General features: G+C 42.6%; 1 protein-coding gene across 1 annotated transcript; it reads right to left on the reverse strand.

Annotated features, from left to right (window-relative positions):
- Nucleotides 1-686: 686 nt before the first annotated feature.
- KL (klotho) lies at nucleotides 687-88,534 on the reverse strand. The gene is made up of 5 exons (XM_073613340.1): nucleotides 87,737-88,534; nucleotides 27,289-27,805; nucleotides 11,044-11,312; nucleotides 5,931-7,047; nucleotides 687-2,943 (listed from the first exon to the last, which is right to left on the reverse strand). Exons 1-5 carry the CDS (start codon nucleotides 88,451-88,453, stop codon nucleotides 2,606-2,608), a joined length of 2,958 nt encoding a protein of 985 aa, XP_073469441.1. The 5' UTR covers nucleotides 88,454-88,534; the 3' UTR covers nucleotides 687-2,605.
- Nucleotides 88,535-144,179: the final 55,645 nt, after the last annotated feature.

Raw genomic sequence — 144,179 nt, forward strand, 5'->3', positions numbered from 1 at the left:
AGTAGTAAAATGCTCAAATATCTTGTCACCTTCCTCAGATAATTGTCCATGTTGGTCAGCCCCATTGTGGATATATATATATATATATACCTACTGTTTCTTAATGATTAGTATCCAGGAGAAATGGATACTGATTATTATGACCCACCCCCATATGACTTGGTTGTGTTGAAATGTTGTATTGTTCTAATCTGAATATTTTTGGTATTATAGGTTGTGCTATCTATGGGAGGATTGGATGTCCGGATTTGTTGCATGTTTTTTTATCTTGTGTTGATTATTCCTGGGAATTACTAAGTAAGTGCTAGACTGTCTGACAGTTTCTTTCTAATGCTGGCCATGTGCTTATTGGCAGGTTAACTGTTTAACCATCTTTGCTCTTCTTATGTAGGGTAATTAAATAAAAAATTTCGATAGCTGCCTTATATCTTGCGCCATGCAGCACATCGCCATCTTTAATCGAGTCCTAGGGAGTGCATGTAAGTGGACTCGATAGGTACAGTATGTTAATATAACTGATGATGCCTGTTATCTACATGTTATTGATTGTTTTGCTTCTTTTTCTTAGATAGGCCAATGCTCTTTGCTGCCAAGAAAATTAGGTCCCTAAGAAACAGTGTTTGTGAAATGGGTCGTCCTTTAGCACTATATAGTAATTCGATATTGCTGTAGCTCCGAGAGTATGGCCTGTATTATCCAACTTAGCACTCATTTTATGCATGCACTGGATATACTGGAAATGGTGCGAGTACAAAGAAGGGTAACAAAGCTAATAAAGGGACTGGAGGATATTAGTTATGAGGAAAGGTTGCGAGCACTGAACTTATTCTCTCTGGAGAAGAGACGCTTGAGAGGGGATATGATTTCAGTTTATAAATACCGTCCTGGTGACCCCACAATAGGGATACAACGTTTTCACGGAAGGGAGTTTAACAAGACTCGTGGCCACTCATTAAAATTAGAAGAAAAGAGGTTTAACCTTAAACTACGTAGAGGGTTCTTTACTGTAAGAGCGGCAAGGATGTGGAATTATCTTCCACAGGCGGTGGTTTCAGCGGGGGGGCATCGATAGTTTCAAGAAATTAGATAAGCACCTGAACGACCTGAACGACCACAACATACAGGGATATACAATGTAATACTGACATATAATCACACACATAGGTTGGACTTGATGGACTTGTGTCTTTTTTCGACCTCACCTACTATGTAACTATGTTTTTATGGATGTCTTTTAAACCATTTTTGTAATAAAAATAATTTTTACTCAATTTAGTTTTACCGTTCTTTTCTGGTACCAGTAAAGTCCACAAGGTTCTAACGCTATTCTTTGACTATACTAATTACAGATGAGGTACCCATATATAGCCTGTTAAGCTTTATATTCAGTTCTACTTTAAATGTGTACTGCATAGCATACAATCATTCTCCCAATAGTATACCTTTGATATTTTTAGTAGGGCTCTTAGTAATTTAAATCCTCAATATGTGTCATCTTTAGTTTAGCTCATAATCATTAATACCAGTAATTCTATTGTTTACTAAGGCCTGACATGTCACATAATACATAATCAGGTCTGCTGAATTACAGCCATTGCCTAAGATGACTTTTTTGATTTATTTGTTGTCAACATATCTTAATCAGATCAACTCTGACATAAAACAGCACAGAAGCGCTACACGGACATTTTGTATTTCTCTATAACTGAAATCTCAGTATAAAAAGATTTGTAACTCTTCCTTTCCCCTTCATTACTTCTCAAATTTAGAAGAGTAAATATAACAGGCACAGCAATCATCACTGAAGGCACATTATGATCATCATTTTTGGGGCAGTTTTCATTTCCCCATAGACATGCTAATGTGACACAGCCCTGCTAAAACTGCAGATGGGATGGGCGACTAATGTCTGTGGGTATCTGAAAAAGAGCATATATTTCCAACCACCAAAACCATTACCGACTGCTGTTTATATGAATACTTTGCATATAAACATGGCAAATGGTTTCAAGCATGATGGAATTCAAGAGTTTCTATAATATACAGATGCTCATTTATATTGGTAATGAAATGATTATAAACAGTATTGCAAGAGATGCAAAGTCATTCTGCCCAAAATCAGCCGGCAACCAGAAACAGTATTTAACTTACACATACTATACAATAAATAATACTAGATTCTTTATATTGAGTACCTGAGTGTGGGTTTGATATCAATTATTCTAATTGTGACTCTGAGAAAATATCTAAGAAACATCTAAAAGGCATATCAGAAAATAGATCTCTACAAAGCAAACTCTGCACCAAGGATTGGTCCCAATCTGTGCGTACAATTTTTCACAGTTATATACAGTGAAATTTAGCACTGCATTATCCACAGGTATTATCATTTCCAGCTGTAGTGGTAGGAATGCCTCTATATTACTGTTCCTCCTAACCGTTTTGGCAACCATAAAGTACACACCCACGAGGATGCATTCATAAAGAGAAGAGCCAAAGACAGTTGGCTCCATTGGTGATAAAGACGACAAGAAATCCCCATGACGTTGCCTTCCACAAAGTCCTCATTCATCTTTCACGTTTCTAATCTGAGGCATTTCCTTGTTTATTTATATCGTTTTTTCGCCTTTTTTGAATAATAAGTGATCATGAAGACTGTGATTATGAAGATGAAACATATAAAAGCCACAAAAGCTAGCAAGTATTTTCTGGTCTGAAAAAAATGACAGTCTGCACATTCAAAAATCTCTTCTATACAGGGGACAGGGGTGGCTTCGACACCTGGAAAGCCATTATTGTCTATGATTTTTCTGTATAAGATCTTGGAATCTTTAGCCTCGTACTTATTTGCTACATATTTGAACAAGCCAAACTGAGGGTCCATCTTGTCGGTGAAAGCATAAGCAAAGTAGCCATGGAGATTCACTCCATCTATTAGAGTTGCTGAAAGAGAAAAAAAAAAAGATATATCCATGTATTAGAATTGGTTCATCTGCACTGAATATAAGTAGTACAATATACATAAAATGTTGATTCCATAACAATGTAGGACGACAGCATTCATGGGTCATAACTTTCATAGATGTCCGCATATCTTTATAGAAACAGATTCATGTACTAGTAATGAGACGTTACAATAGTATAGGATATGATGGGGTGGGTAAAAGGTCACAAATCCACAAATATACAGCAACATGCATAGCTCCCAGCTGTCCTTGATTTGGAGGGACTGTCCCTAATTTGGAACAATGCCCCTCTGTCCCTCTTTCCTCCTCATTTGTCCCTCATTTTGGTCTGATCTATATAGTTGTATATAAAATGCACTTTTTATCTTTCAAAAAGTGTTTCCCAGTGCTAAACCTTTCATCCAATTTCTAAATTGCTGCATTTGTAAATTTCAAAACCCAATATAAATTAATAGTAGTGGTAAAAAAAGCCCTTGTGGGTTTAACTAATCTTTTTTTTAGGTTAATTCTCCTTTAAGAGGGCATGGTAGGGGGGCGTGTCCTATGCCTACATGCTTTTGCTAGTAGGTGTCCCTCATTCCCATCTCAAAAAGTTGGGAGGTATGCAACATGCAGCAATACCTTGTTAAAACAAAGGGTTTTAACATTCATCCTCAAACACTTTTTATATCTTCTAATAACCAGTGTTCTGGTGGCAGAATTACCACAAAGGCATAACAGGAAGATCTCTGTGGTGCCAATGTTCAAAACAGCAATATGGCCTTACTGCAAATCTACTGGTGCTTTTAAAAGAACAAATGGCACACTTATAAAGCATAGCAAATTGCTTTGCCAATTTGCCCTCCAGTTTACTTGCTTCAATTAATAAAAGAAGAAAAAAATTCGGGAGGGGGAGAGCCCGGTCACATGATCTGTCAAAGTCATGTGGCCAGCCTCTCCTCCAATCAATAAGTTCTCTTTGCCACGACATGCAGAGAGTACCACATGGAGCAATGTAAGTTTCACATTGCGTTGTGCATTTTATGGATAAGTAGCATAGTTGCCAAGTGTTGTGAAATTTCTGACACGGTGTTTGTGTCCTGAGTGATCCGGGACATTGAGCAGTAGATGCATATATACATATATATCCTTAAAGCTGAACTTCAGTCATTTTTTCAACTATGGATAGTAAAACATTTTTTTTCTGCCAGTAAATACCTTATACAGCCCACTTCCTGTTTCTTGTCTGGTAAAAAGCCTAGGTCAGACATGTCCAAAGTCCAGCCCACGGGCCAATTGCAGCCCTTGTTCCATTTCAATAAGGCCCCACTAGTAATTTGCATATATATATCTTTTCTGGACCCCAATGAATCCCCGAGCGCATGCTCAGGACCAAGGATGAGCTTGAGCGTGTTCACAACTCCATGTGCCTAATCACAGGCACTGAGACATTTCCCGGTCTGCAGCTGCAGAGATTGGGAAATGTCTCAGTGCTTGTGATTGGCGCTGCGCACTGTCAGCTTCCTGGCGGGCTCGGGCACGTGGAGTTGTGAACCCACCCGAGCTCATCCTTAGTCCTGAGCAGTGCTCAGGGATTCGTTGGGGCCACAAAAGATATATATATAACACGCCTAAGCTCATCCTTAGATGACCACACACAGCCACAAAGGCAAGAGAATTCTTGTTGGGCAGTGTATTAGTGCTCGGACGAACACTTAGACCAAATTTTAATGGTTTGAAAAATGTCAGGCAAAACGGTCGGCCCTCATGCATGTTCACTTCATCAAATCTGGCCCTCTTTGAAAAAAGTTTGGACACCCCTGGCCTAGGCTTATGACATCATGCACAGCTCTCTCTCTCTCTCACTCTCCTGAGAGTTTGCCAGGAAGGGCGGGGGGATGAGTCATAAGAGAGCCAATGAGAGGGCTGCAGAGCTGAAGGTGTGCCTCTTTGTGTCTGTGTAAATCCAGGAAGTGAACAAGTAGCAGCTTCAGCTGCCCACAGTTAAAATGGATGCAGCCAGACTTAGTGGAGGGAGATTTCTACAGCATATTTGGCAAGTACAGTATCACAGTATATATAAAATAATATGCAAAGTGGTTGGAGGGAAGCTTCAGAATGGAAAATATGTTTTTATTACAAATTATGTGAGCAGATTGCAGTACCTCTTTACGTGCCATAAATAATCCAGAGAGGCACTACAGCAAACAGTCCTCACTGAATAGAAGTCCCAAGGCACAAGGGGAGCAGAGAAGTAAACACCAGGAGCTGCACTGGTTTCTTCATCTGCAGTTAAATTATGAGTCTGGCAATATATTAATAAAAAAAAAATGATATGGAACTCGACAGGTGCAAATTCTCTGTACATTGACGTGGATTGATAGTCCGTTCCAAAAAAAAAATGGGCTGCCTAACACAATGTATCTCAATGCTAATAAATGCATGCATAAATGTGACTGCGTTGTTTCATGAATTTGTATGTATCAGACATATGAAGGTTGTCTTGAATATTCCCTATTCCACACAGACTTATTCTGTACACTGCACTGTACATTCCTCTTTCCTGTGCACTGTGCTTTACATTTCACATTCACAGTCGCCTCACTCTCTATGATATGTTGTACGTTCTCATTTTGGTGCTATTTACCCCCAATCTAAAATCCCCAAGCCCCCCCTCCCCCTCATTTTCCTGCTGCTGAATCTCAATTATGCATATTTTACTCACACTGATACCAATAATGGGGTTTATTTTATCTCACTGACAACAACAATGATACTAATATTAAGCTGGGTACACACATCTGTATGTCAGTCTGTCTGACTGACTCTGTCCAAAATCAGCGTCCAACCGAGTCCCGATCAGAGCTCTCCGCCAATGAGGGAGAGCCATTGGCAAGTAATGCAAACTTTACTTGGAAACCATTTACATTTACTTTTACTTTGCACACAGCAAAACAATACAGAACATTCTGATTTTGGTTTTACCTTTTAAGGCCTCATTAATATAGTGCTGCATGTAGTAGACCCGTAACTTATCTTCTAGGTGACCATCGTCAATCCCATTTGCTAGGATATATATTGGAACATCTCCATATTTGGATTTTACCCAGTTTAAGGTTTTCCTCAATCCCCATGGAACCACAGCATTTTTGTGTGCTGACTGCAGGAAGGTTATATCCATAATAAATTGCACTTCCAGACCATGGTCATATCTCGCTAGGTCCTCCACCTCCCAATGCACAAGCTCCGTTGTATAATGAGTCAAAGCAAAGAAGTCATACGTCCCTCGGATCATATGTTTCTCTTCTTTTGTAAAAGTGGGCAGGTGAAAATCGAAGACATTATGATTGTTCTTCCGGCTGTACCATTCACGCATGACTTTGGGGTAATCCCCACTGAGAAATATTGGCTCTGCTAGTCGACCAATGTCAAATTCTAAAATCCTCTCGCTGGTGTTGTTGTCATTCTTAGAAAATGGAGATGCTGGTTCTACCCAGTCTGCGTGAAGAGCGATTGAAATTATCCCTTTCTGCGATTTTCTGAATTCTCGGTCATATAAATGCCACACCAATGCATGGGCCTTCAGCAGGTTGTGCCCAGCCCTTGAGGTGAGATTTCTCACGGGGGGCTCATGCATGGTTATCCACATGTTTACAAATTTTCCAAGTTCTTTAAAACAGAGTCTGGCATACTCTAGGAATGCCTGGACAGTGGTTAAATTCTCCCACGCTCCCATTTTATATAGCGTAAAAGGAATTCCTTGGTGTTCAGCCATAGACTGCCATAAAGCAACTACTGGTGTAATATTGACCCGGACAAGTTCACTGAGGAAACAACGGTAGTAGTGTAGAACGGTGTGGTTAACTTGAGAAACATTCTCTTTAGAAACTACTGAGGTCCATTCCAGGGCAAAATAGAAGTGGGAGATGTGTGTTGAGCGTAGCATGGTTATCTGAAGCCTAATAGATGCATAATCAGCACAATGGATTCTTCTTTTAGGAAGTTTGAGGCCTTCCACTTTTGTGAGACCATTTCCCTTTGTCCTATACATGTCCCATATGTAGACACTTGGGTCATTAAACTGGGATGGCATTGTGTCAATCTAGCAATAGAGAGAAATAAAAAGCATTGTTAAAATTTAGTGAATCCTCGTTATAAAATCCTGCCTACAGTTGCTTTAGATTAGAGGTTTACATACACTGAAACATGTAATATATCTTTCACTGTCTGATGCCTCATTGCTAGTGTTGGAAGGTGAGTGTCTGCATTGTGTTCAAATGACTGAAAAGGTTGGAAAGCATTGTCAGAATTCATCTTTTTTTTTCCTGCTACACTAGGCTGTACTCATGGGTAGTAAGAGTGAGATTGAACAGCGAATGAACGTAATAGATCTGCATATGATGTCACAAACAAAACATTCATTAAACAAATTGACAAATTAAAAAAGGTTAGCTTCTATTTAACTATTTATTAATCTTTCAGCTTACCCTAATGAGCACTAAGTAACTCCTTCCTCTCCTTCTCCCCGAAGCTATTATTTTAATGATGATTTTTTTGTTTATTTTTTATATTCCCATTATTATTATTATTAATAACATTAACTTTTTTTTTATATTACCTTCTGACTAGTTTATTGTTTATTGTATACTTGTACTTTAGGTTTTATTTTGGTTGTACGGGTCACTTTTTGGGGCCTAGCTGTATGGGACCATTGATTATACTTGTTATTATTCTGTTATTATATGGCTTTGTGGCTGCATTCAATAAAAGTCTCTATTTAAAATATAAATAAATATTTTTTATATATAAGCCTTTTGTGTTTTTATTGCTTTGTTTGTTACTTTTTTTAGTGTTTCATCAAAAAAGCACAAAAAAAAATTTATTTTATTTGTAAATAAATTTGCAATGCTTTATACCAGGATCATATTTTAGTCTCATTTTACATAGAACAAATTATAAAATAAAATGTTCACTTCGTATCTACCATAAGACAATTTTTTTAACACTGATGAAAGTTGAAAAATTTTAAGTTTGTTTGTTTTTTTATTTTGTTACAATTTTTGTCTATGAATGAAACAGGCCCATAGCAGAAATTAAAAAACTGCCCTGGTCCATAGGTTAATGGCTGACAAAGCTTTTCTAGAACACAATGGGGGTTATTTACTAAAGGCAAATCCACTTTGCAGTACAAGTGCACTGCAAGTGCACTTGAAAGTGCACTGAAAATTACCTTGGAGGTAAAGTTGCTGTAGATCCGAGGGGGACGTGCAAGGAAAATAAAAAACAGCATTTTAGCTTGCACATGATTGGATGATAAAGCTTCCACTCATTTCAGATCTACCCCTTAGATTTAGAGCGACTGCACTTCCAAGTGCACTTGGATTTGCCTTTCGTAAATAACCCCCAATGAATTCATTTAAGAGACAGCACATCAGTAGTTGGATGGTTTTCTGTCAATGAAGCTTTGGACTGAACTGTGCGGTAAGATACACAAAAGAAGCCTAAAGCCCCACTTGCTGTCTCAAAAAATAATAGGAAATATTTTATATAACCATAATAAAAAAACACAGTTTATTTTTTTCGGCCCCAACTATATTAACCGCTTCCCGACCAGCCGCTGCAGTTTTACTGCGGCAGAATGGCAAGGGTGGGCGAAGCGCACGCGTGCCGCTGCTCGCCCCGGGAGCCGATGTGAGTGCCCGGCGGGCGCAATGACCACTGGGCTCCCATGAACGCTCGTGACAGAGCGAGAACCAGGATGTGTGTGTGTAAACACACACATCCCGGGTTCTTTGAGGGGAGAAGAGACAGATCGTCTGTTCATACAAAGTATGAACAGTGATTTGTCATCTCCCCTAGTCAGTCCCATCCCCCCTTCAGTTAGAACACATATGAAGGAACACAATTAACCCCTTGATCGCCCCCTAGTGTTAACCCCTTCCCTGCCAGTGACATTTTTACAGTAATCAGTGCATTTTTATAGCACTGATCGCTGTATAAATGTCAATGGCCCCAAAAATGTGTCAAAAGTGTCCGATGTGTCCGCCATAATGTCACAGTTCAGATAAAAATCGCAGATTGCCACCATTACTAGTAAAAAAAAAAAAAAATAATAAAAGTGCTATAAATCTATCCCCTATATTGTAGACGCTATGACTTTTGCACAAACCAATTAATATATGCTTATTGCGATTTTTTTTACCAAAAATATATAGAAGAATACATTTTGGCCTAAACTGAGAAAAAATTAGCTTTTTTAAAAAAAAAAAAAAAAAAAATAGGGATACTTATTATAGCAAAAAGTACAAAATATTGTGTTTTTTTTCAAAATTGTCACTCTTTTTTTGTTTATAGAGCAAAAACTAAAAACCGCAGAGATGATCAAATACCACCAAAAGAAGGCTCTATTTGTGGGAAAAAAAGGACGTCAATTTTGTTTGGGTGCAGCGTCGCACGACCGCGCAATTGTCAGTTAAAGCAAAGCAGTGCCGAATCGCAAAAAAATGGCCTGGTCATTCAGCAGCCAAATCTTCCGGGGCTGAAGTGGTTAAATAAAGAAATAAGCCATCCATGCCTATTTTGCGGATTTGCTGCATCACTCTTCTGCCATGTTATTTTACCGTGAAATGTATCTTGCTAATAAAAAAAAAAATTAAAAAGAAAAAAAAAGAAATTAGGCCTAAAACCCCTATACATTCCACAGGATTTCCCTTTGTTCGTGTGAGTACTCTGTGCATGTACCTTAAAATCTTCTCAAACCATTGAATTGACTTAGAAGCAGAATCTGTATCTCTGTGCATACCTGGGGGGTTATTTACGACAGGCAAATCCACTTTGCACTACAAGTGCAAACTACAAGTGCAAAGTGCCCTTGAAATTGCACTGAAAGTGCACTTGGAAGTGCAGTTGCTGTAGATCTGAGGGGAAGATCTGAAATGAGGGGAAGCTCTGCTGATTTTATCATCCAATCATGTGCAAACTAAAATGCTGTTTTTCATTTTCCTTGCATGTCCCCCTCAGATCTACAGCAACTGCACTTCCAAGTGCACTTTCAGTGCAATTTCAAGGGCACTTTGCACTTGTAGTTTGCACTTGTGCTGCAAAGTGGATTTGCCTTTAGTAAATAGCCCCCACAATGTTACAATTTCTAATCAGTACCATTTTTGAAGATGTAAACCCGCTACACCACCATTTTTTAACATCTTTTGTCTTGATAATCTAATTAAAATATGAATACCTTACTATTACTATTTTATTTCGTAACTAATATGAAAACACTTATATATTAACTGGTATAGCAATATTGTTTTTTTATTGTTAAAGGTCCTTTTATTTGCAGGGCAGCTGCTGGTTGGGACATAAATAATCATTGATTAGTTTACATGTACTGATAACATTTCCATGGTTTATTCGTCTCCCATAACACAAAATACAACCTACAGTATGTAGCTAAACATTCCAGAGGAAAGAGTGGCATTTTTGAACTGCGTGAGCACTTTGATCAAATAGAAAATAGTTCCAATTATTATTATAGAGAGAACCAGTCTAAAAGGTCAGGCATTTGACAAGGTAGCAAGACGCCAGGTGACCTCCAACCCCAGATTTTCTGAAGAGTCATCAACAAACGAATGAAAATAGAACTAAAGTCAAATTTGTCATTTTGGATAAAGTAAGGGAGGGCTATGACCCCTGTCAGGCTCTTTGTCATCCATGTCCCATCAGTGAGATTACCCTGCACTTCCTATTCAATAGCCAAAACTAGAATGAGAGGAAATCCCTCCAAAGTGAGGGAATCTCTGGTTGTCACCAGGGTCACCAGAGCTAGTGTCCCCAATTCTCCTCAATTACTGTTCTGGCGACAGACAAAAATGTGGGATTTTCTTTCACTTTTGATGATAATTTTAAAAAGGACAATTAGAGAGGGTGAATCTCCCTAGCGGGACAGCAATAAAAACCAGACAGGTGTTCTAATCCATTTCCACTCCATCTAAATCTAAAAAAAAGTGTTGATTTAGTTATAATTTAGACTAAGCAAAATAAAAGACAAATACAAATTGATAACAAATAATTTGGTTTAATGTAAAAAGAAATGACTTACATTTATTCTGCATGCAGTAATTCCCCATGCAAAATTGCAGGGAAAGGTTCCTTGGATTGGCTGATATTCTGGTTGTGGAGGAAATCCATTTTTCCTAATCAGCTGCTTATAAAACCAGGCAGAGGATTTCGGTAGCAGCTTTTTGTTATGACTTCTAAAGTCCACATAAAACAATCCACGTCGAGTCGTGTACCCTCTGTGCCAATCAAATCCATCCATCAGAGCCCAGGCTGTGTAACCAATGACATTCACTCCATCTGTCCTGATGGCTGAAAAATAATAGAGAAAGGAAGAAAATACCATCTTAATTTCAACAATAGAGCTTTCTCTTAATAATGATAAATAATGACATTTTATTTTTTAAGACGCACATTTAGTGTAAAAAAAAATGTAATAATGCACCTATAACATAAATTGAATTACAGGTTTTTTTATGTGAAAAAAAAATTCTGATTTTTTAAAATATTTTTAGAGGAAATAGCTTTGGTCAGGATTCCCCGCTCTCCATTCTAGACAATGCTTCCCCTGAAGAGGTCCACCAAGAGGAGACTGCCTCTATTTACATCGGTACGCAAGTACTGAGCGCTTCTGGTCAACAGAGTGCATTAGAAGGTTGGAGGCGTGAGACTGGAAACCCCATTCCAAGCTCACAATTGGATACCACTTTTGTCTCTACAAGTGGAGAGCTTTATTAAACACCTGCATATAATCCAACCCCATTTCAGATCTTAGCAATTTGTAACCAGAGCAGGGTGCCAACTTGATGGAATTGCACCAATAGCTTCAACTCTTTGAACTATGGGGTTCATTTACTAAAGGCAAATAGACGGTGCTCTTTGCAAAGTGCAGTTGCAGTCTGCAAGTGCAATTGCCCCAGAGCTTAGTAAATGAGGTAAAGCTTTACTTTGCAAAGAATATATATCCAATCACATACAAGGAAAATAAAAAAAAAATGCATTTTTGCTTGCACATGATTGGACGATGTAAGTCAGCAAAGCTCCAGATCATTTACTAAGCTCTGGAGCAACTGCTCTTGCAGAGTGCAAATGCACATTGAAAAATGCACAGTCTTTTTTGCGTTAAATAAATCAACCCCATTGTGTTATATTCATTATAGCACACAGTGGGGTTGATTTACTAAAACTGGAGAGTGCAAACTCTGGTGCAGCTGTGCATAGAAACCAATCAGCTTTCAGGTTTTTTTGTCAAAGTTTCACTAAACAAGCTGAATTTAGAAGCTGATTGGCTACCATGCACAGCTGCACCAGAGTTTGCACACTACAATTTTAGTAAATCAACCCCTGTGCACTTTGCATGTACAGTTGCAACCTGCGAGGGCATTTACTTCAGAGCTTATTAACCCTTTCATGACTAAGCCTATTTTTGAAATTTGGTGTTTACAAGTTAGTATTTTTTGCTAGAAAATTACTTAGAGTTCCCCAAACATTATATATCTTTTTTTAGCAGAGAATCTAGAGAATAAAATGGCAATTGTTGCAATATTTTTTATCACACGGTATTTGTGCAGCAGTGTTTTAAACGCAAATTTTTGGAAAAGAGACACTTTCATGAATTTAAAAAAATCCAAACAGTAAAGTTACCCCATTTTTTTTGTATAATGTGAAAGATGATGTTACGCCGAGTAAATAGATACCAAACATGTCACCCTTTATAATTGCATGCACTCGTGGAATGGCAACAAACTACGGTACCTATGAATTTCCATAGGCGACGCTTTAAAAATTTTTTACGGTTACCAGGTTTGAGCTACAGAGGAGGTCTAGGGCTAGAATTATTGCTCTCGCTCTGACGATTGCGGCGATACCTCACATGTGTGGTTTGAACACCGTTTACATATGCGGGCGTGACTTCCGTATGCGTTTTCTTCGCTGCGCGAGCTCGCGGGGACAGGGGCACTTTAAAAAAATTTTTTTTTTTTTTTTATTTATTTTATTTATTTTTTTACTTTATAAATTGTGTTTAAAAATTTTTATTTTTTTTTTTTACTTTTATTGCTGTCACAAGGAATGTAAACATCCCTTGTGACAGTAATAGGTGGTGACAGGTACTCTTTATGAAGGGATCGGGGTCTAAAAGACCGGCGATTCTGAATACTGTGTACTTTTTTAAATTCGGCGCCATTGGCAGCCGAGTAAACGGGAAGTGACGTCATGACGTCGCTTCCGCGTTTACAACAAGAAGGCTGGAACAAAGCCGCTCACAGCTTCGTTCCAGCCCGCCCCCAGACGCCGAAGGTACCCGATTGGACACTGGGCCTCCCGATCGCACGGGAGGCCCGGTAACAGCGGCGGGAGGCGGCGGGAGGGGGGGATGTCCCCTCCCGCTCCTCCGGTATAACAACCGAGCGGCTTTTAGCCACATCGGTTGTTATACACGGGTAGCCGATCGCCCGCTGTAAACAACGGTACCGGGATGATGCCTGCAGCTGCGGGCATCATCCCGGTATAACCCCCGGAAAGCTGAGTACGCATATCTGCGTACGGTCGGCGGGAAGGGGTTAAATGAGGTGAGACCTCACTTTGCAAAGAATAACTAATCGCATGCAAGGAAACAGCATTTTTGGATGTTGGAAGTCAGAAGAGCTTCCCCCCATTTACTAAGCTCTGGATCAAATGGCCTTGCAAAGTGCACAGTCTATTGGCCTTTGGTAAATCAACCCCAATATATTCAGACAAATATTTCTCTTTAACTCGGTTCTATAAAAGTTACCTGCCAGTAGGGTTGCCACCTTTTCTTCAAGCCAAACCCGAACACTTTGGCGGCCTGTGACACCTTTGGGTGCCCCAAGGAGAATAGTAATGCGGCGCGCATAGCAAAATGTGGGTGTGGCCTAATTGAACTTGCTGACATCATCACCCTGCCCCCCCCCCCCCAGTAATGCGGAACCTGCCCCTGGACAGCCGCCCACAGCTCCTGGATGGCAACAGATTTGTGTGCGACTAGCTTGGTTACTTGGGGAGTCACCGCCCTGTCTGAATAATGTGTCCGGGTTTTAGTTGACCTGAAACCCGGACACATGATTCAAAACCCGGAATGTCCGGTGGAAACCCTACCTGCCAGACATGGAAGCTTGTCAAAGTGTATTTAAACATACATTTTTTTGTTTTGTTTTGGATAGCAATGGAAAGGGTTAAACCCCCTATCAGGTTATTTTTTTGTCATCTGTGTCCCACTGGAGATGTTTCCTTTCACCTCCTGTCTTGGAGACATAACAAGACATCTCCCTTATGTGAGGGAGATTCTCATCTTAGAAAGCTGTTACCAGGACATTTGCCCTATTGGATGGTTCACCCTCATTCTGGTGACAAGATATTTTGGATTTCCCAGCACTTTCGGTCTTTGTGTTTATGATTACTAGGGCAAATAAAAGGATGAATCTCCCAAGCAGGGACACAGATGAAAAAAAAACAAGTATTCTAACATCCCTGATGTCTAAGTTCTGCATTTACATACACTTTCAAGCCTCACTCCAGGCTTCTTATGACTTTGAATAGTTTGTTGGGACCAAGCTGTTTCAAACAAATAAGTTGCTTCACTAAGAGATGTGCCTGCTCAGAGCATTATATAAACTGTATCTAGTATCAGCTACATACATATGGTGTTCTGGCAGCAGGAGGGAGACTTCCTGTCTCGTTTCCAGCACAAAATCGAGTCAGGCTGAGTGCTGCTCAGCCATTGACAGACAGCTTTGTATTTCACCAAGGAATACAGGGTTTTCTCTGATTGGCTGAGGTAAAGAGACAGGCAGGTGGAGTAGCAATCTCCACCTTAGCCAATCAGAGGAAGCCTTGTATTCATTGGTGAAATACAAGGCTTCTGGTGAATGGCTGACTCGCCTTGTTTGGGAATGGGATGACACAGCACTGTATACTGTATGTAGCTAATGCTACATACAGTTTATACAATGCTCTCAGTGGGTGCAGCTGTTAGTGGAAGCTTACAGCAAGGGACATGACTGCCTTTATAAACAATGGGTAAACATGTTCCTATTATTTTATTATGTTCTTGTAGTGTTTATGGGTTTGTGTTTAGATTTTTATGAATAGACGCAGAAAAAGCACATCCAGCCATACCAATAAAGAGTTGCCAACATCCCTTATGCAATTAATAAGAAAAGGAAATACCCCCCATAGTAACAGGGACTTTAACGGCAACGAAATACAAAAATACAATATATTTTATTAAACAAAATGTACATATATACAAAATATGAATCTTCAAACCAATAAAATTTGATAACGATGATGAATTCCCATGGAGGTGCAGACAGCCCGACGCATTTCAGGACACAAGGTCCTTTCCTCAGGGGCAATAGTCGGGAAGGAATTACACCAAAAGGATCATCATGGAAGTTCACTGCTGGACAGAAGGCGGCAAATGTATCGCAGGCGTACACCACTAATGTCACAAGGACATCGTTGAACCGGGTGGGTCACCAAACATCCACACAAGTCCCACAATAAAGCAACAAAGGATAACGCACAGATGGATCTAACCCTCAGTAATCCTAGCGGCTCTCCACAATGTGGGATCTTAATAGAATCCACAGTGGGGATAATGCAGAAAAAAAAACGCCACAGCCAGGGGAAGCCAGGGGCATACATACAGATGTAACTCTAAGGCTTATAGTTTTACAATAAGAAATGGATCTTAGGTGTATTTAAGTATCAAAAGTATGGTGAACCGGGAGTCCCTCCGTTAAGATCCTCCGGCGTCAGCTGCATGCAACCGTCATTCGTAACATTCATTGTATTTCGTTTGCGTTAAAGTCCCAGTTACTATGGGGGGTATTTCCTTTTCTTATTAAGGTTTTTCTGAATGGTCATTGTTGGTCTAAGGCCAAATATGTTTATAACAATTTTTAACACTTTATACATTTTTTTTTACTTTTATCTAAAAATATAATTATATTTATTTATTTTGTGTGATTATTTATATATTGTTTTTTTGTTTCATCTTTTGTGATGAGTTTTTGTATTATTGTATTTATATATCTTTTCATATTCATGCAAATTTTTTATAGATGTATTACCGGTATTTGGAGTGCAGTGAGTGTTTTTTCACCACAAGATGGCGTGTGGTTCCTCTCTGCTCTATGAGTCGTGATGACAATATCCATTAAGTGCATTGATTTGTTTATGTACCTGATTAGGAATTTTAAATTTTTTTGTTATTTTCCCTAATGAGATTTTTCTAATGAAGTTTGTAAAGGGTATTGAACTTTTAGAGTATCTTTATTGTTGGTAATGACTGCTAAGTCATCCAGCATTATTGGTTCCTCCGACTTCCGGAATGCAAGTATACTTCTGCAGCTCAAGTACATAAGGTGCGTTTGTCATCGCATAGCCATGCCCCTGATGACATCTCATGATGACATAACGCGTAGGGTGGAGCTTTGGCATGCGATGGCATCACCTACTGAAGCGGAGCTGAGCGCAGCCATTTTCCTGCTTGGAAACTTCTACATTCTTACTATCACACTGTTTTTAACTTGAGTCCATGTGAGTGCCAATCTTTTACCTTCAATAAACATCTTGTATGTAAACTTACTACACCATGAGAAGGCTTTACTTCTTCTCTTGAGATATATCTCTTTGGGAGACTACGTGTGACTGTTTCTGCTTGGAAGAGATTTAGCCAAGTCTGCCAATTAATGGATTGGACTGTTTGTGAGCCATACTTGGGGCCTTTGCGTGTTTTGACCTCCTGTAATAGGGGTAAATTTTATCTGGTAAGAGGCTGTGTGTGCTACTGCAGGAGGTGGCAGTTCTCTCTCTGGGTCACACTTTGATCTTATCGATCACTGAATGTGGATAAGGAATGAACTTTATACTCACCTTGGTGTAATTTTACTTAGTAGAGCTACACTTTTTCGTTATTTTTTCAAATTTGAATGACAGTTGTACAATGCCTTGAAAAAGTATTTATACCCTTTGAAATTTTCAACATTTTGTCAGGTTACAACCAAAAACGTAAATTTATTTTATTTGGATTTTATGTGATAGCCCAACACAAAGTGGCACATCATTGTGAAGTGAAAGGAAAATGATTAATCATTTTCAAAATTGTTTGCAAATAAATATGTGAAAAGTGTGGTGTGCATTTGTATTCAGCCCCCTTTACTCTGATACCCCTAACTAAAATCTAGTGGAACCAATCGCCTTCAGAAGTCACCTAATTAGTAGAGTCCACCTTTGTGTAATTTAATCTCGGTATAAATATAGCTGTTCTGTGAAGCCCTCAGAGGTTTGTTAGAGAACCTTAGGCAGGCCATACATGGGTCGAATTTCGAAATAATTTTCTTTCGAAAATCTTATCTAAGAATTTTCAGTTCGAATTTCGCACCATTAGTGGGCTGCAGCAACAGCCGATTTTCCATCTAATTTGAGTAATCGGGCATGTTGGAATTTTTTTGAAAAATGAACGATTTTCTAATCAATGATGTGAGAATCGTGCGAGAAATGTAATCGAAAAACAAATGCGCATGTGCAAGAAAAGAAAATTCCCGTAAAGAAAAGAAGATTCCCGGCCACAAAAATTCTTTTCTGTAGCAATATGAGGTGAAATTGAAGGTTTGGTTGGCTGAATTTCATAAATTCAATACCTTTGCCATCTCCCCATCCTTTGTAACCAGATGTCCTTCCTCATTCTTTATGGGGCAAATATGGTCTGTCCTCCCTTTTTTACTGTTTACATACTTAAAGGGATACTATGGGTTCGTTTTTTTATTTTTTTTAAAAACAAACATGTCATACTTACCTCCACTGTGAAGTTCATTTTGCACAGAGTGGCCCCGAAGGTCCTCTTCTGGGGTCCCACTGCGGCTCTCGCAGCTCCTCCCCGCAAGAGCTAACCCCCTCTGGGAAGCTCTCTCCCGAGGGGGTTACCTTGAGGTCGTGCTCCCGTGTGAAACACTTGCCGGCCATAGCCGCCCCACCCTCTGGCGCGCCGCGTCATTGATTTCATTGACAGCAGTGGGAGCCAATGGCTGCGTTGCTATCAATCATCCAATGAAGAGCCGACTAGAGCTCGGTGAAAGCAACGTGGGATCGCGCCCAAGGAGATTCGGGTCTCAGGTAAGTAAAACGGGGGCTCGGGGGGGCTGGTGACTGCAAAGTGTTTTTTCACCTTAATGCATAGGATGCATTAAGGTGAAAAAACATGAAGCTTTACAACCCCTTTAAAGAATTTCTTGGGATTTTTTTTGCTCTCCTCCACTTTGTGCCATTCATGTTCTATCTTAGCCGTCCTTATTGCACCCTTACATTTCTTGTTGCATTCTTTATAAAGTGTGAATGCTGATGATGATCCCTCAACCTTGTATTTTTTGAAGGCCTTCTCCTTTGCTTTTATATTTAGTTATTTTTATTATTTATTTCAGGTACTTATATAGCGCCGTCAATTTACGCAGCGCTTTACATATACATTGTACATTCACATCAGTCCCTACCCTTATGGAGCTATGCATTGTTAAATTGGAGTTAAGCCATCGAGGACTTTTGTTCGCTCTTTTAAATTTATTACCCAATGGGAAGCATTGGCTAATGCCCTTATTTAATATGCTCTTAAAGCAAATCCATCTCTCCTCCGTGTTCTTTGTTCCTAAGATTTTATTCCAATTTATGCCTTCTAGCAAGGTTCGTAGTTTAGGGAAGTTGGCTCTTTTGAAATTCAGTGTCTTTGTATTCCCCTTATGGTTCCTATTTGTGTGATTTATACTGAAGCCAATTGACCTGTGATCGCTGTTACCTAAATTGCCTCGTATTTCTACATCCGTGATCAGGTCTGTATTGTTGGTAATCAGTAGATCCAGTAACGCTTTATTTCTAGTTGGTGCGTCTACCATCTGACCCATAAAATTGTCCTGCAAGACATTTAGGACCTGGCGAGCCTTAGATGAATGCATGGTTCCCTCCGCCCTGTCTATGTCTGGATAATTAAAATCCCCCCATTATGATAACACTTCGCATCCTTGCTGCTAATTAAAATTGTGATAGGAGATCTGTCTCCCCTTCTTCCCTCAGGTTAGGGGGCCTATAGCATACTCCCAGTATTATTTTCCCCTTAGCTTCATCCCTGTGGAACTCTACCCATAAGGATTCCACCTCCTCCCTAGCTCTCCTAGTGATGTCATCTCTCACATTCACTTGTACATTATTCTTGATATATAGGCATACCCCTCCCCCTTTTTTACCCTCTCTATCCTTGCGATAATGGGTATACCCTTGAATGGTTGCCAGCCAATCATGAGAGCTGTTGAACCAGGTCTCTGAAATTCCCACAAAATCCAAATCCTCCTCGTACAACAGTATCTCTAGTTCACCCATCTTGTCCGCCAGGCTCCTGGCATTGGTGAACATGCCACGTAGTTTATACCGGTCGCATATTATCCTCTTATTGGAGATTGCAACTAGGACTTGCTACTATACTTACCTTGGGTTTATGTGCTTTAGTCAACCTACCACTAATGCCCCCAATACTACCCTCTGGAATAGGTTCCGCGCTGACTATCTCTACCTCTGGACCCTCCCCCGTCACCTAGTTTAAAAACCCCTCTAATATTTTGGCCATCTTCATTCCCAGCTGATCTACACCCTCTTCATTTAGGTGCAGTCCATCCCTTCTATAGTACTGGTTATCAGGCGCATCACGTCTTTGTTAAAGATTGCCCTCTCTATCCTTCTAAGAATTGAGTCCCCTAGCACCAGAATCTGTCTTGCCTTTGCCTTCGCTTCCCCCCCACTCTCACTGGAGGAGTTCTTCCCCCGGCAGCTAGGAGAGTCCCTCAGCTCCAGCAGTGCTGGTCCCTGACTGGTTTCACCAATGTCACTCAATGGAGTGTGCTTATTGGGATGCTCCAGCCCTGGATCGGCCTCTCTGGCCCTTCCCCCTCTACCCTTCCTGACTGTCACCCATCTACTCTTTCCTAGTACCTGTACCTCTTTGTCTCCACCCGCCTCTGTGCTGCCCCCTGCCGGCACCTGCCATGTAAGTTCCTGGCTCTCCTTTAGTATGGAGGGACTTCTCAGTGCTGACAGTTGCTTCCCCAGATTCAGAACCTGGGCCTCCAGTGAAACAATGTGCTTACATTTTGCACAGCAGTATTTACCCTCAATCGGATGATCAAGGAACGCATACATGCCGCAAGATGCACAACGAGTCACCTCTCCACATCTACCGGGCATCGTACCTATTAATTTAATGAGGATTGGGGATTATATCCTGTCCAAAATACCTAACAACTAGCTTCCTGACACTAATACTCAACAAGACAATACACAGGTACTCAACAAGACAATACGCAGGTACTCGCAGACCTACGTGCACTCGCAGAGTAACGTGCACTCACAATACACAAGTACACAGTACACAATACACAAGTACTAATGATCCAGACACACTACTCAGACAACATTCAGGTACTCACACTACACAGGCATTATTACACCTGTTATAACCTCCTGTTTTAAACTCTGGTTTTTAACTCACCACTTAGTCCAGTTCCACTTGAACAGAGTTCCAGCAAGCTCAAAGATGAGCAGGCTCAAAATGAGTTCTACAGAAATTGATATAGGCCTCAAGCACCTGTGACCTGTGTCTATGGGACAATGCAAACAATTGTGTAGAGATCTATAATGCAGCAATGTGTCTAGAGCCATTAAAAATTAAAACAATTTGAAAATGTTATGGTTGAGTGTGGTAATTTGCGTCCATACTCATGTATAAACAAGTATAAATGAGAATGTCAACTCAGAAAAGTCCTTCTCTACCCTATGGGTAACCCTATGAGAATGTATTGTATATAATTTGCAAGACTGCCAACTAATGGAAGATGAACAATGTATATGCATATGTACGTTTACGCACCTGTATATGCGTTTGTCAGAGAACTTTACAGAACATAATTTGTGGATTTTACTCAAGATCTTTCTGCCAGTGCAAGCAAGATCCTTCATATAAACATCAGTAAAATATTATGTCTATGTGCAAGAGGCCCAATGCCTATTTTTCGTTATTCTGTTGTTTTCTCTTTGATCCAACTTTCTTGTTTCTGTGGCAACCATGCCCATGTGCAATTCTCCCCATTTACTCATGGTTTTTTTTTTGGTCTGTTGTCCTGAGGACAACAGGAAGAAGGTGGAGAAGGAGGACAGCAGGAAGAGGGGCAGATGACAGAGGAGGAGGAGCTGATGAAGAGAGAGGTGGAAGAGAAAAGAATGGAGAAGGAGAGAGAGAAGAAAAGGAAGAGGACAGACAGAAGAAGCTGTAGCAGTGCACAGAGAAAAGGAGTGAGGAGGATATAAAGGAGGAGGAGGACAGAAAGGTGAAGAGGAAGAGAACAGAAATAAGCAGCTGGAGCAGTGCACAGAGAAGAGGGAGGAGATCAGAAAGGAGGAGGACCCAAAGAAGAAGATGAATGATGGAGAAAAGAAGATCAGGAAGGAAAACAGAAAGAAAATAAGGGAGGAAGTAAAGAAGATGGAAGAGGACAGAGAGAAGAAGCTGGAGTAGCTTGCAGAGAGGAGGGCGAAAGAGGAAAGAAAGAAGAGGGAAGGGGAGAACAGAAAAAAGAGGGCGGTGCAGTGCAGAAAGAAGAAGGAGAAGAAAAACAGAAAGAGGGAGGAGCAATGCAGAAAGGAGATAGAGGAAGAAGACAGAAAGAAGAGAGAGGAGGAGGACAGAAAGAGGGAGGAGGACAGTTATGCTCTGCACACACAATCGGACATTGATCGGACATTCCGACATCAAAATCCATCAGATTTTTTCTGACAGATTTTGGGTCAAACTTGTCTTGCATACACACGGTTGGACAAAGTTGTCGGAAAATCTGATCTTTCTGAACACGGTGACGTAAAACACGTACGTCGGGACTATAAACGGGGCAGTAGCCAATAGCTTTCATCTCTTAATTTATTCTGAGCATGCGTGGCACTTTGTGCGTCAGATTTGTGTACACACGATCGGAATTTAAACAATCAGATTTTGTTGTCGGAAAATTTCATATCCTGCTCTCAAACTTTGTGTGTAGGAAATTCCGACGGAAAAAGTCCCATGGATCCCACACACGATCGGAATTTCCAACAACACAATCTGATCGAACTTTTTTCATTGGAAAATCCGACCGTGTGTACAGGGCATAAGAGGATGGGGGAGGAGGAGAGCAGCAAGAAGGTGGAGGAGGAAGACACCAGGAAAAGGAAGGAGGAGCAGATGACAGAGGAGGAGGAGGAGCTGATGAAGAGAAAAGTGGAGGAGAAAAGGATGGAAGAGGAGGAGGACAGCAGGAAGAAGGAGGAGAAAGAAGACAGCAGGTAGATGGAGGAGGAGCAGATGACAGAGGAGAAGGAGTTGAAGAGAGGGGTGGAGGAGAAAAGGCTGGAGGAGTAGGAGGGCAGTAGGAAGAAGGAGGAGAAAGAAGACAGCAGGTAGATGGAGGAGGAGGACAGAGAGAATAAGAAGGAAGAGGACAGAGAGAAGAGGCTGGAGCAGTGCACAGAAAAGAGAGATGAGGAGGATAGAAAGGAGGAAGACCCAAAGAAGAAGATAAAAGAGGAAGGAAAGAAGATGAGGAAGGAGAACAGAAAGAAAAAGAGGGAGGAGGGGGTAAAGAAGAAGATGGACGAGGACAGAAAGAAGAAGCTGGAGCAGCGTGCAGAGAGGAGGGAGGAAGAGGACAGAAAGAAGATGGATGAGCAGAGCAGAAAAAAGAGGGAAGAGCAGAACAGAAAGAACAGAGTGGAGCAGTGCAAAAAGAAGAAGGATGAGAAAAACAGAAAGTAGAGGGAGGAGCAGTGCAGAAAGTAGAGGGAGGAGGAAGACAGAAAGAAGAGGGAGGAGCAGTGCAAAAAGGAGAGGAAGGAGGAAGACAGAAAGAAGGGGGAGGAGGAGGAGGACAGAAAGAGGGAGGAGGACAGTAAGAGGGAGGAGTGGAGAAAAAGCAGAGGAAGACATGGGGGAGTCATGGGGGAGGGGGGCATTGGAGGATATATTGTCGCTGCTCCCCCCATTTCTTACACCCCCCCATCAGATGCTTCTACCCTCTGCTACATTGAAGGTGTAGTGTTGCCTGATTTAGAGGGAACCTGGCAGGGGGGAACAGCAGTGTCTTACTGAGGGATAAGAAGCAAGGGGGCAGCACCATCTGATCTAGAGGTAGAAAGTGGAAGGAAAGGGGGAAGGAGCAGCAGCATCTTATGAGGTGGGTAGGAAATGGGGGAGGGAGGGCAGCAGAGGATACATTTTTGCTGCTCTCCCCATTCCTTACACCCCAGCAGATTATCCCCCCCCCTTCCCATTCCACACCTCCTGATCAGATGCTACTGCCTCCCAGCTCCTTCGTCTGCATCTGCCAGAGGGAAACAGCAGTGTCTTATTGGGGGTATGGAGCAGGGGGGCAGCACCATCTGATCTGGAGGTGAGCAGTGGGGGAAAGGGCAGGGTCACCTTAACAGCATAATGGGCCCTTGGGCAAACTCATGTACTGGGGCCTCTACCAGGAAGATAGTGACCTGTGCCACATGTAAGCTCCTGTTCATTCATAAACTGAAGCATAGTAAACACATGTTCCCGCTGCTGTCAATCAAATCCAGTGACACAGGAGCCAGGGGGCGGGGCAGAGTCCTGTTGTCTGTGTCAATGGATGCAGCAGCAGGATTTGGGAGCGTGCCCGCACAAGTGCCCCCTCAGAAAGCGGCTCTCCAAGGGGACACTTGAGAATTTGAGGAGCCAAGAACGCCAAAAGGGATCCCAGAAAAGGAGGATCAGGGCCGCTCTGTGCAAAACCCTTGCACAGAGAAGGTAAGTATAATATGTTTGTTATTTAAAAAAAAAAAACCTTTTCAATTACTTTAAGTTAAAAAACCTTTTACCATTACAACCACTTTAGGAACAAAGCAAATTTGTTCCAAGATCATACACAATACAGTTCCATACCTATGAGCGCACAACACAGTTTGTGCAAGCTGGACGTTTATGCCAAGCTAAAAACTTTTTTCTAGCACTGGACAGAGTTACAGCTCCTGTTTGGGGCGAGGGGAAATCTGCAATAGGGACACAGACAGAATGAGAACGTTTACAGGAGTTCGTCAAAGGAGTTCTAGTGTGAAGTCTGACTGGCCGCACTTTTATTGATGTAGAAATTTCACAATGACAATCCACAATGCATAAATGAGGGATATAGCATACAGCTAATGCGTTTCACACCTTTGCTTCTCCTAGAAATGGGAAGAGGTTTGACAGAGACTGCACTGTTGCCCCCCACTGTTTAAAGTCTTCTTTTGACTTTAAATATTTAATTTGGAACAAGCTAGTCAAAAGCAAAATATGTGCTGCAGGTGAGTCTCCCCTATTCCCACCGCCAATGCACATTGATGTCTATTTTTTCTGTCAAATAGCCTTATTTAACTTTTCACTGAAAGGACAAACAGACATTGAGAAATAAATAGAATTAAAAAAGATAAAATGACAGTGTACAAATCCTATTAAATACACATATAAAAAAGGACTAAAACAAAAACAAACTACATTATCCGCTTAAGGACCAGCCACTGTCATTATACTGCGGCAGGTTGGCTCTCCTGGGCGAATTGCCGTAGGTGTATGCCGGCTGCTTTAAGAGCAATAAGGGGCGCGCGCGACGCTGGAGCCGATGCGCGTGGCCGGCGGCCACAATATCCAAACACACAGATCCCTGTCTTGACAGAGGAGGAGAGAGAGTGATCCTAGTTCCTAGTGATCAGGAACAGCGATCTCTCTCCTCCTCCAGTCAGTACACCCGCCCCAGTTAGAAACATCTCCCCAGGGAACACTTAACCCCTTGATCACCCCCCAGTGTTAACCCCTTCCCTGTCAGTGACATTTCCACAGTAATCAGTGGCTATTTTTAGCTCTGATCGCTGTATAAATGTCACTGGTCCCAAAAAAAGTGTCAAAAGTGTCCAATCTGTCCGCCACAATGTTGCAGTCCCGCTAAAAATTGCAGACAGCCGCCATTACTAGTAAAAAATAAAAAAATAATAATAATGCCATAAATCTATCCCCTATATTGTAGACGCTATAACTTTTACGCAAACCAACCAATACGCAAACCAACCAATATACGGTTTTTGCGATTTTTTTTTACCAAAAATATGTAGAAGAATACATAGTGGCCTAAACTGATGAAGACATTTTTATTTTTTTTGGTTATTTATAATAGCAAAAAGTAAAAAAATTGTTTTTTTTTTAAATTGTCGCTCTTTTTTTGTTTAAAACGCAAAAAATAAAAAATGCAGAGGTGATCAAATACCACCAAAAGAAAGCTCTATTTGTGGGAAAAAAGGACATCAATTTTGTTTGGGTACAACGTCGCACGACCATGCAATTGTCAGTTAAATTGACGCAGTGCCGTATTGCAAATAATGGCCTGGTCATTAGGGGGTATGTCCTTAAGTGGTTAAACAAACTATCCTAAATGCACCTAAACACACCACATACCATGCTATAATGCATATATCATGCGATGTGGTATGCTGTATATTTAAAAAAAAAAACAAAAAAAAAACGTCATGTAGGTTTTTTTCATCCATTGTGGTACAACAGCAGGCCATTCATAATGAATGGGCTGCCTTAATGCAACACACAATAATGCATGCTATAATCTGCAGTAACAACCTGCGTTAACATACTGGAATGGAACACTTAAACATGAATGGGCCTTTTCTGCCAAAATAAATCTGCTTATTATTGTGGTGGGGAGACCATCCTAAATTAAAGTTCAGGCTACCATATAACCGACAGCTGACTCTGGGCCATAGGAAGCCTTTGTGTTTGTGACGATGCACTCCTCTAGTAGGGAGCTGGAGTCAGTGTTAATTTTGTCGACTAAAACCAACTAAAACATTTTAGTCGACTAACTTAATACCATTTTAGTCGACTAAAATACGACTAAAACAAATGAGATGACTAAAATACGACTAAAACTAAAATGCCATTTTAGTCAAAAGACTAAAATGGGACTAAAACTAAAATGCCATTTAAGTCAAAAGACTAATGCCACGTAAACACGATCGCCCATTTCGACAACAAAATCCATGTTTTTTTTTCCAACGGATGTTGGCTCAAACTTGTCTTGCATACACACGGTCACACAAATCTTGTTGCAAATTCCGATCGCCAAGAACGAGGTGATGGACAACACGTACGACGAGCCGAGAAAAATTAAGTTCAATAGCCAGTGTGGCTCTTTTGCTTGATTCCAAGCATGTGTGGAACTTTGTGCGTCTCAATTGTGTACACATGATCGGAATTTCCGCCAACGGATTTTGTTGTCGGAAAATTTGAGATCCAGAAATTCCAACGGAAAATGTCTGATGGAGCCTACACACGGTCGGAATTTCCGACAAAAAGCTCCCATCGAACATTTGTTGTCAGAAAAACCGACCGTGTGCACTGGGCATAAAACTAAATTGAAATTTGATGTCAAAATTAACACTGGACTGTAGTGCATGTTCATACCTCAATACCATAAATAATAACATATTAGATTTTTCACTCCAACAGTATATAATGAGTTTGGAAATTGTAGAGAAATGCTTAAATAATGCAATACAATTTAACTCTACCCATTTTTAGATGACTAAAATGAGTTTTAGTCGAATAAATGAATTTTAGTCGACTAAAGTGTCCTGGAGATTTAGTCCACTAAATACGACTAAAACTAAAACAATTGTAGAAGACTAAAATGGGACCAAAACTAAAATGCCATTTAAGTCCTAAGACTAAAACTAAAATGAAATCGAAATTTGCTGCCAAAATTAACACTGGCTGGAGTTTACCTTTAGCAATAAAGTATTAAACTAACATATACAGCACTCAGCCAACAGCAGACAGCATAAACTGTGATTGCATATCTTTCTTTTTATGATCTGTCAGTGCAGTGCATCTCAGAGCCCTCCTCCAGGAATATCTTCAATAAGTATACTCTGTGGCTGAATCCCATAGTACAATTTCCACTGTCTCAGCAACCCATCAACCACCCACAGCATTGCTACATGGAAAGTACGGGAAATAGTAACAGCATACTCTATGTTGGTTAATTGTCAATGTTCATGTTCTTTTTTATTTCTTACTTTAAAAATTGACTAATAGGCATCCAATAAGGCTTAAATAAGTTAAAACTCCAGAAAACCTCTAATAAAATTATCTGTTTAGAAAATATATTTTTATGACTTTATTTAACTTTACCCTTTAACGTTTCCATAACAAACTTCTTGAGATAATACATAAACTTTGCATCCTCTTGCTTTGTGATTTCAGAAAGGAGCCAACCATTCTCCACAATAAATATCGGCGGTTGGTTGTATTCCATATTTATCCAATATAAGAGCCTCCGAAGGTTAAGAGATTCTGCCTGTCGGAACTTAATGTCCACATCCAACAGCTGGAAACTTAAGGCTGGACCAAAGGAAAGGGCGAAGAAATCAGCCGTCCCTTTATTGAACTTCTTCTCCTTCTCTGTGAACTCAGGCAGTAAAGAGGAAAGGTTGCTCTTCATTGACAGAGGATAATCCCCATCGAGAAATATTGGTTTCGCAAACCATCCCAGTACAAAATCTAGGGATTTCCGACATTCGCGGACATTATCCTCTGTTATGTTGTCTTTGTCTGGGTCTATCCAATGAGAAGAAAGTGCGATTGACACCAGACCTTTTTGCGTGGAACGGAATTCTTTGTTGTAGAGATGCCACACACGGGCATGAGCCTGTTATAAAAAGAGATATATTTTGTAATTAGATTCCGCAATTGCTATCTTAGGCGTCAAGTTCCTTATTTATCACAGTCTATTAGTGGTAAAGGAAAAAGGCACCATAAACATGATAGTGGTCATGCACAGCACAGGGTTTAAAGGAAACGCATCTTTAAAGTTGACATGAAAACAATATTGATATAATGGATTTTTTTTTTCTCCCATACTTCATCAACGCACTGGTAAATTTAAAGTGTAACGCCACTTTTGTTGAGAAAAAAACATTCCCCTCTGGGTGTTCTATGTATATTGCAAGGATTTTAACAAATGTTTACAATTATCAAGCAGCTGCCTCAACTGCAGAAAAGTGGCAGGGTCTGCGTCCCTTTAGACATGAATTCTTTTTGGGAGTATCCCACTAAAAATTACATTTTTGTTGCATGGAATGCCAAATATCTGACTTGAATCTTGGTGCAGAATTTTGGGAAAATCAGTAAGCCAATCACACAAGCAGGAAATTACATTTTCAGGGGGTTTCCCGTACACCATCTGTTTAGAGCAGTGGTTCTCAACCTCAGTCCTCAAGTACCCACAACGGGCCATGTTTTGGGAACTTCCCTATATTGATTCAAAGCAGGTGTGCAAAGTAAAGGAAAAATTGAAAACATGGCCCGCTAGGGGTACTTCAGGACTGAGGTTGAGAACCACTGGTGTAGAAAACACCTCCAGGTAGCCATGTTGCTTTTCATTTAACAGAAAATTCCAGCACTGCAGATTGAAAAGGTAAGGTCATTTTTAATAACATTCAATTACAATATGATATGAGTCGCAATTATATACGCTATATTATTTTTATTTCTTTTTCTATTTTTTTCCCCTGAATACCCACATTTATATACACATGTATTTATTTCATAAGAATGCTTTTGCATGCATGAAGGAGTGATTGTGGCAGCATTCTTATCTTACTGTGGATAACAGTAAACAATTATACTCTTGGCTGGAAATGGAAACCTTCCTTTAGTAAACGCAGCTTTATCCTGCCAGGAATGCTTAAATCCCAGTTCCAGTTAATTATTATTATTATTTTTTAAATATACAGACAAGCATTGGTTAAAAAAAAAAAAATGTAGCTTTTGTTCAAATCTTTTCTGGAGCTGGCCCTTTGAAGACTCACTGCTTCGTGGTCCTCTTACAAGTGAATGAAACTATCTGTGGGCCTAGTGAATCACAAACATGCCCCCTCGGACCACATCATTCTATTGCCCCAGGCAATCATAATGTTGGTGTGGCTCTCTGTATTACTAACTACCTCCCACAGCTGGGGTAAGGGGGCAGGAACAGAATTTACTAATTTTAAACAATCCAGTATAAGCATGAACTTTATTGCAAACAGAGAAATGTCAATGTCAATGGATCAGTAGATCCAGAGGTATTAGTAGCTAACTTTATATGCAAATCATAACTCCTCCTATATAAGTGATTGTTTTCCTGCCCATCTCCAAGCTCTGTTGTTAATCTTAAATACTATGTGAAACATACAAAAATGGATTGGCGGCCATACTTGGCCCAGATTGACCTATACCTGTTTATCCATACCCCATCCATATAATGATTGGCCTTCCTTTTTTATGCAATCCCTGTGAGCACCATCTGCACAGTGTTGGGCATTGTACATCTGACAATTTTTTCACTCATTGCACTGGTGTATGGGCATTCTTCCTTGTCATTTGATATTCCAGCTGTGGACATAATGCAGTGGGGCACATTCTTATGGGACAACCACTATTATTTTTGACATAGCTATACATCACCATTGTACCTTGCTTTCCCCTGAAGAAGGAATTTATCTATATTCCGAAACATGTTGGGAATCTTCATGTGAACTCCTACTTTGGTCTGGTCTCCACATATATGAGACAAACCTCGGGTTCCAAACATGAGCTTAGGGTACTGGAGCTCTATTAACTCTATTATTTTCATCACGATTTTATTACACTTAAATAAAATGTATTGATTTTATACATTGTATCTTACTACCTCTGTCACTTACTGCCTTTAAAGTCCCATTGGGTTTTTTTTTTCTTGTTTCACATTTAGCAGTTAGGGATATGGCAGTTAGTCTTCGGACTTTTACACACTGAGCTAAACTTTTTATATCTTAAATACTATGGGTGACTTCACTAAGCAATAGGGAGCTCTAATGGCAGCAGGGTTTATCTCAAATTTCACAGTTAAAATCAAGATTTGCACATTACTTCTGCTGCCTATATAGCTGAATAAACTGATCATTCTGACATGCCATTTTTACTGAAAGTGACACTAAAATCTGTTTAAAAAAATCTATTCAAGAAGGTATTGTCGACTCGAAAGGTACCTTTACCTTAAACTCTCAGCTTCCTCCTTTTTGTTGCTGTTGTGATCTGACTTCCTGTTGGAGAGCGGCTACATCCATTCTCCATGGCCCCATTGGATTTAGGATGGTAGCCACCCTTTCTTGTTGGCTCTTGAGATAGGCTATGGGATTTGTAGTGTGCATAGAGCAGTACACATCACTGCACCTAAAGTGCACTGCCAATTCCAAACAAGCAGAAATGGAGGGAAGAAGGAGTGAAAGCAGAAAAGCACAGTAGGAAATTATTTATTGAATAAAGGATTACAGGGCTATTAAAGTGGTTGTAAAGGCAGAAGGTTTTTTATCTTAATGCACTCTATGTATTAAGATAAAAAAACTTCTATGTGCAGCAGCCCCCCTAATACTTACCTGAGCCCCATCTCGATCCAGCAATGTTGCACGAGCCACTACCAAAAAATATCGCTATCAAAATCTCACCTCCGGAGAAAAAACCTCACTTAAACATTTCCTTGCCAATCCAGATCTTGTCATTAAACAAGCAGACAAGGGGGGTGGGATTGTTATCCAGGACAGAATTACATATGTGACTGAGGCAATGAGGTTGCTCTCTGACACTAAGACCTACAAAAAATTGCCCATTGATCCCCTGCCTTCCTTTCGTGTTGAAGTTGAGACCCTAATTCAAAACGCTGTTATACATCGAGTTATAGATAAAAAAGAGGCAGCTTTCATGTGAAAGGACTTCTATAGCACGCCCTATTTTTATCACTTACCTAAAGTGCATAAAGACTCATTACACCCGCCCGGCAGACCTATTGTGGCTTCAATGAATGTGTCACTAGTTGCTTTTCACTATATATTGATTCCTTTTTGCAACCCTTAGCTCAGAATCTCCAATCATATATACGATATTCAATACATCATATGAAACTCTTGTCCCCCTATACCTGGGCTGAGGGCTATTCTGAGGGCTTTTCTTAGTTATCCCTTGACGTGAACTCTTTGTATACGTCGATCCCACACAATATAGGGCTATTAGCAGTACAACAGTTTTTATCATTGGATCCCTTGCTGAACACCAGACAGGCCTTTTTTATTTTGGATGCCACTTCCTTTTGTTTAACACACAATTATTTTCATTTTGAAAGACAATTCTACCTGCAGACCCATGGTACAGCTATGGGAGCCAATTTTGCACCGTCTTATGCCAAACTGACCATGGGTCTGTGGGAGAATCAATTCATATGGAAAAATAACCCTTTTGCCAAACATGTGGTATTTTTTGGCAGTTATATCGACAACATTGTCATCATCTGGGATGGATCCTCATCTCAAGTTGATGACTTTGTCACTCATTGTAACGCCAATGAGTTGGGTCTTTCTTTTTCAGCTGTCTGGAATAAGGATAGCCTAGCTTTCCTTGATCTTGAGCTTAACCATGAAGAAGATAACATCTTTGCTCGCAATTACACTAAACCCACTGCGGGTTATTCTTACCTTCATTTCGATAGTTGTGATCATCCCCAGTGGGTGAATAACATATCCAAAGGACAGTTCTGCAGACTTAGGCAGAACTGTACCAGAGATTGTGATTACATCTCTCAGAGTTCACATCTCAAAGAAAAGTTAATTGAAAAGGGTTACCCATCCAAACTGATAGAACAGGCATATAATAATTTCCTTCCCAAGGTTGTTAAACCTCTCGAGGAACCAGTTGTACGCTTTATTACAGGGTTCCATGGGCAATACAAAAAAATGCAACATATCCTTACTAAGCATTGGAACATTCTAAAACAGGATCCTCACCTGAGTACTACTTTATGTGGAAGGCCTAAGGTCACCTACAGGAGGGCTCCCACTTTGAAAAATAAAATAGCGTACAGCAAGTTAAAATGTATCAAGAAAATGATCCTTTATGTCTAAACCTTCTCAAAGGGATGTATAGATGCAATAAGGCTTTATACAAGACCTGCAATTTTGTCAGTCATGGACAAAAGAGCTTTACCCATAAAGATAAGATTTATCATCTCGACAATTTCCACAACTGTTCTAGCGATTATGTAGTCTACTGCCTCACATGCCCCTGTAAGATGTTATATGTTGGTCGCACCATTCATCACTAAGACAGCGGTTTGGCAAACACCGCTGGTTTGTGGAGGTGGGTTGTGATGAACAAAGTGTGCCACGTCACTTTTTAGAGCACCATGGCCACAGAGGGCCTCCGGGTGTGGGTTATTGAATCAATACGCAGGAGTCTGTCTGAAGCAGAATGTTGTTCAAGATTATGTGAACGCGAAACGTTCTGGATATTTATTTTGGACACTCTTGCACCTAATGGGCTCAACGAGGAGCTTGAGGTAAATACTATCTTATAACCTCCTGTTGCCTGTCTTTCTATGAGCCGACAGCTGAACCTACCATTAGTACAGATGATCTTCTTTTCCTCCACTGTATTGTTTTAGGTCTCTTCTGATATATAGCTCCACGACAGCCAGCTAATATGTTATCTGGCTGCTATTAACCAATTAACTTTTATGTAGTTTTTATGTGATTGTCTGTGTGTGAATGTATGTGCATTGTATGTATGTATATGAGTGCTTTTGCATGCATGTGCGTATATATGTATGTACATATATGTCATATATTACTATCACCATAATCCCCTTTTGAAATCATTGACTAATCTATTTTTATTAATTTAAGTATTTTTTTATATGTATGCGTGTATGAATATGCATATACATGCACGTGTATGTATATGCTGCTTCATATATATAATTCAGTTATCAGATTTTAAATGTTCTGATATGTTTTAACATTTTATATAATGCTTGTGAGTTTGGGATATCTTTTATGTAACTTTTATCCAATTTCTGTATATACCATGTATATTTTTATATTGCCAGTGTTATTAACACACAATTGCCTTTTTTTGTTTAGTGTCGATTTGCGGTCATCTTGTGCGATTTCTATTAATTTGTTTTTGGTCTGCGCGTGTGTGTGTTTTTGGATGCAGGTTCCCACTCAATTGTAGTTGTGCGCCTATGTTTGAGCACACAGCCGTGCAGACAATCCATTAACATATTTATTTGCCATGTATTATGTTTATGTTTTCTGGCACCTTTGTATTGATTTATTGATTTAATTTCTCAGTCTCCATTAGTTATGCAGCATAATCATTTATTTATTGATTGATTTAATTTCTCTGTCCTCATTAGTGTTACACAGCATAATCATTAATATGCAGTCAGCTGTTTTCCATTTGCATATGGAGCATTTAAATGTCGTCTCTTCCTCTCCCCTCTTTACACTTGAGAAAGGAGCGCGCATGCGCCTTACACACTTTGCGCATGCTCTGAAACGCGTTGTGTTCCCCCTGCTAGTGCTGACGTCACACTCTGTTTCCACAAGCTGTTCGTTACTCTCCTCTAAAGGACACAGCTGGCCTTCTCCCCGGCTCCTTGTGGCTCTCGCAGCCTGGACTTGTAGTCTTCTGGAAACATGACTCTGACACCGGCCACATCCCCTTGATAATGCCTATTCGAGTATCCTTGTACTTATTGACATGTAAGTGTCTACTATTTCTATTATATTACCGATTAAAGCACTTTACTCAGAGACGCTTTTTTATTTTTGCTCTTTCCATGTTGATTTCGAGTTGACTTCACTCCAGAGAAGAGCAGCCCTTTGTGACAGTGAATATATCCTCCTGATTCATCCCTTCAGTTTTAACATTCAGCACTATTCACCTTTGAATGAATGCTTCCTATTTCATTTAATAATTGTGGACTTTTCTTCTTTTATTTTTGCTTTCCCATCATCATTTTTTATTTTAATTATTTCTGTTAATATATTGCTTCCTAATGATATTGGTCATGAGATATTACATCAGTGTTCCGAGCTCCAGCATTTGTGTTTTTTTGCACGAGAGTCTTGGCTGCCCGAGACTCTCCCTCCTCATTGGCTGAGACAGCAGTGGCCATCATTGGCTCCTGCTCCTGCCAATCAAAGTCTGAATGCCAATTAGAAGAGAAGGGGGCGGGGCGGGGGCTGGGCCATGGCCCTGTGTCTGAATGGACACATGGAGCTATTACTCGGCTCAGGTGCCCCCACACAGTGGAGTCAGGAGGGGGGCTGACCGGGGCTATTGCCCCAAGTGGGCCCCCAAAAAGCCTTGGGTCTCATATTGCCTGTTCAAAATTAATAGCCCTGAGTCCCAAGGGCTGGGGTTGGCCGGGAACTCGGAGCTACATACCTCAGCAGTGTAGACATCTATTCAGCACATCCAGTGATTGGTGTGCAAGCCAGGGGCGTACGGCCGCAATGAGAGTGAGAGTGAATGGAGCTGTCAAATCGAAGCACTAATGTTGGGGATGGGCGGGGCTGATATGTAGGGCTTCGCCCATTTTTAAAAAGCCTGTGCATAGACAAACAGCTGGTGTGTATACATTGCTGGCCGGGGAGCAAGCTGGCAGGGGGCGGGGGCACGACCAATTGTAACTACTGTATGTGCACCCACAGCGTGTATAATACCACGTACACACGACCGGACTTTCTGGCAGACTAGGTCCGACGGTCTTCCCGACGGACTTTCGGCGGACTTCCGACGGACTTCTCAAAGGAACAGACTTGCCCACACACGACCGGACTTTCCGGCAGACTAGGTCCGATGGTTTTCCCTGATGGACTTTCAGCTGAGTTACGGCGGACTTCTGAACGAATGGACTTGCCCACACACAGACTAAAGTCCGTTCATTTTGAACGTGATGAGGTATGATGGGACGAGAAAAGGAAGTTAATCTCGCCGATTTTATCGAGGAGATAGACACCTTGCGAGCCTTGTCACGGGAGCCAGCATGGAGCATACCAGGCCCTTAGGTCTGGTATGGATTGTAAGGGGAACCCCCTACGCTGAAAAAACGGTGTGGGGGGTCCCCCCGGAATGCATACCAGACCCTTATCCGAGCACGCAGCCCGGCTGGTCAGGAAAGGTGGTGGAGACAAGCGAGCGCCCCCCCCCCCCGGAAGCGTACCAGGCCGCATGCCCTCAACATGGGGGGGTGGGTGCTTTGGGGAAGGGGGGCGCCCTGCGGCCCCCCACCCTAAAGCACCTTGTCCCCATGTTGATAAGGACAAGGGCCCCTTCCCGACAACCCTTGCCGTTGGTTGTCGGGGTCTGCGGGTGGGGGGCTTTTCGGAGTCCGGGAGCACCTTTTAATAAAGGGGCCCCAAGATACCCCCACCCTATGTGAATGAGTATGGGGTACCCCTACCCATTCACCTGGGGAAAAAAAGTGTCAATAAAAAACACACTAGACAGGTTTTTAAAGTAATTTATTAGGCAGCTCCGGGGGTCTTCTTCCAACTTCGGGGGTCTTCTTCCAACTTCTCCGCTCTCTCCGGCCTTTTCTCCCGATCTCCGGCCTCTTCTGCCGGTGTCCAGGTTGTTCTCCCACTCTCTAGTTCTTCTGCCGGGCTCCTCCGCTATCTTCTGCTCTTTTGCTGCTCTCTTGCTAGCGTTGGCCCGTTCTTCTCCATTGTCTTGTTCCCTCTTCTCTTCTACCGATGTAGACACGACACTCTCTCCCATTGTAATGCTGTGTGCAAGGTGCGCAACGACTTATATAGGCATGGGGCGTGGTCACCCGGCGATGTCACCCGGTGACCCCGCCCCTTATGACATCACAGTCCCGGGGCAGGCATATTTTATCAGAATGCTTAAGTTTTACATAATCATTCCCTGCCTTATTGACACCAACCTCTGCCCTACTGACATCGTCCACTGCTGTACTGTCATCATCCACTGACCTACTGACACCATTCACTGATCTACTGACACCATCCACTGCCCTGCCGATACCATCTTCTCCCCTACTGACCCCTTCTGCTGCTCTAATGACACCGTCCACTGCTACACTGATACCGTGCACTGCCCTACTGACAACAACCTCTCCCCTACTGACACTGTCCACACACTGTACACTGATCTACTAAGTGACACTGTAAACTTATAAGATAGGCAAAGTTCATATTTTTACAGTGACATTTGGTTTAGTAGCCTGAATATATTTTATCAGAATGCTTAAGTTTTACATAACCATGCCCCTTTAAGGCCTTCCACTTTTTAACTCAATTTGGTAGGTTACGCACGCCACACTGCTGCTCTCCTTGGGGCACCCAAAGGTGTCCCAGGTCTTTTACAATCCTATAGTGTATACTACAAAAAATAAAAATTGGTGTGTTTCGCTAAAGTGTTCGAGATTGGCTTGAAGAAAGGGTGACAACCCTAGCCGCCACACCAAAAAAAAAGCAGCAGCGCTTAATGTGGAGATTTCAAGCCTCACCCCCACAGCGGATTGGGAGGGGCACTGCTGGGAAGGAAAAAGAGCACACAGAAGCAGGACTTAATAAAGACCAGCTTCTTGGCTCACTTCTTCTTTCCTGGCGGCGGCCATCCTAATCTGAACAAGATAGTTACCACCGCTCTAGGTGACTGGGTTCAAGCTTCCCGTCCTCCGCTGTGTGGATGATTGTGAGAGCCCCAGGTGCCGGCAATTGCTATTCCAATGGTATGTGTGTGATGGAAAAATCTGGACAGCCGCACTCCGGATTGGAAAAGTGAAAAATAAAATCCTCTTTATTGAAAAAGTAATAACATGATTAAAATCCGTACATGGCTTTGTTGGGATAATGCAGCATAACCGCTAACGCGTTTCACGCTCCCATAGAGCGCTTACTCATAGCTGGTTTGTACAAAAGTGATCACAACTTATATACACATAATTTGTCTACCACATGACTACATATTGATTATCTGATTCCAAACAGCTGGTTATTAGTCTGTGTGGGATTTTTTTTTTGGCATAGATGTGATTGGATGTGCATCCTATAGTGGAATCACTAATGAAGACATGAATATATAAATGAAATGTGTTCATGTTGACAAATGTCAACATATATGAATGATAAAAAATTATTTTCAAGGTTTTCGAAAAAACATATTTGTTGTTTTCCAAAATCACAAGAATGAGATGAGTGCTGGAATTTGACGTTCAAACGTATAGATTATCATATCATTGAAGACAATTCATCGAGAGATGTGATTGCTTCAAAGAAAGACGTTCAGCAACGTTAATGTTGTGGTTTGATTGAACTCCCATGTGTTTTGAGTTTACACATATCCCCAGTAATCGATCCATTTCATTGGGCCACACATTCCCCCACTCATATGAGCAAATGACTAGTGATATGCATATATGCTTTCATTAAAAAAGAAACAATTTATTACATCTTTCGCATTTACTGTCACTTGAATCTCGTCTCTAATTAGACATTATTGTTTGATGGCAGCTGTAGGTAGACCACAACACCAACTTTGCACAAATGTTTGTACAAATGTTTTTTACCATATGTGTATATGGTTTATTACTTTCTTTGCAAAGTTCTCGTGTGTTTTGAGTTGATTTAAGAGCTGTGGTCTTCAAAGGGGTAGATCAGTTGTTTATTTCACATAATAATTGGTTGAGTGAGATTGTAACTTATCCATTGATATAAACACATATATTGGATGAACCTGTCATATGGTCACTGCCAATACTATACTATGTATAAAAGAATAGTGTTTTTTTCAAAATTGTTGCTTTTTTTTGTTATAGCGCAAAAACTACCAAAAGAAAGCTCTATTTGTGGGGAAAAAAAGACATACATTTTGCTTGGGTACAGCATCGCACGACCACGCAATTGTTAGTTAAAGCGATGCAGGGTCGTATTGCAAAAAATGGCCTGGTCAGAAAGGGGGCAAATCCTTCCGTGGCTGAAGTGGTTAATCCAGCGCTGGGTAAAGCTCCCTGGAGCTAATCTTCACGCCCCCTTCTGATGTTGGAAGGGGGCACTGTAGGATCAAATTTACCTTTGGGCTGAAGCCCCTGTTTCTTTTCCCACCTAGCAACAACCCTGCCCCCCATAGCAAGCTGCTTGCTGTGGTGACACTCAACAGGAGGGAGGGGCCAGGAGCACCGAAGAGAGACCCAAGTAGAGGAGTTTCCAGGCTGCTCTGTGCAAAACCACTGCAACAGAGCAGGTAAGTATAACATTAGGGTTGTCCCAATACCACTTTTTTAGGACCGAGTACAAGTACCGATACTTTTTTTCAAGTACTCGCCGATACCGATTACCGATACTTTTTTTTTTTAATGTCCTGTGACAGTGTTTTTTTTTTTTGTTTTTTTTTTTGGGGGGGGGGGGGGGTGAACGGTGTCTGTGTGTGTTTTTTTTTTATTTACAATTTTTATTTTTTACAATAATATTTTTTTTATTCTTTATTGCAATATATGTTTTTTTTTTTTTTTTTTAATCAGCCCTGTTGGGGGGCTTTGGTGAGATATCAGGGGTCTTAACAGACCTCTGATATCTCCCCCTTGAGACAGAGAAAGAGACAGAGGATAGAGATTCCCCAGTCCCTTTCTCAGCAGCCTCAGCTGCACTGAAAATGAATGGAGAGAAGACAGCGGCTCCTCTCCATTCATAAACTGACACATCGTAATCACAGGAGATTACAATGTTTCAGTTATGTGTATAGATAGAGTCAGCTGACTCTGTCCATTCACAAAGGAAGGAGGAGGAGGACAGCAGAACGGAGGGGACAGCGGAGAGGCACAGCAGAACGGAGGGGACAGAGAAGGAGAGGGGGACATCAGAACAGCTGAACGGAGGGGACAGAGAAGGAGAGGGGGACAGCGGAACAGCTGAACGGAGGGGACAGCGGAGAGGCACAGCAGAACGGAGGGGACAGAGAAGGAGAGGGGGACAGCGGAACTGCTGAACGGAGGGGACAGCGGAGAGGCACAGCAGAACGGAGGGGACAGAGAAGGAGAGGGGGACAGTGGAACGGAGGGGACAGAGAAGGAGAGGGGGACAGCGGAACTGCTGAACGGAGGGGATAGCGGAGAGGCACAGCAGAACGGAGGGGACAGAGAAGGAGAGGGGAACGGTGGAACGGAGGGGGACAGAGGAATGGAGGGGGCATGGAGGAGGATGCAGTGACAGTCAGCGGTGATCGCGTGTGGGGGAGTTACAAGCACCGATCACCGCTGTATGTCACTAAAGCAGCTGAAAGCCGCGGGGGGAGAAGGTTGTAACTCCCCCACGTGCCGATCACCGCTGATTTCCAAGTATCGAGGGAAGCATCGGGAGCATTTGCCCGAGTAGAAGTACTTGGACAAATGCTCGGTATCGGTGCCGATACCGATACTAGTATCGGTATCGGGACAACCCTATATAACATATTTGTTATTTTTAACTAAAAAACTAAGACTTTACAATCCTTTTAAGTAGGTGATGTGCATGGATTATTTTTGGAGAATAAGGATATCCTTTAGCCCTCGTTCACATTCAATGCGGTTTTGAAATCGCGCAACATCACTTGAAATTGTACAATCAGTGCAACTTCAGGTGCCGCTTGGCTTACATCTGTGCGACTTCATGCAGTCGCACCTGAAATTACTAAAAGTAGTGCAGGAAGTACTTTTTCAAATCGGCGCAGCGCTGCAAAGTTGCAGTCGCACCAATTTGAACCGTTCCATTGCTGAAAATAGGGTCCATTTGGACCTGTCAAATCGCATGACAAGTCACACCGGTGTGAATGGGGGCTTAATGTTATTTGAAGATAAACTCAGCTTTTGCATCCTATCATCATATGCCCAATTTCAATTGCCTGTGTTTGTAGCATTATAAGCTTAATGTAAATTGGTTTTGGTTTCAGATGTGGCATCAATTTTAATCCTGAGATGGGAAAGGGTGGGGGTTCTGAGGTAGTATCAAATGGTATGGTATTAACATGATAATTAAAACAAGTTTCCAAAGACTGTACTCCAAGAACACTAAAACAAATGTTTACAAAAATACTCAATTTGTGTTGCGCAACTGGATGCCTAAATCTTGATGTACAGTATATCTTACAAAAGGAAATTTCAGTAGAGCTCAGTATAACATTAACCTGCTAAATGGAAGTGAGTCCAGAACACATTTTGATTTAGTTTTCTACAAGGTTGCTGTCCAAAGTGCATCATGTACAACATGTCTTTGACACAAAGCCAAATGTGTTTTTATCTGTTACAAACCGCATGGCATTATGTCTTCAAACTTTTGTAATTGTCCAGACGGTGTCAGAAACATTGAAGAAAAAGTTGAGGCATTTTTACAGTGATGAAAACAAAACGAAAAGTACAGCACATTTTCGTCGACTGAGGAAAACTGACCAAAACACAAATCAGTTTTCGTTAACAAACCAAAACAGGACAAAAATGTGAGGCAGGGATGTTTTCTCTCGTGAACTAACTTCCGTTTTTTTACAGAGCTCTGCCTGCTTTCGCAACCTGCTCCCAGCAAGCAAGCTCATTCGACTGTGTGCACCATGACGACTGCCAGAGACCAGAGAGAGCAGCACTGGGCATTAGTCCTGACTCATGAGATGACCACTAGGCACCCAGAGCAGAGAGCAGAGCAGACTATGAGTTTGTAGTACATTACAATTACATAGTTGCCAACATATGTAAAATGTATAGGGACGCTTTTTTGGCTGTAGGCAGGGTCTTATTATAATTAGGGGCGGGGCATGCGTTTGTGGGCGTGACATAGCACAAAAGAAAAATGCAACGCGCCACGTGGTTTACGTGGAATAGTGGGTATGGCTTATATGGGCGTGGTTCAAATGGGGGTGTGGTTAGAGTCTGAAATGAATGAGAGATGGAGAAAAGAAAGGGGAAAAGAGGGAGGGAGAGAGAAAGAAGGAAAAAAGGAAAGAAGGAGGGAAAGAGAGAGAGGGAAGGAAAGAGGGATGGAGGGACAGCAGGCCCAGATCCTACACCAAAATGGGAATGTGTGTTCCAGAGTTTAGCAAATCAGCAGATAAAGATACTCCAAACACCTTTGTGTTAGCGCTTCAATCATCCCAGCACCATGGTTGTTGTGGTGTCAGGATAATTGAAGCGCATTATTACTATTATTACATTGTAATATAAAATGAAATCATTCAACTCACCAAAATCCAGAATCAGTGGGAACCCTGAGCGTGTCACCTGCCATGTCGCCTGCCACCAGATGCCATCAGGTGCCCCCAGCAGAGTCCGTCCTTGCATCAGGTGCCCCCAGCAGAGTCTGTCCTTACATCAGGTGTCCCCAGTGGAGTGCCTCTTACATCAGGTGTCCCCAGCGGGGTGCCTCTTAAATTAGTGCCCCCACGGAGTGCCTCTTACATCAGTGCCCCCAGCGGAGTGCCTCTTAAATCAGTGCCCCCAGCGGAGTGCCTCTTAAATCAGTGCCCCCAGCGGAGTGCCTCTTAAATCAGTGCCCCCAGTGGAGTGTTGGCTGCAGATGGAGTGTTGGCTGCAGTCTAGCTACATCTCCTCTCGTTCCTTGTTTTCAGTGGAGAGGGGAGGGGCCGATCCGTGCAGCTAACCCTGGCTCGAGAATTGTGAAGAGAGAAGCCGATTCATTGGCTGCACGGATAGGAGATGTAGATGAACACAAGGAAAAAGCTCTCGCAGCAGCGCCGGCGGCCATTTTGTTGGAGCCAGGAGCCAGAACTGCTGCAGAGCCAAACATTCCCATTTTTCCACGGACAAAGGGCAAAATCCTGAATCGGGACAGCCTCCGATCGGGACGAGGGTCCCAAAATCGGGATTGTTCCGAGAAAATCGGGACTGTTGGCAACTATGCTTTGTATGCAGAGTTTGAGAAGTGGCATCGCTTGTCAAATTTGCCCTTTTGAGGTCAATGCGACCTGAGAGGCAAGCCAGCTGCTTGGTATTTCAATACAAAATCCCCTTGGGATTAAAAAAAAAACATTTAGAAAGTGGCAGGATCATTTTCCGAATGTCTGCTCTATCTTTCTGTGACACAGCTGGCAAAAAAAAAAAACTGGCATGATTTTAACTAATTCTCTTCTCTGTCCAAAAAAAAAGAGCTTTTGATAAGCCTTAAGCTCCTTTCACATGGGGTGGACTCTGTTTTGATCAGCAGGGGATCTGTGAGCTGATTCCCTGCTGGACAGAGCAGAGAGGGGGATGACAGGTCCGTGTCCACTCAGCTTATGCAGAATGGACACAGACACTGTCTGCTTTGCTCTATGGGCAGCCTGGTGTAGAAGACTCTGCTGTCCATTGATGCCTGACTGTTCTCTGAGCTCATTTTAGCGAACTGGATCGGACTGGAGGTAGGCAGCTGTAAACGGATATGAGTGAAGGGGTGACTAGACCGTCCAATTAGGTTTGTCTGAAAAATTGACAGGCAGACCTGTTCGGAACGGTTGTGTGAAAGGGGCATCTACAATCATAATTTCAAAACCCACACCCCTTTATTCCATTAATATCTGCCAACTGCCAACAAAAAGTTTAAATCACACTGCCAATGGGAGTGTCTATGAATTGAGGGGCAGGAGTTGGGGTTGGGCCCTCACACTCGTGAAAGTTCCAGGTGGGTTTAAAGGAGAAGTACAGGCAAAGCTTGTTTGGCTGTACTTTTCCAGTGGATCACAGGCGTGCAGTTCATTTTGCACTTCTGTGATCTGCTTTCAGCCAACAGCGGGCTGAAGCCCGCTGTCGGCTGATGTCAGACACAGTGGCGGCCGCTCATGCAGGGCGCAGGGGCGCCAACCCCCTAACCCACGTGTCCGACTCCTAATCTACATGCAGGGCGTCAGATGTATGGATTCCAATGTTTTTTTTTATTTTTAGAGGGACTGGTGGGCGACGGGCCAGCGATGCGGCATTCAAAGGAGCGGCGGGGGGTTGGTTGGTTGGTTGGTCGGACTGATGCTGCATCCACCTAGGTAATTATGATTTTTTTTTTTAAAACAACCCATCCCATACTTCTCTTTTAAGGAGAGGAATTATATTCAGTAGTAACTCAAACAGGAAGTAGCAAGCTGGGCAGTGGCACAATGTCTGCTAAACTACATATTCTAAAACGTACCTCTTATGCCCTGTACACACGATCGCACATTTCGACCATCAGATTTTTTCCGACGGATGTTGGCTCAAACTTGTCTTGCATACACACGGTCACACAAAGTTGGTCGGAAATTCCGAACGTCGAGAACGCGGTGACGTACAACACATACGACGAGCCGAGAAAAATGAAGTTCCATAGCCAGTGCTGCTCTTCTGCTTGATTCTGAGCATGCGTGGCACTTTGTGGGTCTACACGCGATCGGAATTTACGCAAACGGATTTTGTTGTCGGAAAATTTTAGAGCCAGCTCCCAAACTTTGTGTGTCGGAAATTCCAATGGAAAAAGTCCGATGGAGCCCACACACGGTCGGAATTTCCGACAACAAGCTCCGATCACACATTTTCTGTCGGAAAGTCCGACCGTGTGTACAGGGCATTACAGTACGTTGCCTTTTTTCTTCAGTGGAGATTTCCCAACATATACATGCCCATAAGGTGATCTTGGCACATGATGAAAGGTATCTTGTTTATAAAACATTGTAACCAGACTCAACTTGTTTATTGATTGTGTTCATGGAAAATAATAAAAATTGAATTAATCGCATTAGCATACTTATGGTGGAATGTGGTAAAACTCTTGCATTATTGCACTGTGCAAGGCTGCCTTTTCAGATTAACTAGCTAAGTAAATGATCAAATCAGCCAAGCACAAGTGTTGTTATTTAAAATTACAAAAAGAGAACAAAATGAGGCTTTCACAACTGTTTAAAGCTTTAAAGTCAATTTTGGCCGTCCTAAGGAAATTCAACTATTTACATATCCACTATAAAAGTGGTCGGCAACCTGCAGTCTGGCCCGTCGGTGCCTGTGATCAATACATGGGCAACTAGCCCACGGACTTTTCGCCGCTGTCCTCTTCATTGGACAGCGGCGAGTGGCCAGTATCACAGGGCTGGATGGGGGCGGGAACCGTTGGAGTTAACTTTTTACATTAAACAGCAGATGATTGGTTGCCGGGCAATCCTAGAAACCAATCACCAGCCTGTTAATGTGAAAAGTTAACTTCAGCAGTTCTCGCTCCCATCCAGACCTGTGATGCCAATCTTTGCTCTGCTGTACACCTGTGTAAAGTAGGAGAGCTCTACCTACACAGTGTGTATTTGTGTGTGTGTGTGTGTGGGGTGGGGTTCAGGGGGGAAGAGGACACTATAGTGGAAGGGGGGGGGGGTGCAAGGGACAGAGGACACTGCTTTGGGGGGCACAGGAAACTTGCTATGGGGGAGGGGGGCAGAGGACACTACGTGAGTGATGTGAAGGGGGACAAAGGACACTGCTATAGGGGTACAGAGGACACTGCAATAAGGGGAACCCTATTAGGGACCCTTTCTCCCCTGGGGACAGGGACCCCATCTCCCCTAGGGTCAAGGACCCTTTCTCACCTCAGGACAGGTACCCCTTCTCACTTGGTGACAAGGACCCCTTCTCACCTGGGGACAGGGACCCCATCTTCCCTAGGAAGAGAGACCCCATCTCCCCTGGGGACAGTGACCTCTTCTCACTTGGGGACAGGGAACCCATCACCCCTGGGGACAGGTCTCCCATGTCTCCTAGGGACGGGGACCCCATCTCTCCTAGGGGCAGGAACTCCATTTTCCCTAGGGACAGGAACCCCATCTCCAGACCACGTTGGTTGGCAGGGCTGTATCTAAACCCAAACACTTATATTGAACATGCTGTTGTACTTCATCCAGTAATATTAAAGTGTTTCATTCAGCTTTGTTTATATGCCCTGCTTTTAAATTATTCATACCAACAAGGTGCATGCAAAGACACTTCCTATCCTAATGTGACAACACTTACTAATTTGAGCTGCAGTGTTGTCATATTTTACTTATGCCATCCTGGTTTGAACCGCAAGCAGTGGTGCCAATGCACAGTGCACTCGTACATTCTGTCATAGTCAAGTGAGATGTTCAGGTGTTGTTGGAGTGAACACTAATGCCCTGATAACACACGATAGGATTTTCCGACAACAAAATTCATGTTTTTTTTACGATGGATGTTGGCTAAAACTTGTCTTGCATACACACGCTCACACAAAGTTGGTTGGAAATTCTGAACGTCAAGAACACGGTGACGTACAACACGTACGACGAGCCGAGAAAAATGAAGTCCAATAGCCAGTGCTGCTCTTCCGCTTGATTCCAAGCATGGAACTTTGTGCGTCGGAATTGTGTACACGTGATCGAATTTCCATTGTCGGAAAATTTGAGAACCAGCTCTCAAATTTTGTGTGACAGAAATTCCAATGGGAAGCGTCCGAAGGAGCCTACACACGGTCGGAATTTCCGAAACAAGCTCCTATCAAACATTTTCCATTGGAAAATCCTATCGCGTGTATGGGGCATTAGTTTGCTAGATTTTCAAAATGAAATCCTGGGACACCTTACTGACCATGCCCAATTTTAATCAAACCCACAAAAAAATCACATCACAAATGTAGCCACCACTACAAAATTGATGCCCCCATTTTTAACATGCCCTCAAAAAAATGATCACAAACTTTTGAAACAAGAGGCAAACATTCAAGGTATAAAGACAAAATAAACAGATTTCATGCATAGTTAAGAGAAAGAAGAACGGAGGATGTAGCGAATAAAGTGGGCATCACTTATATTCTGGGAGTAGAACAAGCTCCAGCATTAGTCATTGGTTGTAAAAAAACTCTTCCAGCAAACCCACTGAGATCTAACAGAAAACTATTTTGTGAAAAAGAATGCAAACCGTAAATAATGACACCTGGCTTTTTGACTAGTCCTTTAAAAAAAGGTAAAAAACCTCAAGAATTTCCCAATGATGTATATCTATCATTAAACAGCCACCTCTGTGATGGCAGCACTACACCTGCCCCTTTGGTTACATGGAAAAGGGTTTCCAGCCCTGTAAACCAATAGGGCGAGCTGACATTAGTGGTTGCTAAGGATGAAGTGGGTGGCAGCAACCACAGCTTCCTTAACAACATTTGATAGGAAGAAAATTGTCATTTATAGTAGCCAAAACTTGATCTCACTCCAAGAGGGGATGTACCATACATCCCAGTGTCAGTTTTTTGCTGAAAACTGACACCAGGTTGTGGCCTCAGGTTCGCTCAATCAAGGGTTTGCCAGAACAGAAGGCCTATGATATGAAACTAACAGGCAACTGACAAGTAAGTTTTATAGCTCTTTAGCTCTCAGGTAGCTTTAAATAAGACACAGAACCAGCCACTTCAAAGTTGAATACCTTTCTGGTCAGGGGACAAGACCAGTGTCGCCGTTGAAAACTCTGGAAGCCTTGGAGGTAGTGGAGGTCTTAGGAATCTTGGAAATCTCATTAGGGATCCTCTGAGGAACCCTAAAAGACCCATCAAGGATCCTGTGAGGAATCCCAGAAGGCCAAGTAGGGATCCTGTGAGAAATTTGTGAAGGTACTGCAGGTACTGGATCCAACAGGTACTGCAATGAATACAATTGTAACAACAGTAATTGGCCACTGCAGAATATGTCCAGCATAATCAGAGCCACAAAAGAGACTGGGGTGCCATTCCTGGCTCAGCCCTGGCTACCCCAGCTTCTTCACTAACAGCAAATGTCTCTTGCGCATAAGTATGATAGGCTAGCAAAGAAAAAGATAAAAGTTGTACTCCGCTTCACAAGGGCAATTGCTTGAAGCCTTGCTGCCCTCCAAGACTGGGGATGTCCTTGAGCCTCTATAAAAATGAACTAAAGAGGGCACACCAGCCTAGTGCATTATCCCAAAAGCATTTATTCAAATATATAATCATAACAACTACTTACAAGCATGAGAATAAAAGGTCACTTAACAAGCCACTAGTCCGTAGCTCAAGAGTCCTGGACTCAGCAGTCTCCAGACCATAGGGGGACCTTACCGGGATCCCTGCTTTCTGACATATTTCGAAGGATTCTCTTCTTGAGGTTTTGAGGAAGAAAGAGGATACTTCATAGTGTGTCAGCCAGCAGGTGAGGTCCCCCTATGTTCTGGAGACTACTGAGTCCAGAACTCTTGAGCTACAGACAAGTGGCTTGTTAAGCGATCTTTTATTTTCATTTATGGGAGGTGCCAGCTGTGGAAAAGTCACCACAAAGGTAGTGGTTGGTTCAGGCTGTACAAAAGCCAGAACTATGTTTCAGTTGTCACATGGAGATCACTTTATCTGAAAGATGTGGCTTCTTTCAATGCCATGTGCTGAAACGCAGAGTTCCAGTATCTAGCATATTGCTGCCACTCCGCATGTCACTGCCACCAGGGACGCTGTGGGAGACATTCGTCTCCCAGGGATAGAACCTTCAGAAGAAGGACTATCCCATGAAACAGACAAATGGCAACCATAGCTTGAACACATTCACAGGATGTTTATACAAGGAGTCTACAGGATAAGCACAGCACAATGTGAGGAAAAATGAACAAAATAGGGGGATACCTGTGTTTTTTAAGAAAACAAAATTACAATTCTGTTTTTCTTACAGTGATCTACAGAACTAAGTGCTGTTTTGTGAGAGTATAGCTGGATATGACTGGTCCTCTGTTCTTTTCCTCGACATTCTCAAGCACCTCAGCCACTCTGACACAACAGGTTGAATGTACAAACATACAATATCACAGAGGATCAATGAAAGTAATACTTAGTACCCAGTAGTAGTGCTATATCAAAGAATACAGGCACCAAGCCCAGTAGAAAGGGCAAACTTAATATATTGTCACCCAGTATGGTTGGAAAGTAGGCAAGCATAAAATGGATTGACAGCGGTAGTAACCCAATTTACTATACGAAGTGATTACCAATAAGGACCAAGCATAAGATGACATTTAGTGCTCAGATCAGCATAAACAATAGCAAGGACACCTCAAGTGCAGCAGTGAGCAGTAGTAAAGTTTAATATACCAAGTGCTGGAAATATACAGAGCGTATTTATGGCAATGATGCTAGTCCTAGGCCGACTAGGTATGTGCTGTCCAAAAGAATAGGAGGCTGGTAGTGGAGGGAGCAGGGGAGCAAAGGGGGCTTGAAGAACAATTATTACACGAGGGGCAGTGCTTTGTGATGTTTTTCTGCCGGCTATCGTTGGGGCTCTATAAGAGAGTTGGTACAATAACGACAATCTCAGTTACCTGGATGCACTATAGATATGGTATAAGTATGGTATAGTTTTGGAACAGGTGCAAGGTAGGTGTAGTTTAGATGCGGTAAAGGTTTGGTAAAATGCAGTATAGTCTTGGTATAGGCGCAGCCTAGGTTTGGAATAAGTGCAGTATAGAGTGCTGTATGAACTGGGTACACTTGGTGTTCTGCTCTCAATGACTCAGTTCCTGTTAGCAGTATTAGCAATGGATGAATAGCCCTCTCACCAGGAACTGGGGTGCAGGAAAATGGAAGCAGGTGCTCTGGACCAATGTTTCTCAAATCCAGTCCTCAAATACCCCTAACAGGTCATGTTTTTAGGCTTTCCATTATTTTGCACAGGTGATTTGATCAGTTTCACTGCCTTAGTATTTACCACAGCCGTTTCATCTGAGGGAAATCCTATAAACATGACCTGGTGGGGGTACTTGAGGACTGGAGTTGAAAAACATTGCTCTGGACTGATGGGTCAAAAGTTTAACTATCTGGCTGTAGCAGGAGGCAGTTTGTTTGGGCTTTGGTACACTTTGGTGCTGAATAGCAGTACAATAATGAGTGTCTGCAGGCAACAATGAAGCATGGTGGAGGTTCCTTGCAAGTTTGGGGCTGCATTTCTGCAAATATAGTTGGAGTTTTGGTCGGGATCAATGGTGTCTTCAATGCTGAGAAATACAGGCAGATACTTATCCATTGTGCCATAGCATCATTGAGGTGTGTGTCTGGCCCCAAAATTATTCTGCAGCAGGGCAACTACCCCAAACATGCAGCCAATGTCATTAAGTACTATCTTCAGCGTAAAGAAGAAAAAGGAGCCCTGAAAATGAGGGTTTGGCCCCACAGAGTTCTGATTTTAACATTGTGGAGTCTGTCTGGGAATACATGAAGAGACAGAAGGATTTGAGGCAGCCTACATACACAGAAGATCTCTGGTTAGTTCTCCAAGATGTTTGGAACAACCTGCCTGCTGTGTTTTTTCAAAAACTGTGTGCAAGTGTACCTAGAAGAACTGATGCTGTTTTAAAGGTAAACGGTGGTCACACCAAATATTTCATTAATTTGGATTTCTCTTCTGTTCATTTACTTTTCACTTTATAAATTGATAAAAAATACCGCTTGCAACAAAAGTGAGTACACCCCTAAATGAAAATGTCCAAATTGGGCCCAGTTAGCCATTTTCCCTCCCCGGTGTCATGTGACTCGTTAGTGTTACAAGGTGTCAGGTGTGAATTGGGCGCAGGTGTGTTAAATTTGGTGTTATTGCTCTCACTCTCTCATACTGGTCACTGGAAGTTCAACATGGCACCTCATGGCAAAGAACTCTCTGAGGATCTGAAAAAAAAATAATTGTTGCTCTACATAAAGATGGCTTAGGCTATAAGAAGATTGCCAAGACCCTGAAACTGAGCTGCGGCATCGTGGCCAAGACCATACAGTGGTTTAACAAGACAGGTTCCACTCAGAACAGTCCTCGCCATGGTCGTCCAAAGAGGTTGAGTGCACGTGTTCAGTGTCATATCCAGAGGTTGTTTTTGGGAAATAGATGTATGAGTGCTGCCAGCATTGCTGCAGAAGTTGAAGGGGTGGGGGGTCAGTCTGTCAGTGCTCAGCCCATACGCCGTACACTGCATCAAATTGGTCTGCATGGCTGTCATCCCTGAAGGAAGCCTCTTCTAAAGATGATGCACACGAAAGCCCGCAAACAGTTTGCTGAAGACAAGCAGACCAAGGACATGTATTACTGGAACCATGTTCTGTGGTCTGATGAGACCAAGATAAACTTATTTGGTTCAGATGGTGTCAAGCGGCAACCAGGTGAGGAGTACAAAGACAAGTGTGTCTTGCCTACAGTCAAGAATAGTGTTGGGAGTGTCATCGTCTGGGGCTGCATGAGTGCTGCCAGTACTGGGGAGCTACAGTTCATTGAGGGAACCATGAATGCCAACATGTACTGTGACATACTGAAGCAGAGCATGATCCCCTCCATTCGGAGACTGGGCCGCAGGGCAGTATTCCAACATGATAATGACCCCAAACACACTTCCAAGATGACCATTGCTTTGCAAAAGAAGCTAAGGGTAAAGGTGATGGACTGGCCAAGCATGTCTCCAGACCTAAACCCTATTGAGCATCTGTGGGGCATCCTTCAACGAAAGGCGAAGGAGCGCAAGGTCTCTAACATCCGCCAGCTCAGTGATGTCGTCATGGAGGAGTGGAAGAGGACTCCAGTGGCAACCTGTGAAGCTCTGGTGTACTCCATGCCCAAGAGGGTTAAGGTAGTGCTGGAAAATAATGGTGGCCACACAAAATATTGGCACTTTGGGCCCAATTTGGAGATTTTAACTTAGGGGTGTACTCAATTTTGTTGCCAGCAGTTTAGACATTAATGGCTGTGTGTTGAGTTAATTTGAGGGGACAGCAAATTTACACTCTCATACCAGCTTTACACGCACTACTTTACATTGTAGCAAAGTGTAATTTCTTCAGTGTTGTCACATGATAAGATATAATAAAATATTTACAAAAATGTGAGGGGTGCACTCACTTTTGTGAGATACTGTGTATATTGTAAGATTCCTGGGTGATTAAGTTCTAGTGGTGTATGCGATTTCAGGAACACGTGTCAGTCCAGACTGTATTTAAAGGAAACAAAGTTCAAATAAAATTACAGCAATTTCCCTCGCAGGGGGTTCCACCATTACTGTATAGTTCAAACCTTCAGCCTCCTGGCTTACTTACTTTCAGCGACGCTGCTTCAGACCTCACACCTAGGCCTTTGGGTTGCTCCTCAGAGCGTATGCTCATGCTGCCAGCTGCAGCCTCCCTCTCCTAGGGAACATGGGTGTCCTCCTGACGTTGTGTCTGTAGGACTCCGCCCTACATGTTCCTTAGGAAAGGGAGGCTGCAGCTGGCAGCGTGAGCATACGCTCTGAGGAGCAATCCAAAGGCCTAGGCGTAAGGTCTAAAGCAGTGGTGCTGCAAGAAGTAAGCCAGGAGGCTAAAGGTTTGAACTATACAGTAATGGTGGAACCCGCTGCGACACATATATATATACAAATTGCTAATCAGCCAATCACATAGCAGCTTATGAAATAAATGCAGGTGGGACTTTATATGAGCTGTGACCATCCGGTACACAGGTCTCCATCCCCGATAATTGGACACAGAAGGGAAAAGGGGGGCAAAAGGAGGGAACAGCGGGAATTTGTGTGAAACAAGACACTTAGGGTAAATTAAATCAATCAATATAATAAAAATAGTAATTTATTGGCAACACAGAGGTAGGTAGTACTGTAAATAAGTTAATAATGGGTACATATGTAATTAGCAGAATTAAAAGGTATAATAATCACATAAAACAATAAAATTCATAATATAGTAGCATTGTTATACATGATTAATGATAAACCAACAGTACATTCCAAAGTGTGTGTACAGTAATAACCAATAAAATTAATTGATGATTTAAATAGATCAAACCCATAGTAAAATCATGGTCACTGGGGCATAGTATCCAATAGTAAAAAGCTTGACGCGTTTCGTGGATTGTTTCCACTCACCAGGAGCAGCCATACAGGGGACACCTGTAGTAAATAATATATTAATAATCAATGGTAGTTGACTATAAAAGGAAAGAGAAGGAGCATAGAAAATGGTCCTAACAACTCTTACCTATGGGTAGCGAGTAATATATATACAAATACTGGTAGTGATGATATGGATCAGAGGCACTGGGAAGTGAAATTTGCATCCCCCCGGGAGCTGAGGTAACAACCAAGGACCGACAAGCAGGCCATGTGGTGGAATGGGTCACAAATGTGGATAGGGGTACATTCTACCAGAACTGGAGTAGTGGGGGTGAACCCCAGGAACTGGTGAAAAACAGATTATGAATTAATTTATTAAGGCAAAAAAGCTCTCCAAACCTGCATGGCTTTATGTGAAAAAGTAATTGCCCCCTAAACCTAATAATTGGTTTTGCCACCCTTGGTGGCAACAACTGCAATCAAGCGTTTGCGATAACTGGCAAGGAGTCTTTCACAATCCTGTGGAGCAATTTTGGCCCTCTCTTCTTTGCAGAAGTGTTTTAATTCAACCACATTGGAGGGTTTTCCAGCATGAACGGCCTGTGTAAGGTCATAATACATCATATCAGTTGGATTTAGGCCCTGGCTTTGACTAGGCCACTCCAAAACCTAAATTTTGCTTTATTTGAACCATTTGGAGGTGGACTTGCTGTTGTGTTTCAGATCAGTGTCCTGCTGCATAACCCAAGTGCACTTGAGCTTGAGTTCACGAAATGATGGTCGGACATTCTCCTTTAGGATTTTCTGGTAGATCTCAGAATTAATGGCCCCATCAATTATGGTAAGACCATCACGCTACCACCACCATGTCTGACTGTTGGTATGATGTTCTTGTTATGAAATGCTGTATTAGTTTTATGCCAGATGCACACCTTCCAAAAAGTTACATTTTTGTCTCATCAATCCACAGAATATTTGCCTAAAAGTCTTGGGGATAATTAGGATGTTTTTTGGTAAATGTGAGATGAGCCTGTGTGTTCTTCAGTCAGCAGTGGCTTTGGCCTTGGAACTCTCCCATGGATGCCATTTTTGCCCAGTCTCTTTATAATTGTTGACTCATGAACACTAATCTTACCTGAGGCAAGTGAGGCCTGCAGTTCTTTAGATGTTGTTCTTGTTTCTTTTATGACCTCCTGGATGAGTCATTGTCATGCTCTTGGAGTAATTTTTGTAGACCGGCCACTCCTGGGAAGGTGCACCACTGTTCGAAGTTATCTCCATTTGTGGATAATGGCTCTCACCGTGGTTCACTGGAGTTCCAAATCCTTAGAAATGGCTTTGAAACCCTTCCTAGATCGATACATGTACATTACTTTGTTTCTAATCTGTTCTTGAATTTTTTTAGATTGTGGCATGATGTGTGGCTTTTTGTGATCTGTTAGCATGCTTCACTTTGTCAGACAGCTTCTATTTATGTGATTTCTTGGTTCAACAGGTCTGGCAGTAATCAGACCTGGGTGTGGCAAGTGAAATTTAACTCAGCTTTACAAAAAATAGTGGTTAATCACAGTTCATTTATGATTCAGCATGGGAGGGGGCAATTTCTTTTTCACATAGGGCCAGGCAGGTTTGAACATCTTTTTCCCCTTAATAAATGAAATAATAATTTAAAAACTGCATCTTGGATTTACTTGGGTTATCTTCGTGTAATATTCAAATTTGTTTGATGATCTGAAACATTTAAGTGTGAGAAATATGCAAAAAAAAAAAATCAGGAAGAGGGCAAATACTTTTTCACAGCACTGTATGTATATATAGATATAGATATCTATATCTATATCTATATATATCTATATATATAGATATATATAGATATAGATATCTATATATATATTTATAAAATTATTATTTATATATACATATATATATCTATAGACGCCGTATATACCGGTAGTTTTTTTCTGTGTTTATTATGGTTTCCTGTTATATGGAATGCCATGTTATGTCCTAGCTACTCCTAGTTGTTCTTTATGTTTTCACAGAGATACACCCTGGAAAATAGCTTTAAGGCAGAAGTTTATTGCTGTCTGTAGTGGGAAAAGCAACAGGAAATGACAGTAGTTCTAACAGCAAGCGATTGCACTAGTGGCAGGTCCCATAACAAGGTCCATCTGCAGTTTACTGCCTGAAAACAGTGTAATTAAATTATTTTATTTGTCCAAATGACCTCGAACATATGTAATAAAAGCTGTTTATACCACTATACCATAGCTAGTTCACGACTCAGACAGCCAGCAAGATCTGCCTTTCTGTGTTACTCATCCACTTTTCTTTTAAAGCTGGCAGATATTAAAAACACAAATTTATGTAGCAATGTATTTTTTTTTCCATTAAGTGTATTTTAAAGTACTGTAAATTCAACTGGTATAATAACTGAATTTGACTTAGTATATGCTTTTTTAATCCCTTCTACAGCCCAACTAAGACTGGGAGAAGGTGGAACCACACTGATCACCTTATTTTGCTTATCTGTTGCTAAACCTTTACTGTCTAATCACAGACTGGGGAGGTGACCCAGCTGTGTTGCTTTAAGTGTTAAGGGAAAATTAAAAAAATAAATAACAAACATGTCATACCTGCTCTGTGTAAGAGCAGCCCTGATCCTCCTATTCAGGGGTTCCCTGTCAGTGTTCCTGGCCCCTCCCTCCCATCGAGTACCCCCAGAGCAAGCAGCTTGCAATGGGGGCACCTGAGCAGGCTCCTGTGCATTCACACACAGAGCCACGACTGGGCCCTGCCCCCTCTCTCTCCTCATTGGGTCACTGGCTGTAACTGACAGCAGCGGGAGCCAATCGCTCCCGCTGCTGTCTCAGCCAATGAGGAGGTAGAGTCTCCGGAGAGCCAAGTCTCTCATGCACATTACTGGATCGCAATGGATCTCAGGTAAGTATTAGGGGGGCTGGGGGCGCTGCTGCATACAGAAGGTTTTTTACCCCTTTTACCCTGTTTAATACACCTTGAGCCTTTAGAACTACTTTAATTCTAGCTGACAAGATCCTGTTCCTTTAAGGCATGCTGTATAGCACAGTGCTGTAATTTTTCCCTTCCTATCTTGTAAAATACCTGGTTCATTCTGCTAGTTCCTGTATCCCCGTCTGTACTGACCACGGTAATCATGGCTGCTGATCCATGATTACTGTGGTCAGTTTACGTGCCTCTGTCATCCACTGCTCTGCTCTGACAGTCTCTCCCGCTCCCTCCCTGTCAGCATGAGAGCGGCTCTCCTCCCCACCCCTCATTGTTCTTCAGCTGCATAATGCAGCAAATCTATAAGTATCCCCCCCTAATTATCCTGCCATTAACAACGGTGTATTTATTTTTTTAAAATGAAAAGGCTAAATACCTTTTCCCGAACCGCCGCTGTACAGTCACGTGATCCCCCTGTGCTGGCTGGCCCCGATTTATGAAGAGAAGCAGGAGGGGCTGAGATCCCCCTGTGCTGGCCCACTGCTCTCCATAGATCGGGGCCAGCCAACACAGGGGGATCATGTGACCGTACAGCTGCGGTGTGAGAAACGGTATTTAGCTTTTTCATTTTAAAAAACAAATACACTGTTGTTAATGGCAGATCACCCGGAGGGGATATATGTAGTCACTCAAAATCTGTTTCCTGCTATGCAGTGCCATACGGTAGTTGTGCTTTACTGCCCTTTCACACAATGCAATTCAATGAATCGGCGGTCTCATTAAAAAACTATGTGTCCCCTCCCCTGTGTGGCTAATATGTGATACCAACAGGTATTGGGCAGCTATGCAGAAGTGTTGTAATGGCTCATTAAAACACACTGTACTTTACATTTTGTAGCATTGTTAAGATCAGCTGACATCATTTACCAGTCAAACAGGTAGGTAGACCAACTAGGTAGACCAACAAACCCATGCCCCACACACACCTTAGCAAAGCCCCTTCATCAGGAAAAGGCTAAGCTGCCTTGTATAAGGGTCTTAGATAGAGGCATAAGGTGCCACCCTCCAAAAATTAGGCACCTACCCCTAGAAGTGATTTCATCTGGGATGCAACTGAGCCCAGATCTCATAAATGATGTAATTCTATTGTGACATCCCACACAAAGGATCTGGGAAGGTGGATCAATGTAATTTTGTAAAAATTGCCATACAATACAGGCTCAGTCTAGGGGATGTCTTTTTACAATTTATTGCTGAATAACTTGAATCAGAGAGGGGTTCTAGGGATCAGGATACTCAAACAATTGCAAAAATAACAGAAGGACAGCTTCTCACTAATATTTACTAAGCAGCCTTTCCTGGAAGTAAGAGGGGATGGCCAGTATATCTAGGACTCTAAAGGAGCAGTCCTAGTCCATATAACATCTTCTGATGCTTAGTCACCGTCTAGCACTTGCACACCAAAGAGTGCACAGCAAAGTGTTTACTCACAATAGATCTGTCTGACACCCAGCTTTCACAGGTAGTTCCTTTAGTGAGGGAGACAAAAGATCCTTCTTCAGACCAGGACTTTAGGATAATGCCCTCTAGCAAATAATCCTTTAGCAGTCTTCTCCAGGCCCTCAGCCCAGCACCTGCATAGTTGCCAACAGTCCCGATTTTCCCGGGACAATCCCGATTTTGGGACCCTCGTCCTGATCGGAGGCTGTCCCAAATCGGCATTTGCCCAGGGAAATTCGGGAATGTTTGCATTTTAGTTATTTTTTATTTTTTTGGCAACAGGCTTCATTAAAATGGCGGCCGGTCCTCCCTTGTGTTCAGTAGAGAGAGGAAGGGGGCTCGATCCGTGCAGCCAATGAATCAGCTTCTCCTCTCGCATGGATCGGCCCCTCCCCTCTCCACTGAACACTCGGCGCCGGCTGCCGCTGTAATGGACATGTGCTGGGGCCTGGGGGGCGTTATGGGAGGGGGGTCTGTATTGAGGGGGGTCTGCTGAGGGGGGTCTGCTGAGGGCTTCTGCACTGATGGAGGGGGGTCTGCATTGATGGGGGGGGGTCTGCACTGAGGTGGTCTGCACTGATAGGGGGTCTGCACTGAGGAGGTCTGCATTGATGAAGGGGGGTCTGCACTGATGGGGGGGTCTGCACTGAGGGGGTCTGCATTGATGGAGGTAGGTCTGCACTGAGGGGGTCTGCATTGATGGAGGGGGGTCTGCATTGATGGAGCGGGGTCTGCACTGATGGGGGGTCTGCACTGAGGGGGTCTGCATTGATGGAGGGGGGTCTGCACTGAGGGGGTCTGCATTGATGGAGGGGGGTCTGCACTGAGGGGGTCTGCACTGATGGAGGGGGTCTGCATTTATGGAGGGGGGTCTGCACTGAGGGGGTCTGCACTGATGGAGGGGGGTCTGCACTAAGGGGGTCTATACTGACTCTGCTGGGGGCACCTGATGCAAGGATGGACTCTGATGGGGGCACCTGATGCGAGGACAGGCTCTGCTGGGAGCACCTGATGCAAGGAGGGACTCTGCCGGGGGCACCTGATACGAGGACAGACTCTGCTGGGGACACCTGATACGAGGACAGACTCTGCTGGGGACACCTGATTCAAGGACAGACTCTGCTGGGGGAACCTGATGCAAGGACGGACTCTGCTGGGGACCCCTGATGCAAGGACGGACTCTGCTGGGGACCCCTGATGCAAGGACGGACTCTGCTGGGGACCCCTGATGCAAGGACGGACTCTGCTGGGGGCACCTGATGCAAGGACGGACTCTGCTAGGGGCACCTGATGCAAGGACAGACTCTGCTGGTGGCACCTGATGCAAGGTGACACGCTCAGGGATCCCACTGATTTGGCATTATGGTGGGTTGAATGATTTAATTTTATATTACAATGTAATAATAGAAATAATGCGCTTCAATCATCCTGACACCATAACAATCATGGTGCCGGGATGATTGAAACGTTAACACCAGGTGTTTGGAGTATCTTCATCTGCTGATTGTTAAACTTTCTAGAATACACATATTTCTATTGTTGTATAGGATCTGGGGCTGCTGTCCCGTCATTCCTCTCTCCCCCTTTCCCTCTCCATCCCTCATTCATCTTAGACTCTAACCACACCCCCTTTGAGCCACGGCCATTTAAGCCACGCCCACTATTTCACGTAAACCACGCCCATTGTTCGCCTTTTATTGCTAAGCCACGCCTACAAACGAATGCTCCACCCCCTAATTATTGTACGGCTCTGCCTACAGCCAAAAAAGTGTCCCACATATTTTTTTTGCAACGTTGGCAACTATGCACCTGCTAAGGCCCAAACTGCATTTTATTGTCTCACTAGCTATTTCCCAGGGGCAGCAGCCACAGGAGAACTGGAATCCTCCCTGGAGAGGAAAGAGCACCTTGGAAAGGCCTCCAAAACCTTTATCACATCCCTAGCCATCTTCTGGATGCCTCCTTCCAGGGATTGGCTGGGGCATGATACATATTCATGCTGGTCTTTCGACTCTCCCTGCCCTCTATTCTGGAAGCTTCTTCCAGGAGCAGGTGGGGGAAATCAAACAACAAAAGTACACCTCCTGCACAAAAACATAGTGTCCCAGTAAGGGAATTGAGAATAGCTCCAGGTCACAGGGATGTAGCCACAAGCCTTGCTGCCTTTTTGGACTGGGGATGTCCTGAAGCCACTACAAAATATGAACAAAAGAGGGCGCACCAGCCTAGCACATTATCCCACAACATTTATTGAAAAGCAGTTGTTTAAAATTATACTCACAAATAAGCAAATTAAAATCTTTCATCAAGCTACTCATTTGTAGCTCTGTTGTCCATAACACAGTTCACTTCAATGTCCAGGGGGACCTCAGTAGGGTCCTTACTGGCTGGCACGTTTCGAAGGACACACCTTCTTCCTCAGAGCCAAACTATACAAGTTTCTTCAGCTAAAAATATAAACTTTGCAGACATCTTGAGAACCCCGAGCATCACCTCCAGGATCGATGAAGACTTTGGAGTGAACTGTGTCTTGGACTACAGGGCTACAAATGTGTAACTTGATGAGCAATTTTTATTTACTTGTTTGTGAGTGTAGTACATTCTAGTGTGCTAGGGTTGTTAGTGCAGGTTTGTTAGTGTAGAATGGTTAATGTAAGAACATTTATTGTAAATCAGGACTAAGCCTGATCTAGGAATCTGGGTCAGGGTTCAGTGATTCAGGGCTGGATGACTCATCCTAGCAGCCTCTCTGGTGCCTCCCCCTGTTTTCTGGGGCATTAGAGAATGTTCTAGACATTGTGGGTGGAGGCTAGGAGGAGTTGCTTGGAATATTTTTGAGGACCTCAGCCAATCCCCAGTAAGAGGCTGGCAGGGGGAAGGCCACCTCATAAATAGGCATGAGTTATGCCAGCAGAGGAAGTCAGGTGGAAGATGGAGATGGAGTGCTGAGGAGGTTGTTAGTGGCCCTTGAGGGTGCCCCCTAGTCTAGGGGGTGACCTTGCGCCGGGGCTCAGGTGCTGGAAGGATACTGCCATAACACATGGAGGAAGCCCTGGCTGGAGGCACGGGAGCAAGGAGAGAGGATAGCATTAACAGGTCAGCACTACTGGGAGATCTTCTGAGTGTCAGCCAGGTGGGCTGGCTGGTGAGTGTTAGTCTGGAGGACTGTGGAGAGAAGTTAGCCTGGAGGGCTAGTTAAAGGGGCAGCAGTAAGCTGGGTTGGCAGTGCCTAAAGAGGTGGTACTGTGATCAGTAGCCACAGGAGCGATACAAGCTGGACACTGTTTCTTTGCTACACATACAAGGGGCCTAGGGTTCCTGCCTGTAATGGGCCAATGCTTAAAATCTGACTGAGAGCCTGTCAGATCTTCACAGTGATACAGCAGAGTTCTGCAAGCGAGTGCTGGAGGAAGAAGTTGAGCAGTATATAGAGACTGTATATAGGAAGAGTTGTCCCCGAAGTATGACGTCAAAGTCAGTGGGCATCCCATAACCTCCCATCCCTATCCAAGTTATTACCCTCAAAAAACAAAAACAAAGTCACAGACTGTCCTCTGACTCTGAGTGACTGTGAAAATTTGGTGTGCCTGGCTGTGCAGGGTGGGGGATCCCAGTTCATCTGCAGCTCTTAAGGGGGTGCGCTACATGAATACATTTTAAACAACTGCTTTTCAATAAATGTTGGTGGGATAATGCACTAGGCTGGTGCACCCTCTTTCGTTTTGTGTTTTGTAGGAGAAATCAAACACCCAGCTTGCTTGGAAACCCTGACCAGACAAAACTTATAGATCACTGCTCCACTGACTGCAGTGAAGCAAAAAAAAAAAAATAAATAAATTTAGCCTAGCAGCCTAACTAAGGTCATACTTTTCCTTTAAATAAGTTGTAATGAACAAAAAGGCGTATTTCCAATTCAAACTGTATAAGATAAAACAGATAAATAATATTCAATTGCAAGCAGTTTTATGACCGGAAACAACAAACCTGTATGTATATGTAATGAAATAATGTCTAACTAGTGTCACAATAAATGCAAGCACAAAGGCCTATTATTCAGGGAATCATCAATGCATCTTGCCAAGAAAAGGGGCACACAAAGTTCTGCAGTAAACACTAGTTAAGTTTTTGCTGACAACTATTGAGTCTCCTTATTATCAGTAAATTCCCCAATCTTAACCTGAAGATATTCATCCAAAACCATAGGAACTTTGTCCACATTAAAAATGCTTGACTAGTTCTGAATTACAAAGTTCATATTAAAGGTTCTCTGTCTTACTTCACAAAACTGTAAAAACAAGAATAGAGTGATATAATCATGTGAAAATAACCCATCAGTCTAGAATTGAACAATGATCACTAAAGTGATCTTAGTCATAGTTAAACAACACATGTTCCATATACAGTATATGTGGTGAATCATTAGACGTTTTGAGAACCATTGTTACTATGGGTATAAGGTTCTTTAATTGCCAGTTATCAGAAATTTACAATGATTCACAAGAAAAGGCCTAAACTTAAAGGGATTGTAAAGTCCACTGCACAGGGTAGGTATGTATAACATGTTTGCTATTTTTATAGAAAAAAAAAAACGAGACTTTACATTCACTTTAAAGGCAAATTCCACCTATTGCAAAAAAAAAAATATATATATAGTGCACCCCCTAAGGTTTGATGAGCCCTCTGGCCATACACTGTGTGAATTTCTTTCCTGCAACCATGGGTTGACTATTCCTCCAGCCAAAGGTCCACACCAAGTTATGAACCTTCAAGAGCAGCTGCTGGCTCCCACAAACAAATTTAAGCCAGCAGCTACAAATACTGTAGCTGCTGACTTTTAGTATAAGGACACTTACCGGTCCAGGGTTCCAGCAATGTCCTCACCCGTGTTGATTCTTCAATTGGTTTTGGGTGCAGGCGCCAGCATCTGAAGTAAGGGAAACAGGAAGTGAAGCCTTGCGGCTTCACAGCCAGTTTCCTACTGCGCATGCGCGAGGTATGCTGTGCCTTGTGAATGATCCCGTAATGGACAAGTGCGGTGATTTGTGCTCCTTTGAGAACTATGAGTCCCACTTCCAGGGTGACATATGTTTTTAAACGTATGTTTTAGCATCTTATTTATTTACTAGATTTTTTTATTAAGAATGAATATATGACAAAGTGTTTCCAGAAAACAATGGTCTATTTGAAAAGACAGCACAGCAACAGCTACTTTTCTGAAGATTCTGATTGAAACCTCAGACAGGCCCCATCCAATAAGTGAGGAGTCACTGTGGTAAGTCATTCTCTTGTGTATGTAATCTGCAGCTTAAGCTATTGAGGTCACTAAACAGGCCCAAAGCCAATATCACTTCCTTTAATGCCAAAACTATCCAATTTGCTTACCTTATCATTTATTAGACTATTACCCTTTCTTCCTTTCTTCTTGATTGAGCTGTAGACTCTCATTACATGATTCTTCCTGTGCAACCACCCTCTAACATTTTATTGTGTGGAAATAAAGCTGCAGTGGCATTGGAGAGGGGGCAATGCTTGAAAAGAGAAGACATCTGTCTGACATTTCTTTCCTTTTAGAATCATAGCATTTAGAAATGAAATATCCTGGCAGTTGTTGGAATGTAGCTGAGCAAGGTGTCCAGGTGAATCCAACTCCTGTGCAGATGTACAGGGACTGCATTATCAGTGGTTGCCCAGTGGTCGAAAATGGGCATTGCAAGATCTGGTAACAGAGGTGGAGGAGATGGCAGTGGATGAGGACAGAATAGTGAAGCCTTTTTTCCTTATTGAGCAGAGTAAGGGAAGGCTATAACCCCTGTATGTTTTTATTTATTTATTTTTTGCCACCTGTGTCCTGTTGGGGAGATTTCTCTTCCTGGCAAAAGCCAAAACCAGAAGTCTGTCCAAAGTGAGGGAATCCCTGGTTGTCACCAGGGTCACCAGAATGAATGCCCCTATTGGATATCCCCTTTTTCCTGTTCTGTTAATAACCAAAATTTGGGATCTTTTACTCTCACTTTTGTTAGAAAAGATAAGCAGGACACATAAAGAGGGTGACTCTACCTAACAGGGGCACACTCAGCAATAAAAACATAACACGGTTTCTAATCCCTCACTACTCCATCTAAAACAAAATGGAGTTTCCTTTAAAGTGGAGTTCCACCCAAAAATGGAACTTCCGCTTTAAGTGATGGTGACCCCTGACATGCCACATTTGGTATGTCATTTTTTTTGGGGGGGAGTGGATACCCTCTTTTTAGAGGGGCACCACAGAGCCGGAAGGAAGTTCACCTCTCCCCTCTCCCTCCCCGCAATCTTCTGGGACACGTCACAGGTCCCAGAAGATTGCCCGGCCATTCACAGCGCGCAGCACGGCTCGCGCATGTGCAGTGCGTGCCCGGCTGTGAAGCCACAGCCGGGCGACCACAGTTACAATGCCGGCATGCAGAGAGGAGGGGGAGAGGAGCGGGGCTTCTTTCAACCACATCGCTGGACCCTGGGACAGGTGAGTGTCCGATTGTTAAAAGTCAGCAGCTACACTTTTTGTAGCTGCTGACTCTTAAATGGGTGAAACGCCTGTTTAATTCCAATTTCACTAGGATATTTCTAAAAGAAAACTGTCTCATGTTATATCACTATACAGTATAACAATTGCTATACAAGCCATTTTCCAATTTAAAGCAGAACTACACTGCATTTGAGCAACACAAACAAAAAAGGCTATTTGATTCATTTTCAATTTTAAAAAGCAAACGCTCTATACTCCAAAGCATGGGTCCAAGCTTCATTTTGTTGAGAAACCATTACCTCATTTATCCAAGGCCTGGAAACCAGAAAGTAACTGAAGAAATACAGATTATTTAAAAAAAATAAGTATAATATACTTTGCTATCTATTTACTAAGGATAGCAGCATAAGTGCCGATTCACACAGGGGCAACACGACTTCAGCGCGACTTTGCAAGGCAACTTCAATGCGACTTCAATGTGATTTACAACACGACTTCAAGTCACCCCCAGGACAGGCGACTTTGCCTGTGGCCAATCACAGAATAATCAGCTCTCTGGGAGGGAGGGGTTTGCCTGGGTAAACTCATTTATTTTCCTGTAAAGTCACTTCAATATAGATGGAGATTCGACTTGGAGGCAACTTCCATTAAAATCTATGGCCTAGAAGTCGCCTTGAAGTAGTACAGGAACCTTTTGTGAAGTCGGAGCAACTTCAGTAGTGTACATTAAGAGGGCTCTCATTGACTATAATGTAATTCCCAATGTCAATTGTCTTGGGGCGACTTGAGGGCTGACAAGCCGGATCCCAATTCGTTGTAGTGTGAACCGACCCTAAGGATTAAAAATAGTCATTGTTGATTGAGAAAGTGAATTTTCAGCTTTAAATTATAAGTTCACCTTTCATAACATGCCCCTTTCTGGACGCTAGCTGCATGAATTATAATGGCAGGGGTGTTTTTTTGAAGCGCCTCATTAGAGCCAGAGGCTCTAATAGGCTTCAAAATAGGGTGGGCCTCAGGGTGCAGAGAATGCGCTCTGAGCCCACCCAAGTGTGTTACAATAGTGAATGAATATTCGCTATTTTAACACTGATCCTCCTACTGGCCAATTAGGAAGCAGGTCTTGAGACCCATCACTCATTTGGTTGAAAGGACAGGCGACCCTATTGGACTGTCCTAGGAAGAGGGGAGGAGACGCACGGCAGAAGCGAGGAGGGGTGGTCACAGGAGCCGCTGCCTGATGCCCGCCACCTAGATGGGGAAAGCGCTGGACCGGCAGGCAGCAAGCGGGTGGGGGGGGGGGGGGGGTTGAGGTGCAGCCAGCCGCCGGGGGGTGGTTGTTTGCCGCCCCCCCCAAAAATAAAACACCAGCCGCCACTGTGTTACACCCATAACATGTAACATGTTATGAATGCACCAGCCCCGCACCTACTGAGGGAGTCGGCACTTATTGGAAGTGTGTGTGTGATGTCGGAATGTCTTTGAGCCGGTTGGGGCGGAGCTGAAGACATGGACGATTCCAGTTAAAAATTGTGCCTTAAGGACACCCAAAGACCCCATGCCGTTGGGCATTGTTAGAATTACATTGTTGAATTCGAACTTATTGGTATGTTTTAATGTGATGTTATTTTATTCTTTCGTTAATAAAATTGGCTGCTGTGGCCGTAATAAACCCATGTCACGCAGTCCATGTCTTTACGCTATAGTTGTAAGGATCCAGGTTGACAAATCCTTTAGTCAAGCGAGACCTAGAGAAGAAAATGGATGAAGGGGCTGCATGACTAAGGGAGGGACAGTGTCAGGGAATGGTGAGCTAGGTCAGTGTGGTGGGAAGGGGTGTAGTCCTTACCTGATTGGAGGCAGAGGTTGGATGGGCAGGGTTCAGATGAAAGGGTCTTTGCAGATAGGTAGTTTCTTGCTCATTCCAAGGAGTTCAGGAGAAGAGGTAACTTCCATCCCCCCACCCTTGTGTTAGGGATTACCATAGTGTACGGTTAGTGGGGATGTTTTGTGTCTTAGGTTTTGATCGAGTTTATATACTGAGTAAAAAAAAATTGTATCTGTTGCAAACTTTGTCACAGCAGTTGGCGGATCAGGGGGTCTTTGGGGGGGTCAGTGAGAAGTTACAAAATTGTAGGGCCCACCTAGGGTATGGCGCTTCCACTTGGTTAGCAGTGGTTTTCCCAGGAGCTAGGTCCCCTTGGGGGGGGGGGAATGGAAGTATGTGTGATGTTGGAACGTCTTCGAGTCGGTTGGAGCGTGGCTGAGGACATGGACGATCCCAGTTAAAAATTGTGCCTTAAGGACACCCAAAGACCCCTTGTTGTTGGGAATTGTTAGATTTACATTGTTCAATTATTGGTATGTTTTAATGTGATGATATTTTATTCTTTGGTTAATAAAATTGGCTGCTGTGGCTGTATTAAACCCATGTCACGCAGTCTGTGTCTTTATTCCATAGTTGTAAGGACCCAGGTTGAGGAATCTTTTAGTCATGTATATTTTGGGTAGCAAAAGTTTTGGTTATACCCCTGTAATTGTTTCTATCTGCATCCCATTGGGGAGATTCCCCTTCACTTCCTGTCCTGTAAAGAAAACATAAAGTGTGGGGACATATTTCTGATATGAGGGTAGTCTCCTTTAAGTCAGTTGTCACTGGAAGATTTCCCCTCTATTGCTGCTATGGTGGCAACTCAAAATTATGGTGACCTGTTCAATACTTATTTTACCAGCTGTAGTATATTAAATGCACTTTTTCTTTTTCAAAAAGTGTTTCACAGTGCTAAACCTTTCATTCAATTTTAAAATTTCTGCAAAACAACATCAGGAGGTATGGATCTGCACTGAAGTTTGTAAATAAATCTTAGCACTAGGGATGAAATATAGCTATACTGACCGGATCCATATCTTGGGCCGATATTTTGACTCCCAAGATGGTATGGTACCCGGACCTTGTCATCCGAAGAAGCGAGGTTTTGCCTGTAAGTCTCTCTTTGGAGGACTGGGCTCTGAGAAAACCAGGCTTGGTGTACTATTAAAACAGTGGCACGAAAGTTTCTGGCAGAGTCTTTTACAGGTCCAGGTAAGAGGTTTCTCTAAGTAGGAACCCAAAAAACCCTGAAGGTTGGCACAACGCTACCCGCCGTGATGGGTGAAGGCTGGAAACTGTCTGTTCTCAGCATTTCCTGCGGCGGGGACAGGTAAGAGAAGTTAATCCTATATATATATTTATATTACAAATGGATTTTCTTCAATGAGTAGTTGCATGTCTTACCTGATTTCCACCACTAGAGGGAGTAAGGAGCAAACTTACATGCTTTTCAGATACACACTCAGTGAAGCTGGTGTCCAATCTGCTCACTTCCTCCACTGCAGGTGTGCAGATGCCAGGTGGCTAATTTAAAAGCACAGAGCGTTCAGAGCTCTGTAAACAGATGGACACAGAGTGTGGGCAGTGAGCATCCTAAGTGGTCGGATCCAGGCTAACCTAAGACATCTACTCGGCATCAGGTTGTGCAGTATTAGGCATATATGTATATTGTGAGACTTTTAGCACAACAGTGATTGCATATGTACTAGTACCTCTGCTTTGTAGCTTGGGACTATGTCTCCTCGTAAGAGGGTCTCGGGGGGAGGTAACAAAGGCACAAGAAAGTCACCGCCTGTGTCTAGGGGTCCTAAAGATGCCTGCGGATTACCATCCCCCCTGCAAGACTGGAGCCAGCCTCACAGGATGAGTCAGTGCCCCTGTCAGGTTTTGCAGCCTCTCCTAATGGTACAGCCCCAGCGTATGTCACAGAAGATTCCCTTAGGGCTACATTGGAGGGTTTTGAGGGAAGAATTATGAATTTTATTTCAGCTTCCTTAAAAGATAGCAGAAAAGGGGTAGATCCCCTCCCTCTGCTGCACTTTCTCTTTCAGATGAATCTTCTGACAATGAGGAGAGATCCCTATCCAGAGATAGGGATCAAGAGCAGTCTGAGGATTCAGAGGAAGAGGAGAGAGCTTCTTCCTCTCAGGCACTCAAGAAGCAGGTCCAGTATTATACTGAACTAGTGCGTTCCACATTTAAAATGCCCTCTGCTGAGGCCGCTACATCCTCTATTTCTTCCCTGGGGGTCAGAAGGATCCCACAGACTGCCTTTTCCTTTCCAATTCATCCTTTAATGGATAAATTGTTGTATGAGGACTGGAAACATCCCGATAAACTGTTTACTCCTCCTAAAAGGTTTTCTATGCTTTATCCTCTGGAGGAAAGCTTCACCAAGTGGGAGGTCCCATCCGTGGATGCGGCTGTCTCTTGTGTGAATACAAACCTGACCTGTCCCTTGGACAATGCTCACGTGTTTAAAGATCCAACTGATAAAAAGCTGGAAACTTTATTAAAAGCCTCCTTCTCCATGGCTGGCGCTGTAGTCCAACCTACAGTCGCAACTGTGGGTTTGTGTCAATTCCTCAAGAAACAGGTTAAGCAGATGCTTGGTCCTCCTTCCCAGTGAGGAAGTGGAGAACTATGCAGACCTTCCACAGGTGCTGTGTTTTATGATTGATGCCATTCTGGATTCTGCCCAGCAAGCATCTTGTTTGTCTCTCCTGTTGGTACACATGCGCAGGTCCCTTTGGCTTAAAAGTTGGGCAGCAGAGCTTTCATGCAAAAGATATTTAGCTGGATTCCCATAAAAAGGGGAACGCCTATTTGGGGATGACCTAGATAATTTTTTTTTCCAAAAAATTACAGGTGGTAAATCTACACTCCTACCAGTTAAGAGGAGAAAACGTCCACCATTCAAACGGTCTCTTTCCCCTTCCCCTGGAACATCAGGCTCTAAGCAGTGGCGACGGCCTTCCCAATCTACTTTCAGAGGAAGGGCCCAGGGTCATACCCAAGGGCAGAAAAAGGCTTGGGGATGAAAGCCTGCCAAGCAAAGCCCCAAAACATCCCTCGAAGGGGCGCTCCCACTCGGCCGAGTGGGGGGAAGGCTCCTACAGTTTTCAGGAGTCTGGTGGGAAGAGCAATACGAATATTATCCCCGCACCAGTGTGGATCTGAACCAGGTATGGAATAGATGTTTCTCTCCAGAGATAAGGAGCCCCAGGTGCTGGCTAATGCTGATTGAAGCTGTGTGCAAACGAGAAAATCCGGACAGCCACACCAGGAGAATATAATCCAAAAGAGTTACTTTATTGTAAAATCAGGAACATAACGTGTACAGGACACCATAGACAGAATGTACAGGCAATCAGCTAACGCGTTTCGCACTTATGCCAAGTGCTTACTCATAGCTTGGCGGGAAGAGGTTCAGGACAAGTGGGTGGTCTCTTCAGTATCTCTAGGTTACAAAATAGAGTTCCTAGAGCTTCCACCAGCTCGTTTCCTAAGGTCAAGAGTTCCCAAAGATCCAGTAAAGCGAGAACTGCTGCTACTGGCCTTAGATCGCTTACTATCCCAGGTAGTGATAGTAGAAATGAACCCAAAAGATCAGGGTTCAGGGTTCTACTCGAATCTCTTCACCGTTCCAAAGCCAAATGGAGATGTCAGACCCATCCTAGATCTAAAGGATCTGAATCAGTTTCTACACATTCGATCCTTCCGAATGCAGTCAATTCGTTCGGTGGTCTCCACCCTGCAGGGGGGAGAATTTATGGCATCAATAGATATCAAGGATGCCATATCTTCATGTACCGATTTTTTCCCGCTCACCAAAGATATCTAAGGTTCGCGGTAGACCAGCGCCATTTCCAGTTTGTGGCCCTTCCTTTTGGTCTCGCTACAGCTCCTTGAATTTTTACAAGAATTCTAGACCCTCTCTTAGCAAATCTAAGAGCTCAGCGCATAACTGTGGTAGCGTATCTAGACGATTTGCTACTCATAGAGCAATCGGTGGCACACCTGAACCGCGCCGTCTTCAAGACAGTAATGCCGCATACACACGACCGGACTTTACGGCATACTTTGCCCGGCGGACTTTTCGACGGACTTTACGATGGACTTTCTGAATGAATGGACTTGCCTACACACGATCAACCAAAGCCCGACGGATTCGTACGTGATGACATACAACCGGACTAAAATAAGGAAGTTCATAGCCAGTAGCCAATAGCTGCCCTAGCGTGGGTTTTTGTCCGTCGGACTAGCATACAGACGAGCGGACTTTTCGACCGGACTCGAGTCCGTCAGATAGATTTGAAACATGTTTCAAATCTAAGTCCGTCAAGCTTTTGAGAAAACAAAGTCCGCTGGAGCCCACACATGATCGAATTGTGCGAAGAAATCCGTTACGCCGGACCAAGTATACCATAAAGTCTGATCGTGTGTACGCGGCATAAGACATTTGGAAAGACTAGGCTGGATAATCAACCTAGAAAAGTCTTCTTTGCAACCTTCAACAAGGTTGGAGTATCTAGGCATGATCATAGACACCGCTCAAGGCAGGGTGTTTCTACCACAGCCAAAGGTCAAGGCCGTAAGAGCTCTAGTCCGCTTAGTATTAAGCAAAAAGAGTCCATCCATTCGGCTATGTATGAGACTGTTAGGAAAGATGGTTGCCACTTTCGAGGCTGTTACATTTGCCCAGTTTCACTCAAGGCCCCTGCAGAGAAGCATTCTCGTAGCTTGGAACAAAAAGACTCATGCCTTGGATCTTCCGATGTGCCTATCCCTAAGGATACGCAAAAGCCTCAATAGTTGGTTACGAACCAAAAATCTTTTGAAAGGCAAAGCCTCTCTTCCACTACAATGGAAGATCATAACCACAGATGCCAGTCTGACAGGCTGGGGAGCAGTTCTGGAAGAAACATGCACGCAGGGAAGATGGTCTGCAACCGAGAGACGCTTGCCCATCAATATTCTAGAAATTCGGGCAATTTACTTGGCCCTCATGGACTGGTCTTACAGGCTACAGGGTCATCCTATTCAGATACAATCCGACAATGCCACGGCTGTGGCTTACATCAATCACCAAGGAGGCACCAGAAGTCTGGATTCCCAAAGGGAGGTGAATCGCATTCTTGCCTGGGCAGAAAGCCATGTTCCCTTCCTGTCTACGGTATTCATCCCAGGAGTGGAAAATTGGCAAGCGGATTTCTTAAGCTGCCGGCAATTATGCCCAGGAGAATGGTCCCTACACCCCGACATATTCCAAACCATATGTCAAAGGTGGGGAACACCAGATGTGGATCTATTCGCGTCCAGATTCAACAGGAAGCTGGACAAATTTGTGTCCAAAACAAGGGATGTACTTGCTCAGGGGTCAGATGCTCTGACAATCCCATGGGATCAGTACAATCTAATGTATGCCTTCCCTCCAAACCCACTTCTTCCGCGGTTCCTGGGAAGGGTCATAAGGGAAGCAAAGTCGGCCCTTTTCGTAGCCCCGGCTTGGCCCAGACGACCTTGGTAGGCAGAGATCGTAAAAATGGCAGTGGGCAGGCCTTGGGTCCTCCCATTCCAGCCAGATCTGCTCACACAGTGTCAAATTTGCCACCCTGCTTTACAAAGTCTAAATTTGACGGCTTGGCTGCTGAAACCCACATTTTAAAAGACCGTGGGCTCTCGGAGTCAGTCCTTTCCACTCTGGTCAATGCCAGAAAGCCGGCCTCTAGGCTTATTTACTACAAAATCTGGAAGGCATATGTTTCCTGGTGTGAACCCAGGGGATGGCATCCTAGAAGCTATATGATTACCAGAATCTTGACCTTTCTTCAGTCAGGCCTAGAAATGAGATTGGCTTTGAGCACTATCAAAGTCCAAATTTCGGCTTTGTCTGTATTTTTTCAGAAGCCAATTGCTTCACATTCCCTGGTCCGGGCCTTTATTCAGGGGGCACTGCGGTTGAATGCGCCAGTCAAACCTCCAGTATGCCCAAGGGATTTGAATTTGGTGTTGTCGGGTTTACAGGGACAACCCTTTGAGCCACTGCACCTGGCTCCTTTAGCGCTTTTGACTAAAAAATTAGTCTTCCTGCTAGGAGAGTATCAGAATTGGCAGCTTTTTCTTGTAAAGAGACATATTTAATTATTCACAAGGACAGGATTGTTATGCATCCTAATCGTTCCTTCTTACCTAAGGTGGTTTCAGGATTCCATTTGAATCAAGATGTAATCCTACCATCCTTTTTTCCAGATCCGCAGTCCGCAGAGGAAGAATCTTTGCACACTCTTGATGTGGTTAGAGCAGTCAGTGTCTATCTGCAGGCAACTGCTCAGATACGGAAAACTGATTGTTTGTTTATTCTGCCAGATGGCCATAAGAAAGGCCAAGCAGCGTCGAAATCCACTCTTTCTAGATGGATTAGACAGGTTATTTTTCAGGCTTATGATATAAATATCCTTTTCATGTGAAAGCGCACTCAACTAGGGCTGTTAGTGCTTCTTGGGCAGTGCATCACCAGGCCTCCATGGCTCAGATCTGTAAGGCTGCGACTTGGTCTTCAGTCCATACATTCACCAGATTCTATTAGGTGGATGTAAGAGGGCAAGAGGATACGGCCTTCGGGTGCAGTGTACTGCAGGCTGCAGTTTAGTTCCTCTGGTCCATTTGCGGTCTATATTTTCTGATCTGTGTCTCCCTCCCCTCAAATGAGCATTGCTTTGGGACATCCCACTATGTAATGAATACTCTGTGTCCCGTGATGTATGATCAAGAAAATAGGATTTTTAAATACAGCTTACCTGTAAAATCCTTTTCTTGAGAGTACATCACGGGACACAGAGCTCCCGCCCTTCTATGGGTTTTACGTGGTTACCTATTGCTTTGCTACAAAACTGAGGTCCTCCCCGTATGGGAGGGGTTATATAGGGGAGGAATTCTCCTTAATTGGGGTTAACCAGTGTCCAATCACCGATGGTGCCTATCTAACCCACTATGTAATGAATACTCTGTGTCCCGTGATATACTCTCAAGAAAAGGATTTTACAGGTAAGCTGTATTTATAAATCCTATTTTCTAAAGGTGCTATTGACATGGAATTTTCACCACATGTCAGCAACAACCCATGTAATCCATACATACAAAGAAACCAAAACAAATAAGTTCAGAAATTAAGCTATGTGCAATAAAATGGAATGACACAGGGGAAAAGTATTGAACACATGAAGAAAGGGAGGTGCAAAAAAGCATAGAAAGCCAAGACACCAGTTGAAATCTATCAGTAATTAAAAAGCAATCCTGCCCCTTGTCAGTGCAAATTAATATCAGCTGGTTCAGTTTCAACTGATAGCTTATAAAAAGGTGTCTCATTACCAAGGTGTCACACAAGAAACATGATGGGTAAAAGCAAAGAGCTCTCTCAAGACCTTTGCAATCTTATTGTTGCAAAACATACTGATGGTATTGGTTACAGAAAGATTTCTAAATTTCTGAATGTTCCAGTAAGCACTGTTGGGTCATACTCTGGAAGTAGAAAGAACTTAATTTCACCATAAACCAGGCCAGGTGCTCCTTGCAAGATTTCTGACAGAGGAGTGAAACAAACTTGAGTTGTCCAAGGGTCATTGGTGGAGAGCTTCAGAAAGACCTGGAATTAGCAGGCACAATTGTTTCAAAGAAAACAATAAGTAATGCATTCAACCACCATGACCTGTATGCATGCTCACCACGCAAGACTCCATTGCTCAAGAAAAAGCATGTTGAAGCTCGTTTAAAGTTTGTTGCACAACATTTAGACAAGCCTGTGAACTATTGGGAGAATAAAATCTGGTCAGATGAGACTAAAAGTGAACTCTTTGGATGCCATAATACACACCATGTTTGGAGGTCAAATGGCATCACCCCAAAACACCCCAATACCAACAGTGAAGTTTGGAGGTGGGAACATCATGGTGTGGGGGTGTTTTTTAGCATATGGTACTGGCAAACCTCATATCATTGAAGGAAGGATGAATGGAAAAATGTACCAAGACATTCTTGAAAAAAATCTCTTACCATCTATCAGGATGATGAAGATGAAACGAGGGTGGACATTTCAGCGAGACAGTGATCCCAAACACAAAGCCAAGGAAACTTTGAATTGATTTCAAAGAAAGAAAATAAAGCTGCTAGAATGGCACAGCCAATCACCTGACTTGAATCCAATAGAAAATCTATGGAAGGAATTGAAGATCAGAGTTCATAGAAGAGGCAAACGGAGCCTTCAAAACTTGAAGGCTGTGTGGAAGAATGGGCCAACATCACACCTGAGCAATACATGCGACTAGTTTCTCCATACAGGAGGCATCTTGAAGCTGTGATTACCAGCAAAGGATTTCGTACTACGTATTAAATAGGTTTCAGTTAGCAAGTTCAATACTTTTTTCCTGTGTCGTTCCATTTTATTACACATAACTTAATTTCTGAACTTGTTTATTTCGGTTTCTTTCTATGTATGGATTGCATGGGTTGTTACCGTGGTGAAAATGTCATGTCTAGAAAAATGGTGACATGCTCAATACTTATTTTATCCACTGTATATAGATCAGGCCAAAATGAGGGACAAATGAGGCGGAAAGAGGGACAGAGGAACATTGTTTCAAATCAGGGACAGTCCCTCAAAATCAGGGACAGTTGGAAGCTATGGATTACTGCTCCACTGACTACAGTGAAGTCAAAAACTAAATTTAGCTTAGCAGCCTAAGGCCCCTTTCTCTGCCAGGAGTCCACCTGCTCTGCTGGGAATGTGTCCACTGATCCCAGCTTAGCAGGCGGATGGCTTGTCCCTACAGAAACAGCCCACTGTCCTCTATTGGCGGCTAGATATAAACGGACTACCTGTCTGTTTACACCTGATGGCCACCTGATCCGATCTGCTAGTTGGATGGGGAATGGATCCCCAGCCGTCTGTTTTTAGTGGATAGGATCAGATGTTGGCAGGTGTCAACAGACATGCACCACTCCACAGAGGGCAATGGATGGTTTGCTTGGGTACCCCTAAAAAACTCATAGGCGGACCTGTCCACCCATGTGAAATCGGCCTAAACACAGGAGGGTGCTAGAGTAATACCTACAGGCACCTCTCAGAGAGGTACCCCCCCCGACAATGCCTCCATTGGTTTCTCTTTTCAGGATGACGAAACTATCTTTGTTCAGGCATTAGCAAGAGTCGGTATGTTCTTCCTGCACTGTGATGCTTGATTAGAGATGACAGACTCATATACTTCCTTGTGCATGAGCAGTTCACAAATGTCTGACAGATCAGCCCTCTATTCCAGCCTCTGAGCTGGAGATCTGGTACAAAGTAACAATATTACAGTCTGAACACTGGGGGAGAAGAGACTGGGAAAATACTTCCTTCTGTCTGCAGCAGACTAATGGTATTACCTCAGCTTAGGCAAAATCACCGGACTGGAACTCAAAGATTGCTTTTTAATGGCGGCCTTCTATAGATTATAGTGCTGTTGTGAAGTCAGGAAATTATTTATTCAGATTTGCAAGGAAACAGAAAGGTCCGCTTTATCTTATGTTTGGTTAAAAAAGGCTGAGATTCTGGATGTTAAAATGCTCACGTGTATTAGTATCAAATGTTCCTGGTAACTGCTCTGTAAGTAAGGTTGGAGGGGATTATTTATCATTTCCGGGGTTTGGCCGTCTTTGGGGCTATATCAAAGTCTGCAGCAGGTTATTAGCAAGGACACTTTTGTAGATGAATAAGGGAAGCTGTAAAAGATGTGGGCAAGTGCCTTGATTGGAGTGCATTTTGTCATGCGATTTGATCAAATTGCATGACTAGTTGCACCCTATTGTCCGCAATTGAAATAGTCAAATTGATGCAACTCCGACTCCATCGGAGTTACACCGATTTTGAAAGTAGTTCCTGCACTACTTTTTGCAAGTTTATTTGCAACTTGCATAGACATCTGTGCATGAAGTCACACAGATGTCTTTTAAGTCGCACCTAAAACTGCACTGACCTTTCGACTTTGAAATCATGCTGCTTCAAGTGAAGTCTGGCGATTTCAAAGTCGGATTCAGTGTAACCGAAGACTAAGAAAAATTCCTGAGAAAGCAAGAAACACAGAACCCCTGAAATGTATAACTATGGGATCAGCACCTGTAAAATTGCTAAAATATTTGGTTCTCAGTTAAAAAGGATGACAGTATTCGAAACAGAATATAAATGACTAGCTCTTCTCAACATTCCTCTTTTCAGGAGCAATCAGAATAGTATCCTTACCAATGAGCAATAACATGGTTGTGTATGGTCCTAAACACAAAGGGATTGTTTAGTATTAGCATATATTGTTGCTGAGGTGGGGTCTGTTGTTGCTGGGGTGGGTCTAGTCTTGCTGGGGGTGTCAATTATTGCTGGGGGATCTATTGTTGCTGGGGGTGATTTATTGTTGCTGGGGGATCTATTGTTGCTTAGATGGGGTCTATTTGTTGCTGGGGTGGGTATAGTGTTGCTGGGATAGGTCTACTATTGCTGGGGAATATATTGTTGTTGGGGAGGATTTATTATTGTTGGGGGATCTATTGTTTCTGGGTGGGGTCTATTGTTGCTGACTGCAGAGGATCTATTTTACTGCCTTTCTTGTTATCATTAACAAATTCTATACTGTGACAGACCTAGCCGGGAAAGAGACTTTTGGAGGGGACTGTATGCTAGCCTCTTGCCGATCGATTGGGAGCCCTTGCATTTGGGGGAACGGCGCTCTTTGTGAGCTGTATGTCTGGGGACCCTGGATTTGCCATATTGGAATAGTGGCTGATTCATAATGCTGGGACAGATACTGTTAGGAGATGCTGATGTAAATTCCAACACCTGTCTGTCTATTGTCTGCTAAAATGTGTATTGTAAATAAGTCTACTATGGGATCTAAGAGTCATTAGATCCCCATTGTTATTTGTGTTAATTAACTCTGCTATTGTGTGAAGAAGAGTCTATGTTGATTGTGATAATGTTGATTGGATTTTCTGAACTACAAGACGGCCAGTCTGGCCTAACGGTCATGTCTGAGTCATCTAGGCTGTCTAAAGGGATTAGTTAATTAGCTCATGTTAATTAGGTTAATTAGGTTACAGCTGTATTGTTAGAGTAATATGAGCAGGAGGTCTGCATCTCCACTTTGAGTGTATAAAAGCCTGTATACTGTCAATAAAGATAGATTCCTGTTTGAACTTACATACAGCCTGCCTGGTGTTTGTTCTGAGCTATCACAACTGGGTTAGAACGGCACATAGCTGAAGTTCTAATCCCGGAGCATTGGATGACCGAACCATCAGACGTTGCAATCTGATTCTATAGCTGCAGAGGAGTGTCGGGAGAGTGGAACCGAGCAAGCAAAGGGGCTCGTTACATATACAAATTACTTAGCACCACAGAATGATACTTGGTTCTGTATTCTCTAAAAGGGGCGGTACTGGGAGGGAGGTGGGTAGGGGGTGGAACCAAGGCACGGTGCTCGGGGGTGGGTAGGGGGTGGAGGCAAAGAGTGACTCAGAAGGGGGGAGTTCCTGCATCTATTCTCTGAGAAAAAAGCCCTGAATATTAGTATGTAAATGACATTTCACACATCATCAGACTCATTTACAAAGCATTTAAGAAGCTTTAAGCAGCTGTAAAGAAGCCCTTAAAGCACCCGTCAGTATGCTGGCTGTAGCTTTAACCAAGCTTTAGCAGTTTTGAGCTTTAAAACAGAAATACCCGGAGGTCACAGGAGGCGGGCGCGTGATGTGACGTGCTAGAGCGGGGGGAGGGGCCTGGCGGCGGCGTTGTGGAGGCGGGCGGCGGAATCGCTCGTGATGCCGAAGGAATCTGCACGTGTAGCGGGGAGCTGGATGGTCCGGTGAGTGTGGAACACACACACCGGGAAGCTGTCTGGAGCCAGTGACCGGAGCCGTAAGTAGTACAGCTGTCTCGGCGCTCACCTGAAGACCTCGGGCCGGCCAGGGTCCCTCCGTGCGGATTGAGCGCGCTCCCCTCCCCGCCGTCTTCCTGGCTCTACTCCCGGATCGAGACCTCCCTGAGCCATCCCTCCAGCCTCTCTACATCCCTGGGTATTGCCTAGGGCAGTGGTTCACTGGAAGCCTACTGGAAATTCAACTCGAGGAGCGGGCTAGAGCCGTGGTTGCCAGCAGACCCCTCGAGAGACCCCTTGGGAGAAGAGTACACCGCTCTGAGGTATTACTTAGATAGTCTGGAGCATTCTCAAGGTTGGACTATGCTATGATATACACTGGCTGTGGCATAAGGTACAAGCTCAAGCTCATGACAAACGCCTGGTAAAAAAAAAAAAAGTGGGTAGTCTTCCCTGTGTTCCCTCTTCCCTGTGTATCCTTTGGGCTATTGCAAGGCTGGTTCTAAGTAATTCTGTGTCAAGATTTTTTCAGTGGGGAAAAAAAAAATATATATATAAATATATATATATATATATATATATATATATATATATATATATATATATATATATATATATATGCATGGGTGATTGGTTTTCAGCTTGAGAGACTGCACAAAGGAATGTGAATAGTCCTGAACTATCAATATACAACCACATTACCAAAAGCATCAGAGTGAAATGTGTGCGTGCTTAGATTAGCGCCACTCTTTAATAAGCACGCTCTGCGGGGAGGGAAGGTGCAGAGCGAAGGGGGAAAGGTGGAAGAGAAGTGAATAAGGAGAGTAGTGTGGGAGGAAGAGAAAGTGCAGGTGAGCAGAGGTGAACATGCGTGGTCGCTCCCAAAGAGTGACGGAATCTAAAAAGCCGAGAGATAGTTTAAACTCAAGCTCTATCCAGAAATATCTGAAGGAAGCAAACCTGGGAAGACCAAGGAGTCCTGCTCAGGAAAGCAAACAACAGGGAGGAAAGGATAAGAAGAAAGATCCAGGCAAAAATAAAAGCGCTCAAGGCGGAATACCCAGAGAAGATGGGAAAGATCTTAGCTCTGAGGAAGAGAGTATCATGGAATCACTACCAACAAAAACTGAATTATTAGATATGTTTGCTAAGCTGGAAAATGTAATTAAATCTGAGATCCTCAATGTCAGAACTGATATGGGCCATCTGCTGAAGCATGTGGAAATGGTAGAGGAAGCTTCAGAGAAGCATGACCGAGAAATAATTGAATTAAAACAACAAATAAGGAATTTACAAATGGCCCAACGGGACACACTTTAAAAAATAGAAGAGCAAGAAAATCAAAGCCGTAGACAAAACTTAAGGTTACGAGCCTTACCAGAACAACATGGTGAAGACCTGCCCACTAAAATAAAAGCTATTTTTAATCCGATATTAGACAGAGGACCTAATGAAGAACTGAAGATAGATCGGGTCCACAGGATAAGGAAACCCCCAAGTGTCAGTGAAGATACACCTAGAGACGTTATTATTAGATTTCATCACAACGAAGATAAAGCAAGGATCTGGAGCAATCTTAGAAGAGTTCAGCCTGTAAAATTTGATGGGGTAGTGATCCATATCTTCGCCGATCTTTCGGCGGGGACCTTGTCCAGGAGACGCCAGTTAAGGCCTCTGTTGGAGGTGAAGAAGGCACTGAAGAAGGCAAACTTAAAATACAGCTGGGGCTTCCCTACATCTTTGAATGTTGTGAAAGCTGGTAGAACAGTCAGACTGAAACATTTAAAGGTTTTACAGGATTTTTGTAGAGAACTGGATATTCCCGCTCCAGTTATACCCGGTTAGGTAGAGGAGGATCGCGACTGTTGTTGGGTTCCCAATGGGATAGACGGGTGTATATGATTAAAAATTATGAGATTGGGGGGGGACGGGGGCGGAGCTGGGGAGACGTGCAATCAATATGAAAAGTTGACTGGTTTCTGGACGCCCGCTGGCCCTGTTCCCCCCAAGAGTGTGGGGGGAGCGGGGCGACCAAGGCGACCCGCTGTCTGAGCCACACCCCTATATTTCGTCTGGACGCAGGTAGAGATTTATGTTATCCTTCTGCTGTGGACCTAGAGCCAGGTATTGGCTGGCAGGGGGAGGAGGGTGGAAGGGGATATGGGGGGGGAGGGTGGTGCGGGTGGAGGGGTTGGAGGGGGGAGGGAGAGGTAGGGTTTGGGGGAGCAGTGATGAGATGGGAAGTGGGGGATTGGGGGGGGGGAACCGGTCCTGCAGGGGTTCCATAAAGGGGTTTTAAAAGGAACATGCATTAGTGTGATGAGGCACTTTCTTGAGAATAAGGCGAGACGATAGAGATCAATTGTCTGACATACAACGTAAAAGGGCTGAATTCTCCCTCCAAGAGACATAAGGTGCTAAGAGAGCTAGAGCATTATAGGGCGGATGTAGTATTTCTTCAGGAGACCCTCCTAACACTGGATACACGTATCAAGCTGTTTTCAAATTACTTCCCAAACTGGTTCTATAGTGACTCCCCTATAAAGAGGGCCAAAGGGGTGGCAATTGGGTTCTCAAAACGGACCAAGTTTGTCCTCTTGGAAAGGAGAGAAGAATTGGAAGGCCGTTATCTTTTCTTGAAGGTGAGGATTGGGGAAAGGATTTTTACTTTGGCAAATGTGTATTGCCCAAATAGAAATTCGATCTTACAAGGGCTCATTGTGTGACGCACAGGGGCTCATTGTACAAACTGTATCGATTTTATGTTTTTTTATATTTTTTGTACACTGTGTTTATACGATGAACTTTTCTCAATAAATATTATGTATATCAAAAAAAAAAAAAAGAAATTCGATTGAGTATTTGTCCTAAGCCCTGAATAAGTTGATGGATTTTAGGGCGGGAGAGGTAATATTGGCAGGGGATTTTAATTTTTGCTTAGATCCAATGTTGGATAGCACATCCAGATCACTGGGAGTAAGCAGAAAACTATTAAAAAACATTGGGCTCAAATTACATAACTGCCAAATGATTGATGCATGGAGAGTGCAGCACGCGAAAGATAGGGATTATACTTTTTTCTCCCCGGTGCATGGGTCCTATTCTAGATTGGATTACTTAATGGTAGACCACAGTCTGTTAGAATATGTAAAGGACACGAAGATCGAAATAACCACGCTGTCAGATCACTCTCCAGTCTTGATGAAGGTGGGGATTCCGGGATTGCGGAGGTCCCCATTTTCATGGCACTTGAATGAAAAACTTATTGATAATCCCAATTTTAGCAGAAAAATACAGGAAGAAATCGAAGGGTTTCTTTCGATAAATGATACGGGGGAGATATCAGGATCAGTCCTGTGGGAGGCATTAAAAGCATACATAAGGGGCATCTTGATCTCAATCGGGGCAAGCGCGAAAAAAGAAAGCTTAAAAAGAAAGGCAGATCTTATAAAAGAAATTCACCACCTCGAACAAACCCACTAAGCTTTTAAAGGGAGTCACAACACGCTTCCACAACAATTAATAATAAAAAGAGAAGAACTAAAAGACCTAATGGAGATTGATTCTAACCCAAATCTTAAACATCTAAAAGAGAGATTCAGGGAGGGAAATAAAGTAGGAAAGCATCTGGCAACAGTATTGAAGAGGAAAAGATGGGTGAACTTCATTGACAGGATTCAAAATAAAAAGGAGGTACTAAGACATACATCTAGAGAGATAGCTGAAGAATTCCGGAAATATTATACAACTCTTTACTTGGTCAGACAATGCGGGAGTGGTACCCCGGAAAGAGATGAAAAGATGAATGAGTTTCTAAAAGAGGCAGGACTACCTAGTCTTTCAGAAAGTGAGGCAGGGGAATTGGATAGACCGATTACTGAAGAAGAGATCTTGACGGCCCTAAAATCATCTCCCCCTGGAAAGAGCCCCGGGCCAGATGGCTTTACAACCTATTGAAAAGATAGCTCGCTCTGTTCGAACTACAGGCCGATAGCATTGCTGAACGCAGATATTAAATTATTTGCCAAAGTGTTAGCCAGGAGATTAAAGGACAAAATGCCATATTGGATCCACTCAGACCAAGTAGGTTTTATACCAGGGAGAGAGGGGAGGGACAATGGCGTTAGGTCGCTCCTTATCATGGATGCAATTAAAGCGAGAGGGTCCCCAGGTCTACTTCTGTCGATTAATGAAGAGAAAGCATTCAACAGAGTAGACTGGGGATTCATGATCAAGACGTTGAAGGCAGTGGGACTGGGTGGCACCATGCTGAATTGGATTAAAGCATTGTACAAATCCCCTTCGGCATTTGTCAAAGTAAATGGCACACCGTCAGCGGAGTTCAAGATGGAGAACGGGACCAGGCAGGGGTGCCCGTTGTCCCCTCTTTTGTTTGTTCTGACTCTGGAACCTTTACTGGCCTCGATCTGAAAAAATCCTGATATTAGTGGATGTGTGGTGGGGCGCGAGGAACACAAATTATCTGCTTTTGCTGATGATGTGTTGTTCTATATCATTAAACCGAGAATCTCGATCCCTAATCTACTCGATACCCTGAGAAGATACGGAGAGTTATCAAACTACAAGGTCAACCTCAGCAAGTCAGAAGTTTTAAATATCAACATAGACAGACAAGAAGTAATTAAACTTAAGGAAGTATTCCATTTCCCGTGGAGAAGAAATATCAGATACATTAGCAAACTCCCTAAAGAAAATTTATCTCTTAAATTATATCCCACTTTTAGATGAGATTAAGCAGGAAATCAGAAAAAGTATTCATCTACCGATCTCTTGGATCGGACGTATAAATACTTTTAAAATGACTTTGGCCCTGAAGATCTTGTATAAAATGCAGTTGCTCCCAATTCCGCTAGTCCAGTCCTAGGATATTGAATAGCATCATAACAAGATTTATATGGAATAATAAGAAACCACGGATCGCTTATAGGGTCCTGAGTAGGGAAAAAGCACAGGGTGGGTTGGAACTTCCAGACTTTAAAAAATACTACAATGCGATTGTGTTGTCACGGGTGATAGATTGGGAAAAGGATTTGTTAGATAAAAGATGGGTAAACTTACAAAAAGATTTGAGTAATGCAAAATTGAATCACTTAATAAGGAATCCCCCACACTTTAGGAAGTTAGGTCCCAACACGCACATTATAACACGGCACACCTTCAAAATTTGGGATCAGCTCCACAAACAAAACGCATGGGAGTTTAATTCACCACTTATTTATTTAAAAGACAATGAGTTTTTTTTGCCAGGGATGGGGGAGGTGGGAGGTAATTGGATAAAAAAAAATGAGATACAATTGAAAGATATCACGAAAAACTGAAAAATTATCACTTTCCGGGAGTTAGCCCGGCTCAAGGACCTAATGAAAATTGATGTGTGGCGGTACAACCAGCTAGCGCATTTTACTAAAAGTCTTCCAGGACCTATTAGAGATAATAAAAACTATAGGCTACTGGAGAAACTGTTCTCGAGGGAAAAAGTAATAAAGAAAATAACGGTACTTTATAAAATATTGATGGATGGAGGGGAAGGACCGGTACCGCCATACATCAAAAAATGGGAATCCGAACTGGGACCTATATGTAGCGGAGCGACATTGGAGGCCATTCTCAAGTCAACACATAAATCAGCAGTGGACATGAGAACGATAGAAACAAATTACAAGTGCCTGTCCAGGTGGTATGCGACACCCGATAAAACAAGTAAGTTCCAATCGGATAAACCCTCAAATTGCTGGAGAGGGTGTTCCGATAGGGGAACGATGGTGCACTTTTGGTGGGATTGCCCAATAATTAAAAAATTTTGGCAGGAAGTGTTAAAGATCATAGAGGAGATAACGGGGAAAGGGATTATGGAGGACCCTTGGGCGTGTTTGTTCCATGGAACCGAGGGTCACAATAGAAGGTATACCACATCTTTAACCCCGATATTACTGAATTCGGCTAAAAGTTTAATTCCAAAAAAATGGCAGGAGGTAGAGGGCCCAAACCTGTGTGACTGGATAATAAGGGTCAATGAAACCTATATCTCAGAGGAGGTCGAGGTTGAGGGCTCCGGGCCAGGGGAAGAAGTAGAATCGGATAGGGCTAAATGGGCGAAGTGGATATCTTTTAAAAAAACGGGGAGATTTGCAGAGCTGTTATTGTGATAATGTATATTTCTCATTGGGAGCGTCACTGCAGGACGGGGGGGGTCAGGGGAAACCAATGTAGTACATGTTGGGGTACGCTATAGGTTTTGTGTGGTTTTTGTACTTTTACAAAGGTTAAATAAAGAATTATAAAAATGAAAAGGCTACGCTACTATGATGTGACAATGAGATGGGATAAAAATAAACTCTAATGGTGATTTAAACCTCTCAAATGAACTCGCTGATGTAGCAAAAAAAATAAATAAATAAAACAAAAATACCCTAAGAAAGTTTAAATTGTATGCCTACCCAATTCCCATGTATAAACTAACATATGGGGCTAGGGGATGCCAAAGGAAGTTTGACAAAATTTGGTCCCCTTAGCTAGACTCATAAGATACTGTAAGACTAGATATACATTATATACCTACACATTTACCCTCATATGCTACTATTGACTATAAGGTTTATTGTTATATTTATGGCTATGGGCTTTATGTGTTCTTAGAATCAAAACATTTTTAGACTTGTGACCACTGATGTACCTTTCTCCAGTCTCGTCTATTGGTGCACTATAATGTAATTGTTTTGTGCTCTGTATGTTTCTGTGCTGCACTTGTTTCTTTTGCCTTTTCTTTTTTTTTTGCATGTCAAAAAGAAAAAAAATCAATAAAAACCCAGCACATACAGTAACCCCTGGCACTCACTTTCCTCTGGCAGCAGGCACACTTGAGTGTTCCAAAACTAGGTCCTACTAACAATATCCTAGGGGCTGTGTGCCACCCAGCTTCCACACAACACTCTTAGGCAAGGAAGATAAAATATCCTTCTCCAGACCAGGACTCCAGAGCAATGCCCTGCAGCAAAAGTCATATAGCAACCTTTTTCCAACTCAAACAGCAATTCTAATCACACTCTAGCTGCCTCCCAAGGGGCAGCAGCCGCAGTAGAAATGGACCCCTGCCAGAAGTGAAGTGAACACTCTGGAAAGGCCTCCCAAACATTTATCACCTCCCTAACCACCTTCTGGTTGCCTCATTCCAGGGATTAGCTGGGACATGAAAAATAAATTGGCTTTATGTGTTGTTAGAACCGATACCTTTTTAGACTTGTGACAACTGATGTTGTCCCTTACCCCACTGTGTAAAATTCAAAATGCTAACCATAACATACAAGGCCATTCACAACATCGCCCCCATCTACATCACCAACCTCATCTGCAGATATTGTCCATATCGTCCCCTCCGCTCCTCCCAGGACCTCCTGCTCTCTAGCTCCCTTGTTACCTCCTCCCATGCTCGCCTTCAGGACTTCTCCAGAGCCTCTCCCATCCTCTGGAACTCCCTGCCCCAGTATGTCCGATCAGCCCCTACCCTGTCCACCTTTAGGAGATCCCTGAAAACTCATTTATTCAGGGAAGCCTATCCCACACTCACCTAAGAACTGTACCTGAGCCACCCCCATCAAATCATTCTCTGCAGCTATTACCTTTTGTACCACCACCCCCTCCCTTTAGAATGTAAGCTCTACGAGCAGGGCCCTCCTGTACCTTTTGTATTGAACTGTACTGTAATTGTGTTGTCCCCCCTATAAATTGTAAAGTGATGCGTACACTGTTGGAGCTATATAAATCGCGTATAATAATAATGTACCTTTCTCCAGGTCTGATGATGCACTATAATGTATGGACATAAGTTCATTTATTTTGTGCTCTTTACGTTTCTGAGCTGTACTTGTTAATTTTTATTTAATTTTTAAATGTCAAAAAGAAAAAAATCTGTAAAAATGTATCCCTTTAAAAAAAATTTTTATTTTTTGGGATAGAGAAAGGATTAGAAGTCCTGTTGGGTTTTTACTGCAGATAGCATGCATGCATGCGCAGTGAAGGTCCGGAGAAGGTTCAGCGAATCGTGCCGGAACTTGCCAGAATGGAGGGCTCCTGCACACATACGCGGGAGTGACGTAATCGCGGCTTCGGCCATTTACAGCGCCAGAGCAACGAACCCGGAAGAAACGCTGAGGGAACATGTCAGCTCCCTCAGTAGTGACCGGGCGCCCCTATGGGAGCTCCGTTCAAAAGTAAGTATTTCATAATGAGCTAGTATGCGGTGCATACTAGCTCATTATGCCTTAGCCTTATGTATTTTTTGTTTTGTTTTGTTTTTTGTTTTTTTTTGGGCATACAATCGCTTTAACCACTAGCCAACCAGTGCACGACGATGTACGTCGGCACAATTTCACGGCTGGGCAAATGGGCGTGCAGGTACATCCCCTTTAAATTGCGGCATTGTGGGCGCACGCGGCCACCGCGTGCTCCGTGACCATGCCCACAGGTCCCGCGGACTTGATATGCGCCGGGGGACCGCGATCGTGTCATGGAGCGGAAGAACGGGGAGATGCCTTTGTAAACAAGGCATTTCCCTGTTCTGCCTAGTGACGTGACAGGGATCTACTTCTCCCTGTCAACGAGAGCAGTGATCACTATCATGTCAGTGGAAGTCCACCCCCCTCACAGTTAGAACACCTCCCTAGGACACACTTAATCCCTTGATCGCCCCCTAATGTTTAACCCCTTCCCTGCCATTGAAATTTACACAGTAATCAGTGCATTTTTATAGCACTGATCGCTATATAAATGACAATGGTCCCAAAATGGTGTCAAAATGTCTGATGTGTCCGCCATAATGTCGCAGTCACAATAAAAATCGCAAATCACCGCCATTACTTTTCAAAAGAAAATAATAATAAAAATGCTATAAATCTATCCCCTATTTTGTAGACGCTATAACTTTTGCGCAAACCAATCAATATACGCTTATTGCGTTTTTTTTTTTTACCAAAAATATGTAGAAAAATAGATATCGGCCTAAACTGAGAAAAAAACTATTTATATATATATATATATATATTTATTATATATAATTTTTTTTTTTTTTTTTTTTGGGGGGGGGGATATTTATTATAGCAAAAAGTAAAAAATATTGCTTTTTTTTCAAAATTGTTGCTCTTTTTTTGTTTATAGCGCAAAAGATAAAAAACGCAGAGATGATCACATACCACCAAAAGAAAGCTCTATTTGTGGGGAAAAAAGGACGTCAATTTTGTTTGGGTGCAACGTCATGCGCCCACGCAATTGTCAGTTAAAGTGACGCAGTGCCGTATCACAAAAAGTGCTCTGGTCAGAAAGGGGGTAAATCCTTCCGGGGCTGAAGTGGTTAAATACCATTGATTTAATAATATTCAGTCAGCCACAGTGTACAACGCAAAGCAATCAAGTCACTTTCTTGCTAGAATACATCAAACTTTGGATGCTGACATCTGATACACTGTTATGGGTATTGCTTGTTCCATATTCAGTCCTCAATTCTCAAGCTGTTACATCCCTAATATTAAAGAGGATCTTCACACTAGAAAAAATAAATAAAAGTTAGCAGCTGCAAATAATGTAGCTGCTGAACACTAAAGTGGGGTACACACTATAAGAAAATCGGACCAACGATCATCTGATTTCCCTCGCTGTTTCACATCAAGTCGGAACCGAGGAAGGAAATAATGTACTAAAATTCTCATACGAAACGGCTTTTTTTTGTTGTTCATTGTTTCTGATCATGCGCAGTCTTCCTCTTCTGATTTTTCTTGTACGAAAATGGTACACATTAAACGAAAATCATTTGTTCTGTTCCCATACGAGAATAATTTTGGAGTTTGTTCCTTTGCAAAATTTTGTTCGGAAAGTCGGCTTTAGGGTGAAGTTCCGCTTTAATGTCAGATTCTAACATATGCCATCTCAGTCTGGTTCTAAAATCTAAAAATATTGTGTATGTACTATTCCCTCAAAAAAAAAAAAAAAAAAAGCCTAAATAAGATAGGTAAATTTGTTCACCAGAGGTTGCTATGGGATTCCTTGACTCTTGATTGATTAACCTCCCATTTTATGGTGTCTTCATAATTCCAGGGCCAATGCCACTTGGCAGAGCTGGCAGCATGATACCAGTGATCTTCTTATCTGTCTATAAGAAGTGTTGCCCTCTGAAGAGTGATCCAGATAGCTTTTCAGGGTGTATAATTCTTCCTTTTCTGCAAAGTATCTTGACCGCTGCAAGTATACAACCTCGTCTGGCTGACTTTGCAGCTTAAGTGGGGAGGTCGGGAGCAGTGAAAACATGGCTCAACTGCATTTTTTTTAAATTCCCTCCCAAACTTAGGTTGAGGGTGGCATTTTAAAGAGGAAGTAAACCCTGGTAAGTTTTATTTCCTCTTTATTTCCCTGCAAAGGTAAAGCATAATGGGCTACTATGCGATGCATCGCATAGTAGCCCATTATGTGTCACTTAGCTGAAAACGAAGCCTGCGATGTCACTGCTGGCTGGAAGCATCCATCTTCACCCCTCTTGCTTCCGGGGCCACGGACTTCAGCTCTCTGACTGGCCGGAGTCTTTTGACATCACTCCCGCAATGCGCGCAGGAGCCTCCAGTCATGGCATGATCCCTTTAGAAAGGGCACGATCGTGTCCTTTCTAAAGTGTGCATGAGCCGATGACATCGGCACACGCGTATAATGTAGATATCTCCTAAACTGAGTTTAGAGTTTACAACCACTTTAAGCACCACTGTAAGGGTTTCATTTTTGCTACTGACCAGCATTTTCCAAATGATCTCCAATGAATTGGTTTTAGTAAGGGTTCCCCAAGAACTGAAAATTATTTTACGTGGTCCTCTGAAATGAACAGTTTGAGAATGACTGGGTATGTATATAAATAAATAAGACAATTAGTAAATTGGTACATACATAAAATAATAAGATAAGGAAACTGGTAAGTGACTATCCTACTGACAGTTTATGTCAGTTTTTATCTGGAAATGGGAACTTCATTTGCCCTACACCACATCTATTCAACAGGTGCATGATTAGATCATATCCAGTACATGGACAGGAGAGATAAAACATTCAATAATGTAACATATTTTAAAGTTAATGTAAAAGGTAACATTATTTTTATTGGAATGGAATATAAATATGCACAGAAATACACATCTCTGACACCTTCTTACCTTAATGAGATTGTGTCCAGCTCTGAACCCAAGCAGTTTATCTCCTTTGATGCCAGGGGGTAATCTACCAGTGGAATACCCATGCCATGCCACCACATAAGGGTTGTCAATGGTAATCCAGTACTTGACATCCTTTCCAAAGAGCTTGAAGCACGCCCTGGCATAACCTTGGAAGATGTCCACCATGGACTCATTAAGCCATCCACCATAGAGGTCCTGCAGCCTCTGAGGTAAGTCCCAGTGGTGGAGGGTGACCACCGGCTCTATACCCACCTCCTTCAGCCTGTCAATGAGTGCTCGGTAATAGGAGTGCCCTGCCTGGCTGTGCCCATCTTCTGTCCCATTAGGGAACAGCCGGGACCAGGAGATGGAGAACCTGTAATGGGATACCCCCAGGATCTTGAGAGCCTCCGTGTCCCTGAACAGGTTGTTGTAGCTGTCACTGGCCACATCTCCAGTGGCTCGTCCTTCTTTGTGGCAGTAGGTGTCCCAGATGGATGGTGCCCTACCATCCTGCTGCCAGCCACCCTCTACCTGGTAAGCAGCTGTGCCCACAGACCACATGAAGCCTGGGGGGAAGGTGTCATAGAGGAACAGGTTATCCTTAGGGTAAGGGAGATTGGCAAACCTTTCCCATACATTCTCTGCATTCCCATGCCAGACACCGAGCCCACAGCAGCATGCCAGCCACAAGACTAGTGCTCTGACACCTGTCATGTTCCAGGAGTGCCTATGCTGCTGCCACGATCCAGATGGATTTATCAGCTGCCAACCATGAGCTACGATCAGTCCCGTATAGCAGGGAGGGACTGGCCATTAATAATTAGCCAGGAGCTCAGCAAGTGCAGATTGTGCTGTGCCTGCGCTGTGCTGCTGATCAGTGTGCTGAGTATCACTTCTCCCTCCTCCTCCTCCCCAACGGCATATATACAGGGGCACCCAGGACTGGACAAGGGCAAGGTGCTGCAGGGACTGGCAGAGGACAGGTACACACAATTGTATCATATCAAATCATTTCCAAAGTCTCAATCCACTCAGAGCAATAATACCTTTCATAGTTTTCCTTCTGAGTTGGATTGCAGTGTTTATATGATTATATGATAGTACAGCTTATATAATAAATTAATTATATAGATATCTATAGATATCTAGATATCTATAGATATCTAGATATCCATAGATATCTAGATATCTATAGATATCTAGATATATATCTATATCTATCTATATAGATATAGATATAGATATATATATCTATATCTATATCTATATAGATAGATAGATATAGATATAGATATATATATATATATAGATATATATATATATATATAGATAGATATATAGATATATCTATATATACCTATAGATAGATATATAGATATATCTATATATCTATCTATATATATATATATATTTTTTTTTTTTTTTTTTTATGGTTAACACACACACACACACACACACACACTGATCAGTTATAACATTTATGACCACTGACAGGTAAATGCTAATGCCATGTGAAAGTGGTTGGGATATATTAGGCAGTAAGTGAACAGGTTGTCACTGAAGTTTACTTGCTGAAAGCAGAAAAAATTTGCAAGCATAAGGATTTGCGTGGGCACCCAGGACTGGACAGGGGCAAGGAGCTGCAGGGACTGGCAGAGAACAGGTACACACTATTGTATCATATCAAATCATTTCCAGACACAAACTCAACACAAACTCAGTCCACTCAGAGCAATAATATCAATCATAATTTTCCTTCTGAGTTGGATTGCAGTGTATACTGTATATGATAGTATAGTTTATATATATATATATATATATATATATATATATATATTACACACACACTGATTAGCCATAACATTTATGTTGGAGTTGGATTGAAATAAATATAAATAAATAAATAAATATATATATATATATATATATATATATATATATATATATATATATATATATATACAGTATCTCACAAAAGTGAGTACACCCCTCATATTTTTGTAAATATTTTATTATATCTTTTCATGTGACAGCACTGAAGAAATGACACTTTGCTACAATGTAAAGTAGTGAGTGTACAGCTTGTATAACAGTGTAAATTTGCTGTCCCCTCAAAATAACTCAACACACAGACATTCATTTTCAAACCACTGGCAACAAAAGTGAGTACACCCCTAAGTGAAAATGTCCAAATTGGGCCCAAAGTGTCAATATTTTGTGTGGCCACCATTATTTTTTTAATACTGCCTTAACCCTCTTGGCATGGAGTTTGCCAGAGCTTCACAGGTTGCCACTGGAGTCCTCTTCCACTCCTCCATGATGACATCACGGAGCTGGTGGATGTTAGAGACCTTGTGCTCCTCCACCTTCTGTTTGAGGATGCCCCACAGATACTCGATAGGGTTTAGGTCTGGAGACATGCTTAGCCAGTCCATCACTTTTACCCTCAGCTTCTTTAGCAAGGCAGTGGTCATCTTAGAGGTGTGTTTGGGGTCGTTATCATGTTGGAATACTGCCCTGCGGCACAGTCTCCGAAGGGAGGGGATCATGCTCTGTTTCAGTATGTCACAGTACATGTTGGCATTCATGGTTCCCTCAATGAACTGTACCTCCTCAGTGCCGGCAGCACTCATGCAGCCCCAGACCACGAGACTCCCACCACCATTCTTGATTGTAGGCAAGACACACTTGTATTTGTACTCCTCACCTGATTGCTGCCACACACACTTGACACCATCTGAGCCAAATAAGTTTATCTTGGTCTTATCAGACCACAGGACATGGTTCCAGTAATCCATGTCCTTAGTCTGCTTGTCTTTAGCAAACTATTTGCAGGATTTCTTGTGCATCATCTTTAGAAAAGGCTTCCTTTTGAGACGACACCCATGCAGACCAATTTGATGCAGTGTGTGGCGTATGGTCTGAGCACTGACAGGCTGACCCCCCACCCCTTCAACCTCTGCAGCAATGCTGGCAGCACTCATACATCTATTTCTCAAAGACAACCTCTGGATATGATGCTGAGCACATGCACTCAACTTCTTTGGTCGACCATGGCGAGGCCTGTTCTGAGTGGAACCTGTCCTGTTAAACCGCTGTATGATCTTGGCCACCATGCTGCAGCTCAGTTGCAGGGTCTTGGCAATCTTCTTATAGCCTAGGCCATCTTTATGTAGAGCAACAATTCTTTTTTACAGAACCTCAGAGAGTTCTTTGCCATGAAGTGCCATGTTGAACTTGCAGTGACCAGTATGAGAGAGTGAGAGCGATACACCAAATTTAACACACCTGCTCCACATTCACACCTGAAACCTTGTAACATTAACGAGTCACATGACACTGTGGAAGGAAAATGGCTAATTGTGCCCAATTTGGACATTTTCACTATGGGGTGTACTTACTTTTGTTGCCAGTGGTTTGGACATTAATGGCTGTGTGTTGAGTTATTTTTAGGGGACAGCAAATTTACACTGTTATACAAGCTGTACACTCACTACTTTACATTGTAGCAAAGTGTCATTCCTTCAGTGTTGTCACATAAAAAGATAAAATATTTACAAAAATGTGAGGGGTGTACTCACTTTTGTGAGATACTGTATATATATAAAATAGAACAAATTATATACAGTATGTCACAAAAGTTAGTACACTCCTCACATTTTTGTAAATGTTTTATTATATCTTTTCATGCGACAATATCTTTTCATGTGACAAGGCCCCGAGAAGTAGGGGTCAAAAGAGCATTGGTCCTACTACTCTTTTAACTATTTTTAAAGCATAGCTATTCAATAACTATTAGCAAAGCCACAAGATACTGAAAAAAAAAATAGTTAGTATAAAACACAAACAGAAGGGATGTTAAAGAGCATTCAAAGCCAAAACTTTTCTTTTAGCTGTAGATCAGTAGGAAAGAGATATCATCTATATCAGACTGATGTCAGACTGGCGACTCTATTGCTAGCGATCCTTTCTCTGACAATTTGTCAAACTCGCCAGGGGCAGGATCACTAAAAGGCTGCTTGTCTTTCCCTATGGAATGGCTCCCTCTGTTGCTGAGGCAGCTGAGGAATCATTCCCATCACCAGTGATTGAGATTCATAACGTTCAGGCCAGCAACAGAGCAATATCTTGCAGCCTCTGGCTACAGCGAGAGATTCTAAGGACCAACTAGAAGCCTTTTTAACCACTTCAATACCAGGCACTTATGCACCTTCCCGCCCAGACCAATTTTCAGCTGTCAGCGCTCTCACACTTTAAATGACAAATACTCAGTCATGCTACACTGTATCCAAACAAAATGTTTATCATTTTCTTCTTACAAATAGAGCTTTCTTTTGGTGGTATTTAATCACCACTGGGTTTTTTATTTTTTGCGATATAAGCGAAAAATTTGAAAAAAACACACTTTTTATTTAGTTCCTATTGTAAAATTTAGCAAATAAGTCATTTTTCTTCATAAATTTGTGCCAAAATATATACTGCTACATATCTTTGGTAAAAATAACCCAAATTAGTGTATATTATTTGGTCTTTGTGAAAGTTATAGAGTTTACAAACTATGGTGCCAATCACTGAAAATTGATCACATCTGATCACACCTGATGTACTGATGTCTCATTTCTTGAGACACTAACAAGCCAGGAAAGTACAAATACCCCCCAAGTGACCCCTTTTTGGAAAGTAGACGGGCCAAGGTATTTACTAAGAGGCATGGTGAGTTTTTTGAAGTTGTAATTTTTTCCCACAATTCTTGGGAAAATTAAGATTTTTTTTTTTTTTTACACAAACTGGTCATATTAACAGGTTGTTTCTCTCACACAGCATATGCATAATTGCAACTACACCCCAAAATACATTCCTCTACTCCTCCTGAGTATGGCGATACCACATGTGTGAGACTTTTACACAGCCTGGCCACATACAAAGGCCCAACATTGAAGTAGCACTTTCAGGCGTTCTACAAGCATAAATTGCACATATCCTTTCTCAACCACCTATTACATTTTTGAAGGCCCTGGAGCACCAGGACAATGGAATTATCCACAAAATGACCCCATTTTGGAAAGCACACACCCCAACGTATAATCTATGAGGCATAATGAGTCTTTTGAACGGTTCATTTTTTTCCAGAAGGTTTTGGAAAAAGTGGAAAAAAAATGAAAATGCGTTTTTTTTTACACAAAGTTGTCCCTTTATAAGATATTTATAACGCACAGCAAGTACATAGCAAAAATGACACCCCAAAATACATTCTGCTACTCCTGAGTATGGCGATACCACATGTTTGAGACTTTTACACAGCCTGGCCACATGCAGAGGCCCAACATCCAAGTAGCACCTCCAGGCATTCTAGCAGCATTAATTACACATATCATTTTCTGACTACCGATCATATTTTTGGAGGCCCTTCATATTTCTAACACATAGCAGGTACATACCAAATAACAAAAGATTACCTGTGGTTTTAGAAGTGCAGTGGTCCACAGAGGAGAGCATCGGTCCAGGCAGCAGGAAAGAATGAGGTCAGCAACAGCAAAAGCAATCATGCAGGCAGCAGGCAGGAATACTGTCCATAGTTCGTACAGGCAGAGATACTGTCAGAACAGCCAGAGCACAGTCAAAGCACAGGTACAGGTAGCAGGCAGAGGTGTCCCGGCAGAAATACTGTCCAAAGTCAGTAGAGGCAGCAGGCAGATATATGGTCAATACAGCCAAAGTATTGGTCCAAACAGCAGGAAGAAACATAGTCCATAATGTCATGGGTGATTACAGGCAGCAATATGGTCAGCACAGCCAAAGTATTGGTCCAGGCAGCAGGAAGGACCATCAAGCTTAGGGCCAGGGGGACAGGGGTAGAGGCTTCTCCCAACCAAATTGCTTTGAAGCCTCCGGGCAACCAAACCCTGTTCTGGGAGCACAGAAAATGAAAAACTGGTTTTCTTTACTCAGAACGCTATTCTGAAGCCCCTCACATATGTGAGACCCCTGTGTACTTAAGTAGATGGCCAAAAGATCAGTCCAAGTGGCAGGCAAAAGCATGGTCAATTAACAGGCCAAGGTCGGTGCACGTGGAAGTCAGAAGCGTGGTTTAAATCTGCAGGAAGATGCATCGTTGGTAAACAGGCTGAGGTTGGTGCACGTGGAAGTCAGAAACGTGATTTAAATCGGCAAGCAAAGACATCGTCGGTAAACAGGCCAGGGTCAGTTAATTAACATAGTAGCAGGCAAATGGGGAAATGGCAGTCTGTTAATAATAAGGGGAACTAATATTGGATGGATGGATGATAATTTTTGAAGCAATCTCCGATGCACAGGCCAGGTTGGGAGGGACATTGGGGACAATAATAGCTGGAATCTCTTCTTATTCCTCCTCTGCTGCATATACGGCATTTCTGTTTGCGTCTTCTTCCAGATTCTGTGGGGGGAATGCTATAGGGAAAGTGTTGTTCGTGAAGTCTACTCACACTATCAGAGCGAATGCTTCCTGGGGCGGGACCTTGTTGGTAAATGAGGGCAGTGACGATATCTTCAATATACTTGAGGTAGATGATTTGTTGGTTTTGAGTTGCTTTTTGGTAGCAGACAAACAAATTAAAAAGGGCCATGTGAAACAGGTGAAACGCAATTTTCTTGTACCAATAACGGGACTTTCTGGTTGATAAATAGGGCTGTAGCATATGCATATTGTAGTCGTGGACACATTTGGGCTTTACAATGGGGCCGCGTCTTCTTTGGATCTCCACCACGGTGTCATTGTGGATGGTAGGGAGGATGTGGACATCTTTCTTGTCCCTCCACTTCATGGCCAACACCTCCTCGTTCCTCATGAATGCCGATTCTCCATTTTGCAATTTTTTTGTCAACAGATTGTATGGGAATCCCTTACAGTTTTTTTTTTAAGGTACCGCAGGGCGGGGTTTTTTTACTGTAAAGATGACGAAAAAGGGGCAGGCTGGTATAATAGTTGTAGACATATAAATGGTATCCTTTTTCAAACAGGGGGTATGCCAGCGCCCAGACAATTTTCCCACTGGTTCCAATATATGTGGGGCAGTCACAGGGCTGGAGCTGGGAGTCTTTGCCTTCATAGATCCGGAATGTGAAGACGTATCCAGTGGCTCGATCACATAATTTTTTTAATATCAGCCCATACCTGGCTCTCTTGTTTGGTATATACTGCTTGAAGTGCAGTCGGCCAGTAAAATGTATGAGGAACTCGTCCACACAAATTTTTTGGTCTGGGATGAAAACTTCTCTAAATTGCTGGGAAAAGGCATTGATTAGGGGGCGTATCTTGTACAATTTGTCGTGGTTGGGATGATCTCGGGGAGGGCACTGTGAATTGTCTTTGAAGTGGAGAAAACGCATAATCATTTTGTATTTTGTCCTGGACATGACAGCGGAATATATGGGCATGTGTTGGATGGGGTTGGTGGACCAATATGCATGGACTTCGTTCTTTTTTGTAAGCCCCATATTGAAAGTAAGGCCCAAAAACAATTTAAATTCATCCAGTGTGACACATCGCCACTGGAACATGCGTGCGTAGGAAGAATTGGGGTTGGCAGCAATAAATTGGGATGCATACAAATTAGTTTGATCCACCATATTCTGCAGAAATTCTTGTGGGAAAAATAAAGAAAAATAATCGAATTGAGAAAAATTTGTAGTGTGGGGCTGCACACCTGGCTGTGCGGTGAAAGGGGGAATGATAGCAGATCCTGAGTTGGCAGGCAACCATAAGGGGTTTGCCAGGGCATCGGGAAGGTAGGACTGGATTCTTCGGGTTGGGCGTGTGTATTTCCAGTACTTGTACTGGCCTCTTCTTCCTGGGGTCTGGCGCTGCTGGTGGTGGGCAGATCTCCTGATCTTAGTCCTGATCTTGGTCCTGATCTCATTCTTTTGGGAGGGACGGTTTCCTCCGCGGACTCGGACTCTGATCCACTATCCTCCACTGGCTCGTATTCCGAACCAGAATCGGATGATGGGAGCTCCCCGCTGCTCTCATCCTCTGACATGGCAAGAATATCATATGCCTCCTCAGATGTGTAAACCCTTTGGGACATTATGGCAGTGCTTACTGGTGGGCCTGTGTAATGGTACTGCTGGTGGTAGTAGTACCGATGGAGGTATTAGCCTGTGTGGTGTACAGATGGCGGTATGGGTGGTGGTGGTACCAATGGCAGTACGGGTGGTGGTGGTGGTACCGATAGCCGTACGCGTGGTGGTGGCAGTACGGGTGGTGGTGGTACCGATGGCGGCATAGGTGGTGGTACCGATAGCGGTACGTGTTGTGGTGGTACAGGTGGTGATAGCGTTACAGGTGGCGGTACAGGTGGTGGTGGTACCGATGGCGGTACCGACGGCGGTACGGTTGTTGGTGGTACCGATGGCGGCACTCGTGGTGATACTGGTAGCGGCCTGTGTGGCAGTATAGATGGTGGGCCTGATGGCGGTACTAGTGGCGGTACTGGGGGTGGTACCAATGGTGGTACTGGTAGCCGTGTGGCGGTACCGATGACAGTGGGCCTGTGACAGATGGGCTGATTGACAGATGGGCTGGTTGACAGATGGGCTTGTTGACAGCTCGGCTGATTGACAGATGGGCTGATTGGCTGGGCTGTGTGACAGGTCCTCTTTATTGGGGGGGGCGTGTTGTGCACAGTAAAACAGTAAAGTCAAGATACTGATCTCACTTACTGATCCCTGCTGTCTTCTCACACGATCGGTGTGTGAGGAGAGAGCAGGGATCAGATAGTAACTACTGATTTGTTTACATTTGTGACCGGCTGTGATTGGACACAGCCGGTCACGTGGTAAACAGCCAATTTTATTGGCTGTTTTTTACCATGATCGGGGAAGCACTGTGTCTGAGGGACACACACCGTCCCCGATCCCTGCTCTGCGCGCCTATGGCGGCGCGCACAGAGCTCGCCGCAGAGAATCTTGTGTCATGTGATCGGCTGTCATTTTGACATGGCCAATCAAGTGGTAAACAGCCAATTAAATTGGCTGTTTAACGTGATCGGGGAAACCCTGTGTCCGAGGGACACATGCCGTTCCTGATCGCCGCGCTGCACGCCCCCACGGCGCACGCCGGCATGTTATCCTGCTGGACGTCATATGGCGCCCAGTCAGGATAACGCAACCACTTCCCGGACATCAATCTGCTATTGACCAGGCGCGATGTGGTTAAAGATCTGGCCAAAGGCAATTTGTCTGTAGTGACGTAACTGCCCATAAACCTACATTCAGAGATTTTATTCCTAGAAGCTATAGCACAGTTTCTATGAATGGTGGGCAGAAAGGGAGAAAGGGTGGGCATAAACAACATTCTTGATAAGTGCATATGACAGGTCCCTCAGCTATTTTAACCTCCCCCAACGCTGTATCCGCCTGCTTGAGCTACACTGTTAGTGTAGCGCCAGTCTTATGGGACGGACTGGGCTGAGAGGCAAATTAGTCTAGCGCCCCCATAAAGCGGCTGCATTGCTTCCGGTATGCGGGCGGCCGGCATTCCGCAACTGTGGTGGGGGGGCGCCGCTTCTAATTTTGACTGTCCTATTATCCTGGACCACAAACCTTCCTCACTGTGCTATATGTTTTCTACTGCACCATTGGCATGATTATATCTTCTTAGTCCACTCCATAAAATTATCAGAAATTTGTGCTTAACCACTTGCCGCCCGCCATATAGCAGAATGACGGCGGCATAGTGGTTGTGTTATCCTGATCATATGACGTGATCAGGATAACAGAGCCAGCACGCGCAGTCTGACGCACCTCAACTTCGATTGTGGTATGAAGCCTCTGACAGAGGCTTCTTACCACGCGATTAGCTGTGACCAATCACAGCTGATCATGGCGTAAATCAGGAAGTGCCGGTAAACGGCTTTCTTCGGTTCACGCTGACAGGGAGAGCCAATCGGCTCGGGGGTCTATGCTAATAATCAGCACATTGATTATCAGCACAGCCCCCATCAAAAGATGCCCATCAGCTGCCAATCCATGCCCAACACCTGCCAGCCTGTCCCCATGATAAACAAATGTCAGTGCCAATCAGTGCCCACAACAGTGCCCAAAAAAGTGCCAATCAGTGCCACTCAGTAATGCCTGTCTGTAGCTCCTCATCAGTGCTGCCTATCCAGTGCCACCTATCAGTGCCCATCAGTGCCGCCTATCAGTGCCGCCAGTGCCCATCAGTTTTTTTTTTTTTTAAATGGTTGGCCTTTTTTAGTTTATAGCACAAATATAAAAAAACGCAGAGGTGATCAAATACCAGCAAAAGAAAGCTCTATTTGTGGGAAGAAAATTATAAAAATTTAGTTTGGGTACAGTGTTGCATGACCGCGAAATTGTCATGCAAAGTGCGACAGCGCTGAAAGCTAAAAATTTACCTGGACAAGAAGGGGGGAAAGTACCTGGTATTGAAGTGGTTAAAGCAGAACTAGAGGCAACACTTTTTTTTTTCATTTTGGATAGAGTAAGGGAGGGTTTTAGCCCCTGTCAGTTTATTTTTTTACCATCCCTGTCTCATTGCAGAGATTCCCCTTCACTTCCTGCCCCATAGCCAAACAGGAAGTGAGAGGAAATCTATGCAAATGAAGGGAATCCATTCCCCCCCCCCCCAGGCCCTCACAACTAGTGTCCCCACTCGAAAATTTCAGGGCGGGTCTTAAACAGCAAGGGGTGTGGTCTTGGCAGGAAGGGGTGGGTCATATTTAAATTAGGGGGTGCACAAGCTTAGTCAGGCTTAGGGCAGCACAAAACCTAAATACACCACTGACCTCCCCCCTAGCCGTAATATTTTGGAAAGGGAGGAGATCGGAGGAGGAGGATTTCAACCAAGCAAGGAGCCAGTAGCAAAAGAGACACATCGGATTGATAGTAGGGTTAAAGGGGATGCATTAAGGTGAGAAAACACCTTGCAGTGACCGGCCCCCAGCCCCCCCCCGTCTTACTTACCTGAGCCCTGGAACTTCACACGCCTGAGACGCGCTCTTCCTCTGCCATGGGTTCTCGGCTCTTGATTGGATAGATTGATAGCAGTGCAGCCATTGGCTCCCGCTGCTGTCAATCAAATCAAATGGTGCGGGCGCCGGGGGACGGGCCAAGTCCAGCATTCGTGTCTATGGACGCAAGTGCTGGACTCGGGAGCGTGCCCGCAAGGTAACCCCCCCGGGAAAACGCTTGTCCTATTGGGTTATCTGATGTGGGGAGGAGCCACGAGAGCCACCAAGGGACCCCAGAAGAGGATGAGGTAAGTATGATATGTTTGTTATTTAAAAAAAAATAAAAATGAGCCTTTACAATCACTTTAAGTTTAGATTTGCCCCTAAATTGTCACGCCTCTTAAAAGTGATCCATGTTCAGAACGCTTTTCAGACGCATTTTAACAGATGCTAAGGAGGCAACGTGACATCTCCTCACCGTCTGTTTTAACCCTGTATTTACTACAGCAACACACCACAACCATATGCGTTGCACACGGCTGTGGTGCGTTTGTGGCACTTCCTTATTCGTGTGGGGAGTAGGGTGTTTCATTTTTCCAAAGATGTGATTTTCATATGACTTACGCCCTGAGTCTCAGTGATGTAAAAGCTATATATGCCACATTTCAAGAAGATTGGATAATATTTAGGGGTTGCACACATTGATCACTTTTATCAAAGCAAAGTCTGTGGGCTTCACTTGATAAGAAGTCATATACAACAATGCTGGATAAAGAAAGTCCCGTTCAAGGCTTTCTAGAAGAACAACGAGTGAAAATGGTTAACTACATCCAAAATGTCCTAAAAGACGGAAGTCATCCAAGAGAAGACTACAAAGAGTTATTACAACTCTCACTCCTGTACCTAGGAGGTTGGTCTAAAAACGACTTCAGTTTCAGGATCCCAGGGGCACTGCATCAAGCAAAGTGGATGGCAAAGGCAATATATGCACTTAAAATTGTCCTCTTCACTAGTTGAATATTCCTCAACGACAATTGGAAGGAATGAAACGGGTTGCACATTTTGTCAGCTTCATATATGTTCGCTTTTGGCATGAGGTAGTTGTAAGTCGATGGGCTCCAAAGAATGATTTGGATATGCTTTTGAGCACTTACCCAGATGCAGACATCAAAAAATGTGCTCTCACCGTTGCTAAGAGACACCTTTGGTATCTGTCAGAAACAAATGTAGGATTGGCTTTTTTGGACGAACGTATTACTCAGGCTGTTAAGGAAAATATGACTAAAAATTTAGAAACCAAACCTGCAAAAAAAAAGGAAGTGAAACGATTAGAGGGTAAAAACATGGTTTTTGAAGGAAAAGACCAGAGCCATTTAGTTTCTAATAAAACAAAGACGTTCTTTGAATTGTTTGGGATCCACAACGTGACAGAATACAAGGGATAGCATCGTTCAAAGTTGATTAATATAACACATTTGTGTATAGTTTTAATAGTATTTAGAGTTAAAAGTAAAGCAATAAAAGTAATTAACACTAAAAATCATATTTTTTGCCTACTTTTACAAAACAGATCAAAGTGTGCAACCTCTAAATATTATCCAATCTTCTTGAAATTTAGCATATATATCTTTGATATCACTCAGACTCGGGGCGTAAGCAAAGGCTGCAAAAATTTGACAGTTTATTTTTTTCCATTAGAAAATGAAACACCCTAATGGGGAGCTATAGTTTTTGCCATGGGTGTGAAGCGTAGTGAATGTGGTGAATTTTTACTTTGCAAAGATTAACCAATCACGCGCAAGAAAAAATAAAACCAGCATTTTTGTTTGCACATGATTGGATGATGGAAGTCAGCAGAGCTTTACCACATTAACCACTTGACCTCCGGAAGGTTTTACCCCTTTCCTGATCAGGGCATTTTTACTATTCAGCACTGCACCACTTTAACTGACAATTGCACGGTCATGCAACACTGTACCCAAATGAAATTGTTATAATTTTTCCCACAAATAGAGCTCCTTTTGGTGGTATTTAATCATCACTGGATTTTTTTTATACTATATAAACAAATAAATACTGAAAAATTTTAGAAAAACATGTTTTTCTTAGTTTCTGTTACAAAATTTTGCATAATCTTTCTTCATAAACTTAGGCCACAATGTAGTCTGCTACATTTCTTTGGTAAAAATAGCCCAAATCAGTGAATATTATTTAGTCTGTGTGAAAGTTATAAAGTCTGCAAACTATGATATATATTAGAAAATTGATCAATCCTGATGTACTAATGATCTATCTTAAGGCCTTAAAATGCCAGGACAGTAAAAATACCCCTCATATTACCCCAATTTGGAAAGTGGATAGTCCAAGGTATTTAGTAAGGGGCATGGCAAGTTGTTTGAAGTTGTAATTTTTTGTCACAATTTTTTGGAAAATGAAGAAATTAAATAAAATTTGTTTTCACAACATTTCCATTTTTTTTGCATATGGACACCAGTGCAGTACAGCATCATCATATGACTAGTGTGGTGGTGATCAGGGATACTGACTGATGACAGTATGTAAATAATAAATAAATTAAATAATTTTCATTTTCATTTTTAAAACATATTTTTCTCTTTTTCTATTTTTTTTTCTTTTTTTTTACAATTTTCCTTACATACCCTAATCAGAGTAGTTCAGTGTCACTATAGTGACACTGTATTACACGGGGGGGGGGGGAGGGGGTTGTTGGTATCACATGGTACAGGGTGCTGTGATTGGCCCAGGTATCGTGTGATCACCAGTAACAAATAACAGCTAACACACAGTAGTACACAATGATATCATGAATGGATTCCATTCATGACTGTTTACTAGGTGTCATGTGATTGCACAGAGATCCCCTGGTATCTGGGTCACTCACAGATACCCGTCTGCTATGTGTCCCAGGGGGTGTGCCAGTGCACATGAGCAGGGCGACGTACAGGTACATTGTGGTGCCTACTACAGCCACTGGCCAGCAGTAGAATTAATGTTGGCCAATCAGCAAATGGCTAAAGCATTTGTAAAGGCTAATTCTTTTTTTCTAAAATAACAAACATGTTATACTTACCTGCTCTGTAAAATGGTATTGCACAGAGTGGCCCTGAACCTCCTCTTCTAGGGTTTTTCGCTGGCGTTCTTGGCTCTTCCTCTTCTGGGTGTGCCCCCATAGCAAGCTGCTTGCTATGGGGGCACACCTGTGGATTTGCTCCCAAGCCGCACTGTGTGCATCCAGAGACACACACAGTGCAGCTTGGCACCACCCCCAGTTCCCTCCTCAAAGGATTTGATTGAGAGCAGCAGGAACCAATGGCCGCTGCAAATGAGCTGGAGCGGGACAGGGCTCATATAGGGAGGTTAGGGGACAATTCAAATACTGGGACATTTCTTACCTTAATGCAGGAAATGCCCCAGATGAAGTTCTACTGAACGAAACCAGTTCTATTGAACGAAACCGGTCAGGTAGACTGAACTAGCTCCACGTTACTGCGCTTCTTGGATGTATTTGTGATCACATACCTTATCTCACCTGTTTATATCAGCATTGATGTAAGTGTTTTACCTTTTACAATAAAACCCATAGTTGATGGTTTTACACTATGTGGCGGCCTTTTTCTTTTATGAATAGTGTAGTCCATGATTGGGTCCAGTGACAAGGTCGAACTGAAGCTGGCATCACATGTTTCCTGAGAGTGACCATGTTCCCAGTTTCATGTCTGTTTGACTCCGTGTCGCTGGCATTGGGTCCACTGAGTCTGGTAAGAGTATCCAATTGTTTTCATCGGAGGTGGATTCACACTCTATGGTGATTTCTTACTGGATGGTGACCTGTCTTTCAGAGGTTGAATATATCTTCAATTTCAACATTGATTTTTACCTAAACACTTGTGACTTCATTTCACCTGTTTGGACTTTTTTTTTTTTCCCTCATGGGTTATTTATTCGCAATGCCATTTCACATATATGGACTTTTTAGTGTTTTCAATTTATGAATTGTATTTATATTCATGTATTGCTGTTTGCACCTAGCACTTTATTTTGCACAGTCAATGTGTTATACTTACTGTTTGCATACTTGCACAATTTTCTAATATATACACACAATATTGATTAGCGCTGCACTTAATATTCCCATTATCCACTCAATTTGTCTGATTGTAGTGTTTGTAGCTTTTCCTAATCTGTGTAGCGCAATGCACATTTTGAAATTTATATAGTGTAGCACTGGTAGATTTGCAATCTACCATATGTTAGGTAAATTTAGTAACTTGTTCTTTAAATAGGTTAGGTTTGCCTCTGTTTCAGCTTGGCTGACGTTGTGTGTGTTTCCATACTGACCGGTGGGTGTCGCTGTTATCACTGGCCAGTGTTGGAAAGGCAACGTGTCGAAGTGTATGGATGCTCTTCTGTCCCGCCGACAATTCGGTGGAGGTGGTCCTCCGAGTTGCATTCTGGGCGAGGGTATTTATGGGACAGGCGCCATATTGTGTGGTCGGTTTTTACAGCCACCTGCTGGCCCTCCTGGCCGACAGGTATGCGTTAGAGAGCTATCTCGTGGTCCTCCTTTCCGGAGGCCCACATCGCTGCGGCGCAGAGGTGGGCCCAGAAGCTTATCTGGGACCTACCAAAGCAGCCGAGGAATGGTCCTATCCAGAAGTGAAGAAGCTGGACAACCGAGGAGATCCCAGGGGAGGACCTGTCATGGAAGGTTCACGCAGCGTGCTGGTCTGGAGAGGGGCCTGGTGACTCGGTTGGAGGACGTATCCTAAAAAGTAACTATACAGCATAGTGTTGCCGGGTTGGCTTAAAGGTTCAAGCACTGTAACTGACGTTCATTGCAGAAAACCAATACATCCTGTGGCAGAGGATCGTACGGGTTTATCCAGAATAAGTCTGTGGCAGAGACTTTTGTTCGTGCTACGTACTTGCTGCTAGGCAAGTGAGAGAGGCCTATCCAGGTGAGCAAAGAGTGTGTCCCACGAGAGGAGTGCATCCTATTGTAATATCCAAATTCTACCAGTACATTTGTCAAGAGTTTCATAAGAAGATATTTGAGTTTCTTCTGCGGTTTCCCTTCCGCCTCTTTCCTGCTACTTCCTTAGTAAATCGTTAATAAAGCATTGAAAATGTGTTCAAGTGTTGGTGCGTGGATCGTCCAGAGGTAAACTCAACGGAACCCTAGACCCGGTGCCGGTAAAACAGAGGGAAGGAGAGTGAAGGTAACAATCCCGCTTAAACCAGCAGCTCCACCGAGAGTTAGTGCTACATATATATATATATATATTTTTTTTTTTTTTAAACGGTCCCTCATTGCACTTTGAATTTATTTAGAATAGCTTGCAAGCTGCCCATAGAGCCCCCTGTTCTAAAGAAACACCTAGAAAACAACTGTTTTAAGGTAAGCTGTGTGAATGAGAACACATAACAAACATTTAGTGGGGGGGGGGGGGGTTATTACATTTTACTAAAAAGTGTGAATAATTATTTAATAACCTTTTTTTTATTACAATACTTCTCTGCCCCTTCCTGCTCTGCTTCATTGTGACTGATAGTTACTAAGGGACAGTAAAAAGTGTAGGGGGCCCAGCTGAGCAGTGAGCACCCACCCAGGAGCAGCAGTGATATCTGCAGCCCTTATTCTTACACCCCAGTCTTTTGGCAGATGCAGTGTTCCTTGCCTTTTAAAATGAACAGTGAAGTGGCTTTATTGGTTGGTATTTAATACAGGCACGTTGCAGGTTTTGGAAGGACCAAGTTATGGTAAAGAGAACCATGCAAGCATAAGAAACATGAAGAAAATCTGTAATACATAGACTTCTATACGTGTTACATTTTTTGCATACTAGGAATAAATAGTCACAAAAGGGAAGTACAGGGTGTGACATGGAACAATACAGAAGCAATGTGGCAGAGATGATTCCTCTTGGAAAAATTAAGTCTACAATGGCCAGTCACTGTAACTATTTGCATTCCAGTTAAGATTTTGATAACCAAAGAGTCTGGACCAAAGTCAAAAAATCTGGGAGCCTAGATTTCCAAAATTACAATGAACATTACTGAGAACAGGTTCTCTTTGATGAAGTCTTCTACCTTCAGAGAGAATGTTGAAAATTTGCATGCTTTCTGCTGCTGACTGGCAGATCTTACCACAGAGGTTACCCAGTCAGCAGGTATAGTGGTTATACTGGTTCCAGCAGCTCCAAGGTATCCACTATAGAAGGTACTGCTTTAGCTTTCTTTGTCAAAATGCACCCTAGCTTCAGAGACCCATTGCCTCCTGGAAAACCATTGTCTCTCAAGTGACACTACTTAGTATTCCCCTTTGGACCTGTGGGGAGGTAAAGAGCAGAGGAGTTGGACCAGCACACACAGTAATTGGACACTCCCAGAAGAGGAGTGGGCTATGATTTGGCAAGAGAGATGGGGAACTGCGGATGAGCTATCGAATCAGCTTTTCCTGGAGTGGTTAAAATCCCAAGGAAAGCAAAGTAAGCAAAATAATTTCTGAAAAGAAAGTTTTGCAAGTATACATTGAAAATACTAAATTTTTCTGTGTTTTTACCTGCAATTTGTTTAAGTTGGTGACAGAGATTCTACCACTTCCGGACCAGTGACGTACTTTTGCACTGCTGGACTTCAGGTGGTTATACCGGGATTATGCCTGCACTTGCAGGCATCACCCAGGTACTTTTGTTTAGAGCCAGTGGTAGGCTCTGTAGCACCCCCTAGCTAGGTGCTAGTGTACATAGATATTAGTGTAGGTAAATTTGGCTTGGCTGGCAATCAAGTCTGGGTGGAATCTTGGTCAGGGCTGGGTGACTCAGGGAGGCTGGATGACTCAGCAAGCAGCACCTTTGGTAATGCCACCTACTCTTTGGAACATTGAAGAAGCTTCCAGAAGTAGAGGGAGGAGTTTAGGAGGAGCTTCTTGGAGTATTGATGAGGGCCCCAGCCAATCCCCAGCAAAGTGGGCTAGCAGGGGGCAGGTACCTCATAAATACTCATGGGTCATGCCAGTAGGGGCAGTTGGGTGGAAGATGGAGAACGAGTGCTGAGGAGGCTGTCGGTGGCCCTTGAGGGTGCCCCCTAGTCTGAGGGGTGGCCTGGGGCTCGGGTGCTGGAGGGACCCTCTACAACACACAGAGGATATTGTTCCTGGAGGCACAGGAGCAAGGAGAGAACAGCAAGAGCAGGTCAGCACATCCAGGAGTTCTCCAGGAGAGTCAGTCGGATGGGCTGGTGAGTGAGCAGTCTGGGACGACTGTGGTGTCAGTCTGGGAGGACTGTGGAGTAGTAGCCAGAAGGGCTAGTGAAAGGGGCATTTGCAGCCAGGCGGGCTGGCAGTGCTTGAAGAGGTGGTGCTGGGATCAGTAGCCACAGGAATAGAAGCTGAACACTGACTTTTGCTACACATTTAAAGGGGCCTCAGGTTCCTGCCTATAACAGACTGTTGCTCTAGGATCTAACTGAGTACTGTGTCAGGATCATCTTTTTGTCAAGTGTGCCAGTGGAGTTCTGCAAGCAAGTGTGCTGGAGGAGCAGAGGAGTGTATAAAGACTATATATAGAAAAGTTGTCCCTGACGTTGTCTGAAGTCAAGTGGGCATCCCATAAGACCCCTACTCCCCATCCCAGTTTTATCCCCTCAATAAAATACAAAAAAACAAAGTGCCGGACTGGTTTCTGACTCTGGGAGACCGTGGAAATTCAGTGTGCCTGGCTATGTAGGGTGGGGTATCCCATTTCACCTGTGGCTCCTACATGGGGTGCTCTACATCTCTCTTGCAAAAGCAATCCTAGTGGCTAACTAGCCGATGTACTGCTTTTACAAGCAGCGGGAGGGGACGTCCTGTTTTCCGTGGATCTCCCGTCCCACCTGGAGACCCGAGCGACCAGCTGGCGCCTCAGCCTGCCAGTTGGACAGCTGAACAAAGCCAGTGTCGGTTTTGATCTGCTCTCCACTATGGTAACCCAGAAGTGATGACCTGACATCACTTCCGGTTTACCTGGATGTCAATGGCGCCATTTTAAAAAAAAATTAACAGCATTAAAAAAACACTGATCTAGGTATTTTGAATGCTTTTAAGGTACAGATGAGGGATTTGGGGGCCTTATAGACTCCAGGTCTCTCCATAAAAAGTAGGGGCATCTGGCGTTTTTTTTTTCTGCCTCTAAACACCCCTGCATGTTAGCCTATGTGTTTACGCACACATAGGCTTTTAGAGGTGTTTAGAGGCAGGGGCGCACTGCCAGCGCATCCAGAAACAGTAGCGTTTTGGCAGAAAAAACACTTGACGCATGTAAACATGTCTAAAGGTGCGTTTAGCTCCTAAGCATTAATTCACTTCAATAATTAAATTATTATTCTGGCCAATGAAATTAATTAAAGCCCGAGCACTTGACGTGCCTAAATGCATTACAGACCTTTATAAGCATCAAGCGTTTCTTCTGCCAAAATACTGCTGCCAGGAGGAAAGGCGTCTAGGAGAAATAGCAAAATTTTCTGTGCACATGAGGCCTAAGGAGTTAAGCTGCTTGAGGATTCTGTCAAGTCAGCAAATGGCCATACTGCCTGCACAGACTGGATCTAGGACAGGGATGTTCAACCTGTGGCCTCCAGCTGTTGTGGAACTACAAGTCCCAAGAGGCATTGCAAGACTGACAGTTACAAGCTTGACTCCCAAAGGCAGAGGCATGATGGGACTTGTAGTCCCGCAGCAGCTGGAGGGCCTCAGGTTGTGCATCCATGGTCTAGGAGATATGGCATTGTATATATCGGCATTTGAAACAAAACAGACCTATTTCGGACCCAAAGTCAACAAAACAAGCTTGTATTTTTAACTATCACTGTTCACCTGTTGTGAGTGCCAAAGAGCAGTGGGGATTATTGTGATGTGTACCCTGAGATTGGCTCAAGAATATATTTACCAACCCCAAATGTAGCCATTATGGGTTTTTTTTAACTATTTGAGGTTGGCACTGTACAAATACAGGCTGGACAGTCTGGTAGGTTACTTTTTTGCATTTACTGATACCAGGGCTGGCGTAATATATTTACTGCCTAGCACCCAGCCCTGTCGAAAAAATACTTGCAAACACCGAAGCTCCACACATCTAGAATAAACCTATTTAGGTGCCACATTCTGATGTACTAAAGACCCTCACACTTTGTTGAGGCACTCTTGACTGTGAACCACTAATTTTGCTGTCCTACTGACCATTTTTTTTATATTTGGGGGTCTCAAAGAAATAACAGAAGCATCTTAGGACTGCAACTCCAAAAACATTTCTGCCACCACTGATTATGAGTGAACATATCAATCAATTTCACATGGACTTGACCTCAGTTCAGACCTGCTGGGTCACAGACACATTGATTGTAAGGGGTTGATTTACTAAAACTGGAGAGTGCAAAATCTGGTGCAGCACTGCATAGAAACCAATCAGCTCCCAGGTTTTATTGTCATAGCTTATGTGAACAAGCTGAAGTTAGAAGCTGATTGGCTACCATGCACAGCTGCACCAAATTCTGGGTGCACCAGTTTTAGTAAATCTTCCCCTAAATGTCAATAAAGTTCCCCATGTGGGCATAGAAATACATCATCTGATTACAAGGTTGGGTTGTAGCCATGATGGTGTTAGTAACTTTTTGATGACAAATTGACAATGGAAACAAGGCAAACACATTTATTGATACATCATTTGAATTGCCCAGAGTTATTACTTAAAATGCATGTAAACCCAAATAAACCCAAAATCCATTTTCAAGTATGTTTGGCACCAACGTCATACCTAAAATTAACCATGGCACCATGTCTCAATAAAAAGAACTTCAGTGGACCCATTTTCATCCTCCATATCCAGCACTTTACAAGATTGCTATCTAGAGTTAAGACATGGTCATACTGTAATGTGCGGGTCAGGTGACTGCATTGCTCGGTGTACACACTTTGTGCCAGGTTCTACACTACAATTACCTGTTCATGAAATTCACTTGGTTGAGCAATCACTCAGAAAATGTATAAAAACAAGCAGAAAAGTATTCAGGTGAGATCAAGTTCCATAGTAACAGCATGAATCACATCACAATAAACTGAAGTATATACTACGCAATTACACTCTCCAAGGATGTGTGTACGAAAAAGGATCTAATCACAACATTTTTGTAGCCCACTCACTCTGCGCCAATAGGAAGGGACAGTGCTCTGCGCCAGTAGGAATGATCAGCGCTCTGGGCCAGTAGGAAGGGTCAGCACTCTTGGACAGTAGGAAGGATCAACACTCTGCGCCAGTAGGAAGGGTCAGCACCCTGCGCCAGTAGGAAGAGTCAGCGCTCTGCACCAGTAGGAAGAGTCAGCGCTCTGCACCAGTAGGAAGAGTCAGCGCTCTGCACCAGTAGGAAGAGTCAGCGCTCTGCACCAGTAGGAAGAGTCAGCGCTCTGCACCAGTAGGAAGGGTCAGTGCTCTGCACGAATAGGAAGGGTCAGTGCCCTGCGCCAGTAGGAAGGGTCAGCACCCTGCGCCAGTAGGAAGAGTGAGTGCTCTGCACTAGTAGGAAGAGTCAGCGCTCTGCACCAGTAGGAAGGGTCAGTGCTCTGCACGAATAGGAAGGATCAGTGCTCTGCACCAGTCGGAAGGGTCAGTGCTCTGCGCCAGTAGGAAGGGTCAGCGTCCTACGCCAGTAGGAAGGGTCAGCGTCTGCGCCAGTAGGAAGGATCAGCGCTCTGCGCCAGTATGAAGGATTAGCACTCTGCGCCAGTAGGAAGGGTCAGTGCTCTGCACCAGTAGGAAGGGTCAGCGCTCTGCACCAGTATGAAGGATTAGCGCTCTGCGCCAGTAGGAAGGGTCAGTGCTCTGCACCAGTAGGAAGGGTCAGCGCTCTGCGCCAGTAGGAAGGGTCAGTGCTCTGCACGAATAGGAAGGATCAGTGCTCTGCACCAGTAGGAAGGGTCAGCGCTCTGCGCCAGTAGGAAGGGTCAGTGCTCTGCACGAATAGGAAGGGTCAGTGCTCTGCACGAATAGGAAGGATCAGTGCTCTGCACCAGTAGGAAGGGTCAGCGCCCTGCACCAGTAGGAAAGGTCAGTGCTCTGCGCCAGTAGGAAGGGTCAGCGTCCTGCGCCAGTAGGAAGGGTCAGCGTCTGTGCCATTAGGAAGGATCAGCGCTCTGCGCCAGTAGGAAGGGTCAGTGCTCTGCACCAGTAGGAAGGGTCAGCGCTCTGCGCCAGTAGGAAGGATCAGCACTCTGCGCCAGTAAGAAGTGTCAACGTCCTACGCCAGTAGGAATGGTCAGCGCTCTGCGCCAGTAGGAAGGGTCAGTGCTCTGCGCTAGTAGGAAGGGTCAGTGCTCTGCGCCAATAGGAAGCATCAGTGTCCTGCGCCAGTAGGAAGGGTCAGCGTCCTGCTCCAGTAGGAGGGGTCAGTGCTCTGTGCCAGTAGGAAGAGTCAGCGCTCTGCGCCAGTAGGAAGGGTCAGTGCTCTGTGCCAGTAGGAAGGGTCAGCATCCTGCTCCAGTAGGAAGGGTCAGCGCTCTGCACCAGTAGGAAGGGTCAGCGCTCTGCGCCAGTAGGAAGGGTCAGTGCTCTGTGCCAGTAGGAAGGGTCAGCATCCTGCTCCAGTAGGAAGGGTCAGCGCTCTGCACCAGTAGGAAGGGTCAGTGTTCTGCATGAGTAGGATGGGTCAGTGCTCTGCGCCAGTAACAAGGGTCAGCTCTCTACACCAGTAGGAAGGGCTAGCACTCTGGGCCAAAAAGAAGGGTCAGCACTCTGGGATAGTAGGAAGCGTCAGCACTCATACATTATACAATCTTCTTGTACAATTTTCCTTTATATTTGCCAAAACCATATAGTATGAGGGCAAACCTAAACACTGTTAATTTATAAACAAGGCAGGCCCTTGCACTACATAATTGAAGGTACTGTACATCTAAAGCAAATTGAATGAGAAATTTGTATAATATATGGCCAGCTTTACATTACCATCATATCAGGGGGAAAAAGCCGTTGAACTTAATATGATCTAAACATACATGAATGTATGGTTGGACACATAGTTTGGAACTTGAGATTATGATTGTCCGCTTTAGGATGCCTACATGCATATCATTTATTATTAATTTCATTAGTTTGAAGTACAACTTCAGGCAACAATCATGGATCCCTATTTTACGCAAGCTACTCTTACAGCCAGGGCCGGTGTCTTGTCGAATACAGTCCCCTATCCAGAAGTGTCCGCCCTGTACTGCGCAGGCGCAGTACGGAGGACAAACGAGACGCCGAAAGTCTCCGAAGTTCAACAGCTGATCGTCAGCTGTACACGGCGCCTGCGCATTTATTCTTACCCTATGTCCAGGATCATTCCCTACTATCCAAGTGGACATAGAGTTAGAATAAATAGTTGCCGAGCGCAGCGAGGCCGTGCCCGAAGCGTGGCGAGCGACCCTCTTACACTGCCATCGCTAACAGGTGCCCGAGCGCTGTGTACAGCTGATGGTCAGCTGATTAACTTCGGACATTTTCGGCATCTCCTGCTGCTCCGTACTGCGCAGGCGTTGCGCCTGCGCAGTACGGGGCGGACACTATCTGATAGGAGGACGCTATATGTCAGAACACCGGCCCAAGACATTGTGCTGCCTGGGCCCAAGAATGAAATGCTGCCCCCCCAAAAAAAAACTCACGCCCACCAAAAAGCCCCCATATTCATTATTTTATATCAAGATAATTAAAACTAAAATTACATTTACCAGAAAATCTTATTTACATGCAAGAGCACCTTGTCCATATGGAAAATTATATCACAAACCATTACGTTCAAATCCAAACTTTTTTTTGTTTATAGCACAAAAAATTAAACCGCAGAGGTGATCCAATACCACCAAAATAAAGCTCTATTTGTAGGAAAAAAAGGATGTAAATTTTGTTTGGGTACAACGTCGCATGACTGTGCAATTGTCAGTTGAACCTCCCAGCTAAAAAGTTGTTGCACTTGAAGTTAATTTGTATTGCAATTATTTGTAGAGGAGTTTCCACCATCCCTGCTAAGTTTAATTTCTTATGTCTTGTTCTCAGTTTGAATTAGATGTGAAGTTGTGTATCACAAAGACCGGTATTGTGGTAATATTGAAGTTTGTTGAGATTTCAATACATTAGAGGGTTCCACCATTATTGTTAAGTTATCGATTAGTAAGTTAGAGCTGCACTTTTCTTTTTTTTTTGTGGTGTGGGAACATGTAAGTGCTTAATGGCAGGCCTTTTACTGATACTTTTTTATTTTACCTCCAGTAGTTTATTGTAAATAGTAGTGTGGTGATTACCTATTATACTAAAGATTGGCATGTGGAATTAATAAACATCAATGGATTTTACTTGTGCCCCACCAGGCTGCTGATTGGTACTGATTGGCAGCACTGATAGGTGGCACTGATTATCATTAATAGGCAGCACTGATGGGCACTGATAGGCAGCTATGATGGACACTAATAGGCAGCACTGATTTGCACTGATATGTGGCACTGATTGGCATTGATAGGCAGCACTGATGGACATTGATAGGTGGCACTGATTGGCATTGATAGGCAGCACTGATTGGCATTGAATGGCAGCACTGATAGGTGACACTGATTGGCACTGATGGGCAGCACTGATAGGTGGCACTGATTGGCATTGATAGACAACACTGATTGGCACTGATGGGCAGCACTGATAGGTGGCACTGATGGGCAGCACTGATAGGTGACATTGATAGGCGGCACTGATGGGCATTGATTGGCAGCACTGATTGGCATTGATAGGCAGCTATGATGGACACTAATAGGCAGCACTGATTTGCACTGATATGTGGCACTGATTGGCATTGATAGGCAGCACTGATGGACACTGATAGGTGGCACTGATTGGCATTGATAGGCAGCACTGATTGGCATTGAAAGGCAGCACTGATAGGTGACACTGATTGGCACTGATGGGCAGCACTGATAGGTGGCACTGATTGGCATTGATAGACAACACTGATTGGCACTGATGGGCAGCACTGATAGGTGGCACTGGTGGGCAGCACTGATAGGTGACATTGATAGGCGGCACTGATGGGCACTGATAGGTGGCACTGATTGGCACTAACAGGGGAGAGGGGGAGTTTCACATTGAGCAGATCATAAGGCTTGCCGGAGTCCCTCAGTGTGTGACACTGTCATTTAATTTAACTGCATTGAAGGAGAGAGATCAGCTGTCACAACACAGCGGTGATGTCGGGGGTTGGCGGAGCCATGGGAGTGAGTAGCTATCAAATACCAGCCAATCATTGGGCTGTTTAAGAAAGGGGCAGAGCCACATAAATGTAGCGGCCCGTCCAGACCTGGCTGGTGTTTGATAGCTGTTTGGTCCCGCCCACTCCCGACATCACCGCTGAGTTGTGACAGCTGATCTCTCTCCCTCAATGCAGTTACATTATCTGACAGTGTCACACACTCAGCGGCTCGTACAAGCCCCACAATCTGCTCAGCGTGGGCTGCACACTCCTTGGATGCCTTTCACAGTATCCCAATGGGCAGATATCGGAAGACAGCCTGGTGACTAGGATGTGCAGCGGCAGGCGGCAGTGGGTACTCCTGACAACTTTTCACTGCACGCTCTGGCCGGCTGCCGACCCTCTTAAAGTGCCGCCTGGGACAATGGTCCCACTGGGTCTCATGGTTGGGCCAGCCCTGCTTACAGCTACAAGCATCTCCCCTGTTCAGATGACATCCACTTGGCATTAAGTAGTTATAGGCCTGGTGTTTTCAGTTCAGAAATCAAGGGGCAAAGTAAAGTAAAGTGAACCCATTAGTCTCTTAGGGCTTGTTACCTCTCTGATGAGCGATCCACTGTGTATTGCTTTTCGGAGGGCATTATGTTGCCTCTTCACTGTCTGTTTTAACACAGAAAAGCTCACACCATCACTCCCCTACCTGTAGTTGGGGTGTGGCTCCCTTCAGTGGAATGCATCACATTTTTTGGGCAGTACCACTCACACAGTGCTATAAGAGGTTAATTTCTTTGTGCGGCCACAAAGCATTGTGGCCAAAGCATAAGTACACCCTCATCCATTGCCTTTGCAACTTACAGGGGAGCGGTTGGGGGTGGTAAAAATCTTACTTCCTCCTCCTCCTGTGTTTATAGCTCCCAGCCAACTCGGACAGCGAGTAACTCAGACATGGGGAAGTGCACTTTTTTTTTTCTTTTTGAAAATTCTGTTTTATTAAGTTTTTAGAAGTAAGCAATACAGTTACAACAATACAAAAATATAAAAACAACCTTTAAACGGGCACTAATAAAGGTTGCGCAGAACCCAACTGCCATCCCCAACACTCCCCCCAATCATACTGAAAGGTGCAATAGACTATTTGATACTGTGCATACAGACTTAGGACATTCAGACAGAAAGCAGTATGTAAGCACTAAATGAAGTGTAGCCCCCACTGTCAGAGACAAGAGGCACTAAGTGATAACAAGCTCAATTAAAAAATATCCAAGTATATAATAAGCAAAGTATTAATGCTGTGTACAGACCCATCATGAACAACTAAACATATTAGCTTATTTGCCCTTCAAATCTGGAACATCACCTTCCCACTTTTTTCTGCATTTCGCAAGTACAAGGGGTCTGTTAGGGAACATTTCTTTATATGTTTCGGATAGAGGTTGAAGAGAGTAGGGCTGAGTCACAAGATCAGGGGAACCAAACTGACTGACAAAGGCATGTCTTAGCTGTAAGTATTGAAAAAAAGTACCAATTCGGGAGGGCAAATTTATCTTTAGACTGGTCAATAATTATTTTCGAGAAATTATGTCACCTATAGTCTTAATTTCTTTGCCTGCCCATAGCACTGGGTCTGAAATAGCCATTAGGTGAGAGTAACAGGGGTTCATCCATAGAAGAGAAAAGGGTGAAACACTAGTGTCACTCCCTGAGAATAACTTATGGGCCAGTCCCCAGGCTCTCAGTGCCATTTTCATCTGTCCTATAATTTGATGTGGTGCCTGAGGCCCTCTGTAGAGTGGAAACTTTAAGTTTTCATACGTCCGCAGCATCAATATCATCACCTATTAACCATCTGTGTGCAAAGAACAATTGAGCTGCAGGATAGTATTTGTATAGGTCAGGGAGGGCCAACCCTTCTTGCACTGCAACTTCCTTAAGTGCCCTAATTTCTATTTGTGGGTGAGATGATGGCCAGAGGAAAGAATTAATAAATCCATTAACCTTCCAGAAAAATGAACGAGGGTCCCAAATTGGTACATGCCCCAGAAAATATAAGAAAACTGGTAAGATCCTCATTTTAATAAGGTTTATTTTGCCAAGAAGAGACAGAGGTAAATTCCTCCAGGCATCTATTTTTTGAGGTAGCTTGACTAAAAGGGGCAGAAGATTTAACGTCATATATTCCAAAACTGTGGCCTCAATGTGCACCCTCAGATACGTCATATTGGAAGCCCACTTCAACGGAAAATTTGTGTCTGCATATGTTGGGGTATCATTGTCCAGTGGCAAAATAGATGATTTAGTCCAATTGATTTTCAGGCCCAAGAATCGAGTAAATGTGTCCAGGATCTCAAAGACCACCCTCAGGGATGAACCTGGATTACTTAAAAAAGGGAAGGAGATCATCCACATATAGGGCCAGACATTCCCTAATGCCCCCCACCTCCAGTGCTCACACCTCATTTGAAGAAGGTAGCACAATCGCTATAGGTTCCATGACTGGGACTAACAGGAAAGACGACAGAGACAGGCAGTTCATGGGTGTTTATATAGTATAGAAATTCAACGTAAAAGCCTGAAGTTTATAAAAACTCACAAGCAGGAGCGAGCGAGTGGGGGAAAGGAAGTGGGACTTTGAATGAAGCCAATGGTTTGCAAGCCGACACATAACGGTGGGTCAATAGAATCTTTATTACAAATTCATACAATGGTTTTTTTATTTAGTAACATCGCTCATACCTATGTCATTACTCATGTTACCTGTTTTATCCTTGATAACTATGCTAATGATCTTTACGTTGATCTTTGGTTATCACTGCTAACATTTTACCAAGTGTTAACTTGACATTGTTTGATACCATTGTCTGTATGAATTTGTAATAAAGATTCTATTGACCCACCGTTATGTGTCGGCTTGCAAACCATTGGCTTCATTCAAAGTCCCACTTCCTTTCCCCCACTCGCTCGCTCCTGCTTGTGGGTTTTTATAAATTGTAGTCATAGGGATGGAAATGTGTGCCCCTACCCGGCGCAATTTCATTTAAAGTCCCAATTCCCCTTTCCCCCTTTGTAAAAGCCTGAAGCCCAGATGTCTGAGCACCCGATGCAGAAACTGCCAATCGACTGAATCGAAGGCCTTTGCAATATCCATGGAGACTATGACCCTAGATCCTGCATTGTCATGTGTGGTCTGAATATGGGAGCCTTTGCAGATTAGTATCTGTAGATTTAGATGGCGTAAACCCTGTTTAGTCTATATTTATCAGCCATGCAATGACCCGAGATAACAGGGCAGCTAATATTTTAGTTAAAACTTTTAGATCCATGTTAGAGAGCGATTGGTCTGTATGAGGAGTGTTCTGTAAGATCTTTGCCCGCTTAAGGTATGAGGACCACATGGGCTTCTAGCATTGAGGTAGGGAGAGGGAAGGAGTCTAGACAGTGTATATATAGTGAATATAATCTTAGGATCAAAAATTCTGCATTGCACATATACCAGTCATCTGGCAACCCATCAGGATCAGTGGACTTGTACAGGGGAAAAGACCTAATTGCCTTATTATTATTATTTAAAGTAGGCATATAGCACCATCAATTTACACAGTGCTTTTTACATATACATTGCACATTCACATTGGTCCCTACCCTCAAGGAGCTTACAGTCTAAGGTCCCTAACTCACATTCATATACTAGGGCCAATTTAGACAGAAGCCAATTAACCTACCAGCATGTCTTTGGAGTGTGGGAGGAAACCAGAGTACCCGGAGGAAACCCACTCAGGCACAGGAAGAACATGCAAACTCCAGGCAGGTAGTGTCAGTGGTTGGGATTCAAACCAGCGACACTTTTTACTGCTAGGCAAGAGTGCTACCCACTACACCACTGTGTAGTCAGAGGACAGTTCACTAGCCGAAGCTCTAATGCATGGAATGTTAGTTTGAGTGCTTTGACCAACCACCAATAAGGCTAGCAATTTACTATTTTTGTCACCCTGCATAAAAAGTGACTCAGCCCTCCTGGTACAGGAAGTATGTTCATTTTGTCACGTGTAACTGAAGCTGTCGCCTAGCCCCCAATAAAGCAAAGAATGTGGCATCAGAGGGGTAAGAGGTATGCACCTGTTCACATCTCCTCTCTTCAACCACAAACTCGCAAAACAGCCATATGGTTTTTATAGCAGAAAAATATTCCCCTCTCAATACAGCTTAGAAGTCATCCCACACAATGTGAGCAGAGGCAGTATCTGTACTATTCTCCCAGTGTGTAGTAAAAGAGGGAGACACCTGTTGAGACATACTGTCCACTCGTAGCCACCCTGGAGCCAATTCCCAAACACTCCCCACTGCCCTTGTAGGGAACTGAAGTTTAATAGATAAAGTGTTAAGATCAGATAGCCCGCCAGCCAGGTAGAAGGACTCATGGACCATCAAAAGCAAGGTGGGGTTAGCAAATGCAAAGTCAATCCTGGATGAAGACTTGTGAGTTCTAGACAAATGGAAATAACTTTTCATCCGGAGGTGTTCCTAGTGTCAAAGCTCCGTTAGTTGAGTGCCGTTGGCCCAGGAAACTAGATCCACAGTAGTGGGTTTGTGGACATTGGATGAGTCTAAGAAAGAGTACAGTATGCCATTAAAGTCCCCCTGCAAGCATAAGTGAGAAGTGAGCATAGGATATTAACCTGTTTATAATCTCATATGATAAAATAGACTGAAAAGGGTGTGGAATATAAACATTGACCAAAACCTTTTTACATGCATATACCTTATATTGATCCCACGGCCAGATATCTGCTATCTGCCCCCTGGATCAGAAATTACCACATAAATAGTGCAGGAAACTGCCTTACTGATAAGAATGGAGACACTCAGGCATAGGAGGAATAGGTGGCATGCAACCCACTCTTAATCCATGGGCGGCGTAGAGCCAGATTCTTATTGCCATCCAGGTGGGTCACTTGTTTGAAAATTATATGGAGCTTAAAAGGTTTGAAATACTGAAAGACCAGTGCCAGCTTGAACCATTCCTTGAGGCCTCTCACATTCCAAGAAACCAATTGTAGCCTATTATTTATGTCTGTGGGGTAAATATATGGGGAGACATGGGCACGGGTAAGTCGTTAGATCCAAAAGGGCAGATCATAGCACTATGTATACACCATTTACAATAACTAGGTAGGCCCTCATCCCGCACAGAGGGAGGTTTAAAACAGAAAAAACAACAAACATACCCCATAGTAAACTGCCTGCTGTTGTACTAGCTAACTGTTGTCAAGGTACGCAACTTAGTCCCAAAACTTCTGCTCCTACCCAAGAAAAAATCTGCGCCAGTAAAAAGCAAAAAGAAACATGACTTGAAGTAGTTATCCAAACAGTAAACTCAAAGGGGAGCTCTTAAATCCTAACATGTGCAGAGACAGGAGCAGTCCGCTGTCAAATCATAAGGCATGGGCCAAGGGCATGGAATAGAAGTCATCCATTAAAGGTCAATGGATCAGGAACAAGAACAGGAGTGTACAAAATGTAAGAGCTTAAGTGCCAGCAGCAGAGAAGAGCATATGACCTCATCTCTCCAGCAAATAAAATCAAGCCACTTACTAGCTTCCCGAGGTGTATAAAATTTTTTTACTGAACCCTGATGTTGTGCTCCCAACCTACCGGGGTACATCATGCTATATTGTAGGTCCCGTCCCCTCAGCCTGTACGGTACCCCTGTGCAGGGTCTGTGTTTCTTCTTGGTCTCGGACAAGAAATCCGAAAAAGCTAAATACTTGCAATGTCAAATTTCAACTCCGGATGTTTCCTTGCCTCCGCCAGTAAAAAAGAAACAACCCCGGAGATTCAGAAAGCAAACCAAAAATGGTCTCGGTGGGGCCCCTGAGGCCCACTCAACATATGTGAGAGGTATGTCAGGCATAGACAGGAGTTGCTTGAAGAGCTGTTCCATGAACACAGCCGGGCAGGGATCTTCGGTCTCTTTAGGCAGCCCAATGACTCTGAGTCATCAACTCTGGTCTGCAGGGCAGGAACGATGGTCTGGAGGTCAGGAAGCTGTGTAGAATTGGAGACTGAGCTATCTTTAACCACCCCCAGGTGATTCTCAGCTTCAGTCAACAGGCCACGACTTTTATCCAGGGTCATGTCTGATGATGGAGGGACGACCCGTGCATTGTGGGCGCGCGGGCGCTGCCCCCCCATCCATGCACCCAACCCCTTTCAGGACGCCAGACGCATGGATTCCTAAGGCAGGGGCGGGAAGGGGTGGTAGTTTTTGAAGCACCTGATTAGAGCCAGAGGCTCTTGTGGACTCAGGACTGTCAGTGCTGGACCACCTGCGGGGGGGGGTTCTGTCAGTGCCGCAAGTGGGGGCGTCAAAGCCGCGAGCACGGGAGCTGTCAGAGCCGCGAGCGGGGGGGATGTCAGAGCCGCGAGGGGGGTCGTGAAACTGGCTGCATATGATGGGCACAAGTGGCTGCATATACTGGGAACAAGTGGCTGCATTTGATGGGCACATGTGGCTGCATTTGACGGGCACAAGTGGCTGCATATTATGGGCACAAGTGGCTGCATTTGATGGGCACAAGTGGCTGCATATGATGGGCACAAGTGGCTGCATATGATGGGCACAAGTGGCTGCAAATACTGGGCACAAGTGGCTGCATTTGATGGGCACAATTGGCTGCATTTGATGGGCACAGTGGCTGCGTTTGATGGGCACAATGGCTGCATACTATGGGCACAAGTGGCTGCATATGAGGGGCACAAGTGGCTGCATATGATGAGCACAAGTAGCTGCATTTGATAGGCACAAATGGCTGCATATGATGGGCACAAGTGGCTGCTTTTCATGGACACAAGTGGCTGCATATGAGGGGCACAAGTGGCTGCATTTGATGAACACAAGTGGCTGCATATAATGGGCACAAGTGGCTGCATATGATGGGCACAAGTGGCTGCATATGATGGGCACAGTGGCTGCATATGATGGGCACAAGTGGCCGCACATGATGGGCACAGTGGCTGCGTTTGATAGGCACAGTGGCTGCATTTGATGAGCACAAGTGGCTGCATTTGATGGGCACAAGTGGCTGCATTTGATGGGCACAAGTGGCTGCGTATGATGGGCACAAGTGGCCGCACATGATGGGCAAAGTGGCTGCATTTGATGAGCACAAGTGGCTGCATTTGATGGGCACAAGTGGCTGCATATGATGGGCACAAGTGGCTGCATATGATGGGCACAAGTGGCTGCATATACTGGGCACAAGTGGCTGCATATACTGGGCACAAGTGGCTGCATTTGATGGACACAAGTGGCTGCATTTGATGGGCACAAGTGGCTGCATTTGATGGGCACACTGGCTGCATTTGATGGGCACAATGGCTGCATACGATGGGCACAAGTGGCTGCATATGAGGGGCACAAGTGGCTGCATATGATGAGCACAAGTAGCTGCATTTGATGGGCACAAGTGGCTGCATATGATGGGCACAAGTGGCTGCGTTTGATGGACAAAAGTGGCTGCATATGATGGGTACAGTGGCTGCGTTTGATAGGCACAGTGGCTGCATTTGATGGGCACATTGAGGCTGCAATTGATGGGGTGGGGTGTTTCAGTTTTTTTCAGTTTGTTTGCTCCCCCAAAAAATTTTGAGCACCACTCGCTGCTGCTGATGAGATTATATTCAATGGCAAGGTGATCTATTTTCACCATCAGTGCAGCATTGCAGCCAGCAAAAGCATCAAAGATGGGCATTGTGAATGCCTCTGTGCCTTGGTCATTAGGAGAGGAAGGTGCTACTTCTTGTGAACCAGGCAATGAGCTCTCTCTGGGCGGATCAGGTAAGGGTGCTGCCAGGAGTGCTGCCCAGAAGGGAAGACAAGATGGCAGGGCAGAGCACATGGGCCAGCCTCTCAATGGTCTTTGAGGCTGCTGGTCTTTAGATGACATCCTGACTCCCCTGGCTGACATGTTCTGCATCTGGAGCGCTCCCTGCAATGGCTCCACTCACCTTGACCTTGGACTAGCGACAGGATGAGCTATAAACAGTGCTTTGAAGCAAGATGGCAAAGGAGCTTACTAACCAAGCAGTTGCTCCGATTCACATCCCAGCCACGCCCGCACAGCAACATAATCTTAACTATTTAACTCAACTTGCCTACATGCATCTTCCTTTCTACCAGCACACAGTCCATCCCATCTACCTGCATCGCCCTTACTATCAGTGCAAATAATATCCCGTATTCTTGCAGCTTCCTTACTATCAGGAGTCAGGACAAAGTCTATGCCATCCACCGACAGCTTCCTTACTACCAGTACACATTCTACACATCCCCATCAGTCTGCAACTTCCTTACTACCACAACATAGACTATTCAACCTAATCAAATCATTGGCTACTATATATTTGTAAAATGATGATTTCTGTTGAGGTATCCTTAGATAGCATAAAGATACAAAATCTTCACCCTTATTCTCCTGTGCCAACTTTGACAGCTGCCAATGCCTATTTGCAGGCCTCTGTTGAAACATCCCAGAAATCTATCCTAATTCACCTACCACCAGCACAAAGTCTATCTGATCCATCTGCAACCCCCTTACTACCAGCACTAATTATTTATCTATCTATCTATCTATCTATCTATCTATCTATCTATCTATCTATCTATCTATCTATCTATCTATCTATCTATCTATCTATCTATCTATCTATCTATCTATCTATCTATCTATCTATCCAAAGTTAAGATGTTTGGTGAAAAAACTGTTTGTACATGCCTTCTTTATCATAGATCCATTTAAGTAAACATTTTCCTTTTGTGCAGAACAAGCAGTGCAATTAATGCCATATGTGATTAGTTTTAGAAACTGCCAATGTCACTGATTTGATTTTGGCACATGGGAAAAGGAGAGAATGAACAGACTTCTGTTTGGTTAAGTGGTCATTTATTTTCTTCTACTCAGCATGTGACATCTTTGGACTGTCTTTGAGCAAGGAAAAGAGAAATTATGCTCTGAAAAGGCATCCATGCTCGCCTAGTGAACGAATAAAGAGTTTAAAAGACCCCTTTACTAGTTCCTGTATGTCAGTTGGATTGTATATATCTGGCCTGCAAAGTAAATCTCAGTTTCAACTCTCCCTTATTATGAGTAGAATGGATTTGCTGAAATCAACAATTCTTTTATTGTACTGACTTGGTATAATTCTACCCAACAGAGAGGTTTAGGGTACCTGGACACAGACTAAACAGGTGTCTCACCAAGATCAACAGGGGAAATAACTGCCTGTCCAAACATATCTCTATCTTATGACAACCCACTTGCTTACAAGTTAAATTCTGTATTTTTTGTTAGAAAATTACTTATAACCCCCAAACATTATATATATATATATATATATATATATATATATATATATATATATATATATATATATATATATATATATATATATATATATATATATATATATATATATATTAGCAGAGACCCTAGAGAATAAAAAGGTGATTGTTGCAATATTTAATGTCACATGGTATTTCTGCAGCGGTCTTTCAAACGCAATTTTTTGGGAAAAAATAAATTTTCATGAATTAAAAAAACTAAACAGTAAAGTTATCCCAATTTTTTTGGATAATGTAAAAGATGATGTTACGCCATGTAAATAGATAACTAACATGTTATGCTTTGAAATTGCACACACTCATGGAATGGCGACAAACTACGGTACCTGAAAATCTCCATAGGTGGCTATTTCAAAAAATGTAACGGTTACCAGGTTAGAGTTACAGAAGAGGTATTTTGCTATAATTATTGCTCTTGCGCTAAAGATCGCGTTGATACCTCACATGTGTGATTTGAACACCATTTACATATGTGGGCGCGACTTACACATGCGGTTTATTTGCTGTGTGAGTTTGCGGGGATGGGGGCACTTAACCCCTTCCCAACCAGCTGCCGCAGTTGTACTGCGTCAGGTTGGCTCCTCTGGGCGAACCGACGTAACTGTACGTCGGTTCGCCTTTTGACCACTAGGGGGCGCGTGCATGCCGCCGGAGCATGCACGCGCTTGCCCAGTGGTCACGATGACTGCCGGGCACCTGGGGTCACTCCACACGGAGACAGAACGGAGATCTGTCAATGTAAACAGACAGATCTTTGTGCTGTCAGGGTCGAGGAGAGCGATCTGTTGTTCATACTAAGTATGAACAATGATCGGTCTCCTCACCCGGTCAGTCCCCTCCCCCCACAGTTAGAATCACTCCCTAGGGAACACAGCTAACCCCTTGATCGCCCCTAGCGTTACACAGTAATCAGTGCATTTTTATAGCACTGATCACTGTATAAATGCCAGTGGTTCCAAAAATGTGTTAAAAGTGTCTGATCTGTCCGCCATAATATCTCAGTCCCGATAAAAATCAATGATCACCGCCATTACTAGTAAAAAAATAATAATCATAAAAATGCCATAAATCTTTCCCCCATTTTGTAGATGTTAAAACTTTTGTGTAAACCAATCAATATACGCTTACCAAACCGTATTTTTTTTACCAAAAATATATAGAAGAATACATATCGGCCTAAACTGAGAAAAAAATTTCTTTTTTTTAAAAAGTTGGGATATTTATTATAGCAAAAGGTACATAATATTGTGTTTTTTTCAAAATTGTCGCTCTTTTTTTGTTTATAGCGCAAAAAATGAAAACCGCAGAGATAATCAAATACCACCAAAAGAAAGCTCTATTTGTGGGAAAAAAAGGACGTCAATTTTGTTTGGGTACAACAAAATGTCTCTTGTTTCTTTTATTTCTTTTATTTTTTTTACATTGTCACTTTAAAAAAACAAAAATTCTGATCACTTTTATTGCTGTCACAAGGAATGTAAACATCCCTTGTGACAGTAATAGGTGATGACAGGTACTCTTTATGGAGGGATCGGGGGTCTAAAAGACCTCAAATCCCTCTTTGCACTTCACAGTATTCAGATCGCCAAAAACGATTCTGAATACTGTTTTTTTTCTTTAATTGGCAACATTGGCAGCCCAGGAAAACGGAAGTGACTATGTAACATTGCTTCCGTGTTTTTACATAGGAGACTGGAACAAAGCCGTTTCCGGCTTTGTTCCAGTCTCAGCCTAGCCGGCGAAAGTGCCAGTCGTGGATCGAGTCTCCCGGTGGGACGAGAGGCCTGAGAAGAGCGGTGGAAGGCAGCGGAAGGGGGGGTGGGCGTCACCTTCCACTCCTTTAGGATAACAGCTGAGCGGCTTTTAGCTGCATCGGTTGTTATTCCTAAAGAGCAAACCATACCGGGGTGATGCCTGCAGCTGCATCACCCTGGTATAACACCTTCAAGCCGAGGCCGCATATGTGCGTATGGTCGGCGCTAAGGGGATAATCATCTCTCCAACATGTTTTTGTGTTATTGGTGCATACACAGCTATATGCATACTCCCTTTCCTCCATGGAAACTTTCTGCCTATTTCTTCTGATAATTATGTAAAAAAAGGGGGGGGGGGGATTGCTGCGCCAAACCACTCAATATGAAGCTGCTGTCACTAAACAAAGTCCAGATGAATATAATAAATAAAAGTGCAGCGCTGAATGTATCAATGTAACACCAAACATATGGTGAACCAAAAATAAAATGGCGGAAACAAAAAATGAGTGCTATACAACATTGTGTGAACTATAAGTAAGGTAATAATTTAATGTCCTGTGAAAAGAAAGAATTATGTTCAAACAATGACATGGGTGTGTCTGGACACCAAGAAAATTATGTGGGTAAACAAAACAAGTGCTATATACACAATATATGAACTTATAAATAAAGTAATGATCTAATGTCCTGTAAAAAGACAAAAAAAAAATGTTCAAACTATAATCTGGGTGTATCTAGACACCAATAAAGAAGTGTAGGTAAGCTTCATGAACCAAGAGTCCAGCCAAGTGACTTTGTAGTGGATCCTTAGTGGCAAATAGTGTAGAAATGCAGAGGACTGGCTGTATGGCACATTCAAAAAAGGACGAGTATTCTTCCAATGTAAAATTGTAGATAAATACTTCTTACCAGACAAGATGGACCCACCTACCATAAGGCAGTGGGTCAGTCAGGCTTAGATCGACTAAAAGCTGGGTGGTTGACGATGATACCAACTCCATTGGAACATATAAGAGAATCACTCCAAAATGCAGGCGTTCAATCGATTGACAAGGGATGGATCCGGTAAGTGTGACAAGACCAGGTATCACGAGTTCAGGAAACTCTTCAGACCAAAAATCAATTGGGCTTCAATGGAGGGTCAAAGACCAGCAATAAATGGAAATGCTCTCACATTCAGACCATAATGCAAAAAAGAAGGAAAACGCTTCATATGGTGCAGTTAAAAAAAAGAAAGATTTTTAATCTTTAAAAGATACAAACATCAAATCCAGATGATTGCATAAAATTGTGATCACAAGTAAAAAACGTTAAAAGCAATGTGTGAAGCACGTGTAGCAAGACCGACGTGTTTCAACCTAAAGGACTTTAGGTCAAAACGCTTAGGTGGGTCCATCTTGTCTGGTAAGAAGTGTTTATCTACAATTTTACATTGGAAGAATACTCGTCCTTTTTTGATTGTGTCATACAGCCAATCCTTTGCCACTAAGGATCCACTACCAAGTCACTTGACTGGACTCTTGGTTTATGAAGTTTACCTACACTTTTTTATTGGTGTCTAGATACACTCACGTTATAGTTTGAACATAATTTTTTTGTCTTTTTACAGGACATTAGATCATTACTTTATTTATAAGTTCTTATATTGTGTGTAAAGCACTTGTTTTGTTTACCTACATAATTTTCTTGGTGTCCAGACACACCCATGTCATTGTTTGAACACAATTCTCTCTTTTCACAGGACATTAGGTTATTACCTTACTTATAGTTCACATATTGTTTGTATAGCACTCATTTTTGTTTCCACCATTTTATTTTTGGTTCACCATACATATGGTGTTACATTGATACATTCAGCGCTGCACTTTTATTTATTATATTCTTCTGATAATTAGAAGACTTTACAACCTCCTAAGGAAGCCCAACATGGCCTGATCCTCACCCATTTGTCACAACACAAGTAATGCAAAGTTTAAGCAGATCATTTAAACACAATTTAGATATCTGTGCTTATAACACTGCAACGTAATGGTGTGAAGCAAGCCGTAAAGGGTATTTCCACTTTTGCAGTCAAATTGGGATCATACTTGCTTTATATTTGTTACATGTCCCCTTCACAATGTAAAAAAAATATTTAAAATGTAAAGCTTACCCTTTTTGATGCTCTTTTCCAGAAATTCCAACAAGGCAAAATTCTGCTTAGTTCTCTTTGTTATGAAAGGGGGCTGGGAAGATGTGTTTACCATAATTAATCCTGAGTGGGGGCAGATATCTCATCAGTTATACCAGACTTGAACAGTGTATTGCCTAGTACACACAGGCCGAATGTTGGGAGACATCGGCCAGTTCTAAAGAAACCGGGAGACATTCGGCACGTGTATACAGCAGCCATTCGGCCACCTTCCGTCGAAGGGTCATAGCCAAAAAAGGTCTGATAACCGGCTCCCGATCGCATTCTGAGCCAAAGGCTGAGAGAGCTGACCTGAGTGTTCTGGTGAATAGAAACACATGCAAAAAATATAGAGCAGTTTTCCCAAGTGTAGCTACAAACGTGGAAATACGCTTTAAGATTTCTATACAGTTCTTTAATAGATTGTAAAATGTAGTTGTGTGTTCACATGTTTAGATATGTTTTTATTCTGATCTATGGTGTGCCTCCATGGGAAGATTTGCTTTACTTCCTGTCTTGTAAGCACAACAGGAAATAAGAGGAAAGCTCTACAACATGAAAAAAAATCCCCTTTTAGACATTTGTCATGGAAGAAGTGCCCCCAGTGGGAGATTTCTCCTCTGTTCTTGTTCTGGTGACAATGTAGATTTTCCCTTACCTTCATTCCAATGACAACGGCCACCAGAACAGAGTGAATGGCTCTCCTTTGTGGAAATGCAGGAAACAATAAAAATTGTCTAGGCTTCTGATTCTTCCCCCATCCCCATAATCCATGTAACTCCATGGATAGCAAGCTCCATGCAAGTAACAATTTGTAAATGGTAAAACCAATTTAAAATCAATCACGCTTCTCCAACAGAAATTACATTAGTAGCCTAATGTAGCCTTCTCGGTGAAGCACTACAGATAATAGATAATAGATTGAGGCTGCTATTGAGAAAAAGGCAAACAGCAACAAGCATTTATTTACTTTTATTAAATAAAGTAGAAAGTCATTTATAAAAAGAAAGACATGAAAATGCTTCCCTTAACATGGCTTTTTGAATGCAGACAAATGTAAGGAAAGGCAGGTAAATGTTTTTAATAATTCATACAAGAATCCACGTAAATCAAAAGCAATGTCTGATGAGATGAGGATTTGTACAGTATGTGTCCATATTGTGATTATGAAACTGATATATGATGTTGGGTAGCTTAAAACAAATTGTGGTATGCTGAGATTCTGCAAATTTTAATGTGCTAATGATATAGAAGCCAAAATAACACTTGTAGAGACCTTAAGCTAAAGTATGAGTTGATTCAATATCTGCCTGGCGTGAAGACTCATGTTCTTCTAGCACTGAAACTACAATGAAGGGTTAAACCAGATTATACAAAAAGCAAAGATATATGATGTATACAGATTTTATTTAAAGGAAAACTCCACTTTCATTAAAACATGATATATAACGTTTGGTACACAAACATAGTTACATAGTTACATAGTTAGGTTGAAAAAAAAACACAAGTCCATCAAGTTCAACCAAAAAAATAAAATACAATCCCATATACACAAACCTACACCCGCAGTTGATCCAGAGGAAGGCAAAAAACCCCAGCAAAGCATGCTCCAATTTGCTACAGCAGGGGAAAAAATTCCTTCCTGATCCCCCGAGAGGCAATTGGGTTTTCCCTGGACCAACTTTAACTATAAATGTTAGTACCCAGTTATAAACAATTTTATATTCAAAAAGTTCAAATGTTGCTTCCTCAAAATGGGGCAACCTGACACATTCTGTACATGGTGTAAAAACTCCCCCACTAATCATATTTCCTGCTTGTATAAATATCTCTCTGCTCTTCCCATAATCCTATACTGAGCAAGTACAATTTCAGACACCTGCACAAGTTTAATTGTACATTGACATTTTCTTAGAATCATTCATGCCTACTGAGATGTAGACACGGCAGCTTTTCTCATCGCTGAGGTAACTTTCATGGTTATAATGAATGCTGACACTCATTTAGCAAATAAACATTTTTTTTTGAGAAAAGTATTGGGGGGGCAGGAGGCGGAGCAGACATGCATTGTTAGAGCTCCACACCGCTGAGGAGAGAAGAGAAGGACAAAGCGGAGCCTGCAGGCTCAAAAGGTATCCATTTGAACCTTTTTGCCCCTGGGAACAAACTGTGAAAGTTTGGGCAGGAAATATGGTACTGGGAGGAAACCGTGGCAGAAATAAAAATCACCTCACAAAGAGCTCACAGGCACTCACTGCAGCTGAAGCAGCTCCAGTCACCTCACAATATACAGCATCAGGGCGCTCTCACAGACAGAAAATGTCACAGCAAGACTCTCCATTTGAGTCAGATACAGAACAAATCCTCTCACAAACTTCTCCACAAGCCTCCTCAGTATCCCCAGTAATATTATTACAATTTGAAAAGATGCTTCATAAGGCTTTAAAACAAACCTCAGACCAAATAACAAAAAGCCTAACCAAAGAAATAAGAGAGCTGGGAAACTGCACCGCAGCCCTAGAAATAAAAATGGATGAAATTGAAATTACAACCCAAGAAAATATAACAGAATTGGAACAATTAAAAAAAGAGAATTTAATACTTCAAACTAAGCTCGAAGATTACGAAAATAGAGCCAGACGTTCAAACTTGCGCATAAGGGGAATACCTGAAACTGTGACAGACCTGCAATCTACTATTACTGCTCTATTACAAGAACTAAAGCCAGATATCCCTATTGAACGTTTAGAACTGGACAGAGTACACAGAGCCCTCACAGCCAAAAAGAAAGATGGACCCCCACGTGATATAATCACAAAATTTCATTATTACAGAACGAAAGAACAAATACTAATTGCTGCAAGAGAAAAAAAGGAACTTAATTTTCAAGGACACAATTATCAAATTTTTGCTGACCTATCCCAACTTACTATTACTAAAAGACGATCCATGAAACCCCAACTAATGGAACTGCAACGCCACAACATTATGTATCAATGGGGCTTCCCCTTTTCAGTCAGATTTAACTACCAAGGTACAATTTACAGAAGCAGATCAGCAGATGAACTACAACAAACCCTTTTAAAATTAAATCTGACAGAACCCCACAAGCAGCAACATTCCCACACGCAGAAGAATGGCATCATCTTCACCTTCAGGCAGCACCCAGAAAATTTCAGAACAAAATGGGAATCATCATTCTCACAAAAGAGGCCGTTATGCCACATCATCCATGGACCAAGAAGATTCAATGGACTGACATCCTAATTCCTGATATCTCTTCATTTATTATACTAAGAGATGGTTCTCTATAAAAAACCTGTATTTATAACTGAATGTAACTGCATTCTGATAGTCACACACTGTGTGGGATCATGTTACATTCCAGTTATATTTCTTATTACTTCTGATTCATATAGCCTTAGAATATATAAGTGAAATAAGGAAATTCTTGTTCAGTTATATATTATCAGGTAATAACAATAGATTTATTACTTTTTAGGACAAATATGTTCAATAATCCAGAAGTAATGGAAGCTTTTTCTTTCTTTTCTTAAAACAAATATATTATTACCGAACTAGTTCCTAGAATTATGTTTTTGTTTATTCTAATCTGAAGCAATACAACCTCAATTTTATGAGTTAACATATCTAAACAGTTGCATATGAATAAAATATGTAATTGTTTACGCTAAAAGGGTTAAAATCCCAAAATAATTCAAACTATCTTCATCAATACCAAAGTTATTAACAGTACCTTTCTAACTGAATTATTTAGCCTAGGGCAAGACTAACCATATACAACCACCCTGGAATAAATAATTTCAACAAAAACTATATTCTGCACTCCAATTAATGAAACATCATTTTGATGTCTTTTGACATAGCACTTCTCTCCTGTAAGCGGAAGATCCGTATACCCCCATTAGCCCTCCTCATTCTCCCAACCATATTATGTGGGAGTGTGACAAAGGCACTTATTCCCCTGAGAGAGATATTTATTCTCTTTCACGGGTAAATTGTGATTACTTGCAAAAAATAATTTATACAATGTATCATCTAATCTCATATGTTTTTTGTTTACTCTTTACTCCAGAATTCACTGGTTTCTTTTCTATCTATTCATCTCTTCAGTCCACACAGGTTGATCTGCGCAGTCAGCTCTGCATAACAAAAAGTAAGTCAAAACTATTTGATCTATTGCCATGGCACCACTGAATATACTTTCCCTGAATGTTCAGGGAATAAATGTCCCTCAAAAAAGGACCAAAGCCTTCCGTACTTTCCATAACAAGAAGGCTCACATAGTATGCCTCCAAGAAACACACTTCACCAAAGATTCTACTCCAAAATATATTTCTCCTTTTTATCAACAAATTTACACGGCTTCTGCCTGTACCAAGCAAAGGGGAACTCTAATTGCATTTCACCGATCCACACCATTCACCTTATCATCAGAAATTAAAGACCCAGAAGGTAGATACCTGATACTCATGGGTTATATAATGGATACAGCAATCACGGTGATTTCCTACTACGCTCCTAACAAACAACCTACACCATTCCTCTCACATATATTACAAGTGATTAATACACACAAAATAGGAACAGTGATAATGTGTGGGGATTCGAACCAGGTCCTCCTCCCATTTCTAGATAAATCACCTTTTACACCATCCAAAATAACCTCTAGATTACCTTTTTCTCAACTTCTTTCCAAATACAATCTGGTAGATTCGTGGAGAGAAAGTAACCCAATGAAAAAGAAATTCACTTATTTCTCGCACCCTCATCAAACCTTCACCAGAATAGATCATATTTTTCTAACAATAGGAATGATACCAGAAATTATTGCATCAGATATAATTCCGATTCCGTGGTCTGACCATAATGCAGTATACACTACTATAGCCTCAGCCATACCAAAAGCGCATGACCCAACGTGGTACTTACCGGACATAATGCTCAAACACCCACTACATCAGATGGCCATTGAACAAGCTTTAAAGGAATACATATCAATTAATAATACAACAGACATCTCCCCAATAACACTGTGGGAAGCTCATAAGCCTGTCTTGCGTGGTACAATACAAAGACAAATGGCACTATTTAAACGGGAACGCAAAAATCTAGCAAAAAAACTAGAACTCAATTTTAATGCAGCCTACATATCATTTCAAGATAATCCATCTCAGAGTACAAAATCTCATCTGGAAAAATCTAGATTGGAATACGATCTATTTCTCACTGAGTCAGTTGATAAATCCCTCAAACGCTCCAAACACAATTTCTACATGAATACAAACAAACCAGGTACATATTTGGCTCGGGCATTAAATTCAACTAACAAATCTTTCAAACCAATACGTTTGAAATTATCAAAAAATGTTTACACTTGTAATCCAGTTAAAATAGTCCATAAATTTCACTCACATCTCGCAACTTTATATAAAACAAACAATGAATTTAATCCTACAGAGGCTGAATCCTTCTTCTCAAAAATAACCTTACCTGAGTTATCTCAGAATCAAAAAAGCAGTTTGGATGAGCCTATAACTATAGATGAAGTTGCTAACGCCATAAAAGACCTAAAACTTAACAAAAGACCAGGCCCAGACGGCTACTCGGCTTTATACTATAAAACATTCTCAGAAATACTCTCTCCCATTCTCACTGAAACGTTTAACAAACTTCTAGATGGACATTCTTTTCGGCAAGAAACACTAATGGCAATTGTTTGTATGATCCCAAAACCCCTTTCTGATGATACTTCCTGTGTGAATTATCGGCCTATCTCTCTGTTAAACCTCGATATTAAATTATTAGCAAAAATAATAGCAAAACGCCTCAATAGCATTATAGGAAAATTAATACATAGAGATCAAGTAGGCTTCATGCCAAATAGACAGGCAGGCGATAATATACGCAGGGCAGTGTTATTGGCACATATTGCTAAAAAACAGAAAATCCCTTTATGTTTTCTATCTCTCGATATTAAGAGGGCATTTGACACAGTATCCTGGCAATATATGCAATATTCATTACAAAAATGGGGTTTTGGACCCCACTTTTTAACATGGATCAAAGCATTATATAATAAACCCAAAGCCTATATAAAATATGCTGGATACAAATCTGAAGCCTTTAATATCGAAAGAGGTACCCGACAGGGTTGCCCATTATCTCCCTTATTATTTGCCCTTATACTCGAACCCATGGCCCAATACATCAGAACAAACCAAACTATAACTGGCATTGAAGTAGGAGGTATTACACACAAATTATGTATATTTGCAGACGATATATTACTTTTTCTATCATCACCACAGGTCTCTGGTCCTAACTTAATACCAGCTCTTGATGGATTTGCAGCCCTATCCGGCCTTATGATTAATCCTAAGAAATGCCTAATGCTTAATATTTCACTCACAAACATGGAATTGATCCCGGCTAGGGCTGCATTCCAATTCACATGGGCAGAAAAATCAATCCCATATCTTGGAATTCATTTAACAGCATCTCATTCTGACCTATTCTCAACCAATTATCCTCCTGTATTAAGACAGATCACAAATCTAATAAAACAATGGTCGCAACTTCCTTTATCCTGGATAGGGAAGATTAATGCAATCAAAATGACTATTCTACCCAAATTGCTTTATCTATTCAGAGTCCTCCCTATTCCAATTCCTTCCTATTTTTTGAGAATAGTACAAAAAAGAGCAACTTCGTTTATATGGGGCTCTTCTAAACCACGTATACCTATACACACACTAAATCTTCCCAAAAATAAAGGAGGCCTGGGATACCCTAATTTTACTAACTACTACAGAGCAGCACATTTGGCCAGTCTGTCCAAATACCATGCAAAACAGGAAATCCCATTATGGGTATTTATAGAGGCTTCAGAAAATGACCCACTATTAATATCAAATTTATTATGGCTTGATCCTAAAGACCGCTTTAAAATTCATAATCCCATAACTAAACACTTCTTATCTCTCTGGGATAAACTAAAAACCAAATATCAGTTACAATCTCCACACAATCCTCTCCTTTCTTTTATCAGAAATCCGGCCTTTTATCCGGCATGGATCTACCCAAATTCTTTTAAAGCTTGGACAACATCAGGCATTCAGACACTAAATGACTTCATAGCATCTAAATCATTCCTTTCATTCCCATCGCTTAGAGAAAAATATGATCTACCAAACTCTGAGATATTTAGATATCTCCAAATCAAAAATTTCTATACACCATTCCTAAAGGGGGATACACCATTATCCCAATTATCCATTTTTGAATCAATCTGTACAAAAGATCCATTTGCTAAAGGTACAATTTCATCACTTTATAATCAATTATATGGAGTAGCAAATCTTAATAGACCCTCTTACGTTCAGAGGTGGGAGGAGGACCTGGGACAAACTTTAGAAGACACGGACTGGTCTAACATATGGCTCACATCTAAGTCATCTTCACCCAACATCTTAGCACTGGAGACAAATTATAAAGTCCTAACTCGCTGGTACCTTGTACCCGCTAGAGTGGCAAAATATTCACCTAATACCTCAGCTCTTTGTTTTCGAGGATGCCCAGAAATAGGCACATATTTACACATATGGTGGACGTGCCCAGTAATCCAAACCTTCTGGAAGGAAGTCTTCGTGATTGCATCTAAAATATTTTAAAAAATAATACAACCAGATCCATATTTAACTTTACTTAATCTAAAACCGGAATGGTTAACACTCTCTCAATTCAAACTTATGATCCAACTAATAACGGCTGCAAAACAAACAGTGGCCAAGGCATGGAAATCTCCTACATTGGTACTAGCAGAAACAATTCACAGAATGAATAATACAATGTCCCATGCTAAGATGGTAGCCATCGATCAAAATCAAATTCCAAAATTTGAAAAACTTTGGCATCCTTGGATAAAACAATAGTTCCTGTCAAACTTCAATGACTCTGTCCTGTTGCCATGGTAACAGATTAAATGACTTACAGACACACCCATTCTAAGGCTTCAAAGAGAACTAAAAAGAATAATAAACTGACGAGCGGGACAACCTTGTGGACCATACCTCTACCTTTCAACCCTTTTTCTTCTTTTTCTTTCCTTTTCTCCACCTTACGATTAAAGCTCATTATCAGAATTTATTTGACCTATATACACTCTACTTGTAAACAATATGTATAGTAGGTATAAATCATTTAAATACCTACAAAAGTAACTAAGGAAATCATATATATCTTTAATTTAGGTTTACGTAAACCCAATGTTTAATATTTGAAATTTCATTATATTTACCTATAGAAACCCTACTGTAAAACAATGAGCTTACTTTATAGATCCTTGTAAACTTACTTTATGTATCTTTATAACATTGTATACTCAATAAACTTCTTTTGACAAGGAAAAGTATTATTGTTCTGGTGCCCATGGTCGTAGACATGTGACACCCAGAATTGATGGTCATATGGCTTCTATTACAGACCCATCATTGATGCTAACTAATAGAACAATAAATTTTACAGTACTTCAGAAAGCCATAAATCTGAAACATTGTCTAATATATCTTCTTAAAAAAGCAATAACTACTCATCTCTTATACACATTACCTAATACATTTAATCTACTGTGTTTTAATATTTAGAATCTTGAAACCATTGATAGAAACATTTTACTGTAGAAGCTGAATGAGTTCATAGCATCCAACTGTCCCCTATTCATATCCTTCTGTCCCTCGTTCATTTTCAGTTGTCCCTCTTTTTGTTCTGATATATATATCAGATATATAGATCATATTTGATCATCTGATATATAGATCAAAAAAATAAATAAATAAAGCATTATTTAACCTCTTGCCAACCAGCTCACGCCGATATATGTCGGCAGAAATGGCACGGGTGCGCAAAACCAAGTACCCGTATGTCACTCTGTCATCGGCGGTTAGCGGGCGCGCACCGTGGATGCGTGTCCGTGGGTCACGTGGACTCTATGTCTGCCGGTGGCCCTCTATCATGGCACGGAGAGGCAGAACGGGGAGATGCCTATGTAAACAAGGCATTTCCCTGTTCTGCCTAGCAACATGACAGGGATCTACTGCTCCCTGTCTTCGGGAGCAATGATCTCTGTCATGTTCTAGTGAGCCCATCCCCCCTACAGTTAGAACACACTGAGGGAACATGCTTAACCCTTTGATCACCCCCTAGTGTTTAACCCCTTCCCTGCCAGTGACATTTACACAGTAATCAGTTCATTTTTATATCATTGATCGCTGTATAAATGACAGTTTTCCCAAAATAGTGTCAAAATTGTCAGATCTGTCGCAATGTCGCAGTCATGATAAAAATCGCAGATCGCTACCATTACTAATAAAAAAAAAATAATAATAAAAATGCCATAAATCTATCCCCTATTTTGTAGACACTATAACTTTTGTGCAAACCAATCAATATACACTTATTGCGATTTTTTTCTTTTATTAAAAACATGTAGAAGAATACATATTGGCCTAAACTGAGGAAGAAATTAGTTTTTTTATATATATTTTTGGGGGCATTTATTATAGCAAAAAGTAAAAATTATTGCTTTTTTTCCAACATTTTTTTGTTTATAGCGCAAAAAATAAAAACCGCAGAGGTGAACAAATACCACCAAAAGAAAGCTCTATTTGTGGGAACAAAAGGACGTCAATTTTGTTTGGGTACAGCATCGCACAACCGAGCAATTGTCAGTTAAAGCGATGCAGTGCTGTATCGCAAAAAAGGGCCTGGTCAGGAAGGGGGTAAATCCTTTCGGGGCTGAAGTGGTTAAATACCAAAATTGTTATACTACACTAAACCTTTTATTCTAGCTCTAAATTATTGCATTTGCTATTTTAAAAGGTCAGTATAAAGGAAACGTAGTGGTGAGAGTAGCAGTTTGTAAATTACTGTACTATTATTGCTATGTATACTGTAGATGTAGCCAGGAGCTGGATATCTATTTATTCTTGCAATCAGAAGACGCTGTGTGGCATTGTTTCAGAGGAAGCTGTTTCCCTCTAGTGTTCCAGTGTGGGATGTCCTGTTACTTTCTAAATCAGAGACAAGACAGAGCAAAGCATCTTGGGACATGTAGTCCATACAGATAGGAGTCACCCCCTGGCTGAATTATGTGAAACTACAACTACCAGCTGGCTGATGGAGAAGAGCAGACCACTGGGAGGGACTATAAGAGAACAAGCTTGGGGCCCGACACGCTCTCTTGGGACCGGCGTGGATCTGCATGCAAGGAATCTGTTACAGAGTGAGCTGCAGCAGTTTTGCGGCCTGCTCTGGCGGATTTACCCAGCGGATATCTGGAAGGACACCTGCGGACAGTTCCCCTTCACTGTCCAGCGTCGGCCTGGAGGCTGCTCCTGTTCCATCCACCCAGCAGGGATATTGGATTCATGTGAGCTGTGGTGCGGTGCGTTGGAGGCCGGAGGTCATCCCTTGAGCCACATTCCTGAGACATCAGTGTCCTCATCATCATCATCATCATCGTCATCCTTATCATCATCATCAATCTCTTCTGTTCCAGTGTGGTGAGTCACGCAGGACCCCTTCGTCAGGCATTGGACGCTACTTTGTGTTGATCCTTGGTGTGCTGGCAAATATCTACTTTGTTACTTGAACCAGTTTCCAGCTGGTTGTTGTTGCAGCACCCAAACTTTGAGAGCTTATCCAGGAACGTGTGCAATGGGAATATGAAATATAGTCCAGTCTGATAGACCCTGTGTATAGACATCATTGTTTCCTGCCCCTATTACCATTTTCAGTCTAAAGATCTGTTCCAGCATATCATAGACACTATACAGAGACATCTATGCCATCTGTTGTTCTGTTGTTGCTTGTAGTTCCACAGAGTTTAACATCTTTAAGTCAGTGATCACTGTAAATTCAATTACAGTTATGATTTGTACATGAATATTGTCTCCTGGTTACACACCATCTATTGGAGCAGCTATTCTGCTTTATCAATCAATATTCTTTGCATGCAATTTAACACCTGAGAGCTAGCTGAAGATTAACCAGATTGCCACACAGCAATACTGGACTACTTCACTTCCCTCCCCACTTCGGGAATTGTTGGCTGAAGCTGTTAAAGCTGCATTTCACCAAGAACTCTCTGTAAGAGCAGGTTGAATTGTGCTACAGTTACTGTTCGTTGAAGTTGTATTTGTTTATCTGTCGTTTTCCTATTCTTATATGAAGGAGCAGTAGAGAGGGGTCTGACACTCATAAGAGTCATTCCTCTGCTCTCCTGTAGCCTACTCACATAGACATTATACAGTATGTAGTTATTTGGCTATAGGAAATATAGTGTTCACTGTTGAATGTTTGAATCATAAAGGTGATAGTTATTTTTCTACCAATAATATCCTTTGTAAGACAACCTTTTTTGGGTTAAATTCAGGTTTGTTCTTTGATTCTTTCCCCATTCATCTCATTGAGTAAACTATTCCTGATTTAACTAATTCTGGTGTATTTCCTTATTGCTGCTGTTATTTAAAGGAAAAATGTTTGAACCCAGGGTGTCAGAGGTGGCAGAGGACTCACAGGGTCAGGACAACCAGAGGGGTATTGATTTATCTTGCGACCCTCAAGAGGGCAGTGCTACATACATTAACGTTTGCTTGGTCCCTACGCTAAAAACGAATGAAAGCCCAAGGAGTGTAGCTACATCTGTGTTCTCAAAATCTGGAATTTTCCTTAACCACAGCCCCACAATAATAAAGAAGAACTCTTACAAAACAGTGAAGACACTCATTGCATCATGGAAGTTGAGCCTTTGTTCTTTGTGTAGACTTCTTTGGAAATGTTCACATGCTAAGGAGCAGAGATGAGCATGTAAAGGTAATCTGTGCTCACCGAAAAACAAAACCTGCCATTGGGACTTTCTTCTGAAAATGTAGGTTGATTGGATATTGAGCTGTTTTTGCTTTCTTTTTTTTTTTACTTACTCTCTCTTTTGGACTATATGTACTATAGGTTTTACTGCGCACCTGGGCCCATTGTTCTCTCTGATATGTGTGCAGTGGCAACCACTGGATTATATATCATTTACCATGGTATAGCTCAATCTAGATAATAATGATCCTGCACACAGTCCTGAGTTCCAAAATTTAAACAGCAACTACAGCTGAATCTGAATGATTGGATTTGTCAAAGGGCAACACAGACTCTGTATCGTTTCAGATACATTTTTAAATAAGACCCATTGCTAGTTCAATATATGAAAAGCTATAAATTACATTCCTACAAACATTCTCAACTATAAGATCTTATTTGGAACCAGCTGAAATTACTGAATGTGTTTCAATGGAAAATACTACAAGTTAATTGTAATAATATATGTTATTTATCAGCGTCTTTACCCATCAGTGTGATATTATTTGAAATAGCTACTTACAAATGTACCAAGCTCTGTATAACGTGACCTGATCAACCTACCTTTTCCTATAGGTCAAACATAAAGGCTCTCAGTGTCCACAAATGTGAACCGTTTCACCTCTTTCATTTGCCTAAAAGTACTAAACCTCCAACTTTAGATTTTCTCATGAGATAATCAAGTTATTTTTAGATGTCTGGAACAAATGGTGGCTTTATTTACGGTAGTTTAACGAGTTCAAATTTAATGATCACATGCAAATACCTGAATGGCAAGGAGATGGAAAATGAGAAGTAAATGTAGCTTTCCTTTTACTTAATTTTACCTTGTACCTTACCTTGTACTTTACTAGTCATAAAACAGATTCTGTTTGTGAAATAATGCTGGCCACAGGAGAAACACTAGGGATAGGAGACTAATGCTATAACTTTTTACCACAATTGAATCGTACTGATGGCCTTCCTTACTTATTTACAGGATGCAATTTAATTACCAATTTTTAACATTTTTCCCTAATGGAAAATATATTTTGCTCAGATACTGTGTTGGTATTCAGCTTCACATTAGGGGCAAAGGCCCTTTTTCAGGAACCATTGATACTCATATTGACAGCACTCCCGCTCCATACCTTTCTCCATCAAAACCAGTATTGATATCCCCAAGGTCAGCTGATGTTGGATGTTAGAATGAGCAGTGACATCACTTCCTCTGTCACAGCATTTTCCCATAATTCCCTATACCCAGATGTACTGGGTATTGCCAGCTGCAAGGAAGAAAGGAGTAGGGGAGGAGCTGGCAAGGTGAATATCAGTGGGTGAGGGGTTGAGACTAGACAGACCAGAAGCCATATTACACTTCAGAACCACACACGCATCTTCAGAAGGACTGTGTCCCTCTTCAGCTGGTGAAATACTCTGTGCTTACCTGTCCCGACACATGACCAAAAGTTATTTTGAGAAAGTAGCATCAAGCAATCACTTACTCCACCAGCTTGTCTTGAGTCACTTTACAATACCATTACTGTGTTCCGCCCACAGGCAAAGCCACCACCATACTTCACTTTGCAAGGTCTTGCAAACCATAACTCCCAGACTTGGTCCCTAAGAGGGTTCTGTATTGCAGTGGGCTCCAACATGGAGACCACTAAGAGAGGTGTGTAAAGTATTAAGCTGCCCCCCGCTAACAGAACCTCTTCCCCTCCCCCCTTCTCCAAGCTGGCTGCTATTCCTTCTCTATAAACTCTATTCACAACGTAAATATTGATATTTGTTGACTCCTTTATTTCTTAACCCAAAAATTAAAGTGTGTGTTACCCTAAATATTTGTTTTTTCTATGTGTGTTTTCGCATGTGTGTATTTAATAAATCATAGTCTCTATCATTTTCATGTAGTTAGTGCTTCTTAAGTACCTAGTTGATCCTGATAGTCACCTTCCATGACCACACAAAGCACAGAAGCTGATCTGAGTTAGCGTCATCAATTTGTATCTTCTGAATGGCCATTTAGAGCTACAGCTACCTGCTGCTGTATAGATTTGAGAAAGGTTTTGCTTTCTATGTTAGTCTCTTTTAGGGGAGTGTATATTATTTATACTTTGCATAATGTTATGTTTACATTCTTTGTTTTTTGTCAGCTACTATACTTGACATTGAAGACAAGAAAGTGGATCCAGAAGAATCTCCTTTCAAGTGAAACACGTCAATCCATGTCAATCCACCTATCTTTTTTCAGAAATCCAGATATATATGTACCCCTCTTGTTTGGATGGTAGCTGATAAAAATTAGGTTTTTATAATGTGATAATTTAATGTATTAATAAAGGGTATTTTTATTGGTACTTTTTGGTTATTTTTTCTGGCAAATATAAATCCCCATTTCTTCCCTTTCCTATTTGGAACAGTGGGAGTTTATTATTTATTATATTCTTTGTACCTAGGGGAGGGTGCCTAGCTATTTTGATACCAAGGTCCCCCATCTATTGTGCATTTAGTTACACCTAGTATTAGTTAGGAATGCCATTTTGCGTGATGGAGTCAGTTAACCGCTTTGCTTCTCTCTTGCTGCTTCCTGACTATTCTTGTTCGCTATTTTAGTTTGATGTAGCTGAGACCAAGCATGATGAAAGCACAGCAATACATCTGGTTGTTAGGTTATTTGATTTCATCTAACAGTGTTGTTAATAACTACACTACTCTAACTCCTTCTCTGTTTCTTAGTATAGCCTTTGTTCTTGGCATGCTTCGCTTTTCTATACATACCCATGGTCAGATTTTCTGATTTGATATAACTTCTATGCAGTGAACACTCAGATCTAGATATTGACTCCCAATCCTACTTTCCATGTCACTACAGAGTCCAAATTTAACTAAGGACACCCTGTTAAAGAAGATGCTGTATACATACCTTTTGCTTGCCTTGTCTTTAATGCCTAGCTATAGCAGGCATCCGACACTTTGGGATGTGTCAAAAACATGTTCCCCCACTGCCCATTGTAGTTTATTTTGTTTGCTCCAACGTCACTACAGGACATACTGTACGTAGAAGCAAAGACGTAATAATTGAAAATGAATTGTTATATATACTATATTTACTGTCATATTTCTCCCCTCCTCTCAGACGGAAGGGTTCAAATGTATGTGTCTTTTCCCCTGGAATGCAGAGCTGCAGTATAGACCTAATGTTAGCTGCCTTACAGCCAAAAGGTTGATATGTTTGGGAATAGGAACCTCATTGGCTCCTTTCATGTGTGAGGGTAACTAAAAGAACTAGTACCAAAACACACATGCATTCTAGCACATTGGTTTAATCTTTTGGTCACACCGGACAGATCTACGAAGGGAGGGTTCATGTGGCTTCAATGAAAGACCATTACATCCCAGGGAGAGGACTAGGGCACTTTTCCTGTGCTCTCCAAATAATTATACTGTATTACACAGTAAAAAAAAATATGAATTCCTTTTACTACCCTTTCCAGCAGTGCTGCAGGCCAAGTATACCACTGTAAAGTGATTGGATACCTAGAATTACAAATGAAGCTGCTCCTTGAAGGTGAACAAGTCACAAAAAAGTTGGAAAAATATATAAAAGGTGGCGCTAAGCATATATAAGTGACTATACAGTATATATCATGAACCAAAATCATACATATATAACTGCAAAAAAACACATATATTGTTGATTGAACATATAGCAAGCTCAAAAGTCCATTAGTGATATTGTTCCCAACACCCAAAAAATGCTTTTAAATGAAGCTTCTAGTTCTTCCACCACAGGTGCTCAATGGAAAGGTGGCAACTCACCACAGGTGTTTGACCACTTTTTAAGGCAGGTCAAATTGTGCATTTGGAATAACAAATTGATTCCCACTGCTATGAAGCTAGGGGCAACGAGAGAGAGAGTCTCATAGTGTAGTATATTTAATAACATTTAAAAGCAATGACAAAGTAGTAAGTTGCACTCACATGTAAAAGTGGCTGCCTGGCAGTAGGGAAAACAGCATGTGTAGATCTGGCTGGTTCCTAACGCAGTAGCGTGTATTTCGCGTCCCGCTCGTAGGGGTAAAGCCTGGTGTGGGGTTGGGGTGACAAATCAGGACCCGGAAGTGACAAATCCCCTGCTTCGACATACGTTTCGCTATAAATGCCACTTCCAGCTTGCTTATATACTTATTGGATGGTTGCGATTGGTGAGACTCCTCTAAAGTGAAGGAGAGAACAAATCTATAGCGCAAATTTTTCCTCTAGGGATTCCAATGTGCACACTCTGTCAACACCATTATAAAATAGCCAACCATTTAGAATTTACACAAATATTAACAAATATAATTCCGATTTTAATGGAACAATGATCCTGTCACATATATGTGTGAATAAACTAATTTGCATAAACTAATTTGACATACCACAGAGGGGAATTTCTCTGATCAGCTCCATCTTGTGGATGCTAATATAATAGTATTGGATGTGTGAATATGAAAGCGGAGGTCCGCTGAAAAAAAAATATTAAAAGCCAGCAGCTACAAATAATGCAGCTGCTGACTTTTAATATATGGACACTTACCTGTCCAGGGAGTCCGCGATGTTGGCAGCCGAAGCCGATCCGTCTTTCGGCTCTCGGCTGCTGCCGCCGCCATCCTTGGTAAGGGAATAAGGAAGTGAAGCCGTGCAGCTACACTTCCTGGTTCCCTACTGCGCATGCGCGAGAAGCGCTGCGCGTCCTCTCAGGTCCCTGCTGTGTTCTGTGTCTCACAGAATACAGCGGGGGAGGACGGGGTAGGCGCCGAAAGTGGCATAGGTAGAAGGTATGTTTGTGGACAAATAAAAAAACAAGCTTGCAAAATATTATTAAAATGATTATATTAAAAAGATTATATTAAAAATGTAAGAAGCCGATATATGGTAAAAATACTGCTGTAGCTAGAATATAGAAAAAGGGGAGAAAACAAGTAATGAATGAGATATCCCCATATGTAGTGAAGCCAATTACACAGAAAAAAACGAAAACAATAGTCAGTTAGGAAACGTTTCAAATCAATATCGATGTTGAGTCCTATCGGTTGAAGAGATTGCTGTCTGTATATCCACTGAGTCTCCATTTGGGACACTTTTATGGTCATGTCCTTACCTCTCCAATGGGGTGGACCTTATCAATACCCCAAAAAAAAAGTTGGGAGGGATCCTTGTTGTGCACCAGCCTGAAATGGTTGGACACACTGTGGTATTTGTACCCTTTCTTTATGTTGTCTATGTGTCCCCCACTTGTTTGGCAATGGTTCTGGCATATCTGGTGTCACAGGCGATCAGCTGTGTAATCTCATATTCACCCACTGAGGAAACAACTGAAGTTTTCCTAGTTTTGTCCTGAGTGGTTCTGCATGCCTTCTGCATGCCTTACATCTTCTACATTTGTAAAATCCTGTTCTATCCAAAAAAGGTGGTCTTTTAGGAGGCTGAATGACATTTTTTGCTATCATATTGCGCAACCCTGGGGCCCTCCTACAGATAAACTTAGGTTTGCTGGGAAGAATCTTTTTGAGTGCATGATCTTTCTGCAAAATTGGCCAGTATGTTTGAATATATTTTCTACTTCTTTATATTGAAGGTGAAAACCTGAGATGTACGCAAGGTTGTACTGGCCCCCCCGGGTTCTTTAGTTTTGGGTTTTAAAAGAGTGGGACGGTCAATTTGCCTGACTTGTTCTCTCGTATATTCCAGTTGTCGTTTGCTGTATCCTTTCTCCATAAATCTGCCTATAAGCATGTTAGTCTGGGCCATATAATCTTCCTCTTTTGTACAATTATGTTTGATTCTGAGAAATTGGCCCTTGGGAATTGCTCTCACCCAGTTTGGGTGGTGACAACTACGAGTGGAGATGTACCCGTTACGATCGGTGTCTTTGAAATGGGTACGAGTCCCCAATCCAAATCCTTTCTTATAGATCTCTAGATCCAAAAATTGAATACAAGATGGATGGCAT

This window comes from Aquarana catesbeiana, linkage group LG02 (genome assembly GCF_042186555.1).
Source record: "Aquarana catesbeiana isolate 2022-GZ linkage group LG02, ASM4218655v1, whole genome shotgun sequence".
NCBI lineage: Eukaryota > Metazoa > Chordata > Amphibia > Anura > Ranidae > Aquarana > Aquarana catesbeiana.

Coding starts and splice junctions, on each gene's coding strand:
- KL (XM_073613340.1), bottom strand. CDS start 88,453: ATGACAGGTGTCAGAGCACTAGTCTTGTGGCTGGCATGCTGCTGTGGG. Junction 27,806..87,736: donor CTGGACACAATCTCATTAAG/GTAAGAAGGTGT, acceptor TTTTTATAACAG/GCTCATGCCCGTGTGTGGCA. Junction 7,048..11,043: donor TTACTGCATGCAGAATAAAT/GTAAGTCATTTC, acceptor CTCTATTGCTAG/ATTGACACAATGCCATCCCA.